Here is a 124,463-nt window from a genome sequence, read left to right as displayed (position 1 = left end):
AACCTTTCCTGTTTTGATTATGCCTAGGATATTTGTATCATGATATATGACAATTTTGCCAGGGCTGCCTACACAAATAGTACTTGTTTTCTTATGGAGCAGTCTTAAATTATGATGTTTTTCATTTGAAAACATGGGCCTTTTTATGCCTCAGACAGGAAAACACTCCTCAGGAATCTGTACATCTTTTCTGTTTCTCCTTTGCCTTTGTTTTCAGGAAAATTACATACAGCCTATGGAAACCTAGATCTAATCTGGACCATATTTCTGAAATGCAAATCTTTTTTCTGCTGAAAAGTATGTGGATGTGCATTTGGAAGTCCTCAGAAATGTATCTTTCATAATCATTTATGGGTGCATATTGATTAGCTAAAGTCTTTGATGCTCAGTTCTTCTAACAGGACTTCCATGGTTTGTCCAAAGAGCCTGACTGCTTCTAAAATTAGTGCAAGCATTGTCCCTGAATTCATGAGTACAGCGGTGGGAGACAGTAGGAGCCTGTTGCCAACAGTAGAGGTTCCTGCTTCCTGAAGCCTGGGAGACACTCATTTGCAACTGGACAGGTTTTTGAGAATACTTACTGAAAAGGCAGCTCAAAATTATTTGTGGATTTGATAAGAAATCATTGTTTTCTCCAGGAGGAACTCCCTCACCAATGTACAATGTATTTTCTGTTGAGGTCTACTGACAAATCTGACAATTTTGTTCCTTCTCCTATTCTAGCAGTTCCTGTTTCATCCTAACTCTCTGCCCTTCAGGCATTCATGTGAAATGCAGGACCCTATAGTTCCAAGTCACCTGCTGGGAGGACTTCAACTAACATTTTGTTCTCCAAAGAATGAGCTACAAGTATTCATGCTGAGAGAATATTCTAGACACATCTCTTGGCAATTTGTCTGTATTTTAAAGATCTATTTAAATACTTTTATTGGAGCAGAAGTTCAAGCATCTGTCCTCCCAGACACCTCCCAGGTAGTTGTTCTGTCCAGCAGGCTTGAGAGTAATTTTTCTTTGTGGTTTAGAATTAAGATATTATTAAATTAAAAAAAAACAACCCAAGCCCCAAACCAAAAACACACATCAAAACAAAAATTCCAGGAGTGACAGAGACATCTTAAGTTTCAGAAAACCCCACAGCCTACTAGTCAGCACATGCTCATGGAGAGGCAGGCCTGACAGAAACTGCACTACATATCCCTGCTACACACCAAAGACCAGGCAGGATCTGGGGTGTCCTGCTTTCCCACTGGATTCTGAATGCTGTGACTTCAAGTTTTCTAGTGATGAAAGAGCACATTAAACCCTTTTCTGCCATGCTCACAGCAGAGATGGACAGCAGGTTCAAGGTAAAAGGGGCTGGTACTGATGGAATAGTTGATGCAAATATAGTCTTGCTCTGAGCACAAGGCTCAGACTAGACTTTTTGCATTGAAATACAATTCCATTTTACATACTTGTATTATCATCAGTATTATCTCAGGAAGTTGTAAAGGTGGGGACTGATCTAACCTAAAGGCTGTTTCACTGTATGTTTCAAGCCAAAGGTCAAATCAGTGTCACTTGCTCCCGTGTCACTTGCTTCATACATGCAGAGCACTCCCAGAAACTGACAGGAGTTTCTATTTTCTTTTAACAAAACAAAAGAAAAATTGTAGGAAGATACATTCTGTGTGAAGCACTCTCTTTTTCCAAAGAACAAAAAAAGCCAGCACAGTACTACAGAATACATTTGTGTCTGTTGCTGGTGTGGTGTTTTTACGGTAGCTGTGCAGTGACTCACATCATGTAGGTAGAATTCCTTCTAAATATTGCCTAAATAAAACAGTACTGGACATGGGATATGAGAAACATCTGCTGCTTCAGCCAGGCTCAGCAGTTGTGTGTGTGTGTGGCATAATTCCCCTGAGTTTCACTTAGCATTGGACAGAGAATTTGAGGTGTGTCCTTAAATTGCAAAGATCTGGTTTGATCCACCCCTTAGATGAGAATGGCAAAACTCCCACTGACTTCAAACCCAGGCTTCGTTATGATTATCAAATGTTGACTAGTTAGCAGCCCTGGAAATCAGTGTATTGGGTATGGCTGAGCTCTGGCAGGGAGAAGGAAGAGCTTGAAACATTCTGGAATGACAAAACGTATTGGTCTTCTCAGTGGAAATATCAAACTAGGCACAACTGTTTGCAAAGTGACTGTTTCTGATCTTTCTGCATTCTTACTGTTTATCCACACTGTTTTGAGAAAGTCCAAGATAAGGATAATTCCTTTTTTTCCCAGCAGGACTCTATTTATAAGTTACAAGGCCAGAGGAGACTAATGATAATCTCCCTTGACCTTGGGTAACAGAAACTGTAGGACTTCCCTTATTTAATTTGTGTTTGAGGTAGAACTCCTCTTTAGGAATAACAAGAGATTGCATGTTCTGGGAAATCCCCTTGCAGCCCTTGGCAGATTTTTCCAGTGACTATTACCTGTAGGAAAAATTGTTTTGCTGTACGCAATCAGTGTGTTTAGCTTTGTCTTCTAGCTGCTAGACCTAATATTCAATAAGTGCTTTATGAAGCATGAGTTCCTGCCATGCCCAGTCTCCTGGAATATAAGAGTTTTTTAAACATTGATCATTTGGAGTCTTTTTGCCCACCTTGTTCTTTTTTCTGCTCTTCCAAAGGCTTTCCATAGTTACCTAATAGCCCCATAAATTGTGAACACCAGTGCTGGGCCAAGGAAAGCTACAGTAAAAGTGTTAATTGCAGAGGTAATTTGTTGTCCCAGTTTTTATACCACCAGCCATGCCCACAGAGGGCATTCCTGCACTATCAAACACGTTCTTGAGCCTGTGCTGGTGCTCAGTTCACTCCCCATGCACATAGTTCAGACTTGTCAAAGGAGGGTGACACCGTTCTCTGCTCCAAACCTGTGGGCAGCAGCACAAACTCACGGATGTGACAAGATTAGCTAACATCTCTGTCTGATCTCCAGAGCCTTGTGAAGTAAGGACTCCCCAGGAGGGAGCTGCACATCCTACAAAGTTCTACAGTTCTTGTTCCTAGATGTGTCATTTTATGGGACCTATATTAAAACAGGTATTGTTGGCTAAAGCCCAGCGTGCTCAGAGATTGGTAAATTCTGAAAACAAGTCACTATCACTGAACATTCTCCCAATCTGTGTGTTATCTGAAAAATTGAGCAGTGATGATATTATATCCTCTTTTAGGTCTCTGAAAATTTTTTAAATTGCTAAAGCCTTATCTGTGTTTAAATCTTTAAACTAATATGTCCTCCATGAAAATTGCACATTAAAAGGACATTTTGAAATCAATTAGTCAACGCCTAATTCTTTTAAAGCATAATGTGCTAATTCTACACAAGCATCCGTCATGGAAATATCAGGTCATACCAATCCAAATATTCTATGGAAATGTTAAGTATTATTCCATTATAACATTACTTCCTTTACTCACCAAACTTGTACATTTATCTAAAATATATTTTCCACCAACTTGTGTCAAGTTGGTCAAGTGGTATTGGTCATGCTACTCTCCTTTTCATTATCAGCTTTTCCATCCCTGTTTCTGGAATCAGGGCTGTTCTCTCTTTATAAACCAACCGAATCAATGAAAACTCACACATGTTAATTCATCGAGTCGTCTGAAACCTCCACAGCATCTCCCAACTAACTGATTGGGAAAATAATATTAAAAACTGTTGGATGAACATTTATCCAGAGCTGCTGATTTTGAGTTCTTTAACTGGAGCTGCTCTTATTTTACATTCTCAGGCTTGCATTGGTACAGAAAGTATTTTATTACCAATCTGGAACATGGTTTTATCGTCTGTTTTTCACCCCAAAACAGAACAGAAATATTTATTGAACATCAGTGTTTCTTTTGCACTCCACTTGATTAGTCAAATTTTTTCACATAGCAGTAGAATAGCAACAATTCTTTTGTTTCAAATTTATATTAAAATTAGACAAATCTTTGTCACTCAGCATTGCTGACTGCAGATCTCATCTTTTACATTCTTTACCAGCTTTATGTTTCTGATTTTGCGTTTCTGGCAATTTTAGCACATTTTTCCTACTTATTTTTATTAATTTATATGCCTTTGGTCATTAAATTGTTCTTTTTCTTGTTAGCTCTCCAATCAAGTGCACCCTCTTTCTTTTTTTTCCCCTTTTTTTTCTTTTTTCCTTTTTTTTAAAAGAAATTTTCTTGAACATTGCAGAGATATAATCTCCAAAAGGACATGTTTCAGTTTCTCACTCTTTCCAGCTTTCTGAATTTTCCCCCTAAACCACCAAATGTTTATATTACCGTTTTGGCCCTTACCTTGGTTCTCTGTAACAGATGACTCTCTTGTATCCCAGCCAGCACTGCTTTGGGGGTTTCACAATTAAATCTCCTTTACCAGTGTGGGTGAGGGCAAACAGATTTCTCTGGCTTGCCTGCTTATTATTAGTGCTCCCCTTAGGAAGTTTGAGGTCAATTTAATATCAGCAAGAGAAGGCTTTTAGCATATTTTGCACAGATAGAAATCACAAACAATGTTACATCTCTCCCCCACTACACAGAGCAGAGAGGGAATTTAGTAGCCAGCCATTCTGCTTTCACACCTGGTGGTCTCTGGACAATATGTGCTACGACACGATCTTGTTTTTATGCCAACACAAGAAAAAGACATTTTCTTCCCAGCCCAACTGTGCTGGCAGTAGGGACAGAGCCAGAAACCAACACACCACCTTATGCCCACTGAAAACCACCAACACAGCCAATCTGGTGATTGTGCCCTTCATGTAAGTACCCTTAGTCTGGTTTGGGTAAAATCAAGCAGACTGGTCTCAGCTCCTGGCTGCAGTCAAGGTGGCTGCTCTGGCCTGGCTAAGCAGAGGCAGCTGCACCAGCAGTCACCACATGTGCAAGTGATTTCTGCCCAGCTGCCAGCAGCTGGAGAACACATAATCCCATTTTTACAGACCATAAACCTTTTTCCTGTTAGACCTTCCTGCCATGGCTGTCTTCAACATTACAGCCCCACGGGCTGCCTCAGCCCGGCGGCTCCCTGGGAGCTGTGTGCAGGTGGGATCATCTGCGCTCCCCGCTCGCTTATCACGCCGGCAGCTGGTGCTGGAGATCAGCAATTAAAGGTTACTCTCTCTTTGTATCCTTCAGTGTCCAACTTAATTTAGATCTCAACGTTTTGGTTGTGGGCTAAATGGGCACTCGTCTGCTCCCTTGTTCTCCCGTCCCTTCTGTTATTATTTTCTTGCTGTCCTGGGAGACCAAGTTTAATGGCAAGGATTTTATCCGCCGCTAGCCAGATGCCTGAGAGACCAGCTCCGTTGAAGTATTTTAATGAAAAATATGTTCCTGATGAAATTTGGATGGCATGTTAACAAAGACAGATCTTAGTGCTCAGCATCACAGCAGGTGTATTATGTGCAAACATAATCCACTGTGCTTCAAAGGGTTTAATAAAGTAGCCTGTCTATTTATCCTGTGCTCATCCTCCTGTTATCTGGGGTCTTTACAATTTCCACCATACAATCATAGGGGCGACTTGTGATTTCTAATCAGCATTTTTTGGCCTCTGTCCCCTTTTGGAAGTGTTGCCACAAAGGCGAAACAGGTCTGAAAGAAGGCAATGAGAGGGAGTGCACTGACCTGAGCTGCTGTCTTGGCTTTGTTTCTGACTTTACAGTTTGAGCATAATGTCAGCAAATCCATTTAGAAAAAAAATAAGGCAAAGCCTTTTTCATCAGCATAGGGAAACAAAAGATCAAAGATCACTCGTAACTCATAAAATACTGCAAGGCCATTGGATCAAAGGCACTATAATAAGTGCAAAATACTGTGATACAAGTAAAACATCTTGCCATGTCTTCCAGACTCTTTCCTGCTGCATGGATTTCTTTACTTTCTCCTCTGCATTACAACAGGGGAAAGAGACTCTTTTCCCTAATTTTTTTTTTCTACTTTTGAAGATTAAATCTTCAAAAGATTGTGCTCATAGTGGAAAAAAGCCTGGCAATAGATCCACCAATGTAAGATTTTTCAGATGTTAAATACAGGCAGCAGGTGAGACTGGAGTTTCAGTCTGGGATTTGAGCAGACATTTCAGAACAGACGTTTTGTCCACCTCACTCTTTTTCTTCTCTGAGCTTCTCCATCATCTGGAACCTACTTACAGTATTGTTTTCTTTATTACCATGTGTGATTTATTTCCTGGTTCATCCAAACCAGACCCAGTGCCACAATTCATTCACTTGTGCCAGCTGGTACCTTCCATGATCAGTGGGAAAGATGCTCCTGGCACAACTGCACACCTCTGCACTTAGCCCCTCTACAGTGGCACTGCCTGAAGCTGAATTCTTGCTGCCAGAGTCACACAGACCACGACCAGACATGGACACAGGAAGCTCCTCAGCATTCAAAGAAAGTGTTGCCCAGTCTCACCACAAGAAAAGTAACAGGTCATGTTAGCTGCAAGTGTCTGGTGAAAAAATGCAGCATCCTTCATTTATTAGACTGAATACACACATGACTGTATCCTCCAGAAAATCAAACAAAATCTTACCTACAATAAAAGACAGGCAAGTTAAAACCCCCCAATTGTACATGTTTCTATTAAAACAAACAAGGAGAATATTTAGAATTTGGGTTGTTCAAAATAAAATGTTTAAAAACAGCCCAGAAAATGTTTATGATAGACAACATTTCCCATTTTGCTGTCCAGAACACAGTCTGAGTTGCTCAGCAAGGGTTTCCCTTGCTCTCCCAAAGGCTTTGTCAGTACTCCAGCTGGCAGCATGGCTGTGAAGCATTAACCATCGTAGACCCCAGCCAGCATATGGAAAAGAGGTTTAGCAGCAGGTTGATCAGAGTCCAGCCACAGTGGTGGGAAATAATCCTAAGCAGCTGCTTGGTCTCAACGCTCACTTGGCGCAGATACCCATGTATGTGGAAATTGTATTTCCTCAGTCATATAGATGATACAAGTTAACTAGGAGGGACCTTTTAATCTGTTTTTAATTCTGAACACCAAAAACTGACCCTTCCTCTTGGGCCTTTTGTCATGCCCACACTTCCCATAAATGAATGAGGGAAAGCAGGAGAATTCATTACATGTAACACTGTCTGATGTAAATGCTCCATAAATCCTTTCCTATCTTTGTGGGTATGTAGGTATCCACCACTCTGCATTTAAATCACAGACTTCATGTCATGCAAATAAATTTAACAACAGTCTGAGATAAATTAGTATATTTTACAAAAACGGATAGAAAGGGCTTTTCTTAAAGCAGTCTCTGCACAAGGATAGATTCATCATGTAACAACAGTCCCTGAACATTATCCATGAACACTGGACATGACAAATACCCACATATATATGGCCCTCAGCTGCAGACGGGCACATTAAGGAGCTGGTGCTGCTCTTTGCTGTCTGATGCTCCATCTCCAATGCTGCAAGCTGACTCGCTGACTTTGGAGAGCGGCCTCCTGCCTGCCCACTGCTCTCCTCTCATCAGCCAGCCTGGCTCCGACGTGCTGGTCCGTGCCTGGACACGTTGCCCTGACCAACGCCCAGCGGGAGGGGAGGGATTTTCGTGGAGTATGCTGAGTTGGAAAATCCACAATGGTCCACAAGGATCGAGTCCAGCACCTGGCCCTACACATGGCCATCCCCAAGAGTCACACCATGTGCCCGACAGCATTGTCCGAACGCTCCTGAGCTCTGTCGGGCTGGTGCTGTCGCCACTTCCCTGGGGAGTTGTTCCAGTGCCCAACCACCCTCTGGACGAAGAACTTTTTCCTGACATCCTACCTAAACCTCCCCTGCCACAACCTCAGGCCATTCCCAGGGGTCGCATCACTGGTCACCACAGAGAAGAGATCAGTGTCTGCTCCTCTGCACCCCACCCTGAGTAAGCCGTAACTGCGATGAGCTCTCTCCTCAGTCTCCTCCAGGTTGAACAGACCGAGTGACCTCGGTCGCTGCTCGCAGGGCTGCCACACAAACCGCACGGACAGCGGGGAGCTGCGGAGCTGCCCCAGCGCCCTCACCGGGGCCGGCCCAGCCCGGGGGCGCACACGGGCCGGGCGCGCCCCTCACGGGTCTCCTCTCCCACAAGGCCGCCCCAGCCCCGCGGGCGGGCGGGCGTGTGAGGGCGGCGCGGCCGCGGCGGGGCAGGGCCGGGCTGGGCCGGGCTGGGCCGGGAGCGCCTCGCCGCCAGGGGCGCGGGCTGCCCTCGCTCGGCGCCCGCCGCCGCCGCCCCGCGCCCGCTGACAGCCGCCCGCAGCCGCCATTTAACCCTCCTGCCGCCGCTGCCGCCGGCGGGCAGTGAGCGCCCGCCCGCCCCCCGGCAGCGTCTCCTCCGCGGGAAGGACCGCGCTCTATCCCCGACCCGCCGGCCGCTGCCCTGCGGCGTGGAGGTGAGCGCGGGGCGGGAGCCGAGCCCGGGGGTGCCGGGGCGCGGGCGGGTCGCTGGGTGCCGAGGCGTGGGGAGGTGCGGAGCCCGGGCCGCCCCGGGCTCGGAGCCGGCCGGGGGTGGCTGTCGGCGCGGAGCCGGCGGGCACGGGCGGGGAGAGCCGTCGGTCGGAGCGAAGGTGCCGCGGGATCGCGCCGTGATCGCCGTGACGCGCCGTCCTGGAGGTGTTTTAAAACACCCGTGCGCCGGCAGGTCCCGGGGCTTGCCACCGCCCCGTATCCTCTGTGGTCGCCTCTGCCCCGGAGACAGCGCCCGTCCCGCCCGGAGCCCGGCGCTGCAGCGCTCTCGGAGTGCCGGGAGCATCGGCACGGGGAGCGCCTGCCCGGGTTCCTCGCCCAAGTCCGCAATAGGTAGGAATAATTTTAGTGGTTTTGAATATGTTTGGTGATTTCTACTTTATATCAGTCGCTAGACCGGTCGAAGCCGTGTGAGTGCACGGCAAACCCAGGGTAAAGCGTAGGAGAAAGCTTCGCAATTCTTTTTAATACTGATACTTCACGGTATTTTAGACCTGCTTCTCTAACAAACTTCGGATTGTATCAGCTGTGCCGTGTATGTTCTCCATACGAGGACCTTCATTATAAACTCCACCGAAAGGGGAATTCCAGTAATAGTGGACAGTATATATATATATTTATTAAAAAATAAAACAACTTTGAAGGGGAAAGGAAAGAATGGATGGCTGCATTCCTTCCCTTATGCCATGAGCTCTCATCAAATGTATATAATTCTTTGCATTCTTTATTTATTATTGCTCGAACATCTTCCCAGATCTCCTTATGCTTAGTAAACTTGTTTTCATTGTACATTTTCCAAAGTAAATATCATCCCTGTATGCTGTTTATTGTAAGCCCTTCGGTTTCAAAGGACAGATGTTGCTGGCCAGTCTGCTCTTGAATTGCTATGTTAATATCAAAAAGAGAGCTGAGAAATCTCAGGATTTTGTGAGATCTGACCCCAAATATTAATGAAAATAGGCTCTACCAGCTAATTGGGTTTTTTTCTTGCACAAGGAGGATCTGGTGCTGTCAGTTTCAGCCTAGTGAATTTAGATGCATAATTTTAATAAAGTCATTATCTGATAACAATGTAAAATTGTTGGATGTGTAAATAAGAATGAAAGATGCCTTTGAGGATGTCAGCTCCAGCCCCCTGCTGTGGCAGACATCACATAGACACTTTCCTGGCTAAACTAAATATCTTCCAAGAACTGGCATATTTTTGGCCCTGACCACTCTGGCTGGTCAGCAGTGATTAGATTTTGATAAAATGTGATGAATAGTTGAGGTGTTCTCTCTTTACTGTCAAAGTGAAGAGATTATATGGAAGGTTCTGAAATTCCCAGCAGGTGGTAACACTTCAATAGCTGCCTAATCCCATTGCAATAAGCATATGATGGTTGAAAATAATTAATCTCTTTTCCAATATACAGATAAAATATGAAGAAATCCATTTGAGGAAATGTTGCAGATACACATTTCTTTTTGCTGTTAGTGCTGCTTGTGAAATGTAGGGAGGATTTAGGGACTTTCAGGCTTTTCTGTCTGTAGCTTATTTTGCCGTCAACCTCTCATACGTAGCCAGAACTGTGCAGATTTTGGGCTGCAAATACAACTGGAAAATGTTTAATAGTGAACAGCTAAAAAAAAAATATATATTTTTTTCTCCTTAATTTCAAAAAGTACCCAGACCATGACTGGTTGCTGGGTCCATCAGAGTGCCTGGGTAGGTGCTGCTGCCTGGGGCAGGTTGGTTCCAAGAGGATCATTCCTCAGCCTGACATCATACTGCCCCCCCCACACACCCACTCCTTCCCCAGGCCCTTGTCCCACCTTGCTCTCCTGTGTACCCTAAGTCAGGGGGCTTTCTGTGCCATGGCTGGGTCCATCTTCTCGTGCAGCTGTGGGGCTGGTGGGACAAGGAGAGAACAGGGCTGTGCTCAGAGGAGAGATGAGCAAGAGCAGCCCTGTCACTGAAGGAGGATGTGAGCTAGGGCAGGGGAGGGCTCAGATCTTGGTGGGGATTTGCAGAGGAAGGGGACTGAGGGTATTTGTGGGTAGGTGAAATATGGGATCCATCAGTGGCACTTCTCTGCATGACTGAGGCTCCAGAGCACAGAGGTTTTGAGTGCCATGGATTTGTGTTCTCATTAAACTCCATGCTTGGTCATGGAGTGTCTGATTAATTCCTGATGGCCTTTTCTTAACTACAAGGCTTATTTGCTTGTCATCTCCCTAATGAAGGGGGAGCAGGCACTGAATGCTGTGCTATTGCAGTTGGCGAAGGTGGTTACTGCCAAATCAGCAGGTGACAGCTCTCAGAAGAGGTGGCTGGTGTCTGAAATGTCATGTCTGTGCTGCAGCCTTGGATACTGCTGCAAAAATACCAGGAGTCATAAATCCAGTTGGCTTGGAGTTTTTTATTTGTTTGGTTTATTTTAGGGGTGGTTTTTTTTTTTGTAAAACCAAAACGATCCAAATATATTTTATGGTTTTAACAATGTAGGGAAATAGGGACATTTTTAAAGTAGATTAATACATATGATTCTAATAGGCAGTATTATAGCCTATTCTGGTAATTATTTGCAAAAGATATTGCAAGTGCAATTTCAGATTTCATGTCTGGCTCTTACCTGGTCAGTGACACTGTGTGCCTGCAAACCACACAGCTGATGAGGATTTATTCTTGTAGCCCCCATACCAGATAGTGAGACACAGTCTCCAGTGGAGGGCTGTGCCACAGGAAAAGTAAGAGATGTGACCAAGATAGCACAGGAAATCTGCTGCAGAGCAGGGACTCAAAGTTTTCCTGTGTCATTTGCGTGGCACACAAGCCTCTTGGTCTTTGCTTCCAAAGCGCTTTATGGCTTCTGCCCTCCTCATCTGTCATTTCAAATTCCCTTTGGAGAGGAAGTCTTCCACTTCCAATCAGCCCATTACACTGTCTCTTGGAAGAAGAAAGCATCTTTTTATGTTGCTGTGTTTCTGCTGCATTTTGCACAATAGAGCCTCAGTTCATGCTTGTCCACGAGAGCAATAAATTAAAAAAGCCAATTATTTGAAGTCTGATAGCCTTCTCCGTTCCATCATTTTTCATCTCATTAAGTTAATAAACTTGAGGTAGAAGATCTGAATAGAGTAGAAACCATTTAAATGTACTGTCTGCTTCAAAAACCAATTTTATAGGAGTGTGAAAAGAGGAAAAATATTTGAGCAGGGGGCAAATATATGAAGGATTTGGAAGAAGACCTAAAAATGAGGAGAAATCTAGAAAGATATTGGCTTAGAGAAGATAACGAGGTAAGGGAAAAATTCTGAACTGAACTTAGAGGTCAGTGTAAGGCCTTTCCAAAACTGAGATGAGGCAAAAGGAAGAAAAGTGAAGGAGGGGAGAGAGCAAACCTGCGCAGAAAGAGAGGAGTGCGGCAGCACTACTACACCAGAAATGGGCCAGCATTGCTTTTAGAGGTGCTATTGGAATTGAGCTAGCAAAGGTGCAAAAGCTCAGGGAGGCTTCGTGGAGCACTTTAACTGGAGCTTTGTTCCAAGGTAGGGCTGTACTGCAGCTGTAGCCTGAAGTAGCTGTGTGTGTGTGAGGTGGGAGGGCTCCTGCTGCAATCCAGCGCTGCAGAGGCGTGCAGAGGCTGAAGTAGCCCTGGGCTAGGCTTCCAGAGGTGCCTGATCTCACTAATTGGAAGTTAGTTTTGGTACAGTTTCAAACACTCCCGTTCTAGCCTGGGTGTTACCCATGCTGCACACCACAATCTTTCCCAAGAGAGCCAAGATAACACAGGAGGAAGGGTGAGAGGGAAGGAGGTTTTGGTGTGACAAATGATTGGTGTTACCGAAACACCCAGGGGCTCTGGCACTGGGCTCCATCTCCGGCTTGGTTAGAAAGAGTCTCTGTCCTGAAAAGTCTTTACTATAAATACAGAGTGTGAAAGATGGGGTGGAAAGGAGGGGAGCAGATTAATGCTGCAGTTTGCTGACATTATGTCTGGCAGTGGCAGGAATAGGAACAGAAGTCAGGTCTGGTCCCTGTGCCTCCTGCTGGCATGCTGTCTCATGAACCATGCTGCTTTTTGCTTGGTTGGGCTGATGTGCAAATTAAGATGTAAGGCAGCTACCTCAAGAGTGCTCTCCTGCACAGGCTTTTTCCTTTTTTTTTTTTTTTCCTGAGCATTTATTCTCCTTTCCATAGCTTAATTTCCTCTGTGCAGTGTGTCGCTCATTAGACTGAGATTAGGATTATTTGAATTTCATCTGTCAATGTGTGACTTTCTGAAAGAAGTATTTGTAAAAGCCATTTGAAGAATCTGCAGCTAGGAAAGCTAGGAATGGAAAGGACCAGTTAAAGTCATCCAGCACAATCATGGTGGTGGCCCACAAAGCAATTTTCCCTCACTTTATTTCAGGGCAGTTTACAGCAATGCCACATATCTTCGAGTTTTCTTTGAGCAGTTAACTCAAAGACATCTATCACAATTATTTTTTTTAAACAAAGCCTGCTTTTTCTTCTTTGGACTACTTTGATTCCTTGTTCCGACTAACTGATTAGTGATCAGTAAGGACACCGGCAAGGAACGATGTTCGTGCTGTGATGCTGCGCCTGCCGCCGGCAGCGGGCGGAGCTCGGAGCGGCTGTCCCTGGGGCAGGCTGGCTCCGCGCCGCGCTCCGTCAGCAGCCGCCCCTCTCCTGAGGCACAAGGTTTGTCTTCCTGTAATTTACAGCGTATCAAGTGAAATTGAGGGTGGTGGCGGTATCACTGTCCCTATCTAATGTTTTCTGGAGCCCTGTCAAGTTCCTGGGCCAGATGATGATTATTACTTTCAGATATGTGCAGCTATTATTGTAATGGGCTTTTACTGAGCAAGGCTGTGCTGCTAGTCTTCTTAGAAATTATTCTCTCCAGCCACTTGGCGCAGAGAGCAGTTCAAAAAGCTTTCAAGTAACACGTCTGCTGCATCTTAGCTCAAGAAGCCGAGCAGTGTAATTGCTGAAATACCTTATTTGTGAAACATACATGATATTTGGTTCCTATGTTTTACCATTATCCTCCACAGTTTTGCTCATTCCTAACTTCTCTCTGCTCCAGTGCCAAATTTCTCTCATAAATTAAGTTGTAAACCTATTCAAGACCTTTCTTGCAGGTTTGTGTGAAGGTGAGCACAGTGACACTGACCTACAGGTGCTCAGTGAAATGCAGGAGAGCAACTCTTATCTTTTGAAATGGCCTCTAAGTAGAATTTCTCTTTTTAGAATCCCTCCTACTTACATTTCTGAAGGAAACTGTTTGGTTTTGCTGCTATCATTGTGCTTCCAACCTCTTTTATCTAATTGTTATGAGACTCGTAAGGACTAGTTTAAACCACATGGACATAAAACTGGGAAGCTTGCCAAAAGAAGTCTATTTCTATTGGCTTAGCAGAGGCTCAAGTGATTGTAAACTTAAAACATTATGGAGGAAAAAGTGGAAGTTGGCACCTTTTTCATCTGATCAGTTGGAGTGACATAAAAGGCAGATTAGATCTCTTATAAATCTAGTAAGATCACTGAGTGTATTACTAGACCTGAATTACAGAGGGAGTTCAATGACCAAAAAGTTGGTTGGATGACCAATCAGTTTGTTGCTGAGCTGCTTTCATACTTGAAAGTAGCTGACAAACAATATGAATTGTGCACCAGCAATAAATCTCCAATATCAGTATGTCCTGAGCTCAGAGTTATATTTTGTAAAAAATACTCATTATTTTGCTATTGTGAGCCTTGGTCATAATATAAGATATCCATAGCAGCAGTTCCTGCAGTGCAAAGATAAAGCTGTTGTTATCTGTCTTTGTTGTTCTGGCTCAGGAGCTGTATTTCAGGATAGAAAATTATTGTACAGTGAATTGTAGCTGTCCTTATTCCGATGCATTGATACAGTGTTAGTAGTTGTTAAGTAAATGAGAGAAATATTAATTAATAGTCAATTAATATTTTTTTACTTATTAATGATATGTCTTTCTTCTCATAATTTATGAAGCAAAGTTGACACAGCTGTAATTTTTTTAACTTTTAGGTGTTCTTGGAAAACGTACTGGCACTTTGGAGCTGAAAAAGGACATGAGGAGTAAAAGGACCCAGGATCTCACTGGTCAGAATGAAACATATGTTGAAAGATTTTTCAAATCTATTGTTAGTAGTGCTCTGTGACTACGGTGAGTATTAGAGCTGTCAAGGGAAAGCTGTGATGTGCTTTCACAAGGTGGTTTTGAATGGTGGTGTTTCCAGGTGATCTGTGGAAACGAAATGCTGTGGAAGCCACCACTGATGGGCACAGAGTTTAGTGTAGATCTTATGCAATAGTTAAATGCAACTTGCATAAACTGTCCCTTTAGATCAGTGTCAGGATTCTTTCCTGGTATAAATTTGCTCAGGGAAATGAATAAGACAAATTAACAAATTTCCATGAGCATCAAGGGATGGGCTGTGCTAGAAGCAGTAACTGGAACTCTGCTCTCTTGTAAGACTTATATTTAATAATATTTAATGAACATCATGGAAAATAGGTCTGGTTTAGGTATCCATAGTGGGATGGGTGGAAATATGTACAGAACTACCTGTTTCTCTCCATTACTGGGAAAGGAACCTGCGTGGTTGGATCATATGTAAGCATCTACAGTATAGCCAAGCTCCTGTGGCTCAGTGAGCCCCCATCTGAGCCCCCCATCTGCCAGCCAGAGACCTTTTGAGTACAACAGAGGTGTTCTTTACTCTGATTGTATAAGAAGTCAAAGGATGAGGTTCATACTCATTCAATCTTAGTCACATAAAATTAAACAGGAAGTCAGAGACAGTCAGTCTTGTTTGATTAGTCCATGCATAAATCCATACATATTGAAAGCAGCTCTTACCCATCTGCAACTGAGATATGTAGAATGAAAAATCCTCCTTCTCACCATCAGCTGCCAAGAAGGGAAGTTAGACATCCTAAGTTCAAGTCAGAAACCTGCAAGATGTCTATGAGCTGAGGGGCATCATATCTATGGTGTCTTATCCTTTCCAAGAATGTACTAAGTAGGAAGTAGGTTTGCAAATTACTTTCTTATTGCAGAATGAATTAGAAATTCTGAAAATGGGACTCTTAATTCCTAAGCAATTAATATGTTTTAGCAAATTTCATTCCTAGTTTAAAAGTCAGCATTGTTTTGACAGCTGCAGTACATTGTCAAACCACGCTGAAGGATTAAGCTGTGCACTGCAGAAATAAGTACAGCGTGGAAAACATGGGAAAAGAAGTGGTTAATCCCCACTTATGGAATGAGCTGTAGCAGGTAGTTCTTGTGACAAACAGCTGAAGATGTCTTATGAAAGAGGGAAATGGACAAAAACATATGCAGTGTGCTGTCCTTGTGTAAGTGAGAAAAATGATAGTAATTAATGACTGGTATGCTACTCATTTCTCTGTGCATACTCCATCTATGCTGCAGAGCAAAGGATCCCTAAAAGATGTAAAGAACCTAGAATTGCTGTCTTTTAGATGAACTTGGTTCTAGTAGAAGTAAAAACTCTTGTCTATGGCTTTTAGTACAATTCCTTTTTTTAATAAGACAGTTAACCAGCCTGGGTAGAAACACTGCACTGAGTGTGTAACACAGTAAGGTAAGTAATAAATTCACTGGAGCCAAGATGTGAGATGGATGATTACAATATCCACTGGTTCTTGGTGAGCCAGTCCTCTAGACATTCACAACTGATTGACTCAGAGGTAAAAGCTATTATTCATGAACTTTATAGAGTGTGGCACAGCAAGTAATTATGAGGTACAGTTAATGAGCTAAATCTCTGCTGCAAACTTTAGGTGCATCAACTTTCACCTTATTTTCAGTTAAAGGGCAGCCCATAATTCAGAAAATTGCTTCCAAACAGTTCTACATATACATATTTTTGAATATTACTGTGTACATCGATTTTAGATAACTATTTCATTTATATAGTTCTCTTTTCAGGCAAGACTATTTTTAAGTGATCCAGTATGCTCTGGAAAATTACTGAAGTGCTATAAAAAGCTCTAACATCCAACTAAACTGTATTCTCATTTCTTATCAGTTTACTGATGTTTTTGTTCTACTTAGCTCTGTGTAACCGAAGGCTGACAAGCCAACAGTGCAACCCAAGCTGGCTTAAAAACACTTAAAAGTAAATAACTATCTGAATAGCACCCTCAAGTAATTCTTCTTGCTCTTCAGTGAAATCAAGGACTTTTCTTTTAATCTTTTAAAGTGTGAATTTTTACAAAGACTCCTCTGGCAGGTTGTTGGTACCACAGCCAGACTTCTTTCAATGGGATACCATTGTAATGACAATGAAAATGATACAAGTGCATTGAAGGATGCCCGTGACTGGCTGTCCAAACTATTGGGATGAAGTTTTGGCATGTAGCAGTCATGGACACGTAGTAGGCTGGAGGGCAGCTGAAGGAGCTTGCAGTGGAAGCTGTCTCCTGACTGGTGTCTTTTGGAGCATTGTGAAAAACTGCTATGTGGGCTGTCCAAAAGTGCAAATTTCTTATTTACCAAACTGAAGGAAAGGATGCTGTGAGCTTGGGTGCACCAGCCAGAGCTCTGCAGTGCTGTAACTGCATCCTCCAGCAGTGCTCACTTTCCTCACTTCCTGAGTGATCTGCACTTAGGGTTGATGGACTGCTCCACAGCAGTCCCCTGCCCTCCTGTCCTTCCTCCCTACATACAGAGTGCTGTTACTCCTCGTCTCAGCCATTCCAAATGACAAACAGTGCAAGGAGGTCAAGACAGCTGTACAAGAGAGTAAGGACAATAAAGCAATAGGTAGAAACATCAGTGCTTTTTATTACTATCTCTTGAATGTTTTTGTTGTAAGTTTAAAGCTTAAAATTGAAACTTTTCATGCTGGGTTTTTGCCATGGTCTGATTTCCTTTTCCTTTAATGTTTCAGCTACATTGAATCTAGCTGATTCCCATGTAGAGAAATGCATCATTTTGCCCACTATCGAAGAAAAAATATCCCAGCAACTCACAGCCATTTCACTGAGAAACTCTAACACATCTGTGGGAACTTCATTTTTGTTAGAGTTTTCACAGTGGCCTGGGACATGCTTTCTGCTGTCCTTATAAAGATCTAGGTCTGGTCCAGATCTAAATCCTTGCAGATGTAAAAGAGATGAGATTCTCTGAAGGGTCAAGTGTGCTCCAACTCCCCCTGGCTCCTCTTGCCAGCCTCATACAGCACTGTGCATGCTCCTGCCCAGGGCAAGAACTCCCCAACATTATTGGACACAAGAGTTGATTTTCCTGTGCTCCCTTATGGAATGAGCAAGGAATGTGGGAATGTGCTGGAGTTAATCACAGGCCCAAGGAGCAGCAGAAGATAAAAGAGCTATAAGGTAAAGAGATGAGTGCAGGAGTTTGAAGAACTGTGGTAACAATAATGGAGTTAGGCTAGTACCCAAGAGATACTGAAAGTGGATGGTGGTAGAAACAGGACTGTAAAATATGGGCAGGCACACGTGACAGAGCCAAAACATGAAGAGCAAGGACAATATGTTGCTGGTCAGTTCAGAGACACTTTTTACATGTCTGTCTCTTACTCTCTGGGTGTCCAAGTTGAGATCAGGTTTGCTGCAGTGCCATGTGCTCCCCACAGCTGCGATGAACGGGATCCTGCTTTGGATGTCTGAAGGACCATTTTACTTAAAATCAGGTCCTGGCTTTCACAGGGCACCACAATTAGTTGATACTTGACAGTTTTTACCTTCATGCCTGTGCCTTGGTTCCTAACACACTAAACAAGAATAGTGACCTCCTCTCATTTTTCAGGGATTTTAGAAGGATAAATTCATTAATATTTCTAATGCACTAATGCACTACAATAAGGGCACAATAGAAGGGTCCATGGGGGAAATGAATAATTCTGTGTTATCCGGATGGATTTTGGATGGTGTGCAGTCAATAATACATAGGACCACCAACAGAAGACTGAGAACAAAAGAACCCTCTGATAATGAGCACTGTCCATCTGCCAAATGAAGCAGTGTCTTGTGGAAATGCAAATGAAAGGCTGGAGTTATAGTACAAATACATGTAAGAGTATATGTACGATTTGTATGTGTAAGGCTGTGCGTGCCACCTTTACTCAGACTTTATGTATGTATGTATGTGGTTGGAGCTGTTATTTAAAGGACATGTTATAGCTGGTGGCAAGTAATAGGCTCTTTTTTTCTGGTGCACACTGCACCCCGCCCAGATGTAAATGTCTATACCCAGTCAGATGAATTTCTTCCTGAAAATCTTTCCTGCTGAGAAGAAAGTGAATCCAAGGTGACTAACTCAAATTGAAGCTTAGAGTAGTAGGCGTCTAATATTATGTGAGATGAGTCCTGCTACTCCTGACTGCTAAGTGCTTGCCTTGGCAGTTGCAGTGTTTTCCCAGCAAAGCTTTCTTTGAGGTAATCTTAAGACATGTGTAACAGATTTAACAAGTCAAAGTATTGTTAGTTGATACTACTTATGAAAGGATTGCTTTAACTGAAGTTTTACACTTCCGTGGCACCTTCCATCTAAGAGTCAGAAGCCTTTCCCCAGACAATTAATTTAATAAAGATGTCTCACAGCACATACTTTATCTGGAATAGATATATGCAGTTTCCATTTTTTCAGATAACCTTTCTGTGTCTGAAATCCTTAAGGTTCAGGCAATGCAGAGAAGGTAGCTGAGCTAAGAACGGAAATGTGATTTTCCAATTTATTGCTTTAGATATCATCACTAGTTACAGCATGTCTCAGGATAATTTGGCGACTTGCACAAACATGGTCATGCAAGAAGTGAATTTGAAAAGACTGCACCATTTATAATGGAATGATGTCATTTAGACATGTTGCACCACATCTGAGACAGGAAAAGTGCTGCAGTCACCATCACTGTTATTTTCAGCTCTTTCACTCAAGTGTCTGCAATGCAAATGAGCAAAATGAAAGATTCATAAGACAGAGCAAGAGAAAAGGCTTCAAAAAGCATCATGCAGACTTTCTATTCTATTTAACTTGGGGGACATTTTTCATCTGTCTGTATAAGAAACCACTGTCTTTTTTTGCTAAATTATGGCTGAAGCTGAAAAACAGCTGGCCTCTGTGGAGTTTCAAAATCTGTAAGTCAAAGAAGTTGAAAAGTTTGAGAATCTGTTCTGATAAATTAAGGTTTCTGTTAATCTTTTGGGTGGTTTGTGGTCCGCTTTATAATACTGGTTTTTGCCTTCCTGAATGTGTTACTGCAGTGGATTTTGAGCTGCTCCAAATCACATCCCTGCACAGAACAGAGCTGTTGAGCTCCAGCTGCTATTGCTAGGACCTTTTCTTTTTTTGTCATTTGGTTCACTTGAAAAAGACTGAGAACCGCTTTTAATATCCATTTTTAAAATATTTATTTTCTTCCATAGGAACAATTACTTGTCTGTTTCTTAATACTGTTGTGGAACTTTTCCTTTCAGTTCTCGGCGAAGTGGAGTATCTCCTGTTGGAGCACCCGGATCATGTAGCTTTCAGCAATGACACAGTGTCTGTGGAATATCAGTACTACAGTGGTGGTAATGTGACAGCAGAGCATGTGTCCATCCTTTTATTGGATGCCAGCACCAGTGAGATAATTGCAAGAAAACAGCTTCCTGCAAATCAGTCCCAGGGGACGGTGGTGTTTGAGTGCTTCCATTTCAAGAGTGCTGGTGATTTCTTGTTCAGAATGGTCTCCCCCAGTGACAACAGCAGTGCTGCTCAGTGGAGCAGAAACAGCATGCCCACCCTCCACGTGGAATGGCCTGTATTTCACATTGATTTGAACAGGAGTTCAGAGGTGCTTGGGAGCTCCCTTCAGGTTGGACTTTTTACAAATGAGCAGTTATGTGCCATGAACAGGACTGTGATTTCACTGGATGTGATATTCACCAGCACCCTTTATGAATTCAGAAGAGTATGCTCTGATGAGACTCTGGGCATTAGAACTAGCAAAGAAATCCCCCTGTCTAGGTCCCAGTGGGTAGAGTTTGACTGCCCACCTGTCAGTCAAGAAATATACATCACTGTGTTACTGAAATCATTAGAAACACATTCCATCATTGCCTCCATAGGACCTGTAGATCTCCTCCACAAATTTGGATACAGACTAGTTGTGGCAGCAGAAGACCCATGCAAAACTTTGGTTCAGGTCTTTGTAATCTCTCCACCATGTGCGTCTATCAGTGGAAAAATTGTTGTTTATAAAGAGGCTCTCAAGCATCCAAGTCAAAGAACAACTTGGCTGTATGAAAACATCCTTCAGCCTGGAGACAACAGGACAGAATTTAACTGCACTTTGTTTGATGTGGGGAAGAACAAATACTGCTTTGACCTCCTCAACTTCTCAAATCGAAGCTATTTTCCAGCAAGAGTTAAGGAGTGTATACTGATCCAAAGGAATATGGGTTTGTACTGATTTTTTTTCTCTTTTAGCCAAAAATCAGCTCTCTTTCCAGTCAACATGGATAATGATTTTGGGTCTCCTGCATCAGACAAAATAGTTGTAATGTCATACTTAGGTGGGAACAGGATAGACTGTAGAGGACACAAGGACATTTGACAACAAGTGCCACTGTGGTAGCTTAAGGCTGCACTAAGTTAATGCTAGGTACCAACTAGAACCACTTAGGGCATTCTGAATGATGTACCTATCTCGTTGGGCTGGAAATGAAACTTTTCCTTCTCAGTGAGGTAAGAAGCTACTGTGGTAGATGTGGCCCACTGGAGACTCTAAAGGTAGGATTAGTCTCACCTGCATTTAAGTGTGTAAAAGCCAGGGGCCCAACATTAAGTAGTTGTGTAGCTTTTTAGTTGAGAAGCATCTTGCAAGGTGATTCATGAGTGTTGAACATACAGGGGCTGAATCCTCACATGGGTGTCCTTCTTTACCCATTTGGTGTAGAAGTTTAGTGCTCTTCCTGTTAGATGCACAAACTCTGGTGAGATGAGTCAGGATCTGGGTACAGTGAAGAGCACAGCTGTGCCACTTGGACAGCTGGCAAGTTTTCTAAAGAAGTGTTTGCTGCTTAGAACTGACCGGGGTACATTTTCTGACCCATGAGGCCTTCTGGCAGATCATGGGCCATGTTCATATAGCCAAACCTTTCCTTATAGGAAAGATTAGAATAGTACAATCTGCCAACTGGGAACAGCTGGTGGTCCATATAATCCTTTGGACCGTGATCAGGCATGCTCAGAGAGTGTTGGTTGGCAGAAGCCAAAACTGTATGTTTTACAGCCATAGTGTTAGAAGTGGCAGTCCATGGTTTGACAGTCTGCAAAGCACAGTAGCATGGCAGAGGAAGCAGATGAGCCAAATACCCTTCTCATCACTCATCTGTGGAAGGCAGCCACAGAGAGGGATGGGCTGTATGTGCAGAAGGGAATTGGGATTGGGTTGGGTTGCATTGCCTACACCCTGGAAGGTAAATATTCTCATTTGAAGCAGCTTGTGTCTACAGGTAATGAAGTAGTCTTTTCCAACTGCACACTTCAAAGAGTTTGGATTGAAAGGTTTAAGATGTGCATTATTTTCCTCACGTCCCCACCTTGGTTGCCCTGAAAAGAAAGTGCAGGATCTCTAGCCGAAAAATGGCCATTGAGCTTCATGGACAGGTATCTGAGAGGGATCATGAGAAGACCAGGAGTGTAGGACATGCTCCAGAGCACACACTCTCAGACACAGCCTACATTAATGAGATTCCTAGCATCTTATTTTGTGCTATTTCACAAATTCTAAAACTGTTAGCTATTTAATTAACTCTCTGTACTAAAAATGACCTCTGTTTTCAACACATGCCAAATCCAGTGCATAGTTCTCTTCATCTTAACTTCCCATCTACATTTTCTTTTGGCACTCACTGTCTTCCTTTGGCATAAGAAAGTCTATCTAAAAATAAAAGCATATTTATTTTCTTAATAGAGGTAATTCACAAGTAAAAAGGAAGACAGAATTCTAGTTTTTCATCTGTACCTGGGTGGTATGTTACACTGATATGATTTAGATAATTACCCTGACAGATAAATCACTAGCATACGGTACAGATATGATACTGTGCCCAATATTTAAATGGTTTAATTGATGAGATCTCCATTATGCAATGGTGCCCTGCAGTCTGCTCTGTTTCCCTGGGTTCCTCAGCAACCCCGTCCTTACAACCACATTGGAAAGAATCAGGCTATGCCTCTTGAAAAGCAGAGTTAGGTCAATAGCTGCCAAGTGAAGAGTATCTCATCTACAAAGCCGATGAAAGCAAAGCCACACCATGTAGTTGTAAATAAAATGTCAACCTGAAATTAATTAGGCTGCAGCACATCTGACTTTGTGCCTGTATCTGTGAGACTTAAAAGCCTGCAGGCAGAATTTGAAAGGAGCACGGTGTTCTGGGAGGGGGACATCAGCCTGAAGCCATGACAGACAGAGCAAACCTGCACTGCCTGTGATGGCCATCAACCTCCTGGCTCCTTTGGAAGGGGCTTCCCTGAGCCCCCTCCCCTTGCTGCAGGGCACTGAGAGGTGCCCTGCTTACAAAAGATCCCCAATAGCTGTTTGTGTAAAACACGCGACTGCTGCAGAACAGGTGCCTCTCCTCAAGTCTCCTAATTTCTGCTTTGGACTTGCTGAAGTTTAAGGCCAGGAGAGGTGATAAATCTCAAGTCTGGGCTCCTGTGCAATGTGGGCCATCATTTTTCATTCAGTTACCCTGGTGTTGAGCCCCACAGCTAGTCTTTGCATCTGACTGCCACTTACCCTGCAGGGAGTTATCCAGTCTTCTGCTGAAGACACCACAAAACAGACTTATCTGGTAATTTCCCTCAATGCTATGCTCTAATTTATTTATTCTTTTGAAAAGGGAAACTTTGTGTGTTTTCATAACTAAAGTTAATCTAGCTTCATCCTCTGGTGACTGAATTTTACTCTGCTGCCTTCTGATAGCAGAGTAAAATTTCTGTTTCCTATCCTACTGTCTTTGCCTCACAAAGACATTTGCACATCCAGGTCATCTCACTTCTACCAGATTTTCTCAGTGTTCTTTTTAACAAACTGAAAAGATGAAGTCTTTAATTGGAAGGCATTTTCTTCAGGATTTGATTAATCTATTGGTTCTGTTTTGCTCCCTTTCTGTTATTTTAAACACTCATGATTATTTGACAGCCGGGGTACCAGATTTGTGTGCTGCATTCAGACATCGTTCTCACTGATGCTCCTTGATCAGTAGCACTCTCCCTATCCCTACCTCTGCTTTCATTCCACTGATTGCATTTGCAATTTTCCCTAAAAAACTTTACTTTTGCCCTGTAAACTCCTCTTGAGCTGTTTCAGTATGGAGTCTGCCATCCTGCTGTTGCAATTTTCATTCCTTCTTCCTACAGTTCCTTCTTGCTTTGCTGATTTAGGATCTATTTTCCTTTAATTATCCTAACTTAGCAAGTACCCTATGTTGCTCCATACAATTGCACTGTCTGCTTGTGTCATTACAGGAGGGACATATTTTCTCAGTAATGGTTTATATTTATTTTCATGTCAACTAGGGAAGCACTGAGCCTTATACTGATCTCTCTGGAATCTCTCCAAATGCATTCTCACTCAATGATGGTTTTCTGTTGACAGTTGCATATCCAATCTGTCACTCAGCCAGTTCTTACTTCATTTAGCATATGCTCTATTGTTGTGAAGCAGAGATATTGTTTTGTAAATGATCAAAGTTCCTAAATCATTCAAATGATCTTCATCCAAACCACAGATGATGAGATAAAATATGATTTTACCACATGTCTTTTCCATAAATCAGACATGAGTTATATTCCTGGTGCTTTGTCAGTCCCGCTCTTTATTCCTCATTCAGGCCAAGTTTAGTACAGCCTTTTGGAACAGGAATCTGACTTGTGTATGGATTAGGAAGCGGAAAGCTGCCAGTGGCCCTGAGTGGGCCAGGTCAGCAGCTCTTCGAGCCCAGGCAATCAGCTTCAGAATAAGCGTCACAAAAAACTTATGCTATCCAAGACTGTGACTATATCTATTAAAGGTGGGGAATACATCCATTAATTGTGAGACAGCACTTGTGCAGTTTTCTGTAGACCCTAACTGGAGAATCTGTCAAAGTCAGTGAAAAATTTAACAGTGAGATGTGAGTTCATTCATCTCGATGGGCTCTTCACTGTTTCACAGAGGAACACGCAGCTCATTTTTTCCCCAGTGTTTGACTGGATTATTGGGATGTCTGAGATAGGAAACTCTGTTAGATCATCCTATCCAGCAGCAGATGCATTGCAGGCTCATGCTTTTCCATGCTTAATCCTGTGCTTTGCTCACCTGAGATTTAAATGCTCCCAGCAGTGAGACTTCTGCTCTCCTTAGAAGGTTGTCCATGTTCTAGTCTGTATCCTGCTTGAAACATTCAGAACAAGCCTGATAATATTAATCAGTAATGCTAAAGCATAGAAAAAGGCGTTTTTTCATATTTCTGGTGTTAATTAACTTTCTTTTCCGGTTCCTAGTTACACTCTGGAGACTAATTTCAACTTTGGTGTGACTTACACTGAAGTCTCTTGCAGTTGCCTACAGCACAAATGAATTTTGTTCATCCGACTTTTGCTTTTGGGATGATGGCAGGGCATAAGAAATGCAGCTGTTGCCTGAAAAGGGAAAGAGGAATGTGGAGGAAGACCTTCTGAAGAGGAAAGTGGTCAGTAAGGGAGGAGAGGAGCAAATGGAGCATCTAGAGGTCAGGCAGGGGTGTAAATTTCTGTCAAATTTTTGCTTCCCGAATAAGAATGTGTAAGTCAGACCTGCTCGTTGGTAGGAAATTCTGAGAACCAATTAGCTCTGTTGCCTGAATCTGTACCTGAGTTGGGTGTTGATTTAGAAACAGGCATATGCAGGGGATTTGGGTGTGCTAGGGCTGGTTTCTACCCTATCCACTTTTTCTGTGTCAATAAATGCTTCATCTCCACACATTTGGAATAAATCAAGTTTTACAGACTCACTTACAGACTCAGCTTCTGGAAAAAAATTATTTTTAGGCTGTGCCTCCCCATTTCTTAACAATGCCTGTTTGTGGGGAAAAGACTCTAATTTTCCCAGGATTTCTTTCTTTAAAGGGATCCTTTTCCTTTCGTTGTCCAAATTAGTAACTGTTGGAACATGCCACCATTTCAGTGCACCCAAGCTTCATTTCCATGGAAGGGTGATAGGCTGTTTTCAGGACCTAAAAACTGGTCTCAGCTTCCAAAAATATCCTGCAATCCTCTAGGCTAGCACAGATACTTTCATGAACCTGTCAGTAATTAGTGATTTTGTCCCACACCACTGGCCTGGTTGAAGTGTTTAAGACTCTTGGTGTGTGTCAGGCTGGAAGGATGATGATGATACTGAGTGTCCCTCGCTGACTGTGCTGATGGACAGTGCTGCATGTGCAAAATCTTGTGAACAATGAAATCTGAGGGGAGAAATTTATGCAGAGCAATAATTAACACAGTTAATTGCATTTATCTTTCATGTTGGCAGATCTGCCAACTGTCAGCTATTTCAAAATAACTCATCAGTTAGATGTCTTCACATTGATAATTGATTCCTCAATTGTGTGTGAAGAAACCTCACGCTTATTAGAGCTAGTTTACAGTGCATACCTTCTGGTTTTTCCCCTGGCATTTTCAATCTGTTTGTCTTAAATGGAGGTTAATAATTTCATTTCCTTGGGGGAGAATAACTGTGCTTCATTTTCTTTTACATTCTGGTAATTGCAGGGGATTGCAGAGCAAGATGCAGGAGTTTAAATCTCCCATCTTTCATGGGAACTGGAACATTTCTTGCTCTCCTGCTGTTTGAAGCACATTTCTTAGCCCCAAAGCTATGGATGCCAAGTGTTTTTGCTAAGGAACTCTATACCTTTAGCCAAAGTCCAAGTCAGTGAAAAGTGTCCTGGAGCAATGGGCACGTCAGGTTTGACGTCAGTGTTGGGAAATTACTCATCCTAAATGTTCTTGTATGTTGAAACCCACAGGCATCAATGTGGAGCCTGTTGAGCACCCTCCACTATCACCAGTGTTAGCACTGGAGGCAACCAGAACCTTTCTGAGCTTGGCTCTGCATCTGACTTTAATTAACAGAAGTTTAGATGAGCAGGAAATGTGGAGAGAGGGAAACAGGTTAGCTCATGCACTGGAAATTATGACAGGAACTCACCAAGCTGCTCACACAAAGAGTCTGTAGGTCTACAAGGAGGTAGGTCCTTCAGCTAGCCTCTCTACCAGTGGTGGGGGACACTGCTGGAGTCCTTCATGATCCTCATATGAAAAAAACTGTTGGGAGATCCTATGATATATATGATACCATGAAGTCCTCTTGAGAAGGTATCAATGAGCCCTTTATTAACTATTGATTATGAACATTTTTTCTTCCTGCCCTCAGTAGTACCTTGGCTCGCTAACTGATGTGTTTTTGCAAACTTTACATGGTTTGTTGTTGTCCTGCAGTGCAGGTGAGGACCTGCACCAGGAGGGCAGCTCCACTGCTCCTCTTAGGCTGATCACATTAATGCTGACATGGTCACAAAACTGTGTAGGACAGGGCCCAAAGCAGTTACAATTTAATGCTTATTGAAACACAGCTGTATTTATTCTTGTTAGAGACATTTAAAAATAATAACACACTAGGAACATTACAGCAACCAATAAAATATAAAATTATAAAGCCATTTTCAGTCATGCAACATTCTCTAGTACTTGGACATCATAACTTGGTTAAGGGCTCGGGGCATGCTAGCAGCAGTAATAAAATTAAAAATCACAGCTTGTGTTGGCAGTAGCAACACCATAAATTATCCAAAAGAGCAGAGTTTAACTTGGTTTACTTTAAAAAAAATTATTTAGCTGTTTTTCTACTTTATCTGGGGGCAGTGAAATGAAGTTAAGAAGTCTATTGTTTTTCTTTCTGTCAAAGTCAGCTGACCCATAGGAGCATCTCCAGGGGTTTTATCTTTTAAGATTGCACCTGAGCTCATGCATTCGTTTGGAATTTAAAGTGGTGGCCCTGCCTCAGTGTCACGGCTGTCACACAGGGACAGGAATGGTCCCATCTTTACTTCTCTGGGTTCTCACTGTAAAGTTTGAATGTGGAGATCGCTGGATGAGGATGTTGTCTAAGAAAAAGAGGGATTTTATTACACATTAAAAAATTATAATATAGTGTTAGAACCTGCATCTGCCTCCAGTTAAAATAAATAAATGCAAAATTCCATCCATGCAAAATTCCATCCATGAGTTAACTGCCTAATCATAAGCAATAAAACAATAGAGACCTGTAAGTTGCCAGATGAATGATTCAATAATACACTTATGTGCTGGAAATAAAATAAAAGAGTGAACCAATGTTGTCATTTCATTAGGCCTTGTAGGCTTATCATCCTGTCATAGTCATGTAAATCAGCAGTAACTGTACTTCAATCAAATTATCCTGCTGTAAATGCACTGTTTGTCAGGCAAGAATTGGATGAATATATAAATTACCAGCCCACTTCAAAGATCTGTGGATTCATTTCCTTTTGCTGTTGTTCCAGGCAGAACCTGCCTGCCACTTGACTGACCACTGTGTTGCAGGCTGACACTGGGGTGAAAAAAGGAAAACAACAAGTGAAGCTTTGGCCCATCCCTGGATGCCGCTTGCTATTTTGGTCTTGCTGTTTGCATTGTTTGGTTATTTATTGCTGTTTTTCTCAAAAAGAAGACAAAGGACTGTGTCATTAAAGGTAAGGAGGCAGACACGTTCCTCATTGCTGTGAGCTTGTGTGTTTGTAGAAACGTGGAGCCGGTGGCAGCCCTGGAGCCCGTGCAGCGTCTCCTGTGGGGACGGAATCCGCGAGCGCTTCCGAGAGTGCCTCAGCTCCTCGCCGGCAAAACCAGGTTGCGCTGGATCGCCGAGGGAGACTTCCCTGTGCTCGCTGGAGGAGTGTGTGTGTACGTAGCTCTGCTGTCCCCTTCCCCCAGTGCTGTGACCCCCCTGGCAATAGCAAAGTGTGAAATGGAAACATCCCATCTCCCTTTCAGTCATACTGGTTTGGGGGGCTGTCACATTCCTGTGGCTGATGGAGTAGGGCAGGAGCCTCTGCACATCTGATTGGGGGACACTGGAGATAGGGCTCCAAGGCATAATATTTCTGAATGCCATGGGTGCAGTTTATAATCTCCAGGATGATCAGAGAGTGGAGAAGTCCTGAAAGAGAGATCTTGGGGCTATCAGAACACATTCAGTAAAAGCCAAAGGCTCCAGTGGAAACTTATTAGAAAGCTAAAAAAGGTTGCTGGTTCCAGCTGGGACCTGTGGTATGAAGTTTCCATTCTGTGAGTTTTTTGAGGTGGTAGTGCCAGGTCTTCCCCTGCTCCAGCCTGCCATTTCTGCTGGCCTGTGACAGGGCAGGCTGGCTGTTATTGATAGGTAAGGCTTTATAAAGCTTTTATAAACCCTTACCTATCGGCAGCAACTGGCCACTGCTGCTGGGTGGAAAGTGGGCGCAGAAACAAGAGACCTGAGCCTTCTATGAGGTGGATTACAGCAGTCATGTGGCCTCCAGTGAGGCTGGATCAGGCTGTGCCAGCACCATAGTTGGATGCTGACAGCCACTGCTGAGGGGCATGAGAAGTGCCCTCTTTTAGCAGGGTACTGGTGCTTAGTCTGTGCAAAACTTTTGCTTCTTGCAAACTCCCTGCTGAAAAGGAGTGTGCTGATGCCAAGAGAACAGAAAGCTGATCTACAAGCTGCAGTGCCTTTGTGTCCCACAGGTGCCACAGGGGATGGGGATGGGGAAGGAAAGATACCTGGGAACTGTGCCGGCTGCTAGGACCTCAGACTATAACTTAACAGATATTTTAAGCTATTACAAAGTGACCAGCAGGTCTTACTCCTTGCTTTGGCTGCTTGCAGGCACTTCTTTCTGCTTGCAAAAGTGCTGTGTGTAGACCTGGAATAGAAACAGCTAAAAAAATGGACAGTTTGGGGATGTGGAGAGTTGTTTTGCCTGTGGCCACTGTGGTGTTTATGCCACTGAAAAGGAAAGGACAGCAGGGGGAGAGAAAAGGAAAGGACAGCAGGAGCAGAAAGAGGGGAGGACTGTTTTTAGTGGAAGTATTGGCTTGAACCAGCTTCACGTGTTGGGGATGAAGGCCTCAGAAGTATACAGGCACTGAAATGTGTTGTGGAACACTGCAGGAAATGGGTTGTATTTAACAAAAGTTTGGGTGAACGAAAAATACTAAAAATTATATTCCATCAAACCAGGTATTACATGTTGTCAGCGGTCATGAAGCACTGGGAATGTTTTAACAGGTCTAACGTTTTTAATGACTTGAAAACGCTGGCCACATGGGTTTGCTTATTTAGTAAAGCTCTGAGTGAAAACAGAAAGGAACAATTTAGGTGCTTTGGGTCCCCAGTTTAAACCAGCCCTGCTCTAGTTGTCTTCGCTATGCCAGGCTCTCTGAGGCTGCTGTGGGCAGCAATGCCACCACCAAAACACAGTGGGGTTGTTAGTGTTTTTCCAAAGCTGCTGTTGAGCTGTGCTATCCCTTGCCTTCTGTCTTTCTTCTGGAGGGGTATGTCTGTAAGTGTATAATTTGATTTGTCTCCTTACCAGCCAGTTTCATTCCGCACCTCTGGAGCTCAGAACTCAGAGGGCAGTCCTGGTGCAGGGAACTCACTGAAGGGGGTTCCCTGCATGCAGAGCATGTGCTGGAAACACAATTTATGTGTGGACCTTGCTTTGTCTGCATGGAGGTGACAGCCTCTGGTGCTTCTCAGAGGGGTCACTCCTCCCGTGCAGGCATGCAGCTGTAAAAGGTGTATGATGGTTTCCAACCATCCTGTGCACACACTGTGCACACAGCTGTGGCAGTGTGGTTGGACTCAGCAGGTCTGGACAATCCCCAGGTTCCAGTGAGGTGTCTAGGTTAATAAGAAGGTTAATGCATAGAGAGCACAGAGGAAAAGGAGGCTGTGTCTGCACCCACTGCAGTGGGATCATCTGGAGGAAATACCTCGCTTCTGTCTTGTACATGCTTTCTAATCCTCCTGCTCCCACGTGGGGCAGCTTCCTTTACAGAATCACATGCATGGTCATCCCACTGAATCTCAGCTTGCTCAAGAAGGGGTTTGACACTCTGACTTTACAGTATTCATCCACTGCCTAATCTCAAGCTGGGAGTGTCACCGTCACCCTTCCCATTCCAGCTGTCTGCAGCTTTCAGGAGCAGACAGGTTCTGTTTCCAGCATAACTCTGCAGACATTAGTCCAGCAGATGGAGCAAATGGCTGAATGAGCAAGGCCTGTGCATGGTGCAGGGGCCAATGAGGTGCAGGGAGAAGTGAACCATACGGACCCAATCCTTTTTGGAACCTCTCAGTTCCTTGCTGTTAGCTATGTATCCCAAACAATGCAGCACAGCATGCATTACAAATAGAGAATGGAATATTTGGAAAATATCCATAAGCAAAAACAACTGAGAGAAGGATGAGAAATGAATGAATTGCTCTGCTGCAGGGGTGCTGAATAGAGCAAATGCTGGCCCTGCCTGCTCCGCTTGTTCACTCCCCTCTCAGGTATCCAGAGCAGCAGTGCTCTGGGCTCTGGCACAGGGGCATTGGACTGAATGCAGATTTTAGAGATCCTCCCATAAGATTCAGCAGGCAGTGGTCTTGTTTTTTAAGTTGGTTTCAAGCTCTCAGAGTGACACAAAGATCAAAGTTAATCCAATGGCAGGATTTTTTAGAGGACTTGGGATTGTTAGGTAGCCCTGAAATAGGGAAGTGGATCTCCTTCCCAGCCCAGCACCCTGCACTTCTGTTCCGTAGCAGCCTGAGACCTTCTAGCCTGTGTTCATCAGTGCCTTTGTGCATCCTGCCCACCTAACAGCTGCACTACCAGCTTGCTGTTGAGTGTGGGTTGTCCTGAATTATGGGAAGTACATGGTGTCCAGTTCTTGTTATTCTGCAGTCACATTTCCTATTCCTGGGCAGTCGCTGTAGTGCAGGCAGGAGCACCTGCCAAGTCTCACAGCTGGCTGTCAGTCTGATGGAAGGCTTTGGATCCTGGATAAAACTAGAGACTAGGGCAGGGTTGTTCAGTGGTTTTGTTTGAGCTCACACCTTCTTGGCCAGCTCTTGTCAACTGCAACTAACCAGCCTTGTCCCCCAATAAAATCTTCATGGCTTTAGAGAGCTCATGTGTGACCAGAAGAGTCATGCTTCAGATGCTAACAGATACTAAAATTAGCTACTGGACCAATTAATCCACTTTTGACCATGCTGTATTCTGTTCAGGATTGCCCCTGAAATACTTGAGACCTCATTCAAAACAAAGAATTACCAATTTGTCATTGGTTCAGCCATCTGTAATGTGGTGGAATGGGCAAGTGGGAGGTTTAAACTGGGCTATGGACTGCTCTGTGATTGTCACATTATGGGTTAGAATCACAGAATATCTCAAATTGGAAGTGGCCCATAAGGATCACAGAGTCCAACTCCCTGCTCCCCCAGGACTACTAAAGCTAAACCACATGACTGAGAGCATTGTCCAGACAGTCTGTGATTTCTGGCCGTGATGACTTCCCTAGGATGCCTGTCCTGGTGGCTAATTACTGTCTCAGTGAAGAAAGGTTTGCAGAGTACTCTTCACTGTTCAAAGTCCCATCTCCAGTCCACAAGTGAAGGGTATCAGAATGGTAGTAGAATGCTAAAGAAAGAGCAATGGCACTTTCAGTTGAAAGCTTGCTGTGGCATGGGAAGGTTTTGTCCTCTGGAACTGTGGCACCAGACAGTGGTAGAAGCATCCTCAGAGGACTGCTTAGAAAAGTTGCATTGCCTCTCCTGATGCTGCCTCTCTCTTCAAATTCATTTCAATTCTCACACCCACTTAAGCTCTCCTAAAAATAATTTTAAAGTGATATCTGAAGCACTTGCCTGGGTTGAATTTTTTTTACCCCCTTTATGTCACTTTTCAACGGGGAGTCTAAATGTACTTCATAAAGAAAGGCAGAGTTCCGCCATTTTCCAGGTATGCAGTAATACCTTATGGAAACAGCAGAACAGGAAAAAATAACTATTATGTTTAAAAGGTCTGTGGCAGTCTTGGTTTAAAGTAAGTAGATGTTCATGCCAGTTTGAAGCCATCAAGTAGTAAGTCATCTCCAATGAACAAATTTTAATGGCAGACAAATTCCTGTACTGTATTAATGGCTTCTTTTGTGTGAAGTATCCATCCTCAAATACCAAAATGCTGCTGCCAGTGCAACTCTGACAGATGTGTGTGCTCTTTCTTACAGCTGTCCAGCCTCCCACCCCACCTTCTGTTCAGCCAGGAGAGGACCAGAAAGCAAATAACATAGTTACCATCACAGGTATTTCACTGTGCTTGTTCATCATCTTTGCCACTGTTCTTATCACCCTCTGGAGGAAGCTCTGCAGAGCTCAGAAGTGCAGCACCGCTGTCCGACGAAGCTCCGTCCATTCCCCCGGCTTCCGGAAGAACTCAGATGAGGAGAACATTTGCCAAGGTAACAAGCAACGAGACAGCTTTGCTGAAGGAGGGGATGCTCCTGTTAATATTCCCCTAACCTACAGGCGAAGCCTCCAATTTGCCCAAGAAGATGATGCCTCTGGAAGTGAAAACTTTCAGCCAAATGCCCAAAAAATTATCCCTCCAATTTTCAGCTACCGCCTGGCACAGCAGCAGCTGAAAGAGATGAAGAAGAAAGGCCTGACAGAGACCACTAAGGTGTACCATGTCTCTCAGAATCCTCTCACGGACACGGTTCTTGGTGCCACCACCATGCTTCCCCTGAGCGGGGAAAACCAAGAGGAGGCAGCGGCAAACAAATTTCGGATCAAATCTCCATTCCTGGACCAGCCAGCCAGTCAGCCCAAGTTCCTGGGAGAAGGCTCGCACCCTAGGCTGGATTTTCCATTCTCACAGGCCAATCCTGCAATGAGCCCTACCCAAACCTTGGTAAGAAGAGGTCATTTCAAGCACCAGGATAACAGAGTGGACTTGCCTGAGAGGGGCTGTCACAGAAATTCACAGTTCAGAAGAACAGCCAGTTTCCATGAAACTAAAAAGGCCAGGCCTTTCAGAGAGAGAAGCATGTCCACTCTCACACCCCGACAGACTCCTCTCTACAACTCCAGGACCAGGATGTGGGACCATGGTCTGGAGGACAGGACACGGCCAAAATCAAGAAACGCCAATCCAGCTTGTGAAAAGCTGGATCAGCCCCAGGGCACTGTGCTGGGGTGTGAACCACAGGGCCATGGCACAAAGCCCCACCACAGGGCAGGTCCCCCGGTGAGGAAGCTGGACCTGATCACGGATCGCCAGCCTGCTGGTCAGGAGAGGGCAGCTGAGAAGCCTGAGCCCAGCCGAAGTAAGAGGGGCCCTTCACCTAACCCCAAAGGTGTGTGGCGGAAAGAAACCGGCCCAAATGGCAAAGATAATTCCCAGAGAGGCCAAAGCGTCAGCCCTGCGCAGTATCGAAGGGACAAGTGCCAGAGCTTCCCCCTGGACCCTGAGTTTGCCTTTTATGACAATTCTACTTTTGGCTTAACGGAGGCGGAGCAGCAGATGATCGACCTCCCTGGGTATTTTGGCTCAAATGAAGAAGATGAAACAAGCACTCTGAGCATGGAGAAGCTGGTGATCTGAGTGACTCATCGTGGCCCTGCAGGAGTGCCGTGCGTGGGAGAGGATCTGCAGGATCACTTGGCTTCTGGTGAAAGAAAGAGCAGGAGTCATGTTACCTCTACACACAGCAGCAGGGAGTAATGCCCCGGGTCTGGCTTGTGGGAACATATTCCTTTCTAATTACTGAAAAGTGCTTTCATATAATTATTTTTTGTATGTATGTGTGTACAAGACACACAAAGTACCCTGGGAAGGAGCACGTTAGTTAAGGTGTGGCTCAGGAATAGCCAATAGATTTTATTGTGTAAAGCATCATGTTTTGTGCATCATAAATGAAGAGTGCTGCTGACATTTCCCACCTTGTCCACTGTGTACTGATAGACTGTGAGATACTGAAGCATCCACTGTCCAGCACCCTCAGCCATCTGCCCTGATTAGTGAATCATTTCCCATGTAGAAAGCACAAAGCTCAATCTGTGAGCAGTTTTCATAATTTTTCTGATAGTCATCAGTGAACTGTGTTGATTTGTAGGTGTTGCTCAAATAACTCATATGGTGGGAGGTGTTTTAGCTGGTTGCATGAAAGTGCAAACATTTGATGCTGAATATTTGAGTGAATTTAAAATTGAGGAGACATTTTCATCATTCAAGACTTTGATATTTTCTTACTGTCAATATTTATATCAAGAAAACAATGTACAAATATTTGCAGGAAATTAGTACAAAAGGCATGCTACAGGGAGGGCAAAGAACACAGGTGATCAGATTTTAGTCCTCACAGAAATGTCACCGCAGCATGTTACCTGTCAAAAGCAGTGAGAGAACTGTTGAATTATGCATCCTTTCCATAGTGATCCTTTCCTTTATTGAATTTTTTTAATGTAAGTACATTGACAATAATACTACCATGGCAAGCTCAAAATAAATTATGAACAAAACCAGAAAACAACAAATTATTTGATTAATACCCATTCTGGGAAGAAAAAATTAAAATGGCTTGACAATATCTGGTGATTCACAGGGAATCTTATAGAATCATTTACATTGGAAAGACCTCTGAAATAATTAAGTCCAACCATTAACGTAACACCACTAAACCATACCCCTTAACTGCCACATCCACACACCTTTTGAACACCTCCAAGGACAGTGATTCCACTGCTTCCCTGGGATACCTCTTCCCATGCCTGACCACTCTTTCAGTGAAGAAATTTTCCCTCATATCAAATCTAAATCTCGTCTGGCACAACTTGAGGCCATTTCCTCTGATCCTGTCACTTTTTACCTGGGAGAAGGGGCTAACTAACTCCTGCCTTGCAACAACCTCCTTTCAGAGAATTGTAGAGAGCAGTAACAGTGAACTACGAAAACCATGATGGGCTTTTTTGTTGTGTTTTAAAACCAGACATCACAAATTTGCCATTAGATTTTGCTGTAAGTATTCAGAGTTGGGTTGGAACTCCAATTAACAGCAGAAGCAGAGCTCAGGCTTTGTGGATGACTAAGACTTTTCTTGCCATTTGTTAGGATAACCGACTCTCTGGGGACTTTGCAAAGACCGGGGAATGCTAGTGGGCAGAAACAGGAAAAGAGGAGATGCTCCCCATGGAGGTTGGTGTAAGAGAAGAAAGGTTTAGGCAGTGGACTATTAGACTGAAATCAACTCTCCCCTAAGGAGCCTAACCCTACATGCCCTTTAACCTGCCTTGTGGGTGTGAAAGCAAAATTAGCATGTGCTCCATTGTCATGATGTATCCTGCTATCTTTCTCAAAACTGGCTTTCTGAGCAGAGAGATTTCCCAATCCCACACTTCTTCCCCCCCAGCCCTTCTCCCCCACAAACCAGCAGCAATATTAAAGGGAGAGCAACATTGCTGTGTGTAAGCTGCCAGTTTCCGATGGCACTCCGCTGCAGTGTCCAAAGCTGGCACAGGTAGCTTGACAGGCACACGGTGTTACCTGCTGTGACAACATAGGAGGAGCAAGCCTCAGCATTTGGCCACCAGAGTCAAATCTGGCTGTTTGAATGGCCTTTCTGATGGGTAATGCTTTGCAGCTGCTGCTGGAGTGAGGGATCTGACTCGGTGGGTGATGTGAGCTCCCTCTTTCCCGGGAGCCATGCCAAGATGCTCATGTTCAGCCCTTGGCCCAGCGTGGTGTTGGTACCAGCGATGCATTCCCATGAACTGTCAGCTTGAAAAGCTGTTTAAAGCATCTATAAATGTGTTCACGCTTGAAGACTTATCCAAAGGCAATCAAATGTAATGAGGCTTTAAATTGACTTTAGTGAGCTGGAAATCACGGCTCTGGAACAATTGCTGCTCAGGTTACTTACCCTGCCTGTACTAAGGTAAGGTCTGTGGTAGTACCTTCTCCCTGAAGCGGGGATCCATCAGCATTGGAGCTGCAGGGCTGCAGTATGTGTTTAAGCTTTGTTGAGCCTCTCAGCATGGGAGAGAGACCCTGGAGAAATGGGAGACCAGATATGCAGTGCAGCAACATTCAGTAAGCATTCCCCTAGGCTTCAGCAGGAGGGATTGGAGCTTGGCGCTAGCCCTCAGATCCACTAAGTACTCAGCTAGTGCCATTCTACCCTGTTTATTAAGATTAAAGGTGGTTCTGAAATGCTTCCTGAGGTGTGCTGTGGGACTTGCAGGCTCCTGCACAAAGCCCTGTGACCCTTGCATCTCAGAGGGGGTTTTCTTTGCCACAGCAGGGCAGAGAAGGGGCAACGTTGCTCTAAATCAGATGCTGCTTTCTGCAAAGTTGTCCCAGTGTTGGGCTGTGTTATGCCTTAGATGAACTTACGTACATTTTACATCAAAGGCAGCAGGGCAAACCTCTTCCCTCCCAGCTTGTCATGCCTTGGCCTCCCTTTCCCTCTCAGAGACAGGAGAAACACCCATGATGTTGGCTGAAGGCAGTCCAGCTCTAATGCCTGCCCCTCCATAGTGACACACAGGGAAACAGGCTCCATTGTCTGGATTTGACATCACTCATTGCTTACTCACTGAGGAACTGCACTGGGTGCTGGTTGTCTGATTTAGCCCTGATGACTTCCTCTCCACCTTGATAATCCATTATCAGATGGGTTACCAGATGCTTAATGAACTGCCAGACCACAAATGCTGTCCCCTAAATGCTGTAGTTTCCACAGTCTTTGCCCTACTTCCTTAGCTCTCTGCTGAAGGATGGGATTGAGCCTCAGCTGCCAGAAGGCATGAATTTATTTCACTCACATTTCTCTGTGTCTTCAAAACAATAAAAATTATCCTTTCTGCCCCAGTGCTCCTCAGAGGCCACACAGTTATAATGTGTGCAAAGTCATTCCTTATGTCCCAACATGCAGTTACAATCTTGCACTGAGATTTTACCGTATCAAAATACAGAAGCAGTGATCAGAAGGGAAAGGATAAGTGCTGCCTTTTTGCAGCCCTTTCTTCACAAGGACAAACTCATTTCAGACATGTTGGTGAAAATTTCACTCCACATGAGCATGCTTGAGAAGAGGGCAGGGGGGCAGTCTAGCCAAGGGCACAGGCTCTAGCAGCACAGCTCCCTGGAGTGCTGCCCATTACGCTGGGATGTTCATGCTTGCAGTCACTGGGATGTCTAGGAAACAAAGGAACCAAACCAAGTTTTAAACTGAACCTTCACCTCATGCCTCTGCATTGTCTCCAGGACAGCTTGAGCCATGAAAATTAAACTTACCTTGCAGACTCTTTCAACTACCCAGGACAACAAGTGAAAAAGCACCAGAGCCAACACTGAAAGAATACATTTCTCATATTATGAGGTTTCCAAGATTTTGATCCAGATTTCTGTTCACATTCCTATTGCTGAAAACCAGCTAAAAAGTATTAAGTCCTACTCAGATGGTTTTATTTCACTCTTTGTCGATATGTATTCAAATTACAGTATGTATGGATATAAAAGCAAGTAAATGGAAGAGAAATACCAGTTTAAAAATTATTATAAATCAGAATAAAAGGAAGCAGGTTTAAATTATTTGCATCAAGCTGATTTTGCTGTTCATTTTTAATTGTTGTTATTAACAGCTGTAGAAAATAAATTTTCAGTATTCCATTTCTTTCAGTCATTTGTGTTGCTCTTTCATTTCACCCAGTGAGACAATGAAAGCAGTGTGCCTTGTGGTTCAATCACTTTCTGATTCCTCTTCACTAATGCAAGGTCATCTGGTAAATTATAGGACAATGTACAGGAGAATGACTGCATTTTAGGAGCTCCTAGGAATATCTCTGTTCACCTTAATTTTAGTCAAATCTACATAATTTTAATCTGGGGTTTAAAACTGGTTGGCAGGATTGTCTTTGTCTGCTTTAATGCCTTGTGGTGTACTCTAGCAGTGGATCTGCGGCAGGAAGCTGTTGGAATGGAGCTCACAGTGTCCACATTGTGGGTGGACAGACTACTTTGAAGCAGCCTTAGTCTGGATGCACATTAGCAGTTGGAGCATGTCCATCCTCTGGGTTGGTTTCACACATTCCAGGAACACTCTGCATCTGAAGTGTAGCAATTAGAACCATAGGGAAAGTTGCTTAAAAACATTCTCCTGAAGCAGATCAAAGCATTAACAAAGGCACATCAGATGAAGTCCAATTCCCATCCCCTTGTGCTTTCTATCCTGATGTTCTCATAACGGAAACACTGATGGTTAAAATCAAGATGAGAAAGACTTTGAAAAGTATAGATTGATTAAAGCACATGCTTGATCCTTCTAAGTCCAGAGAACTTTAAAGAAACATTCTCCAACAAAATCTTGAAAACTGCTGAAAAAGAAATCTCTGGTTATTCCATGACTGTGATCCATATGTTTTTTATTAAAATGTTGTCTGACTGTGCTCAAAGAACTCGTGCTGTTAGCCTCAGGTAGCAGAAGCAGGTGCAACTCCAGCTATCAAGTGCAGGTTTGGCGATTGGCAGCAGCAGAGCACTGGCTATCAACTTACACCACTCTTTTCAGCCTGTGCTTTTCTCTGTCCAAAGCATCAGTTTCAGCTGGCCTGACTGTTGTCACCATCTCCGCTCTCTCTGTCGATAAAGAATGGAGGCCTGATTTTCATGGCTGAGTATTTCAGTGAGTACCACATCCCGTGCCATGTCGACCAAACCAAGCCGTCATCATGGGGTCCACTGTACCTCCCTCTTTTGTAGTATCGCCCATTGAGGTTCACAGCATGGCACCTTGGAACAATGCAGGAAAGACAAGAAGGGAATTCAGTTTAGCATGAGAAGATACTGCATCATTGCAAAGTACTGTTCTCGCACAACAGATATCTAGATATGCCAGGACAGGATGGACTAAATGGTTAATGCTTTTAGTGGAACACAGGAATATGTGGGTCATCCTAAAGCAGACACCTACACTGGTCAGATAATTCTGCCTGTTGACTCCTTCAGGTGTATTAACTATGGGCATTAGAACTGCATGGCCTGAACAAAGGGGTATAGTGCCTTTTGGTAAACTCTAGCTCAAGTGTAGGCAGCTCCATATTAACACCTAAAAATGCAGATGTCTTTTCATCGAGGTAAATCCTGCTATTGATGTACATTTTTTTAGCTCCACCAATTTCAAGTGGTATGTGATGAGAATCTGGTCTAAGAGGCTCATCCTGTACTAAAGCAGAGAAAATCTGAGAGTGTTATATCCCAGATTCCAGGGCTGTTAAACATGAGTCCCTATCCACTGATGTGTGGCATATGCCCAAACAGCAAATACACCCTTATAACTGTTGTGGGGTAGCTCTGCTCTTAGACAGAGGGTCCACTCTAGGGAAATGTTCTTTGTACACACTTCACCTTACCATGGCTACAGTTGTTTTCTTCACTGGAGTATAACACAAAGCACTTTCAGGAATTTTAACTGAGCTCTTTTCCTTCCACGTCATTGTCCCCCATGCATTTGTTCTGACCCATTTTCTTAAAGTGAATTCAACTTACCTGCTTTGCTCTAATAAAAGTAGTAAATTTTTTTCCTTTGAGAATCTGTAGGTTTGGCTGTGAGAGGTGGCAAGTGCACACAGCAGCCTCCAGCTGCTGTAAGGCAGGCAAGTCCTCTCAGCTGTGCAGCCACCCACAACCTACCCATCCAAGAGGAATCAGCTGTTTTCCATACCTGTTAAACCACCAGCCACCCTTGTTCTCTGATGCACAGTTGCCTGCCAGGAACTGATCGTGATCCTTATCAAATGTGGTGAACTGCATCCCTCTGTGAGAAGCTGACCACTGATCTTCAAAATTGCTCCCACCAGACAGAGCGTCGCCAGCATTACCAGAATAGGTGCCAAACCATAACCTATAATTTTCCTGCAAGAATATGTGAAACATTTATTTGACATCCATTCTTTCTGCCTTTCCTCACAGTTTTGAGGCCAACTCAGCTCTGGACATTTCATTCACTGTCAAAAGCACTGTTGAAGTCAAGGGTGACTTTTGTCTCCATGCTTTAATGATCCTAGTGTAGATCAATGCAGGATTTAAACTTCCAGAAGGGATTGGTAATTACTGCTGCTGCTACAAAAGGCTCTGGGTTTATTGTCATTCAACAACCATTTAATACACTTTACAGCAAGATGGAAAGCTCTTTCTAGCTGATCAAGAACAACTTAGCAAAAACTGCCAAGTGTCAAGTAATTGCCTTCCTAAACAGAGCAGTTCTTCAGCTAGAATAAATGCTTAGGCATTTTGCTCTTCCAAGGATGAGAAGCCATCTGATTTCTATTATCTGGTCCTGGTAGGAATATTTAGAATAACAGTTCCATTGTACACAATTAACAGGTTGAAGAGATATTAGATATTAAGTGGATGGTCACATTTGTGTTGTGGGCTTTCTTCTGTCATTATTGGCCTCATTTCTTTATGAAAAATGGCAGTAAGGTATTGAAATGCAGCTGTTCAAACTTTTCATAAGAAACCGCTAATTGCAAACTGAGTGTAATGTGCACATTTCTGGAGCGGTGATGGATTTGGAACTAGGACTGGTCCATGCAGTGTCCTTGGTTATTTGAGCTAGTTACATGTGGTGTTCAGGAAGGCAAGTCTGCAAAGAACAGCACCTGTATGGAGCTGGACACTGTCTACAGCTAGAAAAGCACAGCATGAAAATACAGGATGTGTCTGACTCTGGGCTTTCTGTGTCTGTAGCAGTGGGTATAGTGCTACAAGTACCTCTCTTGAAGATAGGAACTTAGAACTGCTCCTCAAAGCTTTGATTAGAATTCTCTCGTTTATTTTAAAATAAAGTTGAGAGGATTTGCTCTGGCACTTGCCTTTTGTGTGACAGTCTGAAACAGTCTCTTAGAAAGCAGGAGAACAGGGTTCCATTTAGTTGCAGAAGTTCAAACCCTAAGGGTCTTCTCACTCACAGAAGACTCTTAATCATGAGGCCAGAGGCAAATATATGTGGGAATCCCTGTGCCCTGTGGCCAGGGAACTGCCCTCTGTTCAGCAGCACAGTTAGCAAGAGGGCACAAACATGTGCTCCTGTCACCCACTGACCTGGGCTCTCAGTTGTAAGGAAGAAGTCCCAGGTTTATGTCCCTGATCCCAGGGCTCTTTGTCAGTCACACAAAGTAGGAAGCCCAAGAAACCAGAGCAGGTCAGTTTTGCAGAGCTGTAGATACAACCCTGATACTGGTGTGATGCTGTGTATGCACTGCCCCACCCTCACAGACCAAGGCAAGCAAATCACTGCTCTCCCATTTCTTACCTGCTCATTTGCAAGCTGGAAATTTTCATAGATTGCATAACGTCTTTCCCCATGCCAGTCCATCAGGTCAATCTTTAATGAGTTCTCTCCTAAACATAAAGTTGTGTCATGTTAGATGAATACTTAATGCAAATTAGAGAGAAATCTATGGAGAAAAAATACTCAGACCTCTAGCAAGCAGGTCATAGATGTGGTCATTTCCCAGCCAGTATTCATCATTCTTGCCCTGGAATTTCCCAAATCCCAGTTTGTAATCATCCCATTTCCTGTGCAGAAAAATGTCTAGATATAAATTTCATCATGAGAGGGGATTAGACAGTTTGTGACACTTGAGAATGGTAACAATTAAAACTTCACTTGTATCTAGATACTGTTTTCTAAAAGTATCTGACTCATCTAGCAGTAAATACAACTCGCAGCTTACGTTTTCCCTTGCTAAACCTGTGCACACACATACATGGGGATCAAACCTTCAAACTGCTAGATGCAGTGCTTGCAGACTGATGTTTCCAGTTAAAAGGAAAGGGAAAGCAGCAGCTGTCACATTGTTCTTCAGCAAAATACCTGATATTGTTCTCCAGCAAGTCATAATTCACCTGCTCCACCTTTGATATTCTCATATACTTCAGTGTGTGTCATCATTTTGAGTTTTAGTAACCTGTGTTTATTCCTTCTCTCATGTTGTTATTATGGATATTCATTCTGCCTGACCTTCATACTAGTCAATGCTCCTCTTCAGGATGTTTTTATTTCACCTGAACTACCTTGGCTAGATAGCTGCCACTCTCTGGGTAAGCTGCCTTAGAGTCACTTGAGGTAGCTTTGCAATGCACTGCATAGACTTTAGAAGGCATTAGATATGCCCTGAAATTGTGTGTGCTGTGATAGTTAATTAACCTTCACGAGGACATTTCTTGTGAACTGTGCTACCAGAGCATCTCTCCTGATCTAAATTTCAGTATGAAAGTCACCTCTCTGGGATTTTGCATAGGAAAAGGACAATCTGGTTTGGCATTTTTAAAAGTTATCTGAATATGATAATAAATGTTACAACATGCTGAACAAAATTCCTCATATCAGAACAGATCTGTTCAACAGGTCTCAGTCTGTGCACTGGTAGCAGACACCTACCAATTTGGAGCCTTTGACAGTCTTTAATAATGATAAAATATGCATTCAAATGCAGAGAACCCATGGAAGTTCTCACCAAGTTGCAGATCCATTTTGAAAATGGCCCCCTGCTGCCAACAGGTACCACCAGATTGTCCTAATCCTAAACTATCATCACTAATATAGAGTCTTGCACATCCTGCTTCTCAAGGGTGGGGGTTTGCCTGGCAGCAGGACAGGGGTAGGAGCTGGTGGCCAACTGCAAGCCCTGTTGCTGCAAGAACAATGCACGCACCTGTTGAAGTTCTCCCTGCCGTTGCTGCGCCGCTGGATGACGGTCCAGCCCCCGCCATCGGACATGTCACAGAATGACAGGAAGGGCTCTCGGTCCGCCCTGGGCCTGATGCGGTAGTAGCCACTCGTGGTGCTCCTCCGGCCATACACTGCAGAGCAATCTGGGCACAACAGTACCTGTCTGTTAAATGGGCTGGGGGCAAAGCCAAGGGCTGTGTGCCACCAAGAGGAGATGTCACTCTATGGGACAAGGACACTTGGCCAGCCTGTGCAGAGCTCTGCAAGCCCTGCGAAGTCAAAGGAAATGGTGCAGCAATGTAGTAGCTACACCAGTTTGCAAACTGCCAGCCTGACAAAGAGCTTTAAGGCTTGAGAGCCTTTACAGCCATGCCCTCTGAGGGAATAATGCCCAAATCTTTGGTGAGATGCAGGACAGCTGCAGCTTAGTCTGGGGCTATATCATGAAAACCTGAGACTGAAACTTTATCTGTCAGCAAGATCATTTGCAGGGAAGCTAATTTCCATGTGGAAGGTAAGGTACCCTCAGCTGTACTTCTGATGAGATCAGGGAACAATATTTCTAAAATAATAGGCTAAACACCTGTGTCCAACTCTACCAGGGCTGTATCAGGAGAGAGCCTTTCAGGATCTCAGTGCTTCACACTTCCAATGTAATGCCCGAAGGCTAAAGTCTTGGCCACAGGAAACAATGTCATTTATGACCATGTTCTCAAAATAACACCAAGGAACAAAGTGCCTGTTCCTGTTCTATGCCACAGAATTAATGGGGGAGCTGAGGAACAGGGAGGCTTGGCTCATCCAAACAGCTGCAGCTGAGCCAGGCACTCTGGGCTCCCCTAAGCCACACGGGAAATATGGGCTCTTCAAGAACAGGACCCATCTATTCCTAGAGCAGATGCCTAAAGTAAATCTGATGGCAAACACAAGAAGTGATTGTTCCTCTCTTCAGGTAAGAAGCCCAGCTGAAGATGACCATTTTGTACCTGGGTAATAGCTGCCCGCAGCTAGGGTAGGTGACTCTAGCCCCAAGGGATATCTTTTAGTGTCAGGGCAACCAGTCAGCTCTTCTCCTTCCCATGTATCTGTATTTTAAATCACAATCCACTTTAAAATTTTTAAACTTTTAGCAGACATAAAATATGACATATGGGACACTGCAGGGAGAAATAAACATAGTGGCACACTACTGCAAACTGTACCTTGGTCATACACTATCAAATTTCCACTGGTTGTGGGTAAAAGCGTCTCATGCTGCTCACTCCTGTTGCCTGAGAACAGTTCACTTTTCGTCCTGTGGTAAGTGTTCTCCAGTATGTCCTTCAGCTGCATTTCATATAAGTAAAGCAAATCTTGAAGGTGTTTTAACCTTTGTCTTAATTTATTGTTGTCTAGGAGGCAGATATCTTTGTCCTATGGAGAAAACAAAACAAAACCCCCCACAATTCAGCCAGTGGTAAGGAGAGACACAGAGAAAAGAGTATCTGTCTCCTCTTCACCCTAGCATGTCACACTGCCTATGTAGATCACCATGATTTCATGGTGATCTCTTCCTAAGATGTCCAAATCTTGCACAGCATGAGCTGTTGAATTGAGTCCAGCAGAAAAGGGGGTCCTGAAACAACCTTGGCATGGATTAGAACATGCCAGAATACGATCAGATGCACAAAAAATTTACTTTGGATGAAAATAATTTGTCTTGACCCCACTTAATGATCTCAAGGGGAAGGTTTGCAAACTATGAAAGTGCTCCGGATGATAAGAGAGGGAAAACTTGGCTCTTGCACTGCAGATGGGTGAAACCAGCAAGGTTCCAGAATTAGCTTTGTGTAAAACTGAAAAAGAGCTGATATTTTGGCTATAAAAATACATTTTTTAAAATACTTTTTTGTTGTTGTTTTTGTTGTTGTTTTGAATTCTTAGTAATGTCAGTTCAGTCTCCCAGACAGCTGTACAGCCCTTAATGCTATGAAAATCCTGTATTATCAGCACGACATTCCTTTAGCTGCAGACAGATTCCTTTTTGCTCTGCTCCTGCAGCTCTCCATCCCTCCTGTGGGGGAGTGTCCATCTCTGCACGACTGGGAATGGTGAACCATCGAGAGTACAGAAACAGCTAAAATATACACACCGAAAACCTGGGTGCAGGTGAGCCAAAGCTGACCAGAAGGAGCAGCAGCAACCAGTGCATCATCACACACATTTCTTATCACCTGAAAAGAGGCATTGACAGGCTGTAATGGAAGCTTTTTTACTTCCTCTCACAACTTAATCCCCCCTCACACTTATGTTTAATTCCCCAGGAGATGCTGCAGGATTTATTAAGGAGGTTGCTTGAAACTACAGGCAGGACAAAATCAGGGTAAGATGCATATTAAGGAGAAGCTAAAGCACAAGTGCAGTATGCTGACAGGGATAAAGGCTCAGGTCTGCTCCTAATTCCCCACAGAAATAAATACTCTGTGTGACTTTCCAGCAACCTCCGTATCTCCTCCCAGGTATCCACACAGGAAGTTGCTCAGCAATCATGTTTTCTTGAGGACTTTTCAAAATCCCACAGAGTTTATTCAGTTCAAACTTCTCAAAGTGGAATTAAGAGGAATTTGCCTCCTGGTTAAGTGACTGTAGACATTCCCCTCCTCATCCTCGGAGTGGTCTGTGCGGATGGGATTACCTTGGAGGCCAAGTCACACATGTGACAAAGTGGACATGAAATAGTTTTTCCTTGGATTTCAGGGGAGAAGATGTCTACTGCCAATCTGCTTCAACACACAGATGTGGTTTTGATTGGAGAGTCTTAGCTAGAAAATATGCTAAGTGACTGCCACTGGGAACATGCAGCTGAATGTGAATGAACGGTACAAATTGTTCTCAGTGTGCTTGCATCGTGCTTTTAAAAAAACCCAACAAAATCAGAAAGAAAAGAAAATCTGAAAACTAGGCTAAACCCAACTCCCCTGCTTCACATCTGGAAGTGCTGCAGAAACCTGGCTCCCCAGCTCTGTGCTCTGAGTGATGTGCTTTGTTTCAGCTGTGGCTCTATCAGCATCCCTGCAGCAGCTGATCCTAGAGCTGCTTCCAATACACCAAAGCTGCTGCAACAGAGGAGCCCTCTGCCAAGATGGGCAGGCAGGGCTCAAAGCAAGCTGAGGGAAGAAGAGCTCCACAGAAGTTGCCCAGAAAAGATGACATGCAGGTAGATGCCCCATGCAGTGCCCACTGGTGACAGCAAAAATTTACCAGGAAGGGTGGGATGAGTGACAGCTCCTGGAAACCAGACAGTGCACAGCAGAGAGAAAGAAAGCAACTACATCTACACCTTTACCAAGACACATGAAATGCACGTACCTGTAACTTGCCTTTCTTCAGACCTCCTTCCGGAAAGATTATCTCCCCTAAAAGTCAACTGCAAAAGAAAGTGGTCATAAACCTGGATGCATTTCAAGGGGTTGATGAGATTTTCCTCTCCAGATGACCTACATCAAGGGCACAGAGGAAGAATGTTTCACAGCACTAGGCAGTTTCACAGAAAAGGCATCTCAGTTCCTAATGTGAAAGAGTTACCCAAGCCCCAAGTTTTCTGTTGTTACCCAGTACTCATCTTGCTGCTTCCCAGTGAGAGTAAACAGCAGAAGGCTTCTATCAACCATGTTCTCTAAAGGAGAGGGGAGAGGGGCTCTGCTGCTGGTGTACTATTACCTACCTTGACTAGGAAGCTCAACCAAGACTGACTTCTTTGAGTGTTTATGTGAATCACTCAGACTAATGTGCCCTGTGGGAGTTTCAGCTCGTGTTTTAACCCAGCCAGGATCATTTCAGTAAGTCCTGCAAGGTGGAAATAACACAGCTTTTCCATTCAGCATTCCTTTTGCTGTTTAATCTGTTTTATAAGAGTACAGCTGTAATGCCAAAGAAGCTGCAAATCTGAAGCAAGAAGCAAATGTGGGAGTGTTAAGCAAGACTTGCTGTTAGACTGAAATCTCGGGAGGGTTGTGTAACTCTCCTGTGAGCTGGATGATTAGATTTGCTAGTTAACACAAACAAGGACATTTGTGGAAAAGAGAAAAAAAACACAAAACCAAACAGATGGGTGCCTCCCTTTGTATTATGGCCAAGGAATTACAGATTATTTTAAAGAAAACAGCAGGAATGCTCCATTTTACAGAGTTTTCTTCAGAGGAGAGACCATGGGCACAAAAGACAGGGCACATAAACCCATGGCAAATGTCTGTGCTGCTCTTCAGGAAAGCAGGACTATCCAGCTACTACCAGCTACATGAATGCTGTTTATTCCTTTAAAACTGCATTCCTCTTCTCCCACAAGAACCCTGATTCATTCCACTGCCAAAGGATTATGTAAGCAGTGCTTTTTTTCTCATTTGTTTTCTAGCCCCAGTTTAAGACTGGTTTTGACAGCTATGAAATTGAGTGAAATGTTTCCTCTTCTCCCTAGTGGGTATTTGGCCCTTTTTTCTGCCCCTTTGGCCAGGAGCTGCAGCCACCAGCAGGGTGTGCAGGTACCATGCACTGGAGCACAGGGAGGCTCCACATCATCCCCTGGGGCTTTCACCAGCAGCAGCAACTCTTTCTCAGGTGGACCCATCCAGACAGCGCTCAACCTGCTGTGCAACCATTTATGCTCTTGTCTAAAAGGTTGCCAAAAATCTCGTTGGCCTGTGAGCATCTCCTGATCCTAGGTGGGATCAGAGACAGGGCTGAGGCTGTGATGTCAATGTTGGAGTTGTGGTGTGGGTGCACAGTCAGTGCCTGCAGCTGTCTGCAGGGCCATAAGATTAAGGAGCATCAGGCCTCACAGCATTGAGTTCTGCTGGTCCCAGGGCAGAAGGGAGAGTGAAACTGCAGTGCCAGTGAAGCTCACATGTGTGCTCTGTCACTGCAGCTTTGCAGGAACAGGACTCAATCTCCAACCCTCGCTCAGTGGCCACCAAAATATCTCAGAGCCAAGACATCTGGAGCACTCACGCTGCCTCTAGGTCTCCACCAATGTTTGCCTCAGCAACATCTGCACGTGAAAATCCCACTCAGCTGGAACATGGTTCTTGCATACCTGTTTCATGATTAACCTATTTTCCCAGGCTAGAGAGAGCTTTAGGAATATCTGAAGCACAAGAGAGGGGTTGCCATGAGGCTGAGTTCACGTGAGGGGGGGTCTAGCAGGAGAGTGTCTTCAGGAACTGCTCCACTGGCTCGGAGCTAAAATAACCAAGTCATCATAAAGAATGTGGACACTGTGTGATCACCAATGTTTCCTCACAGATGTTGAAATCCCTAGGCAATGTGACAATAAATACTGGGTTGTGGTTTTTTCCCTGGAATACACATGCTTCACAAATATTCTGGAATGCAAATTCCTGTTTAGTTTCTTGGAAGGATATCAGATTCCCTTTTCTTAAGATTCTCAGTGATCCTGTCAGCAAAAAAATAACAGTTTCATAACTAAAAATCTTCCTACCTTGCTGTCCTCCACCTTCCTTCCAGCAAAAGTATGAAGGTGCTGAAAAAACCATTATTTACACATTAAATGCAATACCAGCACACGCAAACTGGTGGATAAATGTGACTGAAGAGCACGGCTCTGGAGATATTCCTAGAGTTATGGGGAAAAATGGCTTGGAATGAACACAGGAACATGACACCTGATGGATATTAACACCTTCAGAGCCTAAAGGAACATCATTGCAGTAGTGGCATCTCAAAACTCTCCCAAGACCGGTTTCTTGTTGGTTGCTTGTTCTTAAAAGGGGAAAGGCAAGAAATGAGGCAGACTGCTCCAGGCTCCAAAGGAGGTAGAGAGACCTCAGGATTTCACAGCAAGAGTCTGACTCTGCTCTAGGAAAATACAGGGTAGACTGGATCCAGCTCAAAGACAAACAGATTACTTGCAATGAATCCAGGTGCACTATGCATTTGCATTATTTTTATACTTTCCTATCCCATGACACCCTCCATGAACACCCTGCTCTCTGGGAGAGACTGCAGACCAGGCTCCTTTGCAGGCACTGCAGGTGTGGAGGTACTTACCAGGGGTCTGCACACCCTTGATGTTTGAGCTAGCGTACATCTCTGCAGGAATCTAGGCTGCCAGCTTTTTTAAAACAAAGTTAATATATGAGATCTGAAACAAATATTTATTGTATTTTAATCTAACAATAAAGGGTTTCATCAAAAGTAAGCTGAAATGAAAAGACCAGGATGACATCAGCCACCATAGTTTCAACCTGTGAAATAACCGAAACCGGCATTTGCGCATGAAAAGTCTGTGGTTGGTAAGCCAGGAGTAACCACAGAAATCTGTGTACAAAGCAGCAGCAGTGGTGGCAAGCCATGAAACATGCTAGATCTGAATATTTTGATAACGTTCAAAGAGCAAATACATAATTCAGTTTAACTAATGAGTCTGCATGCAGCCTATGAGTATCTAATGGGTTGACACAACAAATGTAATTATTTTGTAAGTTCCTGAGGGCAAGCACAGGTCCCAGCAATCCCATGTCAGGAATAGCTGTACCAAAGGGAATTAATCACAAGACTAGGGGGGGTATGTGGATTCAATGATCTTCTACCTACCTCAGGTCAGAGAACTTCCCTGACCTAATTCACTCCCATTTGAACTGGAACGTCCCTTTGATTTTGCTGCAAAATATTTAGTGCAGAAGAACCAGCCACAAACCTTAGCATGTTCTCCCGCTTTTTAATTACTCACATTGTGCTTTTTTTTTTTTCTTTTTGCCCTGAGTTTGAATCTTCCAAGTCTCATTCTGCAGCCTTTTAATTTCATGAAGCCTTACTCTGAGAAGGGGAAGAGCCCTCTGTGCCAAAAGCCTTTTTCCCTACTAAAGGCTAGGTCCAATCACAGAGGCTGTGTGCTTGCTTCTGGCTGGGAATCCAAACCCCCATTATCTGCTTTGACTGAGGGTGTGTGTGCAGGAAACCCAGCAGGGTCATGGAGTGAGGAGCTGCTTTGGAGATTTTCCTAAGCAGGGCTGAGGAACATGGCACAAGCACAGCACACTTGTGAGCAGGGCACTTGGCTGGCATGGAGAGGAAAAGCAGGAACAAGTTCTGCTCCTGGAGAGATTGCATTCAGGGCAGTTTAATGTAGAACAAGTAGACAGAGGTGAGAAGAGCTGTGGGTGGTGTATGACAGGGTGTGGTGGAGGTGGTCTCACTGGGCATGTTGAGGGGGCTCCAGGAACTGCAGCACTCTGCCTAGATTTGGGAGCCTGATCCACCTAGGCAGGGACAAGCAGCAGAGATATGTGGTCAGGACAGGAGCAGAACTGCAGGTTCTGGAGCGATCTCTGCAGCACAACACAGAAGTGCCACATCAATTTAACTGTCTCAAAGGTTAGGCAACTGCTGAACAAATACCTTTGTAGTCATAAATGTTGATGGTGTGAGTCTGTGTACACCCCTTCTGGGGTACCTTGTCCTTTTTCCAGATCCAGCCCTGTCTGACTGTGGTTAAGTCACTCACATTAAGAGCCATACAAAGAGCACAGACAATATTTCCAAAATCTTTCCTGTTTGTGGATTCAAGGATATCATTCCTTTTGTCACAGAGCTACATGCCACAATCATCTGTCACTGGCTAATCCCTGCTATTGCTCCAGGACTTTTCAGGGTTACCTGACTTCTGTCACTGATGCTCCAAGTGTGACCTGCATGGTGTTACCTGGTGCAGTCAGCATGACTGTGACTCACAACACCTGAGAAGTGAGTCCAGAAATGCCTGCCAGCTTTTTGATATGTGCACACACAGGCCGTGCAGGTGGCAGGGAGTTAGAGGGACTGTAAGCAGACCTAGAATGTTTTAAACACGTGTTGCATGGTCCTTCAGCTACCAAGGGTACCAAACACTGTCCTGAGGTCTTGTGTTCTGAGATTGACAGTGGATGTAAGTTACACTTTACTCAGTGGCAGGCAGTCGTTCTTATTCTATCTGACCACAGTTACAACCTCTGTGTCAGCTGCAAACTTTATCACTCAGGATCTTATCCAGACCATGGTTTAAAACAAAACAACACAACATTAAACAGTGCAAGACAACACCCAATCCCTGCAGAATCTCTCAGGAAAATAATTGCTTAAGGACGGTTTATCTTTTAGTTATTTTAAGACTAGTGTGCTGCATTTACATCTATGTGAAATGGGTTGATTGAACCTTTTTAATCAAAGTTATTTTCTAGCCAGTCAGTTGCTTACAGAAGCAACTAAATATTTTTATTTTAGCAGTAAAACTTGCAATCTTGTTTTAGAAATACAGTGAGCACAATTATTTTCCCTAATCGCCATGTTGGTTTACAATTATTATTAATATAATTATTTTTGCTTCTACTATTAAGCTTATTTAATATTTTATTAGTCTAAACCCTCTTTCTATTCTGCTCCCACTTCTCAGGGAGCAGAGCCAAGATGAAAAGCTATCACCATCAGGTCATCTGGTCTACCTGTTTTTAATACTGGCAGAGAATTAATTTTTTACCCACTTATTTTCATATTTCTGCTATCTCAAGACTTAATAAAAATGTAATATTTTTCTTGCCTGTCTTAAAAGAATCCAATACAGAAGAGCAATACCTACCAATTTAAAAATCTGTCAAGTTAAGAGATTCTGTTTACCACCTTCTCTGTTATTTTTGGAATGCAAAGTATGTCATCACCCCTCTGAGAAATGCGTACTTAATCCTGCTCTTTAGCCAGTATGTAACTGGATTATTTACTAAATATTTAAATCTTTTTTCATTTTTGACAATTCAGCTATTTTACACTGATGGACAATTGTCAGAGGATCAGAACTGGATCCTCAAGGGTTATTGAATATCAGTATCATGACTTAACCAGCAAAATAGAATGAAAAATATTTACAAGTCTTGGATGTAAAAAAACATAACACTTTCAATGCTTCCTTTTTATTTTGTCTTTATGAACCTTGGATCTTGTTCCTATGCTTTTCTCTACCAGCTGAGAGATAGAAATTTAATTTTATTAGTAAAAAGGTAGTGTTTTTATGTTAGTCATCTGAGTCCAGAAGTAAGGGTCTTAAGAAAATAGACCGACCACCAGGAAACTCATGAAACTCATGAAACTCAGTATCACTGGCAATGCAGCATCTATCCATGTGATGAAAACTGGGAAGAGCTGTTCTTCCTTTTGAAGTGCACCTTTAGCTGGCCAGCCCTGGAATTCAGCCCAGGTACCAAAGTGGAAGCCTCCCACCTCCAGCCCCTCCTTTGGCTGCTTTTTGCAGGTTGTCTGGTGAGAAGTCCACTTCAATACCTAAACTGCCTTCACACCTTGATGCCTCCAGAGCCCAGGACAGGGGAAACTGGACTTTTGTATTTCTACACTGCTCTCTGATGTGGGCCTGCCCTCACCACCTCCACCATGAAGGGGCTCCACAGGTGTAAATTCCTGCTGAGAGTAACTCACAGCATCCCCACCCGCTCCACAGGTAAGGACTGTCCTCAGTAACCTGCACTGTAAATGCGTGAGAGAAACATGGTCCCCCATCGTGGTATAACCAAAGATGTTTATTAAAAGTGCACATAACTTCTATCATATTTTCATCACTGCGCTAGAATAGCATGAACCTGGATAGCCAAAAGTATAATTATTAATAAGCTTGCTAACCAGTAATATTCATGCTCAATTCCCTAATAGCAACATCAGACTTTTCTCTCAAAGATAAATGCTTATAGAACAGTCCTTTCTACAAACTACTGTGCACCTGCTACTTGTTACACTTTTACAAACTTTGTTACATCTTTCCTGCCTTGACTGAACAGTCTTCTCTAACTAAATGCTCTTTGTTCTCTCAATTACAAGTTCCCTTTGTTTTATTTCCCTACACTGCACATGTAATTTTTTTTTATAACTTAGAAAAAATTAATTGAATGTTTCTTCTCATCATCAAACTTAGTTTCCATCCTTGTTTAGCTGCTTCTCAAATACATAATTATCTGAGTATACCAATACTTCGCACCAACCTCATGAAGTTTAATAAAGACAAATTTTCAGTCTATGCAGGGGAGGGGTCCTGGTCGATGGCAAGCTGAATCTGAGCCAGCAGTGCCCTGGCAGCCAGGAGGGCCAACCCTGTCCTGGGTGCATCAGGCACAGCAGCACCAGGTGGGCAAGGGAGGGGATTGTCCTGCTCTGCTCTGAGCTGGGGCTGCCTCACCTCGAGTGCTGGGGGCAGTTCTGGGTGCCACAATATAAACAAGACATTAAGCTGTTAGGGAGTGTCCAAAGAAAGGCAATGAGGATGGTGAAGGACCTTGAGGGGAAGCCACATGAGGAGGGGGTGAAGTCACTTGGTGCGCTCAGCCTGGAGGGGACTGAGGGGAGACCACAATGCTGTCTACATGTTCCTCATGAGGGGAAGGGGAGGGGTGGGCACTGATCTCTTCTCTGTCATGTCCAGTGACCGGATCTGAGGGAATGATCTGAAAGTGTCTGAGAAGCTCTAGGTTGGATATTGGAAAATGGTTTTTCACCAAGAGAGTGATTGGGCACTGGACAGGCTCCCAGGGAAGTGGTACTAAGCCTGACAGAACTCAAGAAATGTGTGGGCAACACTCTCAGGATACTTGAAGTGTCAGGAGTGGGACAGCAGTTGGACTTTGATGATCCTTGTGGATCCTTCCAACTCCAGATATTCTGTGATTCTATTTCTGTTACTTGCTACCACTGTCTGTACTAGACATTTATATATTTATACATATGCATATTTGAAGGGAAAACTTTCTCTTCAGTCTAGTGCTCAGAAATGTTCCCTATTCTCAGCATTCACGTTAAGGGTTTTATTTCTCTTGGGCAGGGAGCATCCGGGCAGGCTCCGGCTATCAGTCACCGCATCTCCGCTGCCAAGCCCCAGCAGCCCAGGGAGCAGCGCTAAAAGCTCGCTTTGGGCTCCCTCTGGTGTCGGCCGTCCTGCAGAAAGCCTCCCCAGCGCAAAGCAGCCCCAACCTCAGCAGCGACAGCAGCACTGCTGCACCGCGGGATGCCCAGGTACTGCTCTTCGCTTGCCGGTTGGTAACGAGGTGGCGTGAAGCCTCTGCAGAGCACAGGGTCTCACATCGCATTCGGGAGGCTCCGATCCTGCGAAAACCTAAATGTTCGATGCCGTGTGAAAATCCAAGTGCTCATTAGGATGCTCTGCCCTGGATGATGGCAAGAGCTGCCCCAGGCTGTGGGGACTGGCTGGCCTGCAGCCCTGCCCAAGCTGTCATGCCATGGGAAAGGCACTGAGAAGCATCAAACCACAGCAGCAAAAAAGTTTACAAAAACTGCGAGGCTGGGGCTTGAAAGCGGATGGTGGGGCTGGCTGGGGTCTGGTGGGCTGGGGACAGTGTGACTCCCACACAGAGCTACAGAATCAATTAGAAAATACTTGGAAAGTCTTGGAAAAGGCTTCAGCAATAATCGAGCCAAACCTATGTCTGAACACGCCCATGTCACTTAGACAATGGCACTAAGGTGCCATGTCCAGTCTTGAATGCCTCCAGAGATGGTGAATCCACCCACTCCCTGGGCACTCTCTTCCAATGTCTCCTTCTGTGAAGAGTTTCTTCCTAATGTCCAACCTAAACCTCCCAGCTTCAGAGTGTATCTTCTTCTCCTGTCCCTATTTACTTGGGAGAAGGGGCTGAACCCCACCTGGCTCCACTCTCCTTTAAGGCAGTCTGAGAGCGATATCTCCCCTGAGCTCCTCTTCTTCTGGCTAAATAACCTCAGGTGCACCTTGTAGCACTTGTGCTCCAGATCCATCACCACCTCTGCTGCCTTCTCTGGACACACTCCAGCACCTCAGTGTCTTCTCTGAATTTAGGGGCTCAGAATTGGACACACAACACTGGTGAGGTGTGGCCTCACTAGTGCTGAACTCACTGCCCTGGTCCTGCTGGCCACGCTATTGCTGCTACAGGCCAGGATGCCATTGGCCTTCTTGGCCACCTGGGCACACTCTGGCTCACGTCCAGCCGCTACCATCCAGCACTCCCAGGTCCTTTTCTGCCCGGCAGCTTTCCAGCCCCTCTGCCCCCGGCCTGCAGCGCTGCCTGGGCTGGTTGTGACCCAAGCGCAGGACCTGGAATTGGCCGTGTTGCACCTCACGCTGTTGGGTCTCAGCCCATCGCTCCAGCCTGCCCAGATGCCTCGGCAGGCCCTTCCCACCCTGCAGCAGACGGGCACCCCGACCCAGCCCGGTATGGCGCACGAACGCCCCTCCGGGGGCACGGGGAGCCCCGCTGCCCGCCCGCGGCCTGTGCGGGCAGTGCGGGCGGTGCGGGGCGGCGCGGGCCGCCGGGGCCGTTATCATGGCAGCGGGCGGGTCCGCCGAGCCCAGCCCGGACCGGCCCGGCCCGGCCCAGGGGCAGCTGGACAACGCCGCCGAGCCCCTTGTCCGCACCCCGGGGGCCGTGAGGCGCGTTCGAACTCCGCGCTACAGCTCGGTGGGTGAGACGGGCTGGCGGCGCGGCGCGGAGGCGGGCGGGAGGGAGGGCCGGCCGGGATACAGCCCTCAGGAAGTTTAACCCAACTTTCCGCTGAGTCCGCGGGGCGCCGGGGGCGGTGTCCAGGCTCGGCTTGGAGCCCGGCGGCCGCGCCGAGGTGAGGTAGGGGGAGGGCTCGGGGGGCTCTGTGCCAGCGGGGTGCAGCGGGAGCGAGTGCGGGCCTCCCGTGCGGGCAGCTGGCGTGCGGCGGGAGGCGGCGCCCGGAGCGGCTCCTGCGGCTCAGCCCGCGCCCGCAGCTCCCCCGAGGTGCCGGCTGGGGCTCCTCTGCGCTTCAGAGCTTGAAGCAGGGCGAAATGCCTCATCGTGAGGTACAGATGCTGTTATCGCTGTGGTATGTTTGGTGTAGTCAAAAGCCCTTCATCAGAGGGCTGAATGCCTTGACTCTCACCAGTGTTACAGCTGAAAGATTGAGCTTTGTCAACCATAGGGGGGAATAGTGGAAAATGAAGCAGTAGCCTGGCTGTTGGGACTGTGAGGCTACTATAGAATGATGCTATTCACAGTTTCTTGTACAGTCTCACTTCAACTCGGTGCGCTTCTCTTCAGGTCAGCAGAACAACAACAACAGCAAGCAAAATGACAGCTGTGAGGTATGAACAAGGGATCCAGCCAAGAGAATCAACTGGGTGAGTGAAATTAACTGTGCCAGCAAGGGGGTTTGGGATTGAATATGTGCTGTGTCTTTAAGTCCTTAGTGCTTAAAATACAACAAAGGGAATAATGATGGAGTGTCTGAATGTTATATAGCATAGTCTTTTTATCTCCCCTCTGCCACCAGTGCTGTTGTCTGAGAGGAGAGGTATCTTTGGGAGAAACACGCTGTTTTGATTCACGTCTTGTAAGTAGTTAGTAAGTGATTAATGAGTACAAGGTGTCCATCCCTGATATAATAAGTCCATGGTATTAATGTGTGTTCTCTTTTAGCATCCAGACTGTCAAGAGACTTACAAGAGTGTCAAGGTCTCTTGTAGAGCAAGGCTTTTTCTGTTCTTGCTTTAAAAGCCTCAAATCTGAGGTTGTGCTTGTGCTCTGTATGGAGTGTATGTGTGAAGGAAACAATTTCTTCTAATATGTCCTCCTTTTACTCTGTTCCACCCCCATAGTCAAAGCCTAATTGTAATAGCTTATGGCTGAACACTTGTTCTGTCTTGGGCAACAAGTAGATGTAGAATGATCAGCAAAACAAACTCCCTCTGAGGAAAGCATTATCTAGAACTGAATTTTTGTGTGGGAGCACTATGGAAACAGTGTACTTGGGCTTCTGTTTTATCTTTGTGTTAAGGATTGTCTTCCTAACTGAAAACACTTTTGTTTCTCATTCTTTTTGTGGCATATTTTAATTACAGTAGAGGATAAGAAGGTAGCATTTGGTGCACATCATGTGTCTGCAAGTACAAGCAAGTGACCTGCAGCAAAATTGCTGCAGCAGTAGCGGGCTTTAATAAGTGAAACATTTCTGCTGTTCAGTAAGTGTAAACACCCAAGTGAATATTCTGTAAGAATAGCTGGGAAGCAAACCTGAATGCCTGTCCATCACTAAAGCTTTTCTTCAGCTCTAGGAACAAAATGAGGCAGGTTTCACTGGAAACACTGGAGCTAGGAAATGAGGCTTGAATGTTAAAATTGCTACATCAGAATAATTCTTCTGCTGAGCCTGGTACTGAGTGCAGATGGTGGAGCATCAGTACTGGCTCCTGAAACTAGGAACTAGGAATGATGCTAGGAGAAGCATCATTAAACTTCTTGCTTAAAAGGTGGTGAGCCCAGACTGCAGCAGCAGTGCTGGTGCATGGGTCTGTTGCGGAGGATGAAGAATATTTGAATCCTCAAAATTATTACACTAATGCCTCAAACATGCTAGGCTGCCTCAGAACAGAATGGAAACATCAATTTTGAATGTGTGTGTGTAGCTGTTCCTGCCCATGAAGCTGTGAAACCAGAGTCAGGGCCTCAGCAAACACTGTGGCTGTGCTATTATGCATCACAGTATTTCTGTGGAGAAGACTGAAATAAAGACTCCTGGATTTTGATGCTACACTTTTTCTCTGAAATTGTCATGTGGCCTTCAAAAAAACCAAAAACTTGATCTGAAGAGACACTTTTAAGGAAGTTATGGCAAGCAGCCACTACCCAAAAAACTGCTGTTCTAGCACTAGCTCAGCTGCTGCTCTGGTCTTCCAGTTTCCGGTCTGGTATCCTGCTCTGTGCAAAAACATCTCTATGGTATGGCTTTTCCTGGTGAAAGCATTAATTCTCTGTACAAGAAGGTCACTGTAACAGTATTAATGTCACTTGGACTCTCTGAAGCCATTTTGCATATGCATATTTCTGGCCCGAACTGTTGAGTCCTTAGCAGTGGATGCCCTGCTTCAAAGCCCTTTATCCTACTGCTGAACTCATCTGTCTCTTTTTGGGGGGGAAAAGGGGAAAACATTTGAGAAAGGATCTGCTAATAGGAAATAGATCAGCATAACCAAGGGGTTCAGCTGTGTCAACATGGGGGAAGTCTTTCTTCCCCTGGTGCTGGGCCTGTGCTCTGGCTCAGGCTGCTGTTCACTTGACAGTTAATTCTTTTTTTTGGAACAACAAATCTTAGCAATGTACAGAGTTGACACCTCTATCAGTGTGTGACTTGTATTATTTCTTTGCCAGCTCTGCAACAACTGAAGAGGCCACAGTAAAGATTGATAACGGTCGTGATGAGAGTAATGAACCAGACAGCTGTTCCAAGTAAGCTAATGATAGATCAGTTTCTTTGCTTACCCCCAGAAGTGGAATCTGATGAGCCAAAATAAGAAGGCAGGTGGCTTGTTGAAGTAGAGATAAGCCCAGTAAAATGCTTAATATTGACATTTCTTCTAGTACATAGTGAAGACAAATAAATTGTGGAAGCCTCTTTATCCCTCTAGAGATAAAAGTCCAACCCAAGAACACAAGTCCATCATATTATGGAGAATGGGTAGTCCACACCACATTGATTAAATTTTCCCAAAGGAATGAGTTTGTGGGAGCACAGAAGAACAGGTGCTGGTGAGACAATGAGGTGAATGAGAACCTGAGCATGAGAATAAGCATTGTGGCGCACATCAAGACTAAGTTGTCTGAACCTGCTAGTAGTTATCTCTGTTCTTGAAACAGTTATTTCCTGACAGTGTTTACCTCACATTACTCTTACAGCAAACTTAGTCAAGTCAGTGGCAAGTGCTGCAGCTCAAGAACAGTAAGCCTAAGCCTGTTATTTCAGTTATTCTATGTGAGAACATGTTTTTCTAGATTTCAGAATTTACAAATGTATTTTACTGAAGCTCTAAGCTAATTATGTAATCAAATGTGCCATGTTTCCTTCACCTAAGATGTTGGCAGGCCAAATTGGAGTGGTGTGTGTGTATGTTTTGGTCTCAAGTGTACCTAGTTAGAGGTACTTGTCCACAGACTGTGGAAGTTGAAGTCTTGGTGTCCCCACTACAGTTGTAGGTTTGACTGGACAGACATAGACCAGCAAACCATTAGTGTCATTATTGCAATGTTTCCTTAGATATTTTTTCATTCATTTTCCTGGCATTAATAAATAGCCGGAAAACCCTTCTATATGTTAAGCTGCCTTCAAGACAAGACATGTCATTACATACTTGACTTCTGTAGGAATAGTGAGTACTATAACCCACGTGTCTACCTCCAGCTTAAGAATGCAAATGTTTGCTGGTTAGACCTTGTACCTTAGTTTAGAGTAGAACCTAATAATGAAAAATGTGGGTTAATTCAGTAACCTCAGCAAGATGCTACCTCAGCACTTCAAAGGTACCTAGCCTTGTCTTAAACTGAGTTATTGAAGTGCACCAAATCTATCAGTACTTTTTGTCAGTATGTTAGAACTAACGGAAGTCCTGCTGTTAGTGATATGCTTGTAAAAAGGTGTTTTCTTCTAAGTGTCTAAGAAAAGACTTGATGCTTACAGTAGTTATCTTGGGATTGCTTAACAGACTGGCAGTCTGTTTTTTCACTCTCAGCACTTGAGTTTTGCAGGTTCTACACCAAGAACTTCTACCTTAGTTCTTGGTGTAATCTAAAGAGGCTTCAAGCCAGAAAGAGTTACATAAAAGCTTTGTTCTAAACCAAAGGGCTTAAAGCATACCAAAGAGGCAACAAAATCTACTGTAATTGGGAACAAGAGCTGTGACCTTGCCAGGACTGAAGATAATTCTCACAACTGGAAGAACTTGGCTTCAGAAACACTTTTTCTTAGAAGATTATTTGGATTTTCAATCTGAAAGCCAAACTGATGTTTCTTTTTTAAAGTAGAAGTGGGATTTCTGTTCCTCTTTTCCAAAGGCATGGGAGCCGTTAACAAGTGCAGCTCTTTTCAGGCCTGGGAAAAAAATGGTCTGATACAATAAGCTAATATATGGAACAAAATAAATTAAGAGATGTTTGTATTCCAATCTTCCTTTTGACCAATATAAACCCACTTCTTACAGCTTACTAAGCCAGAGTTCAAGTGTCACTGGAATTGTGACACAGAATAATGTTAGAAATAAGTACATACTGCTGTATTTCTAGGGTCTGGAAGCTGATCAATACTTTTTCTAACAAGTGATCAAAGTACTGTTTTCAAGTACTCTCTTAACCTATACACTTCATGAATGCAACTGAGTAATGGCATTTTAGAGAAGTTACTACTGTGCAGAATACTAAAACTAAAGGAATGTGAACAAAAGAATGTAACAGTGCACTTTTGGCTGATGTCTGTAGCACAATGTCACTTGTCTTGATGTCAGTTCTCTTCTCTTGCAGTGCAACTAGAAGAAAAATTGCCCCGTTTGTGATGTCATTCGGATTCAGGTAAAAGCTTGAGCTTGTAATGATGTGGGAAAGGTAAAAATAGTCCTCATTTCTGGAGTAAGAACTTAAAAACCCATAAACATCAGTAACTCCAGCTTGCTTTGTCTGAAAGTACTGAATCCTTTGTCACCCCCAGGAAAGGTAACTTGAGAAAAGTACTGGAATTTAAAAATTAGATTTAAACAGATATGACTACATTCTCCAAGAAGAGCTGAAAGTCAGAACTGTAAATGTCATTGTCTTGGATAAAACCTCTTTAATGGCTTATTCTTGGTGGCAGCCTTTGAACAAACAGTTGGTCAGTTGTGTGTAGTCTAGGTGCTGGGACAAGGCAAGCCATTAAAGACAGGTATTTTTAAGGGACTGTATTAAGTCATGAGAGGGAGGGAAGCTGAGTAAGGTGAAAGCAGAAATGATACTTGTATGCCTTAAATCATTCAGGTTTGCACTGCTTCTAGGTAGCTGTGAAAGCATAAACTAATAACTACAGCTGTGTCTGAGATAAATGTATGGTTCCACAGAGATGGTGGCCTCTGTGCATATTACTTAAAAATGCAGTTGGAAACCTTCAGCTTCTAATTAAGCAGGCTTCAATCTATGTAAGAGATTACATTCTTGCTGGAACATCTTAGAAATCAGGGTTTGTGCTGTTCAGTTGATAAGTGTTCATTCCTACCTCTCAAACTTCCTTGTATTTTTCTCTTTGCAGAGTATTTGGAGTTGTACTTATCATTGTGGACATTATAGTTGTGATCCTGGATCTGGCTATTAGTGAGGGGAAGAAGGGTACAGAGATTCCTGAAGGTGTTTCCCTGGCAATAGCACTCTTCTTTCTCATCGATGTTCTCCTGAGGGTGTTTGTTGAAGGGTAAGACATAGGCAAAAGTTAAGTCCATGTGGCAAATCCTCAAGCTAGGAAGGAAGCAAAACTTCAAGCTTGAACTATGAACGTGGTGTCCTGTAAGCTGATTGTCTGGCTATAGATAATAGCCACGTCTTGGCTGTGTATGTTGGTGGCTACCCTTCTATAGAACAACCTTTAAGTATTTTCAGTATAAGTGAGCATCTGGGAACTACACAGCTTTGCCATAACTTGTGTGTAAATCAGGGCTGAGATTGCTTCCTTAGTGAGACTTCAGTGCTTAGTGTTAAGAAAAAATGCTGGAGAGCTTGTCTCGAGTAGTAGCTCTGCATAGATTGTTCTCTTCTTGGAGATATATTTCAGTTGTTGCTGCCTATATTGGCATCTGTCTAAAACTATCCTTGGTTTCAGCTTCAGGAACTATTTCCAGTCCAAACTGAATATTTTGGATGCATGTATAGTGGTGGGCACCCTGTTAATTAATTTGACATACTGCTTCTTAGATGTTGATGCAGCAAAGGAGATACCAAGGTAAGAGTGGTATGGCAGCTGGTAAGTGTGAGCTCTTATCTTGATAATCTTCTAAGAATTTTCTTGGGCACCTTTAAGCCAGATTTGTACATTTGAGATAACAGATGAGACTGTGATAGTTTGTCATGGTGCAGACCAATGAAGGATAGACATGCAGCTTTGGTCTGTGGTTGTGTTGTAGGCTGTCCCTGCCTCAAAGGCAGAGGGGATCTGAACATACTAGTTGAGGTAACTAGAAGTGGGGCCATCAAATGCTCTGACTCAAGCACTTTTTGGGGAAAGGTGTGCTGTAGCCTTAAGAGAGGAGGGTCTGAAGAAGGCAGAAAGAGTTGCATTATTGTAGCAAATGGAAGGGACAGCAAAGGGAGGATCTCTGTCTAAAGGATTTTGCAATAGAAAGAGTTGCCAAACTGTCTTGTTTCCTTTGCTTTGCTTTCCCAAAAGCCTCATGGTAATATAATGCTGGATTTTTCAGCCATGCTCTGAGGAGAGGAGACATGCTGTTTATGTGCATAAGCTACTTCAAGTCCTATTTCCTTCTGATTTCTGTATCTTGATCAGATGATAACCTGTAAGATGAATCTATTCCTGATGGAGACAGAACTACAACTTTAAGATGAGTTTATCTGCACTAGATTTGACTTAGAGAAACTTTCTTACATCAACCAGGGAAAAGTTGAGGTCTTTTAAAAAAAAAAAGTCACCTCTTGCCCCAAATTCAGCTGACTAATGGGCATAAGTAGGGAACATTTCTTCTGGAACATTATTCCAAAAGGAAAGAAAAAATTTAGTTATTGAAGAATCTAGAATTGGACAAATATCTGTAAGTAATAGTTTTCTATTAAAGTGCTTGCTAAACTTGGATATCAAGAAGTAAAACTGTCAAAGGAGTGGCTTTTGCAGCCTAGTTTCCTCTTAGGTTGTCTTAAACAGTCATTGGAGGTTTTAATTATTACTTTCCATTTCTATGGCCACGTTTTTCTAAAACAGCTTTCATCTTATAGCAGCACCCAGATAAAGGAGGGGAAAAGAGCAGTGTGACAGGTTTATCTGCATTCTTATCTCTACTAGGCTATGCTAGTAGTAGGCCTGATCCTACACTGACTGTAGATCTGTGTGTGCAAGTTCTTTGTATTCTGACTTGCTGAAGTTTATGGGAATCTAGAATAGGTTTTTGGCTCACATGAAGAGTACTTCACACTGCTGCTCTCAGAAGACACTCAGCTGGGGCATACCATCTTACCCATTCAATTTTTGAGGCCCTCTGTAAGGCTTCCCTTGTTAAAAGGCTCTAAAATGATGTTCTGACCAAAATATTGCTACCTGACTTTAGATGATACCTCAGGTTTGACCAAATCCCAAATCTTTGGATGGTGTTCATCCCACCTAACACAGCAGTAGTGTCAACAAAATCCAATTAATTCTCAGCAGCCTTACTGGGGTTTATCACTTTTCTTTCCTGAGTCCTTCATCAAGAAGCAAACAGTAATCCTAAAGCATCTGATATATCTCAGAAGAATTAGAATTTGAGCAGCTTTTTTGTGGATAAGAGCTTATATACAAATGAAATTTCAATGACAGACCATAATGTGCCCTGATGGAGGAATATGGTTTCTCTTTATAATCTAGTCTAGCTGGGTGTGTGTAGGGGTCAGTTAACTGTTTTCTTGAAGTCTGACCTATAAAAGGACTTTGAGGAATGAGAGCTGGATATCAGTCTGGGAGCTAATGCTTAACAGGCTGACTTCCTTAAGGGCCTTTCATCTTGAAGAGTTGCTTCTCAGAGTTGTGGGGAGAGGGGTTGTGGAGGTTTCACCCCAGTTTTGGTTCATCTCATTTGCTGCTAGCTCCAAGGAAATTCTGTTTTGAAAACTGGAGGGTGATAGTGAATTTGGAAGAAGCTCAGGGAAAAACCGAAACTTTCCTCCAGGTATCCAGGACAACCTTACCTTGCTGACTTAAAGCTCCGTATCAGTGGGGGGCAGACTGTGAGCAAAACTGGAGTTTTGTCTCCCTTACTGTTGGTATTCACCAGCATTTTTACACAAATGTATCAAAACCTAGAATGTGTGTGTGCTGCCTAAAATGTATGCTCACTTACCTCCTTAAGGAATGAATTGAATGTTAGTTTGCCCTGAACCAGGACAAACCCCCTAGGAGTGTGGGAAAGCAGCTGCTCCTGTTCAGTTGTTTTGATAGAACTGCTCACCTAAGCTTCTTTCCTGCTTCAAAGTTCAACAATAGTTCAAAGTTCCTCAAACCAAACCAAGTGTTCAGCTTGCTGAATGATTAAACACAGGATATATACTGATTGGTTCTCAGGTTTCTTAATCAAGTCATGATGTACTTAGCCTGTCTAGCCTATTTTTAGTTATTTTTCAGGTGGCTACATATGCTTTAGTGGGGCTGCATACACTTTAATATGTAGTTAAGAATAAGCTTCAAGGAACAAAAACTTGGTGATAATAACATGGGTAATGTTAATGGAATTTGTTGCTTTCTAGCCAGAGGTGCCGGTGGAAGTAGGGGATTTCCTAGTTCTGCTAGCTGTTGAGAACATGTACTTGCAAAAAACCCTTAACAATAAACCCATTCTATTGTATTTGTTCCAAAATCAGCCTGAGATGTCCTAGTTCAACATATGAAACAAAGTTTTAAACTTTCCCTGAAACAGCTTTTAAACAGCTTCAATCTCTGCCTGTAAGTTTATTTGTGTCCATTTTCTTCCATGCTGAATCTGTCCTCTAGAATGGTTATTTTCCTCCGAATCCTGAGAATTGTCATCTTGATAAGAATATTTCGTCTGGCTTCGCAAAAGAAGCAACTTGAAAAGGTGACCAGGAGAATGGTAAGTTGGCCTCTTAGCATATCTAGGCTACTTAATAGTAGTTTCCAGCTCTTTGTTCAGGCAGCATCAGTGGTAAGTAGCAAGACTGACCATGGCCTATTGGTCTGCTATTGCTGGTGTTGCCCAAGCAGCACATCTGTTCCATGTCCCTGACAGGGCTCTGGAGCTTTGCCCCCAGCCTCAGCAAAGCCTTGTCATTCTTGGCTTTGTTCAAGTAAGCAGCAACTTGACCTGGCATGTCAAAGTGATTGCAACACCCTGTGCGTCTAAACTGACAGTTTCTAGCTTGTGTGGCACATAGACTCTTTTCCCTCACATGGGGGAAGGTATGAGTTTTAATGTGTCTGATGCTTTATTTTGAGTACAAACAAAGCAATCTAGCTGAAGCCCTATCCACTGTCAATGCCTCTTATTTTCATCAGGGGCATTGAAGTTGTGCTTTAAGCTTCAGGTATGTCATATTGTTTAGGAAGAAGCAACCCTTAACTTTATTCTTTTTCCCCCAGATTTCAAACAGTCAAATAACAATGACAGATTCCTGCTGCAGTATTCACAGAATCTGCAGTGGTCTTTTTACTAGAATAAATTTTGGTATTTAAGGGTAAAAATTCTATACAGAGCTTCTACCTAGAAGTTAATACAAGGAATTTGCCCTTGGATAATGCTGTAGTGAAGTGAGGTTCTGCTACTCAAGCTTAACTGGAGAGTCTACATGGTTGAATTTTCCTAGTAACAGGCAAAAATTGATGATCATTGGTATTCTTGTGGAAGATTAACTCTTTTTCTTTTTTTCTTTTTTTTGTCAGGTCTCTGAAAACAAAAGACGTTATATGAAAGATGGCTTTGATCTGGATCTCACTTATATTACTGGTTTGTAGAAACAAATGTCACTTTGCAGCATGTTATGTCCTGTAAAGGCTTGTTTTACAGTTAATAAGAGCTTATCATGAATTACAGACAATGTTTTAGACTCATGAAATTTAAGTATGAAGTCAAACCAGGCCTACTCCTTTTCTGTGGGATTTTGAAATATGGATTCCTGACTAACACTATTCTCCAGAATTATCCTTCTGGGAGAGTTGTACATACTGTATGTAATGATAGAAATTTATCCTAGTTCCCTAGGCCTAGGGAGCCAGTGTTGGGAAACTACTTACAGTATTTTTGCTTCTGATTCTATGGAGACTGACACTTGATGGTGGCTGATGCTTTGGGAAGCATTATTTGTCTTGCTCTAGCTATGCTAAATGTAGAGGAAAGCCTACCAGAAATGGGTAGATTGTTCTTATAATTAGGGTAAGAATGAGAAATTTCATAAGGATGTTTCTCAGTCATGTAGTTCTTATGTGCAGGGGGGCTTCCTGCTGTTACTTGTGATTGCTGTCTTCTCAACAGATCGAATTATTGCAATGTCATTTCCATCTTCTGGGAAGCAGTCTTTCTACAGGAATCCCATAAAGGTAAAAATCTTACCTACCAAATTCTGAAACCTGTTTCTTTTATAGGTTCCTACTAATTTACATGTGGCCTAGATTATGTCAGTCCTAGTTTTGCTGCCTTTGCTGGTTGGAATGACTGGTGATCTGCACTGTGCTGCACTGCTTATGTTGTAGTGTCTCAGCTAAACCTAGTGGTTTTCTCTCACTGGGGACACACCAGTGCATTGATGCTCCTGTTCTTTGGGAATGTTTTGAAGAATGAAGGTAGTTCTGCCCCAGGCTAGTAATGGTGATACGATCTATTCACCTAAATAAAGTTGCTTTAAAGGTCTGTATACATAATGTCCTTTTCAGAGCTCTGCTTCCTGGTATTGTAGAAACATATATAGGGCCAGGAAGATAGCTGCAGGAGTACTTGTATTCCAGATGAGAATGAGCTACCAGGCTGGAAAGGCCTGCTTTCCAAGTGCTGTTCATGAATGCAGTTGTTGATCCCCGCTGGGGGGTGGGGGGTTGAGGTGGCAGTGGAAATAACAAGTAGAGCACTAACTACTCTAAACTCATTATTGCTTAGGAAGTTGCAAGATTTTTGGACACCAAACATCCAGGCCACTATAAAGTCTATAATCTCTGCAGTAAGTATGTTTAGCTGCTGACTATATTTGAGATAAAATTTAATGTATAAGTGAAAAGTATGAAACCAGAAGCTAAGCATGCATGGCCTTAGCCAAGTTACCTCTGGTTTTTTTCATTCTAATGTCTGTTAACACTACTGTATTTTAGACACTAGTACATGCTCAGACCAGCCCTTTTGTATTACAAACTACTTTCTTTGTTACAATCCTTCTCCCTTCCTGGCATAACTTCAGGTCTTTCCCTATAGGTGAACAAGGCTACGACCCCAAGTACTTTCACTACAGGGTGGAAAGGATCTTCATTGATGACCACAATGTCCCAGCACTACAGTGAGTCTTGTAAGAAATACATACCCTGTAAGAGTTCTATGTAGGCATTTGCCTTGATCCACTAACTTTGCTCTTATTTAGGGACATGCTGAAATTCACTGCCAGTGTCCGTGAATGGATGAGTCAGGATGAGAAGAATGTTATAGCAATTCACTGTAAAGGGGGCAAAGGTAGGATGCAATCTGTGTATGCTACAAATCATGCTTCTTTGTTATTGTAGCTTCTTTGATTAAAGTTTGGCCTTAAACCATACTATAAGATGGGTTTACGATGTAATGTGACAAATACTGAGGACACTCTGATGACTAGCATGACTACAATACTCTGTTTAGTATTAAACAACCTCAGTTTTAGGTAGTCTAAACTGGTTCTTAGTCTAAGCTGTTAATATGTCTCCTAATGTTCTAAGTGTTCTTCAATAACTTTTTGGTGTTCTGGCAGCTGAATTTTATATGCTTCATTTTATATGCCCCACGAGAGACTGGGGATAGGGAAGCTACAGAAATTGCTACTATTAAAAGTGTTAGGCTGTTGCTTTGGCTTCTGGTAGCCAGTCACCCATGCTGAATATTGTGCACTGTAACGTGGCTCAAACTATCCATTATTTAGGTTGGAAAAAGGCATTTAAGATCAAGTCCAACTATTAATCCAGTACTACCAGATGTACCACTAAACTCTATCTCTCAGTGCCACATCTGCACATCTCCAGGAATACCTCTGGGAGTGGTGATTTGGCCACTTTCCAGGGCAGCCTGTTCCAGTCCTTGATGACCCTGTTGGAGAAGAAATTTTTCTTAATATCCAATCTAAATCTTCTCTGGGACAACCTGAGGCCATTTCCTCTCCTCCTATTACTTGTTACTTGATGGAAGAGATCAGCCCCACTTCACTATGACCTTTACAGTGAAAAGGTCTCCTCTGAGCCTCCTTTTCTCTATGCTAAACACTCTCAGCTCTCTCGACTGCTTCTTGAAGTCTTGTGCTCCAGACCCTTCCCCAGCTCTGTTGCCCTTCTCTGGACACATTCTAGCATCTCAATGTCTTTCTTGCTGTGAGGGGCCCAAAACTTAATGCAGGATTCAAGGTACAACCTCTCCAGTGACAAGCATAGAGGGACAATCACTGTCTTGGTCCCGCTGGCCAGAATATTGCTGATACAGCCCAGTATGCCATTGGCCTTCCTGGCCACCTGGGCACACTGATTCATGTTCAGCTGCTGTCAACCATCACTCTCAAGTCTTTTTCCAGTGGGCTTCTTTTCGGCCAATATTCCCTGAGCACTCTGTGGGGTTGTTGTGACCCAAGTGCAGGTCCCAGCCCTTCACTTTATTGAACCTCATACAATTGGCCTTGGTCCATTGATCCAGCCTGTCCCTGCCCTCCAGCAGATCAACACTCCCACTCAACTTGGTGCCTTCTTCAAACTGACTGAGGATGCACTCAGTTCCCTTGTCCAGATTGTTGGTAAAGACATTAAACTGGCCTCCATCCTGTGCCCTGGGATCACCACTAGTGACCAGCTGTCACCTGGATGTACCTGCATCCACCTCAATTCTCTGGGCCTGGCCTCCAGGCAGGTCTTTACCCAGTAGACAGTGCACCTGTCCAAGCCACAAGCAGCCAGTTTCTCCAGGACAATGCTCTGGGAAATGGTGTCAAAGGCTTTACTAAAGCCCAAGCAGACAACATCCACAGCCTTTCCCTCATCCATTAAAGTGGGTCACCATCTCACTGAAGGAGTTCTTGTTGATCAAGCCAGACCTGCCCTTCATAAATCCATGTTGGCTGGGCCTGATCCCTGGTTGTGCTGTGTTTGTTGTGTGATACCACTCAAGATGGTCTGCTCCATAACATTACCTCTCTAGAATGTTCCAGATACTGCTGGATCTTAAATCAAGATACACATGATATTAGGTGATAGAGTACACTGAAGTTTTATGGAAACAAGAATAGTGAAAGCTACCAAACATATGAGCTAACCTGCAGGTGCTACCTGAACCAGCAGTGGTGTGGGAGCTGCTGAAATGCATAAATATCTGCAAGTAAGCCAAATTTCCCTGCAAATATCTGCCACACCTTTAGCCACCTGCTGTTACTACTGCAGCAAATACTTGGCTTAAAGTAGGTGGTTACTTAACATTAAATAGTTGCCCCCAGGTGGAGCTCTGTCTTAAAAGGTTTTGCAAAACTGAATGTTGAAATTACCTGCCAGTTAAAACCAGCTTGAAGAACAAGTGTGGGGAGGGCAACTTCACCTCTGAGATTTTTAAATAAAGAACCAAAACTATATTGGCATCTTCCGTGCTAGCAGACTTGATGGCTTCTTAGTAGGGGTGCCGGGAAAACAGTTGGGGCAGAGAAACAGCTCTTGACACTTACAGCATTACACTTACAACTATAAACACTTTAAAGTTTCAGTTTATAGCCTCATTTAGTAGAGCTTGACTATTTCCTGCTGGAGTATGCAGATACTGACCAGCTGCCTAAGTGTCTCTAGTAATGAAAATGTGGGGACAAGGAACAAGTTGATGCCATAAACAATACTACACACTGTGGTATCTTGTCTTTAACTCATTCTTCTCAGAAGTACTTGACTACTTGTTTGTCACTTATAACTCTTGAAATAGATAACAGGAGATGACTTCACAAAAATAATCCCAAATACCTTTGAACTGCTCTAATTTAACTTGCACTGTATGTCTAATACAGGCAGGACTGGAACAATGGTCTGTACTTGGCTCATAGACAGTGACCAGTTTGAGAGTGCAAAGGTAAAATCTGCTGGGTTTTTTTTTTATTTGTTTAGTATTCAAAATGTCCTCTTAGGATTTACTGAATTGGTGAAATACACTAATAACATGCAAAAATTCTATACTAGAAAAAGAATTCTCTGAAAAGTCTGGTTTTAAAAAAGTTTATGAAAGTCTTGCTACAGTGTAAATTCTGATGGAGACTATTTGTGATCTGAAAGGAGTGAGAAAATAGCATTTAACAGGTCACCACCTTGAAGGGGTTTTTTTTTGAGGAATAAGGTGTCTAGGGTATTGAGCAACATCTTAAGCTGTAGGTGACTTCTGAGCAAACTCTCCCAAAGATAGTATCACTAGTTTTAAGTGGTTTTAAGAATTTTTTTTTCCTAGTCTCCCTCCAAGTAGTTTGAGGCATCAAGAATTGTCTTGTTTTGACAGCCAGCATTACAAAAGGAAGCTCTTCTAGGAAAAGGGAGAAAGATCAAGTCCCAGCCAGGACAGGTGCTGATGCTGCTTTAGTATCCCAGGTCTGATATATCAGCTGGAGGCTGGGGATGCAGAAGGCCCAGGACACTCAAGGTAGTCTGGGCAGACTGTATATCCATTTAATCACTTGTTTTCCTCTGAGTTTGCTTTGTGAAGATATGAGCTAGTGTTCAGCTTGGTCTGCCACAGACCACTTGAGAAATATAAATGGTTCTAAAGCAATTGCTTGAAAGTTTTGTATTGCTCTCCTTCACTCTTTCATGAATGACAGATTTATGTGTCTGACCTCCTAATTAGTACCTTCTTCTTGGAGTTAAAAGTCTCCTTTAGAAGGTACCAAAATAATGATTGCATATTTCCACTTGCATTCCTTTACTGGACTTTAGTAGTGTAGTTCCAGTTTAATATCTGCTTCTCAAGAAGGAGAATGGTGGTGGGATGGATAGTTTAACCCTTGAAATTATTATTCTGTGTAGGAAAGTTTGGACTACTTTGGGGAGAGGAGAACTGATAGAAGCACAAGTACCAAGTTTCAAGGTGTTGAAACACCCTCACAGGTAAGCTCATGCAGGTTCAGGGAAGTAGTCAAACCAATACTAACCTTGTGAGTGCTTATGCTGCCCTAACTCCTCTGCCTTGTTTCAGAGATGTAGGTTCCTATTACCTGCTTAACTCCTGAACTTTCTGTACTCTTTCTTTGAGAGTTGGAATGTGAACAGCTGACAGGGTTGCCCTGTTTGGTAGCTTTCACTGTCTTTCCCCTTCCCCTTTCTCTGATCTGAAGTATAGTATCTAGGATAACAACAGAATGCTTGAGATTGGGCAAGCTTTCTGTCCAGCCCTACTGTTCAAGCAGGGTGACCTGGACAGTTGTGTCTGGTCAGGTCCAGAATATGTGCACAGATGCAGATTCCACAGCATGTCTGGGCACCCTCACAGGAGTGGGACTCTGTGAGGCGATTGGACTGCTAACAAGGATGCACAGAAGCTGTGATGGGCCTGGGATGGGGCCCTGGCACTGATTTGGCTTGTGTGGAGAAATGCATCTTCTGCAGACTGCATTCACTGGGAAATACTACACAAGTTTTTGCCTCAGGCCTCATTTTTGCACATCTTGATTTACTGTTCTGCGTGATGCAGAGTTGGGAAGTGAATATTGTGATGGGTACTTAAAATTGCTGGTATAAAATAGAAGTATAGCTGTCCTTCAATAAAATGAAAATTTCTAGTATGTTTAAACATTTGGCCTCGTAAGGCTACTGTATAAAATATCCTCACTTCTTGCTGAACTAAAAAGTACAGAATTCCTCTTAAAACATGAAATTTAAATGCTGTTTAAAAAGGTAGATGTTGAATTTGTCTAGAAGATTGTTTCTGCAGGGAAAGGGAAGGAGAGTAATTGTCTTTCTTCTTAGCTTTGGACTTTGAAGAGCTAAAAACTTGGTGTAAAAGAAGCTATTTAAATCCTACTTCCACCTAGAATTAATCCATGGTGGGTACAGAAACTGCATAATGTGTCTGGGTTTTTTGCATTACAGAGTAGGTATGTTGGGTATTATGAGATCCTGAAAAACAAGTATAACTTGGAACTCCCACCAGAGAGACAACTCAAAATAAAAAACATCAAAATCCACACTATACATGGTAAGAACTCTTGTATTTGGGCATTGCTCTATCTGGTAATGGTTTCCTATTACAGGCAGCTGATAACTGTCTCTCTTGCTAAGCCCATGATCGGAATGTAGACTTAGTGGGATTTGAGAATTTAAATGACACAGAACACAATGAAGAGTATTTTGTAGTCAGTTGCTCTGTGTTATGTCACTTTCTAGATGTCCGACCCAATGATGGCTTACATACAACCTGCCCTCTTTTGGAAGGGGAATCACTTTTTCAGTGAGACTAACTCTTGGTGTGGAACTGGATCCACTAATGTTTCTGAGCTTTAGATACATGCCTGCTACAGTGCATGTGTGCTGATAATCTTGATCAAAGGCTGGAAGTTCATCACTCCTTGTTCCAGGGGTGTTCAAATTGCTGTTATTGTTCAGTAAATGGAACTAGATTTTACATTAGCCTGTTCCCCTAGTGGGAGGAACTTCAAAATGTAAATTTTCAGCCACTGAATCCTTTCGCTTACCTTTAGCCTTTGAATTCTCTAGAGTCTTGAGCCAGGCATTCTGGAAAGAATGCAGTTTTGAATGGGATTGCACTTGGTTTTCATGACTACTTATGCTTCCAGCTGATGTCTGTGCCTCTGGTATAATGCAAGACTTTGTTCCTAGGAGTTGGGAAAGGCAATGGAACTGATATGAAGGTGCAGATAATAACAAGGAAGAGAATTGTACTACAATGTGTATGTGGCAATCAAAACAACTGCAGGGTGAGTACTATGAAGATGCACAAGTTGAGTCACAGAAGCTAAAAGCTGATTTCTAGGTTACAAATGTCTTAGTTTTGTCCAATATTAAATTTCTACCTAGTCTAACTAAATGGATGATGTAAATTCCAAGAGGACAAAAAAAGCTAAACTTTGCCAAATCTCAGGAAATGTAGTGGTGAGATAGTGAAAGATTTCCCTGGGAGTCCTTTAAATACAAATAGTTCACTCTGTCCTGAGCAGCTTAAGCTGCTGTCTGTTATTCTAGCACTGCTGTTGTATTGTGTACCATGAATGAATGTTAGGTCTTGTCATGAATTGGTCCCTTGTCTTGCTGCAGAAACTTTCATAAAATAAATTCTTTATTCTGTTATCCAGCTTTTCTTTGATTCTGAAAGTGACACTGTAGTCATTGGCTTGGAAGACTGCCCTGTTCTAAGTGGTGATGTGAAAGTCAGATTTGAATGCAATTCTGTAAGTACACCAGTGTGAAGACCTTCAGTTGGGTATGGGGAGAGGCTGCAGTGCAAGCTGCAGTGGGTCCTGCCTGGCTGGGCAGCAGGGGCAGAATCTGTTCCTTCCCAGTGACTCCTGCTGTGTGTCACTGTGCAATGAGGGGTGCAGCAAGTGCTGTAATATCAGCCTAGGCAAGCAGGGGAAGCACCTGGCTGCTCAAACAGCAATCCAACCAAGGCATTTTAGTTGGGTACCTGCTGCTCCTGACCAGGGGAGTCCCACCTCATTGTATTAAATGACTTGGTACTGAAATAATTGCAGAGAAAATAGTGATCTGTGTATGATATGGGGCTCTTCAAGTGTACTGATTCTGACACTGTAGCTTTTTAAACCAAATTAGTGAAGAGGGTACCCTTGCTCTACAAACCAAAGTTCTGTTGTGTAACACAGTCCTTAAACAAGGTGTTTGTGTTTAGGCTCTTCCAAAAGGCTATGATGGCTGCCCATTCTTTTTCTGGTTCAACACTTCCTTTATTGAAAATAACAGGTAAGGATATTAGTGAATGCCTTCAGATCCTAACTTCTGGTGTCTTATAGAGCTGAAAGATCATAAACATAGTACTGAAAGCTAAGATAGTTCAGCCCTGATCAGCCAGCTAACTTTCATGTGAGTACTGGTCTTTGATCCTCAGCTGTAACTTGTGAGCTGGCAGTTGCTCATGCTGTGACAAATATTTTAAACATATGGGAGCTTTTTATCTTAACTTAAACCACTGGATTATTTCCTTGGTGCTTTCTAACCATTTTTAATGAATTTGAATTAAAAAATGTAACGCTAACTATTCAAATCTGCCATCCTCTATAGATAGTATGGTTGCCTGAGAAGCAGGAACTCAGTAGCTTAGCAGGGAGATATTAAGACCACAGTTAGAGGTACTGATGCTTGGAATCACAAAGAAAGGCCTTCTTATGGCTTCTCATGCTCTTGATAAAGTTAGAAATTACTGTGATTTTGCTTGCAGAGACTGGAACTCCTGGAGAAGCTCCAGCTGGTGAAAGTTGGGGCTTCTTTGCCTTGCTTTGGGAGTGATGTAGAAATGCAAAGACAAGAGAGCCTTATCTTTGGTCTGCCTTGCTTGACAGATTTAGGTAGAGGAAAAGTGAACTTGGCATGGGAGATATAATTACTGTGTTCTCCATGAGTGGAATAGAAAGAAGACAGTTTTTACTTAACTGATCCTGTTAGAGCCTGAGGAGAGGTAGCCATGAGTCTCTTTGTAACACTCAGCCAGCAATGCACCTTGCAGTCTCAATGCAGACCAATTAAACCAAACCAGTGCCAGGAAAAATGTGTGCCAGCTGTCTGATGGCCCTGCAATGTTGCCATCTTGAGGGTTTTGCTGAAGAACTATGGAGGATGCCCTACTAGGCTGAGTGCTGAATCAAATCCTTGCCTTTAGGAAGGCTGGTTATTAAATTCCTGGCACTTGCATCATATCAGGAGGCCTTGAGCTGAATGCAGTAATAATTTCTCTCTGTCTTGCACTGTGGGGCTCTGGGAGGGTGCTGGGGAGCCAATCCACAAACCCATCAGGTTGCCTTTGTTTCCTAGATGACTTCAGATGCAAAACACTGTGCAGGCATGGCTGATTTCTGTTTAAATTCAAGGTCTGGGGCTGGATTTAATAGTCTAGGGCTGACTAGAAGATTTTTCAGCTGGCTGAAAGGAAAAGCATGTCTTAGGCTGTAAGATATGCTACTGAATTTTGTCTTTCAGACTCTACCTTTCCAGGAATGAACTGGATAACCCTCACAAGTCTAAAACATGGAAAATCTATAGTGAGACATTTGCTGTGGAGGTGAACTTTATTGATGCATAAGGGAAATCTGAAAGAAGGAAAACATGTAAAATTCATCTCTTTCCTGGAGAATGTCTTGCTGTTTCAGTATAAAGTGAAGCAGTGTCGCTTGGATGTATCTACACAGAAACACACTAAGTACAACTTCTCAAATAAAGCTACATGAAGTTCTGTTGCATGGGGCCAAAACACTCTGAAGAGTTACTTAATGTCAGTTGACTGTCACATCATGGGCTGTTGGATTCCTGGAGCTTAGATATCTCTGCATACAGCTAATTCTTGTTAGAATAATCAAAAACAATTACTTGTCTTTAAGCATAAGCATTACCATGATAGTTGAAGACCAGCAGTTTGCATGAGACTGGAAAAACCTGACATGATTCCCTCAGCATTGGGGTTTTCCACAAATCAGTAGAATATGGGAATTTTGAAGGAGAAATATTAATCTCCCTCTGTTGGATTGTTGCATCTTAAGCAGAAGCCTTGGTATTGAACTGCTCTTCATCAGTAATCAGTGATGTAGTGCTTTGAGCAACACCTGGCCTGGGAGCTGCCTGTGGAGGCTGGAGACTGCACAGCTGCTTTTCTACTGCTGTACCTCCCCAGAAAGGGCTGCAATGGCCACTTGCCCTAAGGCTTAAGACTGGCTCTCATCAGCTCCTGAGCATTCCAGCTGCCTGGGATCAGTTAGTGTGGTTGCCTTAATGCCTGCATATGAAGGGTTTGATCTGTGCATCTGCTCATTTGAGCAAATAGTGCAAATGCTCACTGGCTCCTCTTGAGTTGTACTAAGACCTGTAGTGCACAAACTTCCAGGATGCTTATTCTACTTCCAGCTATTTTCAGCAGTGCAGCTCTTCTGTGGAGACTGTATCTTCATTTGTGTGAAATGTGTTCAGGTGTTAGCTTCTTGGTTCTGCTGCTTCATTAGTCTTTTTGTTCCTGGGAACCAAAAAGTGGAAGGGAAATGACATAGCTTTCCAGTTAATGAAATGAGCAGAGGTCACATACCTCCCTGTGCTCACTTGAAGGTAGTTATGTACTATGAAGGATATCATGTGTGGGCTCAACTTCTGCTATTGCTATGTATTACCTCAGTGTATACATGAATGTGCCTATGGGCTAAAAAGGATGCACTTCATTGCAGCTCCAAGCCAAGTTCATTTTGGCTTAGCTCAGGCAATTGGATATCTGTCCACTGTCTGAGGATGCCCTCTGATACAGTTGGCAGGGCACCTAAGGTGACCCATTTTCCTGCTTAGGGACTAAGCCAGTTTGCTCAGATAGCAGCAGCAGAGGCTGTAGCAGCAAGTCAGATTTTCCTAGTTGAAGCACATGCAGTTAAGTAAAAACTAATGTAAAAGCAGCAATGAGGAACAAAATAGCTCAAAATACTATATTTCTCTTGAGAAATCCAGGCACCACTGCTCAGAAAAAGGTAACAATAGGCCCTGCCTCCCTGCTGCACTGACCTTCACAGGGTAGTGGATATTTGTCCCTTATATTTGTGGAATTTAGGTGACCTATGCTGGACTCCTGGCATTCTTCTGACAGAGAACCTTACAGCCTGTATCACGATAATCTAGCAACTTGAAATTTGAGGTGAACATTAATACTACAACTGACTTTGGTACTAACAAAGCAACAGGCCAGGTGCTGAACTATGGGTTTCATTTTCCATAGATGTAAAATCAGCAGGTTTTTTACAGCACCTTACTCTAGCTGCCCCCTTTCCTCTGTTTTGAGGGCTTTATATGTTCATTGATTGTATAAAGTCTTTTTCTTTCATTCCAGAAAGGTGGTGATGCTGAATTCAACCTTTTTGTTTCTCAGCTAGATGAGCTTATTACATAGCATAAACAATCATCAAGTACTCAGTTAATCAAATGAAACTTTATTTCTGTGAATTCTTATACCAACATCATGAAGTTTTTAGCTGAACAACTGATACACATGTACAGCTTAAGCAGCTCTGAATGGAAAATTACTGCTTACATCAACTTCAGAAGGTAAACTCTCAAAAATGCCACCAGCTTCTTGCTGTAGGTTGTTTTAAATACCCTGCTTCTCTTGAAGCTTCAATTTTTGTATTAAAAACTGCCACCATGAGCTTTAAAAAATGAAAGCAAAGACAAATCTAAGAAATAGATTGAAGTATTTCACTGAGGTGGAGTCTGTCCTCACCTTTTCATAACTATTAGAAATATGTACAAATATACTATTTATCTTAGCTAGACAACTTTGAAAAGAAGGGGAAGTCTAACAACTCTTAAAGCCTCATCCTCCTGCCTGAATCATTTAAACATTTGGTATAAATTCCTTTTAAAGTACTGGCAATTCAGAGTAGTGCTGCCCCTGTTGCACCAGTCAGTCAGGCTGTATTGGTGCAATAGACACTGAAGAATCTTCAGTCATGCCCTGCTTTAACTGCCTTTTCTCATGGTATACGAAAGGGAGATGAATTGTTCTTTCTGCACTTGGAGGCTGGAGGAGCAAGATTTTGTGGAACTGGAGCAACCACCTTCCATCAAAGAGGCTGTAATGATGCAAGGAATGAGCCAGTTTAAATGCACCCTGGCTCCACTGCAAGAGGCAGCAGGTATTGACAGGATTTCATCTATGCCTAAAGCTTGTTTCTATTTCTGGGATCTGAAAGGGAAACTGTAACATGCAAAACTAGGTTGTTCCAGCTCTGTCTCTGACAAATGTGGTTGCTGTGACAAGCTGCTAATCTCCATGTAGCTGTGATGATGTCAGTGAGTTAAAGGGCTCTGTCTGTGCCCCCCACTGCTCCCACACTGGTGGGCTGCAGTTAGAGCACCCAGGCAACATCTCTGTACAACTCAGGACAAGTTTGTGCTGTTCTAAGACCTGCATGACTTATTCCAGGATAAGGCAGTAGCTGCTTATTACAAAGCAGAACATGCTTGTAGGAAGAGCATTCCACTTGAAGAACAAAAGGGGCATCTGGAAAGAGGTGTCACTGCCTCATTTTGGGTAGTACTGACTAACTGTATGTTTAATCAAATAACATGACCAAGCAGGCTGTGCCCTCCAGGCCTGAAGGCAATACAAGCTATCCAATCATATGAGCTCTTTCCACTCAGCTGAAGAGGCACAGCCAGTGGCAAGACTCCAGCCCCAGTAACACTGCTATGTCAGAGACCATGGTGTCAGTTAACAACTCATTTCTGGCTTTCTGTTCCTCTTCAGCTTCCTGTCCTTCCAGCATGTGGCCTTATTTATGCCAAGGTGATCTAAATGGGAGCCTGCACAAAGTTACAATTCCATACTCAGAGGCAGCAGCTATTTTCAGCAGTGTCCCTTACATTAAGTGGTGCTTAGCACACTCCAGCACTTCTTGAAAGGATTTAGGCAACAATGCAATGCAGTATAGCCTCCTTAATGTTGTTACTGTGCTTCTTTTATCAAAAATGTAGGCATATCTTGGGCTCTAAGTCTCATATAAGGTAACGGGTGAATGTTTCCTACTTTTATAAACCCATTCACTAGAACAGAGTATGTAAGTCAGACACCCTCTTCCATGACCTTAGCAAGTCACAGAGCAGCAGGGAGCCAGAGCAGAACAGGGATGTAGCTGGAAAATGAAAGGTCTCCCTGGGTGTGGGGTATGTCCAAGTCATCTATACTCAACAAGATTAGACAAGAACTGATGTTATTTTGAGTCAGACATCAGCAGCAGCTGCAAAAGGTCACAATTGCAGCACAGTTGATGTAGACAACTCAGAACCTACTCTTGCATGTTACATTAAACCCCACAGGTCAATGTAAATATTTTTAGCACCAGTACAGGTCAGGAAAGACATTTATGACATGCAGTGTACCTTGTGCAGAATCTGTAAGAGGGAGATAGTTCTGCTTGTGCAATTCAAGCAACATATACACACCTCCATAAAATCACCTGATTTTAAAAGATTACAAATCTTAAACTGGAGTTGAGTTCCTAAAATTAGGTTGCTGATTTGGTTCTGCTCAGACCATCATGTGATCTATGTGTTTTTCATCATTTATTTAAATGACCCTTGAACAATCTTTTGTTCTTCATCTGCCAGGCAGTATCAGTAAGAATCTATTTGTTTCATCAGAAGTTTCCTGCTGTACTCGTAGGCAAGGAACAGCGCCCCGTTGGCCACAAATGCACGGATCATAGTTGGTGTTAGTCCAGAATACAAGGCAAGCACACCTAGAAATGAAACCAGAGCAGTTAGCCATTTATTGAAGTGGCTGTCTGCATCAACCTCTCTGCTCTTACCTGTGAAGGGTACTGAAGCAATGTTTCTGCTTAGAGGAGCATGAACACAGAGAGCTGAACTCACTGCTGTAGCTACTGATTGCAGTGGTACTGGATATTGATATGGGAGTATCTAATGTTGTAACAGGAGTTTAGCCATGTAAGGGCTTATGCTAGATGCTTATTTCAGGTATGACAAGTTCTTGGCCAGCTGAGATAACGTGACAGTGGTTTTACCACAGCTGGCAAGGGGGCAGCAAGACTATGTTAGAGCTGTGCCCTAGGTCAGACTCCAGTTCTGATGAGTATCCTACCTAGCAATGGGGCCAGGATTCATGTCTGCTGCCATGTATATTCTCTCATGTATATTCACTCTCTTCCAAAGTGCCTGACACAGGCCTTTTCCAGAGAGGAAATGCTGAGGTAGATGCCTCAAGTTGCCAGGCTGGATAGGGCTGTTTGATAAATCAATCCTCAACCATATATTAACTTCTAGAGGTGAAGAAAACTTCTGCATGGAACTTACCTAGTCCCTTCAGTTTTCATGTATAGATTTAGTCACAAGTAATAGAGCCCATTTCTTTATCTGCTTTTAATGCATAGTAAGCTTCTGTTAGGTTTAAGTGAATCATCTCCTGAACCAAGAGGCAGGGAAGATGAAGTAGGTCTCAGTTTCTAGATTCCAAGTTTTCCATACTACATGAGGTAGATATTCAGTTGGTCGGCTTGGATACTCACCCTCAGTTCTCACAAGAGTTACAAATGTTCCCATAAAGCCTGCCTGTTTTCCAGCCATTGAAAGAACCTGAATTCTAGATTTGACACAGTCCACAGGATACACAGCAATCCACAGACAGCTGCCTCCAAAACCTCCACTTAGTAACAAAGGGATGGGACCTAAAAGTTAAGAGATACATTTTTATACACCACAATATTCACTAACACAAATTTAATATTATTTCATCTACAGGATTCAAAGGGAACAGAGGAAGCTGCTTATGACAAAAGAGCAGTTGCTGTTCTCTCATTAACCTTTAAGTCAATTTCAAGACACTGGTAAATTGCAAGTCAACTAGAGACTCAAAGATTATAAAGAGTGCCTCTTAGATTACTGGCAGTGTTAAAAAAAAACTATAACTCAAAATTCAATTTTGATTCTATTAACTAAATTCACTTTTTTAACACTTGTAATCACTTTCCAAGGTTAATTGTGAAATGGTTTAGAGAAACATCATATAGTGTTGCTAATCATATATAGAGAATTTGGTAGAGTTATTTTGTAATCAGTCATTTCTTTCATGATGGACTCTGATTTTGTATTTCTGATCAGATGTTTGTAAACATTTTGTTACATGTCCAAAATGCACGCAGCTGAAATCCTGACTCCAAGCAAGACTGGTTCAGTTAACAGGAGACAGGCAGTCTTTATTCTGGCATCACCATGGTTTTTTCCCTTCTAATTTTCAATCTCAGTGTTCTCTTACTATCATTGTAACTACATCTAATGGTTAGCATGCAGTTCAGCATATACTTGAATACACTGTTCAAGAGAATGTAGCTAAATGCTTCAAAATCACTCTGAATGGCAGCTGAAATGAAATAGTTCGGAGTTATGTTACACTGTGGGGTCAGATATTTCAGCAGTTTTGTAGTGTTAGTTCACTCTGTTATTTCTCTATTTATTATATATCCTGCTTCATTGGAAAATGGTCACTTCAATAATTTATTACTGTGTATATATAAGATGCAGCCCTCCAAATTTAGTATGCCTCATTTCCTTCATTTGGGTGTATTTTACAACATTATTAGTATATCTTCAGAGAAGATATGCCCCCCTTTATGTCTCCCATGACAGCATGCTAAAACCCACCTGTAAAAAGGCACCATACCTAATTCATCTTTTGATCTCCCAGAGGCAAAGAACGTCCGGCTCAGTTCATACCCTCCAAAGAAGAAGAAATAGCCTGGGACTTCCCGCAGCAAAGTGCTTGACAGGCCACGATAAAATCCAAGGGGACCATCCTTTTGGATAACACTCTTCACTACTGACCAAACTGTACTGAGAGAGGTTGGCCCAGTTAGTGATATTTATTAGCCAGATAATGAGAAGTTACAGACCAATAGGCAACGGCAGCAACAATTAATGGTGAGACCTATTGTGCAAACAATTGAATTAATGTAAGACTTAGAGCAAGATCCTGCTGGGAGCCCTTCACTGGCATCCAGCTTTACTAGCACTAGCACTAGGGTCAGCAGGCTGTGACCCTCCCAGCCACAGCTCTTCTCTGGTTAGCAATGCACTGTAAATGTGACACTGAGCTAATAGAGGATCTGAAGAAATAATGCACAAGGAAAGGTTTCAGGGATACTGAGCTGGGTGTATACTTACTTGTGTCCCTGGATTATCTTTCCTGACAACTGCATTTCATGCATGGCCTGTAGCCGGCACTTCACCAGCTCTGTGGGACAGAGGACAAGGGTGGCAAAGGCAGAGGCAAAGGAGCCTGCAGCAGCATTCTGTAGATCACTGCAAGAAAGAAACTGCAGAAGGTATTTGGGCACTGACCTTCAGTGCAGTGGAGGCACTGCACCAGCAATCAGCTTCCTGCACCTCTACCCTAAATACCATCAAGAAAAACTGGCAGTCTTGGGGGAAAGATTCTTAAGGGCAAAGGGCAGTTACTCAAACTAGAGGGAGGAAAAACCTAGCTCGTTCCATATTCTTATACAACTGAAAGACACCCTTTTGACACCAAAGAGATATGTTGCAACCTCTAACCTTTTAGCTGTACTTCAGTAATTGGAGCAGAGTAAAAGCCAGGAAGGGAAGATTTAATAGCATTTATGAAGATTTCCATAGACTTGTTTTACTGAGAAACTTTTGGTTACTTATTACTTCCCTAAAGATAATAGGAGCAATAATCACCTCATATAGATAGATGTCAGTATTTTCAAATTCACCTTACCAGTATTAAAGGTTTTCAGTGGAGGATGCTAGAAAACTGAAAGCAGGCACAATGGATCAGTGTAATCTTTGTATGGCTGTGCTGCTATGAATACAACCATGTGAATCAGAGACAGCACAAACATAAACCACGCCACCAAACAAGACAGCACTGTCATCTGCAGTGACTCGGTGTTCCAAAACTGGGGCTTATTTTGTGGTAATTTTACACATACCACAGATTCTGGGCTCCTAAACTGCCAGGACTCAAAAGGCTGGTACTTGAAGGCAACGCTGCTTTATGATGCATTTTAAACAGGTGCATTTCTACAGACACTGGTGTTTTGGACAGGAGCTGCATAATAGCATAGAAGTGGCACTTCTCTGGGGAGTCAGCATAGTTGAGACTGATCTCACTGCAGCAGAGAAATTCTTTCCATCCAAGGGAGATACTTGCCTTGTGCCCAGCAGTGTGATATATTTATAGGATCAGAGATTAAAGCTACAACTTTTCACCTTGAAGCATCACAAAACTCAAGTTATGACATGAAGCAAAGCTCATGACATTCAGATATAGCATTAATGAGAACTTTCAAAGTGGAATATATCAGTAACTGCCTACAGAGCAGCAAATGGAATTTAGCACTTCTCTTTTCAATTTGTTGTCTCACTTTAGACTTTATGATGAAATCTATTGGTTGAACTAAGCATATATTAAAAGATAAACAGAATTCAGCATTTCTCTTTTCATTTCTTTTTTTGACTTGTGCATCAGTGATAGGTATTCCTTTAACTGAAAAATGTTTTATAGTTTGTTCTTTTCTGAAGGTGTAACAGTACAGTAACAATGTGTGGGGATGTCCTGGACATCATCAGGACCCTGCTGAAGATCATGTCAATACAATTCTCTCTTGCATGTGCCTCATAAGGTGCCCCCACAATGATCCAGATGAAGAGAATAAGGAAACAACACCAAGGGACAATCTTTCAAGTAAAACTTAAATTCTTTAATGTTTTGTCCTAGAACAACTCTGCAGTCACACTATTTAACCTTGAATCAACAAGGCATTAAAGAGCCATCTTGGGTCTGAAAAGCACCATTACCTGACCAAGGAAATAATTGTCAGATGCCAAAGGTGCTTGCTATTGCTACATACTCACATTCCCATTCCGTATCCAACTCCAAAGACACCAATATACTGTTGCAAAGTTTCATGCACTACCTTCCCTACATCCAGCATGACCATGGTGCCTCAGTCACGTGAGATGATCCCAGGACATCTGCACATCTGCAGTCTACCTCCCAGCATGATCACAAAGACAGTGAAGAAGTGAAACATATTGCTGGTAGGCCTACCTCCTACATTTTAATGGGTAGGAAAAGGTAAGGGGTTTGTAGGGTTAGTAAGCTTTTGAACCTTAAAGAAATACATTTTTTAAAGCAAGACAATATTAGGAAAGTACCCTTCTCCCTTAGTATGCCTCCTTGTAAGAAAAGCCACTACCTCCCCTGAAAATCAGAACAACCTAGATATTAAAGGAATACAAACTTTCTGGTGTTGAAATGCTCCATCCTGTTGGTAAAAATGTTCCAGGTCTTGAATACTGCAGTTAAGCTGTGATCATCTAAACCAGCCAGCTGCAGTGACTGGTTAGTAGACAGCTCTGTGATATTAGACACTATATTGTCACACTAAGGCCTATATTCCAAAATTTACTACACTGTAACTGTCAGAGGAGAGCCTGGGACCTCACTTGCACTGGACAGTAGAGTACTGGCAAATAGCAATTACCTGAAATTTTATAATACAAACCAGATATTTATTACTAACCTGAGCTTTGTTTTTCTGTCTACTCCAACAATTCTTCTCACAATTTGTTGGCAAAATCCATAGCACATGAACAGAACAGAGTTTTCTGCAATGTTGGCTACAAGTGCTGGTGAGGTTCCCTTGTAGAAGCCTCGAAATCCCACTTGCTTATAGGTTTTGACAAAACAGTCAACAAGTCCTTTGTACATGTTGGGGAACGTCTGCATCTTCACCTTTGCAGTGTCAAAGGGCTGGCCAGTCACCACACAGGCTGTCCCACCTAGGCAAGCAGTGGAAGTTAAAAATGGCTGAAGGTTATCACAACTGCAACACCTATGCTGGAGCACCAGTATTAAGAAAATCACACAGAAAGCAAAGATGAATTAATTCCCTGTAGGAAACGACAAGTGCACTGATTTTAGCACAATGGCGTCAATTGTCACTGGTGAATTTAGTTACCTTAAGAAAAAAAATTCAGGCAAAGGAGCAGTAACATCACGATTCTCATTAAATATTTTTTTAATCTCATGAAAAGCAAGCATCTGAATGAATCAGCTCACTTTTACAAACTTGTACTGAATTAGAGATATTGTTCTGCAATCAAGTCACTTGTGTCAATGAGTTAAATAGCATTTTCCTTTGCCCATTAATGCAGTGGTTCAGAATGCAGTGGTCTGATTTTACATTCCAATAACAAAAAAAAAATCTCAACCCTGAAAGATTAGTAATCAAGTGATTCCTCCAGGACAAGAGGAGCACTGCTGAGAGTGCTAAACTGATCATACATAATAAATTGATAACCAAACACTCAGACCCTTTACTTCAAAACTCCAGGTGGCTGTTAAGCACATTTCTTTCCAGAGACTGGAAGTGTCAAGTGTGAGCTGAAAAAGGGCAAAAGGGCAAAGTTTCTCAACACGTTATCTTTTCCAAACTGAACTGCAAGGTCAATACCCTGAAAACTTGTGTGATATTTCCTTCAATGTCGTCAATAACCATTTTGCTCACAGGGCAGTGTTCTTCTGCTGATCTAACTCAGTTCTGTAGTCTGCAGGAAGAGCTGATGTTACACTTTTCCAGTAAGAAACAGTGTGCAGCGATAGCAATCTATTAGAAGCAGATACTTGACAGGAAACACATGAAAGGTGTACCTTATATAGGGTTCATGGTTTTGTTTTGTAGCAAGAGAGAACTTTACTAAAAGAGAAGCTGATCTTTAACCAAAGCACAATTGACATGCACATACCTTAAATTATCTGTAAATACAGATAGGAAAGCAACTGAAACAGAAACAAATTAGTACATCAAAACAAGATTAGTTATTTTTCTTTTAAGTGGGGAGAAGAGTATTTGTTTAGCCAGTGTTATTAGTGGTCCATTTTACTCTTTGCAAACACATTTGTATAACATTGTTCTTGCTTCTCTGCAAAGAGGTACTCCAGGCCTTTGAGAAAACTCAGCATCTAGCTGCCATAAAACCTCCTTCCCAACCAGATCTATCATTAAGACCTTCAGAGCAAATCATGCAAGGAAGCACGAAGAGTTTCCTGCTCTGGAAGGATATCCAAGGAGAAAAGTAACTGGCTCAGACCAGTAACACCCATGTAAGGTTCAAATAAAGAAAACAGAGCTGGGAAGGCTCAGCCAGTGTTATTTGCAGGGAAGTGAGGTAGATATTGTCTACTGGACAAATGCTAGGTTCCTATAATAAAATAATGTTGGAAGATGTCCAGGGAAACCAGGAATGTTCTTGGAAATGTAAAGCTGAAAAATTTGGATTTGACAGAATGGCTGTTCCAAAAAGGCTGTTAATGGAGTTGGCTCAAAAAGCCTAGTAAATGGCAACAATGAATTTTGTAAGCCTTAAGATAAAGACTAAGAGTCCTAGTTATTATCTGAGATATTAAGAAAAAAAATTTTTCCAGCCAGCAGTAAAGAGTCACAAAAAACCCAACCCAACTACAAAATTAAAACAAACCAGAAACCCAAAAAGTCAAATCTGTTTGAACTTTCAGACCAGTGTGGTCCTAATAATGTGGCAGTGGTGGGGAAAAGAGTCCTACTGAATCAAAGCAGGTATTAGAGGTTGCTTGGATCCTAGGTGAAGGACTGTGACCACAGACATCCAAATGACTTCTTTATTCTTTCCCAGAATTTGCTTGCCTCGATATGTCATTACTTATCAGCTAGTCAAGACTGTATCTGGAGAGGAAGGTAAAACCAGGTTATGCATTTTCTGGAAGAACAAGCTGTTTGCTTACTTAATAACATTTTCTAAAGAGTGCAGAGATTGCCACACTGGACTTGTGCTGTTACCCCTTTCTCATTGCACTATTAACCTCCACAGACAAATAACTGCAAATAACTACCATTGAATGCACTTAACACCATTAATACTGCCATATTCACAGCATTAACATTGCCATGAGAGGACTGACTGCAATATTTATTGTATGGGAAAGAAAAAAAGATCACTAACATTGTCTAAACTAGTTACAAAAGTAAATTAGACAAATCTTCCACCTTTTCCATAGAACCACTGTTAGGTTAGAAATGTCAAAAAGACCCCTTTTCCCTGGCAGAGTCCAAAATTGCATCCCTGAGCCACAGACATTACCAACATGGCAATATCAGTGAGAAAGTGCAACCATTTCCACACAACCGGTCCAGCAAAATTTGACAGCACAGAGCAGACTGAAGTGGAAGTCAGTTATGCAAATTCATCATCAGTTCTACTACTGAGCTTCACAGGTTTTAGAGATTCACACCAGGATGTTGTCTGAGCCAGAAACCCTTCAGGCAGCCTTTTGTCCCTTTCACTTAGGGACGGTTCCTGTGACAAAAGCAGCACCTCAATCAACCACACACTGAATTCCTTGCAAAACCCTGCTGATACTCTGACTGATTCATAAACTCATGTAAGCAGCACTTAAACCTCCTTATAGAAAATGATTAGTCTGAGAAAAGTGTTATGTCTTCTTCACTGTGTGGCAGGGGTTTCACCAGGGAGGAGCAATAGTGATACAGTTACAGCACTGGCTGAGGTCACTGCTTCTCCTTATACCCTTAAACCACAGAAGGTAAGGCTTTTTATAGCAACTGCAAACTGCTTTTATATTTGTCAAAGGCATTAAACCTGTCTCAGAAGTTTTGTGCAGTTAAGCATTACCTGCAGCACCTGCTGTGAGGTCAATAGCAGCCTGAACAGCAGAGTTGATCCTCATGCTTCACACTTGTTTATCAATTATTTCAGGGCAAAGTCTCCCGTTTCCTCTTAGGTATGGAGATATTTGTTTCCTGAGGGAAGAGAAAGATGAAACATACAGAGTTTACAATAACTTGACCGGCAAAAGCATTACAGGAATGCCCTCAGATCCACTCTTCCATTTAGAGACAGAAAATGGTTGTGCTCATGAACGAGACTTAGCATTCTTGTATTTTGACTGATTTTACTGCATTGGGCAGATCTCCTGGAGTATCACTGCCTAGCTTCAGCTTACTTGGGCTTTCCAGCTTCTTATCTCCCTGGATCTCTCAAATCAAAGCTAAAGAGTGCATCCAGGGAACAGTGCTGAAGGTTACTTTTATATTGATTATACAGGCATACTCTTCCCTCAGGTGTCTAAGGCTGGAATATTTCATGCTTGTCTCACCTCCTCACCTATAAAGCATCTGCTCTCCTCGTGGTGAAGAACAGCTAAGAAAACTCTACCCATGATGATACACTGGGTGGCTTTCAGAGGAGGAGTAGAAAGGGAATGAACATAAGCATCTTGAATTGTGTCTGGCTGTCATGTTCCTAGTGCAAGTCCCCCCCACAACAGAATATTATAAATAAGAATTACACCTCATCTCTCAGGAAGGCAGCTGGAAAGCAGAAATACAAATGTGACACTTTGAAATAAAACATTCAAATGAATTCAGTTCTCAAGTTTTCATCAAGATACTTTCACTGGGCAGGCAGTTAAAACAAGCTTATTTATCTGGGGTAAAATAACTCAGCCAAAGAGCTCCCACTGTTTCAGAACCGTGCTGCTGTCTGGCAGTGCTGTCAGAAAGCTGTATGAGTCTTAATACCCACACAAATACACATGTGAATTAGTGCCTCACTGGCTTTTAAGCCTGTCTTCAAGCACAGTACATCAGTAAACAGAACAATTTTCACTCCTCTACCTACTGTAATGCTTCTTTTGAAGCCTGTTACCTCCCAAAATGTATTTTGGCATAATTTGAATGGGAAACATAATTCCCAGTAGGCTACCTTGAAAGAATCATAGAAAGATACATTGTATAAATTACATCCTTCATACAAGAAACATAGACACTTGGATACAACCAAGGCTTTCAGAAAGCCTGTATCTAAACAGATTTTTTTATTCTTGAACATTAGAAAAATACACCAGAAGGCCAAATACTGTCACTCAGTGACTTTACCCATCCAATCTGTTACATAAATCTAAGGGAGCTTAAAACAAAATAAAACATGGCTCTTGCAATAAATGGCACTAACACAAGTAATTTCACAATTGTGGCTTCAGATTTGAACTGTTTTGTTACTGACAGCATGGCACACCACTTGTTACTTCAACATGGAGTCTCCAAGGCCAAATTATGCTTGGTTATCCTATATATCTCATTAGTGTTCACACTGCACTCTGAGTTTTGCTCCTTATTTAGGGGAGAAAAAAGCAAATCATCGAGACAGACTTTGAATGAAAGGAATTACTAGAGAGCAACAATTTCCTGTGTTCAGTAAAATGTACACTGCTTTCATCATGCTGAGTGCTTATCGATTTGTGCCAGTCCTCAAAGGGAGCATATGCCAGATCACCCACAGAAAACTTGGCAGCAGAAGGAAAAAAGTATATGCCTATAAAAATATTTATATATTTTAATATTTAAGAGACAAGGAAGTTTAGTCGTCTGATCCATATCAGCCCAGTGCCACTTTCAGAAGATTGAAGTCTTAGTCAAAACTAAATTAGTATTATATCAGTACATACCTTTTTTCCTGTTTGTAATAATACTACTATATTAAAAGCTGAATCTAGGTAGAACGAGGCGGCAACTGCTCTGTGACTTCCAAAGCAAATCCAAACCTCAGACCTGGAAATACAGAAGCATTGGTTAGTGTAACAGGTCCTGCAGAGTCCGGATGTTATTTCAGCCCCAGATGTTTCTCCCTGCCCATGCAGTCCCCAAAGACCGAGATGCACGCAGAGGGCAGCGCTGCTCCTTGCAGGAGCCGCGTGGGCAGGCCGTAGCTGCGCTCCCCAAGGTCACAGCAGGCCGGCCCGGGGCGGCAGCAGCGGCAGGGCAGCAGCGGCAGGGCAGCCGCTGTCACACGTGCTGCCGGCGGCAGGCACACAGCGCCGGCTCCAGCCCTCCTCAGGGGGAAGGCTGAGCACCCCCGCTCCGCCAGCACCGCCCGTTCGGAGCAGGAAGCCCCGGCCTGCGTTCGGCGGAGGCCCGCGCTGGCAAAGCCCGCCCGCCCCCGGCCCGCCGCCTCTCCCGGGCGGCCGCACCGCAGCCGCGGCTTCCCGGGGGCCGCGCATCCCGAGCCCGCCGCGCATCCCGGCCTGTGCGCGGGAACCTCCGGCCGGCCCCACCGCCCCCGCCCCGCCGGCCCCCGCCCGCTGCCCCCGCTCACCGGAGCCGCCGCCGCCCGAGCGGCCCCGTCGCCTGTGCCCCGAAAGAGGCGGCGATGGAGGCGGCGCGGCCCCGCCGCGGCCCCAGGGAAGGCGAGGACCGGGCAGGCGGCGGGGGGGCGGCGGGGCTGGGCTCTGTTTAAGCTGGGGCTGGGCCGTGTTTCAGCTTACTGAACAGGATGCAACCGAATTTATGAATTAAAACCAATTTTTTTTTTTTAATTTTCTTGGGGTTTTTTAAGATACATGTTTGTTTGTTTTTCTTCCAGTTGGGTGATTTTGTTGTTGGGGTTTCTTTGTTTTATTTTAAAGGATTTGTTTAGGAATTGTGTATCCTGAATCAGCAACAGTTTGTGTATACAGAGGAACTGCTCTGAGTCCCAAGACACTCTCCTAAGCTCTCACTTTGTGATCCTGGCTTTTCGGGACTTTGAGGTGGCATACAATGACCTAAGCTACTATGTCAAGGGCTAATACTGCTTTTCTCAGATGAAACTACACAGCACTTTCTTTTTTTCCTTTTGATTTTCCCCCTTTTGATTTGCAGTTACCTGAAGTGCTTGCAGTAAGGCTTATCAGGAACAATGTCTGGTTGAAAGCAGTAGGGCACTGTACAGTGTGTGGCAAGGTAAAGGAACAGCAGCCATAATGTGTACCAGTGATCAGTCATATTTGAGATGCTCTGCCAGACCAGGCAGTGTTTCTGGAAAGCACAATAATCCCTGTTGAGCTGCACATGTGTTTGCATGGGTTGAGACACGCAGACCTACATATTTCATCTTAGATCCATGGTTTTTTCCACCAAATAAAACCGATGGCTCCTACTTTCACAGCACAAATCAAGGAAAAAAACAGCATAAACAAAAATGTAAACTTTAATGAATCTTTTCTTCCATCACTTTTAATTAATTACAGGGTGCAGATTTTATTTTTTCCATATGTTTATGTAACATATTGGTTGGAAGGGAGCTTAAAGACCATCTAGTTCCGAACCCCCTGCCATGGGCAGGGACACCTTTCACTAGACTGAATTTCTCAGTTTCACCCAACCCGCCCTTGAACTCTTCCAGGCATGGGGCATCCACAACTTCTCTGGGCAACCTGCTCCAGTGCCTCACCACCCTCACAGTGACAAATTTCTTTCTAAAAACTAATCTAAACCTAATCTTACTTTGAAGCCACTCTCAAGCTCTCTTGTTTGCTCTCTACAGGTACTAGAAGGCTGCATTTTGGTCACCCTGAAGCCTTCTCTTTTCCAGGCTGAACAATCCCAATTTTCTCCTCCTTTCCTTGCTGGGGAGATGCTCCAGCCCTTTGATCAGCTTGGTGTTCCTCCTCTGGGCTTGTTCCAACAGGTCAATGTCCTTCCTGTGCTCATGACCCCAGAGCTGGATGCAGCACTCCGCGTGTGGCAATTGTTAAGAAAGAACAGCCTAGGTTATAAATGGTTTTAGAAATTGAATTGTAATTTCTTTAATGTAAAAAAATTGCTGTTGTAATTAGTGATTTTGAGCTAATTGTGCATCTCAAATCATCCACAATACTAAGAGATTACTGTTTCATTGCAAAGAATTTTGACCTGTGTGCTGGCTTCTTGTTTAGCAGGACTGTAGCACTGCTGGAAGATCCACTGGTGAAAGCCATCTAAGCCCCTAATGCAGTGAAACTTGCAATTAAGATGGCATTAAACCACCTTCTGCTTGCCATGACCGTTTGCCAGCTGGAACATCAGGCCTTGAGCGTCTCAGGGTGTCCCTTCATTGCCACCTTCCTCGGGCACACCACCAGGCCTGATCTGCTCTTATCTGTAGAAAACGTGGAGACGGCGACAGCGCTTGAAATGTTTCCTGGGAGCTCTGGAATGCGACGCTTCCACACGCATATCGCCACCACGCGGCTTTTTCTGCTGCCTGCACCCGCGGCTGCTCAGCCAAACCCTGCTTTTTGTCCATGCACCGAGCTGCTGCGGAGCACTTGTTTTGTTTTAAGGAAGAATTTATGTAGGAATTGCATAACCTGAAGTAACAACACTTGGTGTGTGTAGAGAGACCATGGAAGAGCTGCCATGACTCCCGAGAGACTCTCCGAAGATGAGGTGTCAATTTGTTTGGAGTTTAACTTCAAGGTTCCCCTCAAAGGATTTAGGCACAACAGAAATGGGACATGTGTGCAGAGACCTTAACTCGTAAGAGCTTTGCAGGAATGTGGAAGTACTTGCTGGCACTCGAGAGGTCTGGCTTTCGATTGGTGATTGGCTTTGGGATGTGATGGTCCACTGTGTGACAGAGTGGCACAAGTCCTCTTCAACAGAGTATTTTGGCATGGAGGGATGGGTAACCTCTGGGAAGCTGACAGGGGGATGCCATGGAAACTTGTCTGATGTGGGAGAGCAAAGGGATCCCTTGCAGGCTGTGTTTCTGTCCATTCTGCAGTCCAAAGCTATTTCCTGGGCTCCACACCATCTCCAGCCAACCACAGGCAAACCATTTGCCCCTGTAAACCAGCTGGCATTTCCTAAATCTCATGGAAATTCTCATTGTCCAGGAGCATGAATGGCAGTTCTTGGCATGTACTGTCCCAGAATAGCAGCCAGAGCTGCAGGAACATCACAACTCCCCCAGCACCTTGCAGTGGATGCTGTTCACACTGTTTGGAGAGGTGGGTCAGGCAGGACAGCCCCACATGGAGGAAGAGTGAGATGGCTTCTGCAGGTCAGGCCTTCCACAGGTGACACTGGTGTGTGTACTGGTGTACCACAGTCAGCTGCAGGAGATGGGACAGTGCTCACCTTTCCAGGTGTGAAAAATGCGTATTTTATGATTGGCTTTTTGCAAATATTAAAATTAATATTATATGTGTTACATTAGAAAATTATGCTGTATTAATTTTTTTTTAAGTAGTGTGTTAAATATAGTTTTAGGTTATAACAGAATGTTGAAATAGAAACTATGCTATGTAAGATACTTTTTTAAAAGAAAGGACTTGCACCGAGATAGCAGCCACACGACACCTAAATCTTTCAGAGAAAAAGAATTTATTGCTCTCTTATCAGAAGAAACAAACTTCTTCCCATCTCACTCAGCCATGAAAATGCTGTTAGGATTCAGAGGAAGAATTTGACACTGACCATCCTGTGTTTAAATGGAATTTATGCATCATGTATGAGATGTATGAATATGAACAGGCAATTGCTTTTAAGGGTTGATCCTCTGTTAACGTGTATCCTTTTTTGGGCTGATGTTGCCCAGAAAAGGTACCCAGAGGTCCATAATTCTTTGTGTCTATTGCCTCGTACTGTCTTAATCCAAATTGTCCACAATTTTTATTACTCTAATTATATCGCCATTTTCATAACCATTTTATTACTAGTAAACTTTTAAAATTTTAAAAACCAGTGATTGGCGTTTTTCACACAGGGCAGATGAAGTGAAGGCTTGGGGACATTTTTGGAGCGTGTTTCGGAAAGATGTGAGCCCTAATGTCTCTCTGGGCAGAGCGGAGCCCAGAGCTGGGCACAGCACTCCAGATGCGGCCTTAGCAGGGCTGAGCAGAGCAGGACGTGCTGGCAGCGCTCTCCTCACACCCGAGCTCCCGGCGCCGAGGCCCAGGCCGTGAGGGAGCGCGCGGCCGGGCCGGGCCGGCTGTGCCGGGAGCGGGGCGGGGCGGAGCCGGCCGGAACGCTGCTGCGCGGAACGCCCGTGCGCGGCGGCTGTTGCCGGCCGGCGGGAGGGCGGGGAGCGCGGGCCGCAGGCGGCGGTGGCGGTGCGGGATGTGGGGCGGCGTGCGGGCCCGCGGCCGCGGGCTGGCGGCAAGGCTGCTCGGCACGGCCCACGGCAGGGCCCGCAGGTACCGGCCTCCCTGCACCCTCACCTGGCGGACGGCGCCGGCCGGGCATTGCCGTGAGGCCGAGCCGTGCCATGCCTCGGGGCGCGGCCTTCAGAAGGACGGGGCTCACCTGTCCTGCCGGGTGGCCGGGTGGCCGGGACAGCGGTGGGCAGAAGGCAGCGGGGAGTGGAGGCGGGTGGAGGGGAGTGGCGTGGGCCGTGTTTCTCGTGGTGCTGCCCTTGCCGTCCTTCCCATCTTGGAGCGCTGTGAATGATCCGCGTGTGTGACCTGACCGTAGCTTTGCACCCGGTATCAGCAGAGCGGCGCTGCCTGCTGGGTGGTGTTGTTTCTGCACAAAGTGCGGACTAAGAGCCGTGTTTGGGAGTTCTTCGTTTTTACTAAAGTATTGTAAGCTGCTTTTAATGACACCTCAGTTGTGCGTTCATTCATTGTTTTTGCACTTCAAAACTCCTCGATATTTTTGAACAAGCACCGTGCTGTGATGGCCTCATGTTCAAAGCAGCTCGGGTTCTTTGGGAGCTGTGCGTGCTTTCCGAGGCCAAGCTCCCCAGCAGAAGGCAAACTGGATGGCAGGTGAAATACAGAGGTGCAAACTGCAGTGTGCTGCTGGCTTTAAGTGCCTGAGGCTTTCAGCCTTGCTGTGCTTTGCTGCTGCTGTAGGCTAAGGTGAGGCTGAGAAGGTTGGAGTTGTTCAGCCTGGAGAAGACAAGGTTGCATGGAGACCTCATAGCAATCTTCCAGTGTCTGAAGGAGGCCCACAGGGAAGCTGGAGAGAGACTTTTCTTCAGGAATATGGGTACAAATTGCATCAGGAATAATGGGTACAAATGGAAAGACAGGAAATTTGGTATTACAAAGAAATGCTTGTGCTTGAGGGTTGTGAGATGCTGGGACAGATTGCCCAGGGAGGTTCTGGATGTCCCAGCCCTGGCAATGTTCAAGGCCTTGAGTGACCCAGTCTACTGGGAGGTGACATGGCCTATGGCAGGGAATGTTAGAGCTAGGTGATGTTTAAAGTCCCTTCCAACCCTTTAACAATCTGTGATTTCTGAATGGTTACATAGTTTTAAAGAGCATGTGGCCTGAATTAACAAAAAAGGAGTTAGTCAAGGACCTTTGGGGAGCAGTGCAGTGTAAAACAGCAGGGCTCCTACCATCTTCTCAGTAATAAGGTTCTAAAGCTGTCCTTAAATTTTCCTGTTGCTTCTCAACATTGAAATTTAGATTTTAATGCTGACAATTTATCAAGTGCAGAATGACCTAAGTATGATGCAGTGCCTGCTGAAACTGGCAGATTTTCCTTTTTTAGCCAGAGAGAGATGTGTGTGAGGAGGAGAGGTATGCCACAATTCCTTCAGATTTGTGGAGGTGTTTTAAGATCTATTGAAGTTTTTTTTATTTTGAATCAGAATAAACATTAATTTTTTCCTTTCTGTAATTTAAAGGTGATTTTTAAACAAAGTTAGTAGGTGTGAATGTAAAGGTTTAAACACTGCCTTTTAGAATGTTATAGAGAACAGCTCTTTGAATTTTATGATAGTTTTTCTAGAGAATGCAGCTGTGTCTGTGTTGCAGAATCTCCTGAGCAGCTCCTTGCTGTCCCTGGCTTCTCATCCTCAGCTGCATTGTGTCAGTTTCAGCTTCTTTGCAGTCATGTGCTAAACTAAGCAGAGGAGCTATAACCCAAATAGCTTTCTGGTTTGGTTCTGGGTTAACTTGCAGCAGAATCCATGTTGCAGAGTAGGGGAATGTGATCTGTAGTAGTGCCACAAGTGTGAAAACATGTGAGGTTATCTGTGTGTGTGTGTACAGTCTTTTTTCAAGGAGTGATCTCTTTATTGAGATATTCTCTCATATTAAGAGTTTTGGTGAGTTTTCTATAGTACCAATGAATTTAAGTATCAGGTACCAGTAAATTCAAACTCTGTATTATTTCCTCCACAAATAAATGGTGGGCAAAGTTGTTTACTTTGTGTTTGTGATGAGGAAATCAGAAGTTATCAAGAGTTTGAAATGGTGTCTCAGCCCTTCTCGAATGTCAAAAGGTATCTGTTTGACATGTACTGAACATACTCAGGTTACACTCAGCTGGGCCTGGACAGTTGTAACTATTGTTTTGGGGCTTTTGGTAGGTTTACAAAATTCAGCCTTGGACCCTGTTTTTAACTCCTGCTTCCTAACTTTGTGTATCATCTAGCAAACAGGAACTCTTCAGCACAAGCAGTCTGCTTTCTAAAGACAAAGATAAATCTGCTGCTTCCAAAGACAGCACACCTGAAGGGGCAGCAAAGAGGCAGGAGGATGGAGCAGAAACACCAAAGCAGCAGCTGTTAGACATTATTGGTAATATGAAGGTGGAGGTGAGCTACAGGAAGAAGCTCCAGCAATTAAAAGCCAGTGAGAGCAAGAAGCAAGCTGTGAGCAAGCTGGAAGGCCCGGACAGGGAAGGTTCTGTGCCTCAGGGAATTACAGAAGACACCCAACGGTAAAGTAGAACAAACTTTTCTTAGCCTGTTTTATCCTTATTTCAACTTTCTTTTTTTGATATTTAGGACAAATAAACCATTTCCAACAGTATAAAAGCATCTTGTAATGGAGTGTGGTGCAGAGTTGTAGGCTAGAGTAAATCACAGGGGAGGATCCGAGCAAAAGGTGCTGTACGCTGTCAACCTTATGCTGCCTTGTTCTGCAGTAAGATTGTGGAAAAGTAGCACTAGCACCTGCCTGTGGAAAGTTATTTTAATGGGAGAAGGGAAATACTGTTCAGATAAAATACAGCAAAAGTGAGGAAAAAGAAAAAAAATTAAGAATGGCGTAATGATTGTTGAGTCTTAGGAGCTGCTCCTGTCCACAGTGTGTTACATCATATTTATCATCCCACAGGTCTGTGCTCCCCGTGGTCTCCAGGCTGTGCAGTGGCACAGGACTGCCATTTCACCAGGCTGGGGAGCAGGAGCTTGTCAGAGTCCTTCAGCATTTAATAATTAGGGCAATGTAGGGCAAACCTGCCTGACCCACTGGCCACCCCCACTTGGGAAAATACCTGACGAGCTTCTGAGTTATTAAGATATGAAATGGCAGCACAGAAATGACAATTTAAACATATTAAAGGCTTTTGTTTGGTTTTGTTTCTGTATCTGTTGTGTCTCTGTTTACAGTTTAAATCCAGAACTGGTGAAGGCTGCTTCTGCAGTTGCATCTTCCCTTCCACGCGACAAGAAACAGACAGAATCAGAACTCCTTGCACAGCTAAGAAGACATGAAGAAACCACAGATAAACAGAAGAAGGGGGGCACTATTAACCTACGGTCTGTGTATTGATTGTTTTTCTCAATTACATCAGAAATTCCTATTTTGCAATGTCATCCTGAAGGTAACTGCCTTCTGTGTTGGGAAGGTGCCCCTAAAAGATACATTTGGACAGTATATCCTTAGGATTAATGAATATTGGTAACATTATTGATCTGGTTATACCAAACTCTAAATTTTGCCATCATCCTTCTAAAGTGGTTTTGCAGAAACAGAATTGTTTTCATGCCCAGGATCATTGCTTTCTTGGACAGGCTAGCAAAATAACAGCTCTTTTTGTGAGTTTGGTTGGTTTTTTTTTTTTTTTTTTTGCCACAAGCTTCCAGAATTCTCACACAATGGATGGATTTGTAGATGTTTCAGACGTTCTGTCTGGACTGGTGAATTTTCATGACAGCTCTGCAGAACTGAACTAGAGCAGCTCTGTTTATAGCCCCACCCTTCCTTTCAAAACTTTCCAGTCAACGCATGAAACGCATCTCTTGGCTTAACTCTGTTTCCAGTGTGGCTTTCAAACAGATGAGAAACATTTGTTTGGAAACTCAAACACTTGTGCATACGGCTCTTTTGGATGATGGTTAAAGGCAAATTTTTTTTCTTTTTTTTTTTTTTCAGCTAGTATTCAAATACCTGCTGAGAAAATAAGGCATTAAATCCAGGTGAAATGCTGAACAACAGAAAATTGGAACTTTACCAAAATATGAACACGAAACCTTTCTTTATGTCTGTTTGCAGTGCAAGCTGCAAGCTGCTTATTTTATTCTATAAAAATGAATTTGCCCCAACCGAGGATCTAAGCTTGACCCATCTATTATCCTCTGTAGGTTACATGTATTTCTGCTTGTAGGTGTCAGTAAAGGATCTGCTGGAATGATTGTCAGTGTTCTGCAAAAAGAGCTAATGGTGTCTGTGGCTGATGTCTGCCTGAGTGGAAATTAAGGAAGAAAGAGACAGATGCTTGCAAACAGGTTGAGTTAGGTGATTGCACAGACTGGGATGTACAATGCTCAGTGAATGACTTCATTAAGCAAAATATCTGTTCTTCAGATATAAGGACTGTGTATATAGAGGATATGTTTGTTAAACTGTTAATTACCAGGGAGTTTGTTCACTCTCTGTCACTGAGTTCTTTAGAAGGGCAGAGTACACAAATGTCTTTAACAGTGCTGTGGGCTGTGGGTGGCCAACTTAAATGTAATTCAAACCTTCTTGAGTACCCAGGGTGCTGGAGGAGCACAGAAGTACTGGGTGAGCTAACACATGCAGTGCCCAGCCTGGAATGTGCTGGTTTCCCTTCCTTAGGGTGCACACGCTCTTGTTTAGGTGTGGTTTCCCTGCCTGCTGGCATCATAGGCTTTCTCCTCACCTATGGCACTTTTCCTGAAGCACTGACCCAACTCTGGCTGCAGTGGAAGAAAGACAGTGACTAAGGAAGTCGTAGTCAAAGCAAAAATGTTTTTTCTCTTCAAAGAGAGTTTAAATTCTTCAGAAATTTAAAAGCTGCAGCTATATAGTGCCTCTGTATTTTTGATTGGTGGGTTAAGATGTGATATTACAATGTTTTATGACATGCTTTTGGATGAAGCACTATCATTAGAAAAATGCATTTTCCTCAAGCAGAACCAGCCCTTTTGGAATGTCATGGCTGCTCTGAGTTGGCAAGTTCTATTCCCTGAGGCAGCTTTGTGACCTAGCTTGTTTCTCCCAGCAAATACACTCCTCCTGCTGCCGCCATTTGCTGAAAAGTTTTAGTTTTCTTACTTAAGAGTTAGGTAGCTTTATCAGTGGATGAGTTTTCCAGAAAGACCAGCAATTTATGCTGATTTTCATGACAAAAAACTTGGTAAAAGTAACCTTTTAGAGTTACTGTGGACCTCTTAGTTCTTTGAGATAAATACAGTACTCTCAGATTTTTGACTAGTATTTAAAAATGTTGATTTTACAAAGCCCAGCAGCCTCAGACTTGATTTGGTGTGATTTATGTTCCATGATACCTCTATCCACACAATGCATGAAGATGTTTTTAATATATTAGAAAGCATTCTCTTTTGTTCATGCATGATTATTTTGTGTTGAGTTTTGTTTGACAGTAAGAGAATACGTGCAATTGAACTTTCCCTTTATTTCTGTAGAAGTTTTACAATCAATATACTTACATATTTTAAAAGCCAATATATATTCCTTAGTTATTCACAATATTTAAAAGCAAGATACTTTCACAAGCAGCAGAGCTACATAGTGCTGAACTGCAAAAAACTGAATTGTGCTATTGTGATTTATTATATGAAATTTGTTGTATGTTGTCCAGATCTTTTGTACAAATTTTTTTTACCAAGATTGTGGCAAGACCTCCAGAGGTCACTGTTGTATGCAGTCATCTCATTGCCTTGTAGAAAGCACGGGGACAGGGCATTCACTAGGAGGGAAAATATTAATGATAGAGGAATTTATTTTCCTCAGTGTGGGCTGAAGTTTCACTCAATGGAAATCACAACAGCACTGCACCAAAATAAAACCTGCAGCTCTACTATTTCAGCTTCTGTTTTGGATGAGCAAGAGTAGTAATTCAGAGCTTTGGCTAGAATATATCCAAAGCTCCTTGGGTCTCTGTTTTAAGTATTATAATTATTGGCTGATAATCAGGAAAGAGAGAGAGTCTGTGGTTGTTACAAAAGTCCTACCGCTTCCCATGTCTGGAAGGCAGGTGTATGTAGGAATTTCAGTTTTTAATGTGTTGTAATGAGAGAATATATAATATCTAACCACTATCGGTACGCTGGGGTTGGAGTGTGACTTTTTAAACCTATATTTTTTCTTCAAAAGGCATTAAAAAAATCTTTGTGGTTGTACTTTTGTTAGTACAGTGCACTTTTCATGATGGAATGATGAATGTTGCTGCCAGAAATGTTCATGTGCCGATGGTGGGGGGACATTAGGATTTCCTAGCGAGGAACATGGTACCATTGACTGTGTGTTCTCATAGCTCAATGGTGTAGTCTTTCCACATCTACAGGGCAAAACTGCAAGTAATTCAGGAAAGAGAGCAGCTCTGAGCAATCCTGACTTCCCTGAAGCACGGGAAAACAACAGCCTTTTAGGTCACAGCTGAGTCAATCTGTTGGGCTGGGCTGTGTGTGGCTGACCTTAGGAATTATGTCCCTTTGACCCTTGTAAGTGTGTCAAGCCTCTGGCCCAACACCAACTCACTAATGCCAGTAGCCACTTCACAGAGTAATTTCTAATGTGAGATATGCAACTATTCTGAGATTGCTTTTTATTTAAAATGAAAATGAAATTATTTTAAACTTGTTTTTAGATGCCTTTATTTCAGAGTAGGTACTGGAAGAGCTGTGCTTGTTCTGCCATTTGAAACCACATCTAAGACTGAAGAGAAATCATGCTGTGTTTCTGTGGCAATTAGCTTTTACAATTTTCCAGAAGTATTTCTTTCTTGTCAGTAAAATCTCTTTTGCCTTAAGCTGCCAAGAGCATAGTTTGAATTTCATTTGGATTTTCATGAAATGGGTAATGCACTGTTTTTGCCTTGGCCTATTTTTATCTTTTGAGCCCATATTTATGTCTTGAAGCTTAAGTGCTGCAATTTGGGATGACTGTGTGTGACTGGAAGTGGTTGGGTGGAGAGGAGGCTGTGAGGAAGAGCTACCAGAGAGCTACCAGTGGAGTTACTGTGAAAGGAGCTCATGGGCAGGGGCAAAAAGGGGCTCTGATTTGCCCTTTGTGATTAGAATGAGCTGTGTACGGTGCTGGTGGAGATCAGAGCATTTGCTCTTCATGTATGATTTTCACTCCAGAATGACAAAGGAAGATGTGGTCTGTTAATGCTGTAATATGATTATGCAATGTAACAGATTGCAGTGGATCAGGAAAGGTGACCTACTTATTAGGGTGGCATGATTGGCCCATGTCAGCTGATGTGTGAAGGCAAGCTTCCTTTTGGTCTGCAGCAGCACAGCTCTGTCCCTGGGCAGTATTGGTTCCTGTCCAAAAAATAGTGATTTTTGCCTATTTAAACCTATTTTTTGTATTCAGAGGAATTCCTCATTTGCTTAAACAAAACATGCCTAGTACACTCTGTGAATATTAGTATACAGATATATGATTTTTTTTAGTTGAAAACTAAATAATTTAAAAGGAAGCATTCACTGTAGATTTAATAGGCTAAAGTAGCACTTTTATACGTGGAATGTAACAAATGGTTTAAAACAACAGCCTTGAATGTTTGATGGATTAAAGATGGGTGTATTTTGTGAGGAATGTAAAATTCTGTCTCCTGGAAGCTTATGAAACCAGTTGAGAGTAGAGTTTCTAGTTAATACATATGACAAACTTCCTTGCTTTGTCAATCTGTTGAGTTTTTACATTTCATGTTTTCCATTTCAGCAATGTTATTTCAGAAATGGCAGTTAAAAGGCAATCCCCAGAGCAGTGGGGTGCAAGGCTGTCCGGTCGCATTTCCTTGCAGTTGGATGAGGATGGTCAAAGAACAAGGCCTGGAAGGTCATCAGCTCAGATGGACTCCAGAAGGTATTTTTATGGTGTTCACCTCCAATAGAGGGAGCATGCAGTTACTTATGGATAATACTTTAAATTTACTTGTACTTATTAATGTTACAATACTTCAGAGCTTAAAGAAACTACTTAAATATTTTTCAAGATAAGTACTGTTAACATTGAAATAAATTGTGAGAACAAGATAGTTAATGGCAATCAACTAATCAAACAATGTGCATTTTCTTAATATTACATTTTATAATTAAGCATACTTGGTGCTGAAATGTAACTGTTCTTGTTTTAACTAGATTTAACTAAATTATTTTCACCTATGCATAATACAATATTATGTCACTTTCTTAACTTCTTGGGAAATGGAGGTTTTGAAAGCTTGCTTTCCTCCTCTACAAAACTTGATCATGTTCTATGTTTAGAAAAATTTCATCCATTCTGTTGCGATTTTAAAGATATATTAAAGTTGGTCTATTTATTTATTACCACTTCATTCTGTAATTGATTTATTTGTTATCTGTGATGTTATAATTGTCTATGAAATTAACTTTATAATTTACATGTGATTTGAGGGTACTCCTTAAGTGTATTTTGCTCCTGTATTATGTGGCCACTCTTGTGAATTAAGGAGTGCTCTTATATTTTTGGTTTACTCCTGTAAGCTGTACTTTTACTCCTGTAAGCTGTACTTTTTTTGCCTGCAGTCTTTGAATTTTCCCATGGCAGCTCATCATTGCATTCCTTCTCCATGTATTCTTTCCATAGCAGTTTTTTAGTAAGATTAACTCCTCTTGTTTTTAATTTACTTTGTAAATTAATCTCTGTTTGGGAGGTTTAGGGCCTGAAAATGGAGGGAATAATTTGTGTTTAGATAGATCATGGTGAAGATAGAATTTGGGTAACAAAAGAAAAGAAAAGCATGAGTTCCTGGGTGAGTAAATGTACAGAATTCTGTGTATGGTGCAACTGTGCTTGGTATATAACTTCAGAAACAGCACCTTAAAATAGTTTTTAAAATCCCTGTAGTGAGTAAACTGTCTCCAGTTTCAGGCCTGAGTTCCCTCCTGCATACCTGAATATCTCATGTATTTGCTTATCAACTGATAGTAGGAAAATAATGGGTTAGGAAGAATACCTAACTTTGAGTCTAGTTAGTACATTGCAGTGAAACGAGTGATGTTGCTTTATAGTAATTTAAACTTATAACTTTAAAATAAACTTTCTTCCAACACATGCAATGTATCTTTGGCCATTGTCATTGGGAGTTACACACAGATTGGAAAATATAATCCTGAATCAACATTCTTTCAAGGCTCTGTAACTAAATTGTTGTGTGCTGAAATAGTTCCAGGGTAGTTTCATCACTAAAAAGTAATATGACAAGAGCATGTTTGCAGAAGTAGTTGAGGCCATTAGAAATCTCCAGTAAATCCAGAAGGGTAGAATTTTAAGGTCAGAAAGGATAAATCTTGCCAGGGTAACTGTGGATATGTAATAACAAAAATGAAAGAACTGTTAGAATTTCAGTGGAAACGTGGAAGATAATATGATTAAAAACATAGTTGATACTAAAGACATTGGGGGTTTTTTTGTTTTCATATATAAGAATTTGACTACATGTTGAACTCTTGTATTTTTTTTTTTAATATAAGCTTATGGTAATGATAAGTGTGATTGAAAATAGATGGTCAGAGTGAAATATTTGTATATTCAGAAGAGTGAGCACCAGGGTGATGCTATTGAAAACATATCATATGGTTATACTCTGACTGTTTGCCCTATGGCAGAGAAGGTGGCTGTGTGATCTTCCAAAAGGGCTATTTATGTCATAAAGCAGGAATTATTTGATTTAGCTGTTGCTTTTTCTGTTCCTGAATTGTGCAATATTTTTTTTACAGGGAAAAAACCCAAGTCTTCAGATAATCACAACTTTGTAAAATCACTTAAGTGCAGTGGTTTGATGCTGTTTACCTTTTTTCAGATTCCTAAATATTCCAGTTAAAATTGACTGCAAATATAGTGCTTGATTTATGCTCCTCCTTTCACATGGAAATGTTTTGAGAAGCTCTGTTTAAGACAAATAGTAAAGCCATAAACACTCTCTGATTAAGAGCCTGAAGATTTAGTGAAAATCGCTATCTTTTTTTTTTGTCTCCAGAGATCTGTTAGTTCATGAAAATATTTTGTGCTATTTAATTTGTTATCTGGCAATGTTGTAAGGTGTTGCGAAATACTAAATATCGGTTTTCTTTTTTTGTTTATAGAAGTCTCAAAGTAGGAAAGAGGCTTAATATATTCCCTAAGGCTTCTACAGAACCAGAGCATGCACTGAAAACAGGTTAGTGGAAATTCAGTAATGAAAAATGCAGTGAGGCTAAGTTGTGCATTTTTAGAATATCAAGAGATGTGTTTTTATGAGGAGACATGACCTGCTCACTTTCTGCTTTCAGTCTGATAAAAGCAATTACTACTTTGATGTAGCTCAGATTTTTACCAAGTGAAACTTCCATGCAGTGTAATGAAATGTTTTCTATGCTGATCAGGGCACTCTGTTAGTGAATATGAAGGGTATAACTGGCTTTTTGTCACAAAGGTCAGTCTTAATTCTGTGAGTTTAAAGCCAGCCTGGAGGATGGGTGTATGTTGGCTCCAATTTATTTGGTCAAGTTGCAAGGAAATGTGAGGCTGTGATCCCAAGGAAGCAAGCATGCCCTGCAGGTGACTAAGTATAAGCAGGGTAGTAGCAACCCAAGACTACACACTGGATTGCTGTGTGTGCTCTCTGGCCTTTTGTTTAGTGTTCCAGATGGAGCTGGAAAGATCCCACTGGCAGCTGACAAATGACACCTTGCTTCACCTATTGTAAAGTTCTTCATATCTGTTTAGAATCATAGAAAGTTTGGGTTGGAAGGGATCTTTAGAGGTTATCTGGTTCCAACCCCCCTGCAATGAGCAGGTACTTCTTCCACTAGGTCAGGTTGCTCAGAGCCCCACCCAGCCTGACCTTGAACGTTTCCAGAGATGGGGCATCTACCACCCTTCTGGACAACCTGTTCCACCACCCTCATTGGAACAATTCATTCCTTTTTTCTAGTCTGAATCTCCCTCTTCTGGTTTAAAGCCACTACTCCTTGTCCTGTTGCAATGGGTCCTACAAAGAATTTTGTCTTCATTTCTCTTTCAAGCTCCACTTAAGTATTGCAAAGATTGAATAAAGTCAACCCAGAGCCTTCTGTTCTCCATGAGGAACAACTCCAGCTCTCAGCCTTTCCTCTTAGGAGGGATGTTCCATCCCTCTAATCATCTTCATGGCCTTCCTCTGGACCTGCTCCAAGAGGTCTGTGTCCTTCCTGTGATGAGTACCCTGGAGCTGTTTGCAGCATTCTAGGTGGGGTCTCAGGAGAGCAGAGGGGAAGAATCTCTTCTCTCAACCTGTTGGCCATGCTTTGTTTTATTATTCTAGCTGGCTTTCTGGGCTGTGAATGCACATTGCTGGCTAATGTCCAGTTTTTTATCCACCAGTATCCCTAAATTCTTCTTGGCACGACTCTGTCCATTCATGAGCCTGTGTAGATGCTGGAGGTTGCCCCAAGCCAGGGGCAGCACCTTGCACTTGGCCTTGTTGAACCTCATGAGATTTCCATGAGGTCACTTCCTTGAGTTTGCCCTTGAGGTCCCTCTGGATGGCATCCTGTCCTTCACGTGTGTCAACTGCACCACTCAGCTTGGTGTCACCTGCAGACGTGCTGAGGGTGCACTCAACCCCTCTGTCAGTGGTGTGGATGAAGACACTGAACAATACTGATCTCAGTGTGGATTCCTGAGCAACACAACTTCATCACTAATCTCCATCCAGGCATTGAGCTTTTGACCATTGAATACATGGTCTGGATAGACCCTTGGAATGGCCCATGAACCCTGGACCATCTGGATGTGACCATCCAACCAATTTCTTATCCACTAAATATACATGCCAAAATTCATGTGAGATAAAAGATACCAAAACTAAATTCAAAACAGGTATGATACCTTCATATTCACTGCATGGCACAGCTGTGTGGGAACAGTCTTAACAGGGATAGCTTCCACTTATGAAGACTTGGCTTTACTACAGGCTGGGTTTGGCCAAGAGTGTGTGAATACGGGCAAGCCATATAAAGAACGTTGTCCCTCACTTTTCTTTGTGAACAGTGAGACTGCATTGTTAGTATTGATCTTCAAAATGCTGTTATTCTGAGGCCCTTTTAAAAAGCAGACTTTGTTCCAGTGTAGTGACTTAGACCTTTATGTAAAGTTAGTAGCAGCAGAAGAAATAGTACTCCTGTCTAAAATCTTACAAAGCTATGAGTATTTGTTTCAGTTTCAAGAGTAGAACTGTAAGTTTTTGCCAGATTCTAACAGAGAAGTTTTTTATTTTTTTTTTTACACTTGAAACTACAGGGAGATATTAATTTGATTACTTAATTTTTTAGTAAAATGTCAAATAGTGCCATTTCCATATTTTCAAGCAGCTGTGAACTTTCTGAATACAGCCACCTCTATGAAAGCTGTTTATTAGAATGGGATTCAGTTTGCTGTGTTTTAAGACTGCCAATATTAAAATTGGTCCATTTTACATGTAAAACCCACAATGAATGATGTAGTGTTTGTTTTTAGCTGTCTTAACAAAAGTGGTGTTGAAAAAAATGGATTTTGAGTTGAATCAAATTTGCTCAGGTAAAAGAGTGAGAATATAAGATTTCTTTTTAGTATGAACAGAATGCAGACACAGTGGCTCATCGTAGTCACCCCAGCTAAAAGCCGAGATGCACTTTTTTTTAAAAACATAAAATTGGAATGTGTACAAATTGTTTCAGAGAGCTAGTGGACTTTATTGAATTTGTAATTAGAAGTTAATTAGTAAGCTTCTTTCAGCTTTTTGTTTGGTGTTTCCTGTTTGATTCCAGGTAGCCTTGAGGAACTCTACAGTATATTTTAGACCAGGAAGCTGATTGCTTGGCTTACTGACTAAGCCTGATGACAAACATTTTTTTGGGCATTAACCTCGGGAAATACCAGTGTGATACTTGATACCTTGATTCATTTGTTTTCACTGTCTTGGTTCATATTTCAGGAGATAATGGGTTAAATTTTTTCTATACAAAACAGAAAAGCAAGTTTTGTTTTAAGTATTGAATATTGACTTTGAAAACTTGAATGTTAACTGGAAATTGTCATCCTTAAAATACTCTTCATAACTGTTAATGTAAAATGCCAGTATTATTTTCTGCTTCATGAGGTGAAATTATAATCTTTGTCACCTCTCCTGCAAGCTTGAAAAATGAGGTACTGCTTTCCTCTGTTAGAGGATTTATTAGTTTCTTTATGATGTGGACAACAATTTCATTCTGGTATGGTTTCTCATGTTGTCTTGTAGCTGTATTTTATTCCTGTCTCCAGTCCTCAAATCAAAGTACTCAGCCTGGTAAAATAGTTCTGGAAATTTCCCTCTTAAGGAATAATTTGAATAATTGTATTCTGATTTAACACAAAGAACCCCTCTGAAAACACTTTTTTGTATGTAAAAATACTGTTTGCCCTTCCATTGTGTTTTCTCTTAAAGGAGGGGGGATTTTTTTAAATTCAGTTGAGTTGTAAGCCACTGAGCTGAAGATGAAATTATATCTTGGCCTCAAGTACTTAAGATTCCGGAGTAGTAAAATAATAGGTTATTGGCTATAATCCACTCCAAGTGGACTGTAATACTTGAATTCACATAAAGATCTGTGTTCCAAGGATCTTAGGATGAATTGATAACAGAGGGAGTCAGGAAAACAAAGGGGAATGCAGCTTAGGCCAGCTCACTCGACAGCAGCCCAGGGCACTCCCAGAGGTCCCTCCCTGTCCTGTGGTAACAGCTTGTTCCCTTCAGTTCAGTGAAGCGCTTCAGTCTGGGCTCGTGACCAGCTCTCCTGGGTGGAGGGACAGGAACTCCTTGAGAAGAGTAACTGCTGCAATATGAGTGCACTTCGATTAAAAAAAAAAAAAAGGCATCAGAAAAGATATATCCCTAAAGGAACTGTTTAACTTTGTGAAAAGAATAAGAAATCCTGGTTTCTCAGCTTGAGAGACAAAAACTGGCACACTTAGGAGCATTGGGGAAGGAATTGCCAGCCTTTGAGTTGAGTTGTTTCCCTGAAGGAGAATGTAGTTGTGAAGAACTTGAAAACTCCCGTAGAAATAAGGGTCCTTTAGCACAGTGCACCAGTCAAGTTCAGAATTTGCTGTGTCCTCATTTTTTGAAAGACAAAACCAAAGAATGATTGTGGAAAAATTAAATTATTGCTTTATGTGAAAGACATAAAAATAAATATTCCCCTAGGTGTTCAGAATAGATTTTCATCAGACATTTGAGAACTTAATGAACTTTCTTGTTAACAGAGAAGTCTCATTTGAGGAAGGTGATGCTGGTATCTAAGGTAGAAAAATTTGCATGGCTGAAGTTATTAGTCTCTGTAAAGATTGGTGTTAAAGGACTTTGTCTTAGCTATTGAGAAGTGTTTTGTTGCTGACAAATCTTAACAAAATTTATTTTTTAGTATCTTCGCCAACAATTTGGGATCTGGAGTTTGCAAAGGAGGTTGCAGCAGTAACTGCACAGCCTCCCCGAAATGGTTTTGAGGAGATGATCCAGTGGACAAAAGAAGGAATACTGTGGGAGTTCCCAATTGACAATGAAGTTGGTATGTGCACCATGAGCTTTTATTATCTGTCTCAGTTTATCTTTTCTGAAAATTAGAGCATGTTTGACCTTTGACTGTTTTAACATAATGTTTCAGCTGTGAGTCATGCTTCTGATAGTAAACAAACATAACTCCCTGACTGTCCCAGATCAGAGATGCTTCAGATGAACTCATTCTGGCACTCTTCAGGTGAAGTCTTGCAGGTGGCTTGGCTGATCTGAGGGCTGGCTGCTGCCAAAAGGGGACGACTCCTTCCCTCCCCCCCTCTTCCCCCCATGATGTGTTTAACACCAAAAGGCAGTTCGAGTCTCTTACATAATACCTTTTACTCTGCATCTTTACTAAATTAAGCTCCTAGCAGAACTTGGGGAATCTTAAAACTGCTGTGCATGTTTTATAATGCTGATTGTGTTCTTTGGTGTGGCTCTTGGACCAAGTCTCTTGCCAGATCCTGACCAGCTATCTGCCAGTTCCGTATCTGGGCAGGCCGAGTGTTAAACAGTTGTTTGCTCCCTTTGTTCTGTCTGTTTCATAAGAATAAACAGTCACAATATTCACTCACCCTGGGCATCTATGTTAATTAGGCATCTTTGTGCACAGTATTTTCTTTTATTACCATAAAAAAAGAGAAAGCTCTGTGTGAAGTTATGCCAGCAGAGAGAGTGAACGTTAAGGAAGTGAAGAACAACTACACAAAGTGTGCAATATAGGAAAGGGGACTTCATAACTTCAGGGTGAGCTTGGCTGTGGGTTTTGGGGTTTTTTTAAAGACTTTAAAGACTTCAAACAAAACTGCTTTGTAATGATTCAGTCACTGAGAGCAAAACAGGTTAGTATCTGAAGCTGGGAGTCTTTGAAAATCTGTCCTATACTGAGTTGCAAATTGAATAATGTGCTTCATTGTTTCTTAATGTTTATTCTCATCGTATTTGGCAGTTTCTTCACAGAATTTAATCACTGCTCCCAGGATTGATCTGTTCCATCATGTTCCATCATGTAGAAATCCAAGTATACTCTAGTCATGTTTTTGCAAGCTTAAAACCACTGTGGCCAATGGTTTTTGTGTTGTTGTAATGTGGCTGGAACCCTGCTGTCTGGGGCCCTCAGTTGACAGCGTGTCTTTGGCGGGCCGTGGTTTCCCTGGGGCAGCCGTGCCGCTGGGACTGCGCTGTCTGGGATGGGGCAGCCAGCGGACAAAGAGCCTTTACATATAGTTAAAACAAGAATCTTGATTGATTTGTCCACAAAGACTAGTCATGTGGAAAATTCCAGTGGAGCTTTCCAAAACTTGTCACCTCTCAGGTTGAAATACCAAGTCAGTAAGACTGGCCTATCAGACTGCCAGCCACAGGCTGTTAACCACCTCAAGTGTGTCAAAGCACAGTTAAAAGCTTGAGAACCTTGCTCTGAGTACATCAACATGTTGTAATTTCAGTTTCTCTGCAAAATAAAGATGCCCCTTTCTGCTGTTAATTTTGCAGTTTTGTAACAGCCATTGCCCTCAACAGGAGGAGATTACTTCAGCTTGTTTTGTATCCAGAAATGTGTGATTATTCTTATGTGCCAAAAACATGTGGCTTTAAAAATATAAGTGCAATTAAATTTTCTGTTGAGAAAGCACGTATACTCAGCTTTCAGCATTATGAAATCTTTTAAGGTTTTAAACCAAATATAAAACAGAAAGACAACCTCTTATAACTCTTTTCCTTGGCTCCAGAGTATCTCTGGTGTTCTCATTAGGGTGCTTCACCTAGGCACTGTACTGTGCTGTGTGGCACCAGGGCAAGGTCACGGTTTTTAAAATTATTTTTGTGCGAACATCTGGAGATGTGGCTGAACATACTGGCTTGCTACAGTGGCCAGCAGCAGTCTTCCCCCCCACACCTTGCTGCCCTGTTGTTTGCTTTTACCTGCATGCCCTTGTCCAATGCAGTTGAAGTCACTGTTAGGCAGAAAATTACCTTTTTTTTTCTTTTCCCTCTCCATCTCTCCATCCTCTGAACAATTTTTACCAGTTTAGCAAACCATTAGTATAGCTTGCATAACATTGTTCTCACCACTCCTTTTTGCTTGTCTCTCCTACTTTTAAGTAGCTTTAATGCTGCTCCATGATTGCCGTGGCAAAAAGTTGGGAAAGACAATTATTTGTGCCTCATTTATTATTTCTGTGCATTTATACCATAATGACTCAAAAAGCTGGAAAGGACAGAGCAGATTGTAGGTGAGAATTTGCGTTAGCACCTCGTTATGAGGAGCAAATGCTTTTGGTGGGCCAGAGATTGTTACTGCACAAGTGATAGGAAGGCCTCAGAAAATTAATTCCTCAGTTGCTTCTGATGGCTTCTGCAGGCAAAAGTTCACCAAGTCCTGTTCTAGTTGCTGGTTAGCTGAGCTGCTGTTCCCAACAGAGAAATATTGGATCATCTTGCCAAGTGAGTTGGCAGAGTTGCACAACCATTGCGTCAGGGTTTCTTTACTATCTCTGTTCTAGGGACCTTCTGAAGAGCATGATTGATGTCATTGTAAAAATCCTGAAAGAATAGAATACTTTGTGTTGAAAGGGACCTTTAAAGATAATTTAATCCAAACCCTCTTCCATGGACAGGGACATTTTTTCACTATATCTGAATACTCAGTCGTCTTTATACCATGTCAGCAATGCTTGCTATAAGGGATGGACATCTGTGTCTGGATTGGCATCTTTAAGACAAGGTTGGTCATGTCTTGGAAGGATTAGTGTTTTAGCTAGAGGAATTCCCCAGACTTTCTGTTTTGTAGCATGTAGGTGGTTGGAGATAGGATATTGAGAGTAGGTGTCTTCTTGTTTTGATGTTGAAAAAGAAAATTCTCTAATTTAGACTTCTGCCATGCATATTGTTTCAAATTATGTTTATGAGGACAGTGCAAGAGAGGCTGAGGGACAGGCTGGCAGCAGGAGTCAGGGCTTGCTAGGGGTGAGGGAAGTCATTATCTCTTCTAATCTGTTCCCACCAGAGGCTTCAGCTTCTGATGCTTTGGACAGTTGTGGTCTCCTTTTCTATGATGCACACTTTACTTTTTTGAGGACTGAAATACGTGGTCTAACTGAAATACTTGGACTTAACACTTCATCCCCAAACCATAAACAGTCTTTGACAAACAGGAAAGCAGAATACATATGTAATATTTACTTATCACCTGCATTTTTGTGAGATTCTAAATCGCTTATTTTGGGTTAAAGATGAAAATTGGTGAAATTATTTATTAGATGAAATCTTTCCTGATACCCTGTATCTGTCTCCAGAAGAAGAGCATTCAGAAGGCCAAATTTTACTGTCAGCATTATTCAGATTCTTTAAGTAGTGATTTTGTTTGGTTTAATTCTCTTGGATTTTTGAGTCCAGTGAAAGTAAGGAAGTCTGGGAAAGGTTGTTAGTTTGAAAAAGCAACCAGTAGCATCCAGGTACAGTAAGATTCTATCTCCCCTTGGTGGGGGAAAGCCAGCATGGGTGGATAGTGGAAGGATCATCACTGCTTCTGTCTGTGGACATCGTTTTCCAACCACAGCAGAACTACACTTTCTGAAACTGACGTGACCTGTTTTTTGTTATTTTAACTTTCAACATAAAGGAACAAGGACAGAGCTTCTGAAGAAGGAAATGTACTTTTTTTTTTCCAAGAACCACAGAGATAAATGTGGTGTGCAACTGTGGTATTGATACACTCACACATTTCTAGGAAAAATACAGGTATTTCTCAGCTCCTTCAGCTATTGCAATACCTTAAGTTTAAAGCAGGAAAAAAGTAATGCAATCTTAACAAATGCAAGTGACCTTTTGGTGACTTCTCCATCACAGAGATGGACATAATTTCTTCTGAAACTGTAGAAGCTCTACCAAAGAAGGAAGCCTAGAACTTACGTGATTTAATTACCTCAGTTTTAATACCCCTGATTTAATTTTATCAAATAATTTAGAAAAACATGTACACCATACTCATGTGTGTGGTATAGGCTTCTCATTTTTGTCATCTTGAAGTAGTGCAATATTTTTCTCTAATAACAGATTTTTATTTAAGGGTGCAAGCCAATTGGTATCAAATAAAAATTTCCATGTATATCTAACTAACGAAAAATCTTTCATTACAAATCCCAGATTGCCTTTTGGTTTTTTGCCCCTTAAAATTAGGAACAGCAAAAGGAGCCTTTTTTCTGTATGTAGGAATTTGTGTTCTGAGTCTCTACCATCATAGCATGAACAACAGCAAAAAAATCCACAGGATGAAGAACAAACGTTTGCCCTATCTCCAATAATCCCTTGTACCATGTCCTGTGGAGGCTTTTGAGTGCATCATCTTTGATGATGGCTGTGACTTAATAGCAGCTGGTGAGATAGACCACACTTTTGCATCATCATACACTCACACATTCAGAAAATGTCAGAAAACAAACTTCTGTGCCCATTTGATAGCAATAGGATGTTAAAAGCATGGCTTGCAAGGACATGTTTTTGTTAGCTGTTCAGTATTTGATACTTTATGAGGTTGCCTTATTTGTTCAAGACTAGTTTGTATTCTTTAATCCTCTGCAGAATTTAGGCAATCAGTGTTCTCTTTAAAAATTTATGAAGAAAGTGCCTGCAATCTAAAAGGTGGTACCAATGATGAATTAAAATTTTCTAGTATTGAACAAACTGGATTTTAGCAAGAAGATTGATTTATGGTTATAATTATTCCTCCTACTTCCACCCAGCATCAGGCTTTCATCAAGATTTCAAGCCAGAAATTTGATTTAAATATTACATATTCTTAGAAATGCAAGCAGAACCATTAATTTTACTAATTTAAGACTATTTTCAAACTATACTATTTTTACTTTGTTAAACTTGCTATTATATTATGATAACAACTTTGTCTTTCTTGCTTTGTCTTTCTGTCAGGGATGGAGGATGATGCTGAATTTCATGAACATATCTTTCTGGACAAACACCTCGAAGGCTTTCCCAAGGAAGGACCTATCCGCCACTTCATGGAACTAGTTGTCTGTGGGCTTTCAAAAAACCCATACCTCAGTGTTAAGCAGAAGGTTGAACATATTGAGTGGTTTCAGAAGTATTTTGAGGAAAAGAAGGAACTTCTTCAAGAGATTTGAGATTTGGGAAAGTGCTTACCCTTGAAATGAAGAAGTTATGTGTCAGTGCATAGTGATCATGTGGCCTGAAAGTTGTATTTTAAACAATAAACTCCAAGGTCGTCTTTTGTTACATGTGTGTCTGTGTGTGTGTGAATACTTTTGGCAGCAAAAGAAGGAGCTGAAAAGTATGGCTTTTGTAGAATGTGCATTTAAAATTTAGTTTATTGGAACTGTTGTTTTCTAAATTTGAAACTAGTCTTTCAGCAGTACAAAATCCTAGGTCTAATTCCATGTCCTCCACCCTTTACAGCTGGACTGTATCTTGACAGGTTGGATCATCTTTCCCATTTTGAAAAGCTTGAAATGCTTTCATTTTGCTTATTTGTGAGCCACACTGGTTGTTTGGATGGTATTAATCCTTTCTCCCCCCTTTCACTAACTATAATTATTGGTTCATTTTGAAGTTTTTGGTAATGACAAAGTGATTTGAATGGTATGCTTTTTGGTTCATGTGCTCAGTGAAAGGCTGTTATATTCCTGAAATGTGTGCACAGCATAACACTGGTGAGTTACGGAAAATAACAAGGGAGTGATGTTCCTTAGGGTTTGCTGTTGGGACTGGTGCCACCAACAATGGCTTTAAACTCAAAGAGGTATGGTTGGCATTAGATGTTAGGGAGAAATTCTTTGCCTTGAGGGTGGTGAGGCACGGGCACAGGTTTCCCAGAGAAGCTGTGAATGCCCCGTCCCTGGAAATGTTCAAGGCCTAGATAGGATGGGGTTTGGAGCAGCCTGGTCTGGTGAAAGATGTCCCTGCTCATGGAAGAGGGGTTGGAACTAGATAATTTCTAAGGTCCCCTCCAACCCAAACCATTCTATGATTCTAAGGTTATTCTCCTGCCATCCATACATCCATTCTGAGGCTTTTGACTAACTTCCCATCAGTATTGTTTAAAAAAGAGTCTGAATGTTAAGTAATACATAAAGTGCTGTTACACTAGAGCAAACAGTTTTTTTGATGACTTGGCTTGGAGCTGAGACCTTATCTTCTGCATCTGCAGGACTAGAAAGAGTTCTTGGCATTCCTGACAAGGAGAGTTGTTGCCTACAGATTACATGATGCCACTGCTATCTTCTGTCTAGTCCTGTGATGCTGCTGAAGCAGCTTCATATTTTCTAGATAATCCTTTATTCCAATTAAATGTGTATGGATTGAACTATTGCAAAGTATTTTACTTCAGTTATCTCTTGCTAAATTTTCACCCAGAACTACTCACTCATAATTCAGGATTCTGAGCGATCATCTTGCTGCTTAAATTTACTGAGCATTTCCAGCCCTGCATACTGTGTTCTTCCTTGTTCTCCCCAATCACATTAGCAACTGTTGGCCCTATAAATACACTCCTGTCTGTTTCTCACATTTCCTTGTAACTCAAGCAGGAAGGAGGATTAATACAAAATTTGTTATAGATTGAAGGTAGAACACCAGCTTTGTATGCAAATTGATTTTTAAAATGAGAGTTACATGAAAGAGAATGAAAATGAAGAGTTGGCCTTTTTCTATGAGTTGGAATATTGTTGCTGTGTTCTGCTCATCTCCAGGATGTGAATTTGCCCTTCTGGGAAAGGGAAAGGCTCAAGCTCTGGAAAGGAAAAGCAACTTTTTGACTTTCTGACTGTAAGAAAGATTCAAGTTTTGCAGAAATTTTTAGAGGCTTCCTGGCTTTGGAATGGAGAGAGTGAGAATTATATCAAAATATCTCCGTTTGGTACTATGATACTATAATAGTTTTAATTTTTGGTTCAATGCCCAGATATGTTTTGCTTAAAAAATACTGTTCCCAAATTTCTACCAAACTGTAGCGCACAGCCTGCGTCCTGCTGTTTTCAAGCCTTTTCTAAAACAAGGCACAGTGACTTTGAAGTCAGTGCAGGATTTTAGAAATAGCTCCTCTTGTGTATTTGCCTGTAGTGTGTGTTTTGATGTGAAAGACAGGACGCTCACAAGCCGGAAGAGGTTCAGGAGTGCATGAACGTACTGAATTTCACCGCACTGGGAACGAGGTGAATGTTATCATTTAAACAGATTCATTAGGAGGTCAGTACTTGGGTAAGCTCTTAACAAGAGCTCTTGATGCTTAGGGTCTTTAGAAAGCTGTAGTAATTCCTACTTAGGTGCTTAAATATAGATTTGAGTGTTAATGCTAGGCAACAGGATTTGAATAATCAGACCTAGCTGCCCATATGTATGGAGGCTTCTGGGACTGCTCAAGGCAAATTATGAGAGCCCAAGTGGCAGGACTTTTATGTGTAGGGATTTTTGGGGTGTATACTGCTTGGTAATAGGCTTTGCTGCCTTTTCAAGCATTGCTTACAGATTAGTCACTTTCAAGCATGAAAATTCCCCATTTCTTTTGAATCCCAAAGGATAAAAGCTGTCTGCTGTTCAGAGTGGAGCCAGTGTTGCAGCTAGTGATTCCCACTCTGGAGTCATTTGGACTTTTCTTGGTATGATTGGTTTTCCCCTCTCTTGGAACTGGTTAGGTGATGCTATGTGGTAACTTAAAGTGCTCAGCATTAGCATCTGTGCCAGGTAAAATAGCATTTGTTACATTCTGCACTCTTCCATTTCCATCTTTATGCATGAAGCTGAAGTCTTGTACTGTGCTGCTAATGCTGTGCCTCCTTGGAAAGGAAAGTTGTCTGGCTTTGGTGGGCAGCTGGGGTTGACACTGCCCTGAGAAAAGCAAGAGGATGGAGCAGACTGGCCCAGAGCCATAATTGTGGGGAGCATTGTCCATGTGCAATTTTGGAGTGACAGTTCCTCCTCTTGGTGACTCAGTGGGTGCATAGCAGGAGGATTTTTGTTGAGTGGAGATGGCTGTGTTACTGGGAACTTGTAGGCAAAGGCTAAAGAAGTTCATTGCTGGAGTGGCTGTTGTCAGAACTGTGAATGACAGTCATGGCTTCCCCAGCCTGCATGCTGCACTGTGAGAAGTCTTTTCCCCTGCTCTCTGTTATGTTCAAGTAGTCTCCATTTTCCACCTGTCTGGTAGCTACTCCAGCACTTCCAGAGGGTCTCTGGCCATCTTGGAGGAGACGGAGCATTTGCTACTAGATGGTAGTAAGAAAAAGCTGGAGGAACAGTTGTGTGGTTGGATTGTGAGATTATATGTGCTGGGATTCCAGCTCTTGGTGTTAACCTTGCTAAGGAATTTCACTGCAGCATTACTGAGGCTTGCACTCCTTGAACACTTACCTGAGCACTGGAAGAAAGTAGGCAGTGGCTTAATTAAACCCTTTGGACTTGGAAAAAGGGGCTAAAATGAATGGAGTGAATATGGAGGAAAATCTTGCACAGGTTCCTAAACTGCAGGCAGATTTTTCTTTACCCATGCATGTATTTTGAAGTGAAGAGGAGCATCAAAGGAGTCCTTGAGTGCTACTTAGGTCCATTTTTTTTCAGCACTTACAGAGATAATAAAATTTCAGCATGAAAATAAGTCTTCATCAGAAGCTTGTGTTTTGAGAACCCTGAAGCAGCAGTTATGTAAGAATGGCCACAGTATTGCTTTCAGTGGGGGTTTAAGAGTAAATAGTCTTGGTTTAGTTAGGCTTGTGAGGATCACTTAAAATTATGTCTGTGGACTGAGAACAATGACTTCTGAGGCTGCAGGATCTGGTTTTCACTGCAGGCACAGCTGCAGCTGCTTTGGAAAGTCCAGCTGCCTCTGTGCTAGTGTCCAGCAGGACATGGCGAGGGTGCAAATCCCACCCTGCCCAGTGGCTGTGGCATTTTGGTCTCAGGATCTCCACAAGATGTCAGTGTAGATTTACTGGATTAGATATAAAAATCCTTGTGCTCTTCCCTCTAATAGATTAAAGCAAAAACTGTTCTGAAGCTGCACAATAGGTTTGATTGTGCTCTGGAACGTGTTGCCTGTGGACGATGGAAGCGGCCAGCGCTGGCGTCGAGGGAGGAGGGTGAGTGTCACCCTGAAACGGGAGCAGAGCTCTTGGCTGAAACTGGCAACGCTTTGCTCACATCAGCGTGCCCTTATTCCCTTGGGGACAAGCTGCAGATGCACTAATGCAATAAAGTACTCTATATTGTACTCAAAGAAGAGCTGCAAGCCTGAGGAAAAACTTCCTCCCACCATCCAGGGTGGCAAGAAGGATGTGAGGATGGTTGGATCAAGTCATGTACTGGAGAAGTGTAACTGCTGCCTGGGTGGTATCCAAAGCTTACTTGGTTTCTTTCCATAGGAAAAGCGGACTTGCAATGTCCAACGAACCGTGATCCTGCAGAGACTGGTACACAGCATCCAGCCGAAGGGAGTTCCCCTTGACCTTTTACCGCTTCTGCGCAGCGGTCCCAGCGTAGCACAGGGGTGTTTGAGAGCCAGCCAGCTCTTCTCCTTTGAGTGCCTGGTGTTTTATTCCCATTTTCCCAATGAAAGCCAAATGCAGGGCAGCCCCCCGCCTCTCCTTGCAGCTGGGGCTGCGGTCCCCCGCCCCAGAGCCGGGGCTGGCGTGGGTGGCCCCGCTGTCCCCGCAGGGCTCGGGCGCCGCCGGGCCATGGATGATTCATTGCGGTCCCGGGCGCTGCACCCTTCACCCGCCAGGGAGGGAGCGAAAGGTGACGGTGTTTGTCAGCCGTGGCACAAATAGCCACGTTTCAGATTTCATTGGGGAAGTGGGGAGGCAGGGAGGGAGACCACTGCGGCGCTCAGCCCCGGTCCCAGAGCGCCTCGTAAGCAGGTGGTGGCGAAAGCAGAGCTTCATCTTCCGTGCGGGCAAGCATTCGCCCTCCTAGATTTGGGGGGATGCCAGCCACTCCTAGCGTTTGTGTTGTGCGGATCGGGTAGGGATGGGGATGCAAACTCCCTCTTTCCTTGGTGTGTCCTCTCAGCTCACCCTGGGGATGGCTGAGATGACTCTCTGGGGTCAGGGGACTCCTGAGGAGACACTCGTGATTTCTTGCCTTCTATGCTGCAGCTCCTGTGGGGCTCCACTTGACCCTTGGCCTCAGTGGAAAATTATTCTTATTTTGTTGATGGCCAAGGAATTTTGCCTGCTCAAGGGCTGGACTCTGCCTGCTGCTTGTTTCTGGCAGGCATGGGCTCTTGGGTGCCCAGGATGCTCTGCAAAGCTGGGCAGTTTTCAAAGATGGGATAATCCTATCTTTTGAGATCATTTTTAAAATAGAATGGATCCTGTTGCTCAGAACCACAGCAGCCACATTGGATAAGGGAAAAGGTGCGAGCAGAACAGCCACTGAGATTTAAGAACAAAGCTGTGATCTTGTTCCTCAGGTTGGTGATTACCCCCTGAAATCAATGGGATTGCTCAAGCAAGTTGCCATTTTAAACCTGACAAGGCTTTACTCTGAATTCACCATAAGCCTGTCTGGTGAGGAGATATTTTCTTAGTGCCTTCTAGTGGGAAGAATGGAACTGGAGACACACACCAACAGCTGCTCCTAAAAGCCTCCCAGACTCTTAGACCAGGGCTTAGTCCATTATATATATATTACATATGGTAGCAGCAGGTGCAAAATTATTTTATAAAACTGGATTTAAAATCCCACAAGTTATAAGAAGAAAAGTGAGAAAATAAAAGGAAAAGGTGGAAAATAAAATATAAGGCATTTTTCAAATTTAGCCTAATTTTAAGTTGAAAATCAACGTTTCTCCAATGCTGCTGTCAGTGTGATCTGCTCAAAAGGCCCTGTTATCACAGAGCTTAATTCCCTGGGAAACATTGTTCTAATGAAATTACTTGAAGTTACTTTTTCCCCCCTTTCCCTCTTGAAAGCAACTTAATATTGCTTTCTTTTTTTCTTTTTCTTTTCCTTTTTTTTTTTTTTTTTTTGAGAAAGGTTGTTTTAGGACAGCCACAAGATATCCAGGCCTGAGTGTGGCAGTGCTCTAACAGATTGGCAGCGATAGCAAGCGGCGATATCCAGACACGGATTGTGCCGGTGTCATGGGGGTGTAAATCCGAGTTTCCGATTCCTTCAAAACCAGGAGCAGCTGCCAGGCACGGGAAAGGTGCCTGCCTGAATCCAGGGCTGCAGCCGAGCTGGTTCCTGTGGCACTCAGCAGTGGCAGAGAGGGATGGAGGCTGCCTGAGGCTGCTCAAGGCTCCCCCGGGGCTGGTGGGGGTGCCATGGCTCCTGCTGGGATACAGCAGGGAGAAGAGGGACTTCCCGGTGCTCTGCAGTGGCCAGCTGTCTGCTTCCCTCTGCTCCAGACCTGGAACATCTCCTGCTCCTCACCAAGGGCCTTCTGCAGGGGCTTTAAAAGCCACTGTTAAGTTTCCCAGCTTCCATTCTCCCCCTCCACAAAGAAAGGATCCTAATCTCATGGGCGTTTGCAAAAGTGAAAAATGAAGCTAGGGCTGCTTCCTCTGCCTAATAATTTTTTAAAATTTGGTGAAACAAGCTTGGCTGTTCCTCTAGGTTCCTGCTGTGCCTCTTCTGCTTGCCCAGAGCACAGTGCTGCTGGTTATCCCTCCCTGATGGAAGCTACGGAGTGACCCTGCGTGCTGGCTGCCACAGGAGCTTTGCTGTTCATGTTACTGCACCAACGATGATTCCAGCACCAACTACCATGGAAGACAAGGCCAGCACCCTTGTTTGGAACCTCAGGCTGGGGCCCCCCTGCAGGCAGATCCCTGCTGGAGGAGACCCTGTGGCCGTGCATCTGCCAAGGAGAGATGTTGGAGGGGCTGTGCCTTCTCCCAGGCTGCACGGAGTCCCCAGGTACGTGTGTACCCTGCAATCTGTGGCTTTGGTGTGAACCTAACCGACACCCCAGGCAGTTTTTCTGCAAGGTGGTGATAATAGGACTGACCAAAACTGTAGCTCAAACAACCAACAGGGATGTTTTGTCTCTGTGAACCAAGGGGCTGGGAATGGCTGCCTTTCCAAAGCCTTGGCCTGGGCTGTGTCACATAATTTTCATAATGGAAAAGCGATGGATAAGAGGGGAGGGAGCAGGCCCTGTGCTTTTGAGGGGGCTCATTTCAGTTTGGCATCAGATAGGCAGGGAGGTGGGCTTGGTTGGCTGATGCTCAGCCCACAGCCCCTCATCCCTGAGCCATGGTGTGCCCAGCTGCACCCCCACAGGCTCAGGGCTGAAGTTCTTGCGGCTCCTTGTGCCCCAAATGTCCCAAAATTTTAGAAGAAACTTGTATTTCTGTCTTGGCAGCAGTATTATTTGGAGTTTGGATGAGGCCATGCAAGGCTCATTCCAAATTCTCCACGGACATTAGCAATAACTTGTTCTTTGTCTCTTTCTCTGCAGCACATCCTCCAAATGGGTGTTTATCAGAATCCAAGGTAGGGAGCAGACAGGTTTCACCTCTTTAATCACCATCACTGAAGTATTTCCATCATACTGCAGTGCAAGGGGGGATTCTTTATCCCTCCTGGAGCCATCCCCACATCTCCTTCAGTTGCCAAAGCACTGTGTTGGTAACAGGAGCAGACTTGGGCATGGCTGAGGAGGCCAAAACTGAGCTATTACGTGGTCATGAGGCTGAGGGGCACATCCCTGCTCTTGTCAAGAGCACTCAGTGCCTTGAGACCCAGCAGCATCCTCTCTGGCCATCATCCAGAGCTGGGGGTGGATGCTGCACTTTTCCCTCTCACCCAGCCCTGGGAAAAGCACTGAGACCTGTAAGTCAGATCTTCTCCCTCCTCTCACCAGGTGGAAATGGGGAAGGAAAAACCTTAATTCCTCCTCTCCTGGACACAACAGGAAAGAGAAGCTGCCTTTACTTTTCACTGCCTTGCAGCTGAAAGGAGGAAGGGAAAAGTGAGTGTAGAGAGGCTTGGGGCATGGAGATTCCCCCCAGTGACCCCTCTGGAGTCTGCTGGCACCTGAAATGGGCACGCTGGGGGGGCAGTGTGGCACCCACACCTGCAGGGACAGCTGCTCCTGACTCCCACAGTAACAGTACAGGGCAAACTGGGAAGGCAACGCAGAGAAAAATCTGTCCCACCTGTGGTCGTGTCAGGGGTGTTGCTGGGTGTTATTTATAACATTTAATTATTATTTTTTTTTACTTGTCCCAGTTCTTCCCAGGCAGAGAAGGTCGCTCCGGCCATTGCTCAGGAAAGAAGATGGTGTTAAACTGGTAAAAAAAAAAGCTAAATTCTTGTGGGTTTATTTTTTGTTTGTTTTGGTTTTTTTTTCATGGTTTGCCATTCTCTCTTCTGTGAGCACTCCTACATATCTCACACAAACGAGAGTTGAGCTTGGTATTTAAAAAAAACAAAGGGTGGAGCAGCACAGAAAAATGGAGGTGAGCCTGTGCTAATGCTTGGCAAATAAAAAACCCAAACATTAAACCAATTTCCTGGCAAAAAGCCCCAGGAGCCTTTGCCAGGGTGGTGGGCAGAGGGGCAGGCAGCTGGGCAAGAGCGAACCTGGCAGAGGGAATAGAGCCCCTGCCTGTTTTTGTGTGATGTCTGGTGTGGGATGAGAGCTTTTTGGAGAAGGAAAATCAGCCTTTGCTTACAGATGGGATGAGTCTGGGCACCAAACAGGACGTGCTGGTCCTGGAGAGGGTCACTTGTGGCAGAAGCTCCAGGGTAATGCCATGACTTTTGTATCTGCAGTGTGTGGGAATGGTCAGGGGCACTGAATGAGCATCACACCTGTGTCCTGTCTGTGGCCTGGTGTTGTCACCATCATGTACCCAAGCTGGGAAGAGTGGTTACTGCTGTGGAAGGATGCAGAATCAGGCATAAAATGGGAAGAAATGACAATCCTGTGGCAAGTTTGCCCTACTTCTTTTGCTCTCTCTATGGTTAAAAAGAAGAAGTTGAGGGGCTTGGGCCTTCCACAAGTGTTCACCTCAGGCTGTGGGCTCACAACCTGCCCTATGTAGAGTGTAATCTCCTTACTTTGCTGTGGTCTGCTATAACTGTGATGTGGGATGAACACACTCCTCTGCCCTGGCAGCATGACCCTGCCCAGGAGTAAATGACTGTGGTGACTGTCAAGTAAATGCAATAAAAAAATTAAATGTAGCTGTTAACCCACCCCTCCTCTCTTTGACTCTTATAATTAGGTCAGAGAGAGCAGCTACTAATTTGAGTAGTTTCTGTGGCTCCCCTCAGACAGCCTTTTTAGCAGCAGTCCCTGATTTTTAATTGGGCTATGGAAAGGCATTGCCTTTTTGTGAACCATTTGCTAGACCTGCTCACCTCCACAGAGAGTGACACATGATTTTAGCGCACAGAAGCCAAAACCAACAAATCAACAACTAACTCGTGGTCTCTGATAGTCCAGGTGACGTGGGTGATTAATTGCTGAGACACTTACAGGAAGACACTTGCATGCTGGGTTCTGGTCGTGACAAACGAGCTGTGACTGTCAGGGTGCATGCTCTGCCTTCTCACAGCAGTGCAGATAAAGATTTGAATCTAGGACATCCAGGGCTAGGTCAGTTCAAAGGTCCCTGACAAGGATTTGTCTCTGGGATGAGTGTGTGTCCCTTCCCATCAAAATGGCCCAGCACGAGGTATCTGTGTTGCACCAAGATGCTTGCAGGGCAGTGAGGCTGCCTGTGCCATGCCATGCCACCCTGGAGCTCCTGAATCTCCCAGGTGAACAAGACCCATGATTCATGCACCACGAAATCAAAGGGAGGCAACATAACTCTCTAATCTGATATGTGCAAGCTGGGTGGCTTATTAATTTCAACTAGAGAAAATTTTTTTCCCTTTTTCTTTCTTTCAGAAAAAACCCCAAGTAAACAAGCCAAAAATTTGTGACTTAATGGTTTCCAGTGATGGAGAGTCCACAGCATGACTAAGTAAATTGTTACAGGGTCTTAATTGTGCTGATGAAGCCAATGGAGCTACTGTGAACTGAAGTTATGCTGGTGTGACTGAATAAAAAATTTGGCCTAGTTACCCAAGAGGAGCAGCACTTTAAAGTCTCTGTATGTCTTTAAATAAAGTTATTCTCCAGCAGAAGACGTGGAAATGCAAGACTTGTCTTCCAAAGCATACTACAGCAGTCAATTGGTCTCCAGCATACTACTGGAATATTAATGCCAAATCCAAGTTGCACCCATGTTTAAGACAGTTAATTGGACTTATTTCATACCTCAGTCTGCCTGCTGTCGTTAGGGCTATTTTGCTGCTGGCTGTGATAACATTTTTATCTGTTAACTTCCAAGCTGCTACGAGTAACACCAGCTACTCACTAAATGAGTCAGCTAACTTTCCTTTTAACTGTTTCTTCTGCTCCCCGAAGGTGTTATGAGTGTTGTGGTATGACAAGCTGGTCAGCACTCATTCCTTTAAAGCTTATGTATCAATTTTATTGTCACAGTAGGCTTTCTAAAAAAATGGAATCAGTCTTCAGCAGCTGGGCAAGATATATTTGCCAGTTCAGTGCAAAGACCGGAGTGAAAACAATTGTTTTGATTTATTTAAAAAGCATCTTATGATGGAAATTGGTGTTACGATATCCAGGCTTTTACTCCCTCAGGAACAATTCTTACAGGCTATCTGAATTATCCAGAAAGTTGCAAGGCAGATTTATACTTAAACTGGATTATAAGGAAATACACTGCAAACCACCCCAACAAATAATTGCTAATCACAATCAATGGGAGTGATTAAAGCTCTGGAATCTCTCCCGACGTTGCGTTGATGGATGTGAAATTGCACACAAGTGGCACTGCAGCTCCCAGTGCCAGCCCAGCACTGTGCCTCTCATCTCCCCTCTCACCCAGCATGTTGCAAGGCTTTCCCTTGAACCAGCGTCCTGATAAATGGCTTTTCCATCCTGGATGATATTTTCACAGGAGGACTGAAGACCTTTATCCCGGAGAAAGAAAGAACACTGTAGGTTGTCAGACCCTACAAAGATTTTAGCCCCTACAGATCAGTCACACCCTTATTCAGGTAAAATACAGACTGGTTAACTTTTCACAAGAAATAAATGTCTGTGGT

At 43.1% G+C, this 124,463-nt stretch overlaps 5 protein-coding genes across 12 annotated transcripts; 3 read left to right on the top strand and 2 right to left on the bottom strand.

Annotated features, from left to right (window-relative positions):
• Nucleotides 1-8,237: 8,237 nt before the first annotated feature.
• On the top strand, nt 8,238-38,313 carry THSD1 (thrombospondin type 1 domain containing 1). Of its 2 annotated transcripts, XM_058823106.1 has the most exons (6): nt 8,327-8,429; nt 8,678-8,835; nt 14,547-14,685; nt 19,989-20,954; nt 28,345-28,503; nt 32,860-38,313. In XM_058823106.1, exons 3-6 carry the CDS (start codon nt 14,628-14,630, stop codon nt 34,233-34,235), a joined length of 2,559 nt encoding a protein of 852 aa, XP_058679089.1. In that variant the 5' UTR covers nt 8,327-8,429; nt 8,678-8,835; nt 14,547-14,627; the 3' UTR covers nt 34,236-38,313. The 2 variants fall into 2 exon arrangements, with proteins under 2 accessions (XP_058679082.1, XP_058679089.1); XM_058823099.1 differs by lacking the exon at nt 8,678-8,835 and having other exon boundaries at nt 8,238-8,429.
• On the bottom strand, nt 38,080-47,283 carry LOC131570732 (fibrinogen-like protein 1). Of its 4 annotated transcripts, none has more exons than XM_058823116.1 (9): nt 47,069-47,283; nt 46,714-46,771; nt 45,497-45,578; nt 44,568-44,778; nt 43,349-43,508; nt 42,112-42,209; nt 41,944-42,032; nt 40,351-40,541; nt 38,080-39,419 (listed from the first exon to the last, which is right to left on the bottom strand). In XM_058823116.1, the coding sequence occupies exons 3-9, from the start codon at nt 45,566-45,568 to the stop codon at nt 39,230-39,232; spliced, it is 1,011 nt and encodes a 336-aa protein (XP_058679099.1). In that variant the 5' UTR covers nt 45,569-45,578; nt 46,714-46,771; nt 47,069-47,283; the 3' UTR covers nt 38,080-39,229. The 4 variants fall into 4 exon arrangements, with proteins under 4 accessions (XP_058679099.1, XP_058679124.1, XP_058679106.1 ...); XM_058823141.1 differs by lacking the exon at nt 47,069-47,283 and adding an exon at nt 46,963-47,024; XM_058823123.1 differs by lacking the exon at nt 47,069-47,283 and adding an exon at nt 46,956-47,013.
• Nucleotides 47,284-55,951: 8,668 nt separating this feature from the next.
• LOC131570427 (phosphatidylinositol 3,4,5-trisphosphate 3-phosphatase TPTE2-like) lies at nt 55,952-83,236 on the top strand. 2 transcript variants are annotated; one of them, XM_058822791.1, is made up of 19 exons: nt 55,952-56,003; nt 56,448-56,527; nt 58,554-58,631; nt 60,693-60,740; nt 61,450-61,608; nt 62,014-62,133; nt 64,882-64,981; nt 65,788-65,851; nt 66,377-66,441; nt 66,995-67,055; nt 67,304-67,385; nt 67,467-67,555; nt 70,095-70,156; nt 71,098-71,178; nt 72,160-72,265; nt 72,907-73,004; nt 73,380-73,475; nt 73,934-74,004; nt 75,235-83,236. In XM_058822791.1, the coding sequence occupies exons 2-19, from the start codon at nt 56,478-56,480 to the stop codon at nt 75,335-75,337; spliced, it is 1,533 nt and encodes a 510-aa protein (XP_058678774.1). In that variant the 5' UTR covers nt 55,952-56,003; nt 56,448-56,477; the 3' UTR covers nt 75,338-83,236. The 2 variants fall into 2 exon arrangements, with proteins under 2 accessions (XP_058678774.1, XP_058678778.1); XM_058822795.1 differs by having other exon boundaries at nt 55,957-55,998.
• Nucleotides 77,201-90,012, bottom strand: SLC25A15 (solute carrier family 25 member 15). Of its 2 annotated transcripts, XM_058822804.1 has the most exons (8): nt 89,974-90,012; nt 89,327-89,429; nt 87,493-87,620; nt 84,345-84,603; nt 81,958-82,095; nt 81,458-81,627; nt 80,307-80,465; nt 77,201-79,520 (listed from the first exon to the last, which is right to left on the bottom strand). In XM_058822804.1, exons 3-8 carry the CDS (start codon nt 87,545-87,547, stop codon nt 79,396-79,398), a joined length of 906 nt encoding a protein of 301 aa, XP_058678787.1. In that variant the 5' UTR covers nt 87,548-87,620; nt 89,327-89,429; nt 89,974-90,012; the 3' UTR covers nt 77,201-79,395. The 2 variants fall into 2 exon arrangements, with proteins under 2 accessions (XP_058678787.1, XP_058678788.1); XM_058822805.1 differs by lacking the exon at nt 89,974-90,012 and having other exon boundaries at nt 89,327-89,484.
• A 3,694-nt stretch (nt 90,013-93,706) lies between these two features.
• Nucleotides 93,707-113,612, top strand: MRPS31 (mitochondrial ribosomal protein S31). 2 transcript variants are annotated; one of them, XM_058800099.1, is made up of 7 exons: nt 93,707-93,817; nt 96,015-96,302; nt 96,976-97,125; nt 101,528-101,671; nt 103,915-103,988; nt 108,229-108,372; nt 113,289-113,612. In XM_058800099.1, the coding sequence occupies exons 1-7, from the start codon at nt 93,741-93,743 to the stop codon at nt 113,498-113,500; spliced, it is 1,089 nt and encodes a 362-aa protein (XP_058656082.1). In that variant the 5' UTR covers nt 93,707-93,740; the 3' UTR covers nt 113,501-113,612. The 2 variants fall into 2 exon arrangements, with proteins under 2 accessions (XP_058656082.1, XP_058656080.1); XM_058800097.1 differs by lacking the exon at nt 93,707-93,817 and adding an exon at nt 94,284-94,390.
• Nucleotides 113,613-124,463: the final 10,851 nt, after the last annotated feature.

This window comes from Ammospiza caudacuta, chromosome 2 (genome assembly GCF_027887145.1).
Source record: "Ammospiza caudacuta isolate bAmmCau1 chromosome 2, bAmmCau1.pri, whole genome shotgun sequence".
NCBI classification, from domain to species: domain Eukaryota; kingdom Metazoa; phylum Chordata; class Aves; order Passeriformes; family Passerellidae; genus Ammospiza; species Ammospiza caudacuta.
Note: the sequence above shows the minus strand (reverse complement) of the source record. Positions and strands in the feature narration are given on the sequence as shown.

What these genes read in the sequence shown, in the direction of transcription:
- MRPS31 (XM_058800097.1), top strand. Translation starts at nt 94,299, where the DNA reads ATGGCCTCATGTTCAAAGCAGCTCGGGTTCTTTGGGAGCTGTGCGTGC. An exon ending in GGGGGCACTATTAACCTACG is followed by an intron (nt 97,126 to 101,527) that starts GTCTGTGTATTG and finishes TTTCCATTTCAG; the next exon opens with CAATGTTATTTCAGAAATGG. An exon ending in AGAGCATGCACTGAAAACAG is followed by an intron (nt 103,989 to 108,228) that starts GTTAGTGGAAAT and finishes TTTATTTTTTAG; the next exon opens with TATCTTCGCCAACAATTTGG.
- LOC131570732 (XM_058823116.1), bottom strand. Translation starts at nt 45,568, where the DNA reads ATGTGTGTGATGATGCACTGGTTGCTGCTGCTCCTTCTGGTCAGCTTT. An exon ending in GGCAGGGAGAACTTCAACAG is followed by an intron (nt 42,210 to 43,348) that starts GTGCGTGCATTG and finishes TTTTCTGCACAG; the next exon opens with GAAATGGGATGATTACAAAC. An exon ending in CTATGACCTGCTTGCTAGAG is followed by an intron (nt 42,033 to 42,111) that starts GTCTGAGTATTT and finishes CTTTATGTTTAG; the next exon opens with GAGAGAACTCATTAAAGATT.
- SLC25A15 (XM_058822804.1), bottom strand. Translation starts at nt 87,547, where the DNA reads ATGAGGATCAACTCTGCTGTTCAGGCTGCTATTGACCTCACAGCAGGT. An exon ending in AAGATAATCCAGGGACACAA is followed by an intron (nt 81,628 to 81,957) that starts GTAAGTATACAC and finishes AACCTCTCTCAG; the next exon opens with TACAGTTTGGTCAGTAGTGA. An exon ending in GAGATCAAAAGATGAATTAG is followed by an intron (nt 80,466 to 81,457) that starts GTATGGTGCCTT and finishes CTTAACTTTTAG; the next exon opens with GTCCCATCCCTTTGTTACTA.
- THSD1 (XM_058823099.1), top strand. Translation starts at nt 14,628, where the DNA reads ATGAAACATATGTTGAAAGATTTTTCAAATCTATTGTTAGTAGTGCTC. An exon ending in AGTAGTGCTCTGTGACTACG is followed by an intron (nt 14,686 to 19,988) that starts GTGAGTATTAGA and finishes TTTTCCTTTCAG; the next exon opens with TTCTCGGCGAAGTGGAGTAT. An exon ending in ACTGATCCAAAGGAATATGG is followed by an intron (nt 20,955 to 28,344) that starts GTTTGTACTGAT and finishes GTGTGTTTGTAG; the next exon opens with AAACGTGGAGCCGGTGGCAG.
- LOC131570427 (XM_058822791.1), top strand. Translation starts at nt 56,478, where the DNA reads ATGACAGCTGTGAGGTATGAACAAGGGATCCAGCCAAGAGAATCAACT. An exon ending in CAGCCAAGAGAATCAACTGG is followed by an intron (nt 56,528 to 58,553) that starts GTGAGTGAAATT and finishes TTTCTTTGCCAG; the next exon opens with CTCTGCAACAACTGAAGAGG. An exon ending in TCACTGTAAAGGGGGCAAAG is followed by an intron (nt 67,556 to 70,094) that starts GTAGGATGCAAT and finishes TGTCTAATACAG; the next exon opens with GCAGGACTGGAACAATGGTC.